Here is a 144,179-nt window from a genome sequence, read left to right on the forward strand (position 1 = left end):
AATCTGGCAGGTATCTGGCAGGTAACTGGCAACGGGACCTGAGGGCTGAAGTAGAGTAGTGAACAGTGCAACAACATTGCTCGGGCACCTCCATTTTGGAGGAGGTGCCTTATATATGGTGAAGTCCTCCGGCCATTGGCCGGGGACTCCTTAGGACGGCGCGCGCGGCCCCTTTAAGAGGGAGGGAGAGCGCGTGCCCTAAGCACAGTGGCCGGGAAGGAGCACGCGCTGCCAGCAGAGCGGGAGGAGGACGCCGGGCACGGAGCAGAGAGGTGAGGGGAACAGCGTCCCTGCCTAGCAGAGGGCAGGGACGCCGGCGCTACAGTACCCCCCCCTTTAGGCCCCCCTTTTTTAGGCCAGACAGAAATTTAGCAAGGATAAGAGGGGCATGGATGTTCTCCCGGGGCTCCCACGTTCTCTCCTCAGGACCAAACCCCTTCCAATCTACTAGAAAAAAGGTCTTTCCTCTTACCCTTTTGGTGGCAAGAATGTTCTCTACCTCAAACTCGTCCTCAGCAGAAACCGGAGCAGGAGGCGTACCTGTAGACTTGGAAAAAGAGTTAAGTACCACAGGTTTGAGGAGAGATACATGGAAGGAGTTAGGGATCCGTAAGTTGGCCGGGAGTTTCAATTTATAGGCCACCGGGTTGATCTGACTGATGACCTCCAGAGGACCGATGAACCGAGGCCCTAACTTGTAAGAAGGTATCTTGAGTCGGACACATTTAGATGAGAGCCAGACTTTATCTCCAGGACGAAATTGTGGAGGATCCAGGCGTTTTTTGACAGCGTGTCTTTTCATCCGTTCGGACGACTGAAGGAGTGCGGATCGGGTACTCTCCCAAATGGAGGAAAATTTGCTAACGAGAGATTCCGCAGCCGGGTTGTCCACAGAGGTGGGGACAGGAAAAGGAATCCGAGGATGCTGACCGAAGACTACAAAAAACGGGGATTTGGAGGAGGATTCGCTCTCGTGATTGTTATAAGAGAACTCGGCCCATGGTAGGAGATCCACCCAGTCTGAATGATGAGCATTAACCAAGTGCCGGAGGTAACTGGTCAGGTTCTGATTGATCCGCTCCACTTGACCATTGGACTGAGGGTGGTAAGCGGAAGAGAAGTCCAGGGTGACGTCTAGCAGTTTACAAGTGGCTCTCCAGAAGCGTGAGGTGAACTGTACCCCACGATCCGACACGATGTGGAGGGGCAGGCCATGAAGACGAAAGATGTGACGAATAAAGTCTTTAGCTAGCTCGGGTGCAGACGGGAGGCCTGGCAGGGGAACGAAATGAGCCATCTTGGAGAAGCGGTCAGCGACCACCCAAATGACCGTACAACCGGCAGAGACTGGGAGGTCAGTTATAAAGTCCATTGCTATATGCTGCCAGGGGGCAGCAGGTACAGAAAGCGGAAGGAGGCGACCGGCTGGCAGATGTCTCGGAACCTTGTTGCGGGCGCAGGACACACAGGCAGAAACAAAGTCTATTACGTCCTTGTGCAGGGTAGGCCACCAGTAGTGCCGGGTAATAAGCTGGAGGGTCTTTTACTGACCGGCATGGCCAGCCAGTTTAGACGAGTGACCCCAGTGAAGGATCTTCTCCTGATCAGGTACTGATAGGAACGTCTTTCCGGGAGGGAGACGATTTAGACTCACGGGAGCCACCTGCATTACTCTGGCGGGATCGATGATGTGTTTCGGATCTTCCTCGAGATCAGACACCAGAAAGGATCGAGACAAGGCGTCCGCCTTGACGTTTTTGTCAGCCGGGCGAAAATGAAGAACAAAATCAAAGCGAGCAAAAAACAAGGACCACCGGGCTTGGCGCGGGTTAAGTCTCTGGGCATGCTGGAGGTAAGCCAAGTTCTTGTGGTCAGTGTAAATTATTACCGGGTGAAGAGCCCCCTCGAGCAGGTAACGCCACTCCTCCAATGCCAGTTTGATGGCCAATAACTCTCGGTCTCCTATGGAATAATTGCGCTCTGAGGAGGAGAAGAGTTTAGAGAAGAAGCCACAAGTTACCATCCTCCCGGAAGATGATTTTTGACTAAGTACCGCTCCGGCTCCAGAGGAGGAGGCGTCAACTTCCAGGAAGAACTGCTTGTTGCCGTCCGGGCGATGCAGCACCGGGGCTGAAGAGAAGGCCTGTTTTAAGGAAAGAAAGGCCTCCTCTGCTTCGGGCGGCCACTCTTTGGGATTAGTACCCCTACGTGTGAGCGCGGAAATTGGGGCAGTCCGGGAAGAGAAGTGTGGTATGAAGAGGCGGTAGTAGTTGGCGAAGCCCAGGAACCGCTGAATGGCCTTCAACCCCTCCGGTCGAGGCCATTTCTCGATGGCAGATAGTTTCTCTGGATCCATTCGTAGGCCGGTCTGAGAGATAATGTAGCCCAAAAACGGAAGCGAGGTCTGCTCAAAGAGGCACTTCTCGTATTTAGCGAAGAGGTGATTCTGCCTGAGCCTGAGCAGGACCTGACGAACGTCCCGCCGGTGAGTCTGGAGATCCGGAGAGAAGACCAAGATGTCGTCCAGGTACACCACTACGCAGGAGTAGAGAAGGTCCCGGAAGATGTCATTGACCAACTCTTGAAAGACGGCAGGAGCGTTACAGAGACCAAAGGGCATTACCAAATATTCATAGTGGCCGTCCCGGGTGTTGAATGCCGTCTTCCATTCATCCCCCTGACGGATACGAACCAGGTTGTACGCCCCACGGAGGTCCAGTTTGGTGAAGATTCTAGCCCCCCTCAGACGATCAAATAACTCCGGAATGAGCGGAAGGGGGTACTTATTCTTCACCGTGATCTGGTTAAGGCCTCTATAGTCTATACAGGGACGGAGAGAGCCGTCCTTCTTTTTGACGAAAAAGAAGCCTGCTCCCGCCGGGGAGGTAGATTTCCGGATGAATCCCCTGGCCAGATTCTCCTCAATATATTCGGACATCGACCGGGTCTCAGCAGCGGATAATGGATAAATACGCCCACGGGGAGGAGTAGTACCGGGTAACAGGTCGATAGGGCAGTCGTATGGTCTATGAGGGGGTAGTGTCTCTGCCTCCTTTTTATTAAAGACATCAGCATAAGACCAATAAGGAATCGGAAGTCCAGGTAGATTAGCTGGGGTAGGAGAAGGACGGACGGGATGGATGGGAACCAGACAGGTCTTATGGCAATCCTGTCCCCAGCGAAGGACCTCTCCGGTCTGCCAGTCAAGCACGGGTGCATGTCTCTGGAGCCAAGGTAGACCTAGCAAGAGGGCGTGAGAGAGTCCAGGCAGAACATGAAAGGAGATACTCTCAGAATGCAGCATTCCCACCTGCAGAGTAATAGATTCGGTGATGAGTTGGATGGGGCGTGGTAAGAGACCCCCATCCACGGCAGCAACAGACAAGGGTACAGCCAGAGGTTTGGTGGGGATGCGGTATTTCTCTACCAGGGACTGTGAAATAAGATTCCCGGCTGCTCCAGAGTCAAGTTGGGCTAGTTCAAAATAACGGTTCTCCCCGCAGACGATTGAGACTGACAGCAGCAGAGATGGAGAGGATTTATTCTTGTCTAGGTCGACCTCTCTGAGCGAAACTAGACACAGGCGTTTCCCGACCTCTCCGGGCAGGCACGGATCCGGTGCTCCTTACTGCCACAGTAGAAGCAGCTCCCCTCGGCACGGCGTAAGTCCTGACGGGTTTTGACCATCTTGGTCTGGTCGACCTGCATAGGCTCAGGAGAGTGTACCTGGGGAGAGACGGAGGGAGTGACGGGTTTCTGAAGAGTAGGAGCTAGATGTGGAAACCTCCTCTCACGGGTGACCTCTTTGGCACGCTCCTGGAACCGTAGGTCAATCCGGGTGGCAAGAGTTATTAGGTCATCGAGAGTGGTAGGAATGTCCCGACCGGCAAGTTCATCTTTAATACGGCCGGACAGACCCTCCCAGAAGACGGATACCAGAGCGTCGTTATCCCAGGCCAGCTCCGAGGAAAGGGTACGGAACCGTATGGCATATTGGTCCACGGTGAGACTTCCCTGACGGAGGCATAGCAGTGATGATGCGGATGAGGTCTTCCGTCCGGGTTCGTCGAAGACTTTCCGGAAAGCCGTGAGAAAGGCAGGCAAGTCGGACACCAGGGGGTCTCCTCTCTCCCATAGAGGATTTAGCCAGTCCAGGGCCTCCCCGGTGAGATGGGACATGATGAAGGCAATTTTGGCCCGGTCGGAGATAAACTGGTGGGACAATAGTTCAAAGTGCAGGGTGCACTGATTTATGAAGCCCCGAGCCTGGGCGGAGTCGCCTCCGAAGCGAGGAGGTGCAGAAAGCCGGGGTCCGGGGTAGGATACCATGGTATTAGTGGGCAGCGGAGCTGCCGGATTGCGAGTCATGGCACTGGCGGAGGTTGCTGGCGGAGCAGTCAGAGTGTCCAGGCGAGAATTGACATTCCGCAGGTGACCCAGGATGGACTCCTGTTGGGACCTCTGACGGGACAGTTCATGACACAGGTCCGAGAGCGAGGGAGCTTGGGTGCCACCGGGTTCCATGTCCCGAGCAAACTGTAACGGGTCTGGGAGGCGGAACCTCTGAGCTACTATACAAGGGGGCGGTCCTTGTAAGGGAGCGGGTGGCGACCAGGGAAGACGGGCAGGAAGTCACAGCAGGTGACCGGGACAGTCTCTGAGTGAACGGGCTGGAGGTCACGGCAAGTGACCGGGGCAGTCTCTGGATGAACGGGCAGATGGTCACGGCAAGTGACCGGGGCAGTCTCTGAATAAACGGGCAGATGGTCACGGCAAGTGACCGGGGCAGTCTCTGAATGAACGGGCAGATGGTCACGGCAAGTGACCGGGGCAGTCTCTGGATGAACGGGCAGATGGTCACGGCAAGTGACCGGGGCAGTCTCTGGGTAAAGGGTTGGTACGACCTGTGGCGGCTGATGATAGACGTGAGCTCCCAGGTGAGCAGGCGAGAGTCTCTGGATGAACGGGTGGTCACAGCATGTGACGGCAGAGCCTCCAGGAAGACCAACAGACAGGCGGCAGATGAGCGCTCCCAGGTGAGCGGGCAGAAGTCTCTGGACAGGCGGGTGGTCACAGCACGTGACGGCAGAGCCTCCAGGTAGGCTAGCAGACAGGCAGCAGATGAGCGCTCCCAGGTGAGCGGGCAGGAGTCACTGGACAGGCAGGTGGTCACAGCACGTGACGGCGGAGCCTCCAGGTAGGCTAGCAGGCAGGTAGCAGATGTGTGCTCCCAGGTGAGCAGGCAAGCTGGTCCATAGACAGACTGACAGGAGTTGGAAGGCAGACCGTCGGACCTCAGGCAAGCAGGCAGGTGGCTGAAGTGCGCTCCCAGGTGAGCGGACAGGCTGGTCCTTAGACAGACTGACAGGAGTAGTAAGGCAGACCGTCGGACCTCAGACTAGCAGGCAGGTAGCAGATAATCAGGCAGGAATAAGACAGCAAGCTGGCAGGAATCTGGCAGGTATTTGGCAGGTAACTGGCAACGGGACCTGAGGGCTGAAGCAGAGTAGTGAACAGTGCAACAACATTGCTCGGGCACCTCCATTTTGGAGGAGGTGCCTTATATATGGTGAAGTCCTCCGGCCATTGGCCGGGGACTCCTTAGGACGGCGCGCGCGGCCCCTTTAAGAGGGAGGGAGAGCGCGCGCGCGCACCCTAAGCACAGTGGCCGGGAAGGAGCGCGCCCTGCCAGCAGAGCGGGAGGAGGACGCCGGGCACGGAGCAGAGAGGTGAGGGGAACAGCGTCCCTGCCTAGCAGAGGGCAGGGACGCCGGCGCTACAGTAAGTACCGATCTTAACTAGGGAAGTTAGGCAAACTGCGTACTGATTACCTTTATAGACACTACGTGGACCTATCACACGGGGGGAGCAACCATCCTAAAGTATATAATGAAGGTATAGTAAGAATCCCCACAGAGGGTCAAATATAAGTAAATATAGGCTTATAAATAAATACAGAAATATATTATATCCCTATATCATAATAGTGGATTATAGAATACACAAGAAAAAGTTTTCATATATGTAAGCAACAATGTTGTGACACAATAATAGAGGGAGCAAAAAGACGAAATAATATAAAATATGCTGAATGCTCTGTCATAGACAGGCAGAAATCCAAGCTACCCATAAAAAACATTAGCAATCAGTAAAGGTTGTCCCAAAATAAACCAGTATATATTTTTACCAATACTGGAACCTGATGATGTATATATAAATCCTTAATCGGAAAAGAGGGGCTGATATTGATTTTTGGATAAAGGCTAATACAAATATTAAATAAATAAATAGAGGAGGCTAGACAAAACTAGAAAAATTCAGCTGTTCGTTTATACCACCAGGGTTCAAGGACTCCAGCCAAAAAATCCATCTGGATTCCCGCTGTAGAATTTTCCTGTCCCAATCACCCTGGCGATAATGGGGGTTAACAACCTCTATTGAGCGAAACTTAATGGAGTTTAGATCACCTCCATGATGTATATTCACATGTTTCGTCAGAGGTGTATCTCTCTTGTTTCGAATATCCCCCAGATGTTCACCAATTCGGACCTTCAATTGTCTTTTTGTTTTTCCCACGTAGTCTTTGGGACATGTACACGTGCAAATGTAGATTACACCCATAGTCTTACAGTTAGCAAAATGTTTATTTTTGTAGATGCGTCCAGTTGCCGAGCTGGTAAAGGTATCCGAAATTGAAACATATCTACAGAAAGTACATTGTCCACACCTAAAGGTGCCTACAGACCTTCTATCCAACCAAGTCCCTTCTCTCTTAGGGGGCACAAAATGACTATGCACGAAATGATCTTTCACAGATTTGCCTCTCCTAAAAGTAACGGATGGATAGTCAGTAATCCACTTGGAGATATCAGGATCAGTTCTTAAAATGCCCCAGTACTTCCTCAGAATTGTCATGATTTTTGGATGCTGATCATCAAATGTTCCAATAAGTCTGGTCAAGGGGGTCTGTTCAGACCTGTCTCGAGGTACAAGTAATTTAGACCTATCCTGTTGCAGGGCAAAGTTAAACGCTTTGTTAACCACCCTAGTTGGATAACCACGATCCTTAAATCGATCCTTTAGGTCCTTAGCCTTCCCAAAAAAGTCTGAAGTAGAGGAGCAATTTCTCCGCAATCTCAAAAACTGACCTTTAGGGATCCCTTGTTTCAAGTGGATAGGATGATGACTCCCCCATTTTAAAAGACTATTAGCCGCCGTAGGTTTTCTAAAAATGGATGACCTCAAAGTACCCGATTCATCAATGGATATCTCAACATCCAAGAAAGCGATTTTTTTGCCTCCTATCTCATAGGTGAACTTAAGGTCCAGGTCGTTCGTATTTAGACGTTGAATAAATCCAATAAAGGATGCCTCATCTCCCGTCCAGAGGACGAGGATATCATCGATATAACGGCCCCAAAACTGAATGTATGGGCCCCCGACGACATCCCTGTCCCCGAAGACTATCGTGTCTTCCCACAAGCCCAGGAGCAGGTTAGCATACGTGGGGGCACAAGGGCTCCCCATTGCTGTGCCCGTGAGCTGGTGGTAAAAATTCCCATGGAACAAAAAGAAATTATGCTTCAAGACATAATGAAGTAATTGGAGAATAAAGTCATTATGTGGAATCAAATGGTTTCCTCTTGATTTTAGGAAAAATTCTACTGCCGATATGCCCGCTGCATGATGTATACTAGAATAAAGGGCTTCAACATCAATTGATGCTAAAATAGTCCCTGGATCAACTGTAACATCATCCAGTTTTGTTAGTAGATCAGTTGTATCCCTCAAATAAGACGGGAGGGCTGTAACAAAGGGCCTAAGTATCTGATCAAGATATGTACTCGAATTTTGGCTCAGCGCATCTACACCGGAAACAATTGGTCTCCCTTTCAATTGAGGGTAACCCTTATGGACCTTCGGGAGGGCATAGAAGGTCGCAATTACAGGGAACTTAGGGAGAAGAAAATTAAATTCATTTAGTGATATCAAACCATCTTGTTTGGCTTGTTGCAAGATATTCGATAACGCCCTCATATATATAGTAGTGGGATCCCCTTGCAAGACCTTATAGTTCACGGTATCAGAAAGAATATCCATACACATAGATACATATTGATCACAGTCGAGGAGTACTATGTTTCCACCCTTGTCAGATGGTTTCATGACCAGGGAGGTATCATTACTTAAATTCTGTAATGCTGTCCTTTCCTGAAAGGTGAGATTTGGATTAACCCTATGTAATCTCGGGTTAATTTTCTTAATCTCATCAGTGACCAACGTTAAAAAAATGTCTATGCTACTTATGTCTCCTATAGGTGGCATTTTGACACTCTTGGGTCTCAGATTGGAAAAGGGGCCCTCCCCTAAATCACGATCGCCCTCCTCTGCTAATTCAGACAGAAGATGAACGTCATGAAACTCCTCCATGGAGATGCCCAATTGTTGGCATTTATTTTTATCATTAAGGGCAAAAAACTTTTTCCATCTCAATTTCCTCAAGAATAAATGGATATCTTTGACCCATAGAAAGGGGTCAAAACGGGTTGTTGGTACAAAAGATAGTCCTGTACCCAAGACCTTTCTTTCAATCTCAGTAAGTATATGTGAAGATAAATTAAGAACATTCCTATCATGATCAGTATTAGGCCCAGATGTTAGTTTATTAATAACTAACGGGTGTAATTTGCTGTTCTTTCCCGTAAGTGGTACCGCATATCCTTGTTCTCTAAAAAAGAGGAGGTAGAGGGAAATCCCAAAGAGGGCGATGATGAGAGGGGTGGTCCCTGACCAGAAGGACCTCTGTTTTGCCATCTTCTATATGGACCTTTCCTTCCTTGTCCCCTCGATCTATTAGGTAGTCTCGAGATATCCTTTGGGATACGCTCGGTGTCAGAGGACTCTATATCAGAGGAGGAAACCTCCGTCGTTGTACCCTCTTTTATGTTTAACGCGGGATATGCTCGTTTTTCTCTAAAATCAGTCAGATCTCTAGTAAAACGTTTATGCTTCCTATCCTTGTGGTTCACACAGCCACATATTCTTTGGGTCTGAAGGGGATATTTGCCTCAATACCAGTTGGAACCTCAGAACGACTTGAATAAGACTAATGTCCATTGCTATATATTTTTGAAATCATATAATTTTTGACCAGTATATGTTGCAATTGGCTATTGTCTCTTTAGGATTGCCCTCATTTTTTAGGCGATCCTTTTCATTTTTTTTTTTTTATGTGTCTGTTTACTATCCCTATTGACATAATTATTGGGTGCTTGATACATATCTAGTTCAGCAATTAGGCAGTTACTGGTCATTCTTGTGTGTGTGTTTGAGTAGGGATATTTAGGGCCAGGTGAGGGACAGCCATCGTGGAGCGGGGGCACCCTTTTACTCTTAGGGTGAAAACACTCTGCTGCTAGGTAGGGAGAGCTCCTCTACCAGGGTCATTTAGGGTTAATTATTTATTTTCATTGTGATATGACTATCCCCACCACTCCCTTATTATTAAGTATCTCATCTCATCTCAATATGTGTAGTTTGTCCTAACTGTACTATTTGGTACATATTTTTTAAATGTAAATTTAAAAGTTACTTTTTAATGGGTATTTTTTGCTCTTTGGTTTGTTAAAACGTTAAACCCCCTGCCTCACCACAGCTGGAAGGAGACCCAGGACAGCGACCGGGTAGTCAGTCGTATCAAAGAGCTGATAACCCAGTATGGTTCCTCCCTGGAGAAGGAAGCATCTCTACAAGCCAAGCAGCTGTGGAATGAGAAGAGCAGGCTGTTCATTTATAGAGAGAAGCTGTGCCGGAGGTACGTCAACCCCAAAACCCATGAGATGGTATGGCAGATAGTGGTGCCCAAGACAGACATCCAGATGGTGTTGGAGGCCTACCACGATCAGGCGGGGCACTTTGGCTGGAAGAAGCTAGAAACCCTGCTGAAGTGTCAGTTTTATTGGGTAGGAATGCGCAGTTCCATTGAGAGGTGGTGCCGGAACTGTGGACCCTGTAGCCTCAGAAGAAAAGACTACAGCAGCCAGAAGGCACCCCTGCAACCCATCAAGACAACTCGACCTTTGGAGATCGTGGCCCTGGATTATGTCAAGCTGTCACCCAGCAGGTCAGGATATCCTTATGCCCTGACCATGGTGGATCATTACTCCCGGTTCCTGGTGGTCGCCCCCGTTAAGGATCTGACGGCCGAAACTGCACCGAAGACGTTTCAGGTATACTTCTGCAGGCCCCATGGATACCCGGAGCAGGTGCTGACGGATCAAGGCCCAGCCTTCGAGGCCGAACTGTTCAAGGAGTTCTGCCATCTGTACGGGTGTAAAAAGAACAGGACTACACCGTACCAGCCCCAAACCAACGGTCTCTGTGAAAAGATGAATAACATCATCATTGACCTGCTGATGACCATACCACTAGAGGAGAGAAATCAGTGGCCAGACCTACTACCTGACCTGGTAGATCTGAACAACCACATACCTGTGAGTTCCACCAGCATATCTCATGCGAGCCAGACCCGGGAAGTTGCCCATGGACCTGGAGCTTGGTGTAGTAGAACCAGAAGCAGATATGTCCACTGAGGACTGGGACACGACAAGACAGGAGCAGTACAGAAGAGTACAGGCCTGTGTCGAAGACAGTCTCACTCGGGTGAGGGACAAGCAGGAAGCCCACTACAATAAAAGTGCGCCCGCAGAACCCTTCACACCAAGAGAAGTGGTGTTAAAGAGGAAAAGGAGAAACCACAAACTTGATGACCAGTGGGAGAGAGAACCCTACACTGTGTTAAACTCAAGATTTGATAACAAGTAGACCTGTTTGATTAGTAAAGACGGAGGAATAACGACTGCAACGGTATCTAGAGACCATCTAAAGTTGTGTCCAGACCTGCTAAAGCCCCAAGAAGAAGTGCCTCTCATCGTACCGGAGGAGCCTAAAGAAGCAGTACTCCATACTGACTTAGGAGATTTCCCGGCAGATTGGCCTCCACTAGGAGGAGCAGTAATAATCCCTGTGATCCACTTCTTTCAACAGCCAGAAGACCCTCCACAGCAAGTAGAATCTGTAAGTGCTGCAGAAGAGCCTGCTCAAGAAGGATCTCCGGTTGGAGCAGAGCAAGAAGGCCCAGCCAATGGTACACTTGCCAGTCCAATAGAGAGGTTAAGGCAGTTTTACAATCTACCCACACGTAGAACTTATTGTGTAGCAGATGGTGCAGACACAGATACCATCCACACTCCCGTGCTACGCAGATCGACACGTAGCACACGAGGTCAGACCCCTGTCAGATACAGAGAATAAAGAAAGAAACTCTGACAGTGTAAATAGTTGCCCCTGGGGTATTACATTGTGTATTTTCATATATGCATTTATTAACTTGTGTTTTGCTTATAATGGACAATCTAAGGGAAATGGACATTTTTCTTGCTTGCCTCTAACTACCCGTCAGGGTACATACAGAACTTTGTGGCTGAGGACTATGTGCAGCCCAAAAACTACGTCTTGTAAATAATTGCACTCCCTGGAGTGCCCCTTTAGGTGACCTCAGAAGAAAAACCTGTCTGGTGTGGCACTAACAGAGATCCAACTCAGGATCGCCATGCCCTGCAGCCACCCCAGGGCCTACGTGGAGGTTTGGGACAGGTCCCTCAAGCTACTAAGTACTCTAACCTTTGAGATGGACATCCTGTCGGGGAACCTCCCTGGTAGAGACTTGAATTCTGGGGTTGCTTATTGAATTGTATATATCTATTTATTGTTTATAATGTTTTATATGTAACGTTTAAGCAAAGTGCCTCCCATAAAGGGAAGAGTTATTGTATTGTTGTTATAAAAAGTACTTCAGTACGGGAGTACTGAGCTTTGCTAGGGGGGAATGTGGCGCCCTGCTGTGCATTGGTGCCACAGATCCTAGAGCGGTGCATGGACGGATTCCTCCACAAGAGGCCCTCACAGCATACACACACCTCCACCTTCCACCTCAGACCAGCAGAGGGAGCCCGGATAGGGATATAAATAGGGAAGGTGGAGCTAAGCAGTTCAGTCTGGTCTGAAGTCTGTAAAGAGTCCAGTTACAGTCTAGTCTGGAATCTACAGTCAGTTTGCTGCACAAAGAGAGGTTGTCAGTCCAGCCCAGACTCAGGAGCTCAGGTTAGTGAGCCTAAGGCGTGCCGACGCCATAAGAGTAGTGAAAAGTAGCAAGGCCTACTGCCAGTGTGAAGCTTAGTGAAGGCCCCTGAGCAGCCGAAGGCAAGTGGAGTAAGCGAGCTACATAGGAGGCAGAGGAGCTTAGCCAGCTCACCCCAAGACCATATACTGGACACCGGGTCCATGTCTGCAAGGATCTCTAGGACCAGCAGAAACAACTGGAACCCCTGGCGAACTACATGTCCCAGGAACTCCAAAAGCTGACTGATATACCAGGGTCAGGAGTCATTGAGGCCCAAGAGACCGGGAGTGTGATCTCCAACAGAAGGCCCTACCACCAGGTCAGCCAGTGCAAGACAAAGACCAAGTTAGGCCTAGCTCCAGGCAGGTCATAAACTTATCAGGAAAAGGCAAGAAACAGGAGGCCCCACACCCGCTCACTGGGGAGAGTCCTGAAATGCACCCTTCACCCTACAGTGCCATGGATCATGCCTGAAACACCACCAGTAAAGGTACTGAAATGAACTGTTGTGAGTGTGCCTATTCTTCTTCCGACCCGGCTGGGTCCCCTCTGTCCTGCATCCCTTCTCCTATGCTGCCCTGAGGGCCCGCTCCACCTGTGGGGAGCCGCACCAACTAAGCTGCCGGACCCCAGGCCTCAGAGGACTGTAGCAGCACTGGTGATCCTCACCAGACACCAAGGGTGGCGTCTCAAACTTTCCCTATCCCATAAAACTTTCCCCCACCATACCTTGCTTTTAAGAGTGACCCCGGGGTACGGCCCCGGGAGCCGGCCACCGCGGCATCCCCAGCACCATCAACAAGGCCCGGGCGCCGAGTCGTCCCCTTCCCCTGTGCACGTCAGATGTCACCTGACAGGCAAAGCTTCAGCTAGCTACGTTGTACCACCTTGGTTGTCTCATCATTCTCTTCAGAGATCTTGTAGATTTCTACTCCAGGCAGAGGGATAGCTCGAACTATGTATGGGCAAGTTTCTCATCTAGTTTGTGGGTGCTATGATTCTTCTTAAGCCAAACTCAATCTTGGAGGTTTTGCTTGGCATTCAAGTCGTGGTTTTCTTCTTGTCTTTGATGAACGACTTACATTCTCCCTTCCTCAATTACATCAGCTTCTTCTAGTTGTAGCTGATGCTCTGTGACCCAATCAGTGTGTGGTAGAGGGTTGATTGTCTCTGGAACTCAGACTTCCAAGGCAACATCTGCTGGTAGTCTTCCTTATCAACCAAGCATCAAGTAATAAGGCGTATACCCAGTGGAACAATGGACATTGTTATTGCTGAGGTAGACCAATTCTGGTAGTAGATTTGGCCAATCAGTTCTCTGCTGAGCAGATATTGCATGCAGCATGTCAATTAGAGTCTGGTTCCTCTGCTCACACAGACCGTTACACTGTGGATGATATGCAGAAGTTCGCACTTTCTTACAGCCATAGAGGGTACACAGTTCTTGGAACAGTTCAGATTCAAATGCAGGTTGTACGAAACAACCATATGGTTGTACGAAAGTCTTTCAGGAGATTTTGGCTGTCGTTTTCGCTGTAAGGTCCTTGACTGGCACTGCCACAGCAAATTGTGTATATGGTTGATAATAGTCAGGGCGTAGGAGACTCTAGTCGCACTAGGCTGTAGTTTCATATGATCCAATGCAAACTACTCCAATGGTACAACGATCTGGATTACCAGCTCATGTGGAGGGGGATCAGTGTTTCTTCGAACCAGCAGGCCTTTTTCAGAGAATAGCCATTTCCACTGTCTTAATAGTCTATTCAGATTAATATTCCTGTAGTTGTCCTGGTCTCTATGGAGTCCGTTCCTTGTAGTGAGGAGACTCCTTAGAATATTCAGCACTCTACTGTCTTCCTGGATTTGGATCCATTGGATTTTGTCAGTTTGAAACTGTTGATCTTGCTGGTCTGATAAAGGATGAAGATTTCGTTTTAACACACGGGCTCTTTTCTTTACAAACAATTGGTGTAAATCTGGCATCTCCACTTCTTCAGGAGTTTTCACGGGCCTAACCTGTATCTGGGCATCTTGTTGGCATTTCAGCACCTCTTGACTCAGGATATCCTGGGAAGACACTCTTGCCAGCTTGACAACAACGTAGTACTTTCCCAACTTCACCTGTTGATCACTGAGATTCAGCAAACTAATAGGGACTTTCTCTCAGGTTACTGTTTCTAGATTCCTTGCGACCAAAACAGACACTTCACCATTCAGTGGGAATGGTTGCACCAGGACATCATAGTTTTGACCTTGCGGTCCTATAGGGCGTCTACTCACCACCCGGGCCATACCGATGGTTCCATCTGGACCAGCAAACTTTTGGTGCCCATGCAGTAGGTGGATAGTCCAATGAATCACTTCTCTTTCTTTGGATGGAGCCAGGGTCAATTCATGTTTCAGGACAGACAGCATCTCTAGTAGACAGTTTTGCAAAATGTTCATACCCAGAACAACAGAAGGAAATCCTTTATCCTGGATGACAACAACAATTAGGCCCTGTCTTGGGAGCTCTGCTTGGCCGATTTTAATTGTAGGTTCCCAAAAACCTTGCAGGGGAACAGCTTGTCCATTGCTGGCGATAACATTTATGGAGGCTTTTGGAAGGCACAGTAACTGGTCAGGATTCCAGTAACATTCATAGTAGGAGGCTTGAATGGTGGTGACCTGTGAGCCTGTGTCAAGTAAAGCTGAAAAAGGAATTCCATTGATTTCAATGGTGATTACTGGACACCTGCCAATGTATCTAAGGGCCCATTTTGGATAGTCTGGACCTAGGCATTCCTCTACCCATGGTTGGTCCTCTCCTCCTTCCCTCTTTCAATTTAACTGTTGAAAGCTCCCGTTCGATGTGGCCACTTCTCCGGCACTTCTTGCAGATAGGCTTCCCTCGAGTGTCAAACTGATAAGTGGGCCGTCTTCCTGGGTTGTCATAGCCACTGTCTCTGGAGCCATAATGCTATCTGTCTCTGTGGAACCAGGAGTCTTCAGGTTGCCAATACTGCTGCTACTTTAAATCCCTTAGCTCCTCACACACCACTGTCAGTCTCTTGGTGAGTTTTACAACTTGCTTGCAGAGGTCACCTGCAACATCATGGGCTTGAATTTGAGTACAATTGGTAAGAGTCTCTTTGAGGCCAGTTGGTGGTGCCATTTCAGGTTTAGGGAAAGCACTCATTTGGTTCTTAGGTTGGTTACATCGGCTACTGCAAGCGGGAATTTGGCGGAAATCTGCTTTTACTCCCAGGATTCTAATGGCCATCTCCTTGAATTCTATGAGCTGTCTGGGTTCTGTAAGGACAGCATTCTCAGTAGAGTCTTGATAGACTCTGTCCTTGCCCTTTCTACAAACTGGTTCCTTAGGGCGGTATCTGAATTCATTATTTCATGAGTGTCCGCCTGATGTACAGCATGCAGTGCTTCTTGAAAGATGAGAGCGAAATCTCTGAGTGACTCATGAAGCTGCTGTTTTCTGCCAAAGAACCCCATTTTTAATTCTGGGACTGCTCTGGTATCAAAGGTGGCACTCAGTCTCTCAAAGATTTGTTAAACAGTTCTTTTCTCATTATGGGGTCAGGATATCACCTCCCTGCTGTTCCACTCAATTGCCCAATTAATATTTATACCTTCTGCTCTATAGACACTGGATAAAGTCTAAACATAGCCTGCATCTTTTCTCTGAAGTCTCTTAGTTCATGGGTATCCCCTTTATAGCTTGGGAGCCACAGTGCTCCAAAATAATAAGTTAGAGGCATTGAGTGGGCCATACTGGAAACTCCACTACTGCTGGGTAGGACACGCTCTTTATCCTCAGACATTTTGTACAGTCTATTATAAACAGGTGCTGGTACGGTTTGTTTACCCTCTTGCAGGGGTGCTGTCCCTTTAATTGCTGCCATGATCCGGTTCTTGCTTTGCGCTGTTCTGTTTTGAGATTGCCTGTATAGGAGGCGGCATCCTCTCTTATTTGGCGCTCTGTGCTGCTATTGGTTTAGGCGCGATGAAGATGGCGGGCTTCCTTCTGGTGCTGTGTTTGTCCTCATTGCGGCCATTAACACATTTACAATTGAGTATTTAAGCTCTGCAGTCACAATGGGCTGGGGCTCCTTGCACACCTTTAATTTAGTAGGATCCTGTTCAAGACGCCAGAAGATTGTAATGCCAGGGCCATATTTGGTGTTCATGTTGCCCTAGGCACTCTAAGTCAGCGTAAAAGTGCACATACCCTTTAGATAGTAGATAAAGTCCCCTATAAATACCAGACTAATGTCAGCCAAATGCCTATCTAAACTATTAATATGGGCATACAGGTTATAGACTGCTGAAAAAAGTCATCCCTGTATGCCTCATATCAGATGCCTTGTTGTTGATAAATCATCTTTTATCCGTTAATGTAAATGATCTGATCTCTTTCAGGCAATAGGCAGATCGTTGCCCGCAAGATAACTCTGCGTCCGCACTTCAACTCCATATATCTCACCTCCCATCAGCGTCATTCTGTCGCTGTGATGTCGCCTGCTTGAGAGGTAATCTCGCATGTGCGCATTACTGTTCTCTTCTTTCCCCTGAAGTCTTCCCTCTTTTTATGGGCACAGGCATCAAGTGCCTTCTGTGCAGGTGCCTTTCCCAGTGTTCTCGTCGCATGTGTCTAATCACGCTGGGATAGGCACGTGTTGCGTTCACAACATTCAGCAAAAATAAAAAGAAAAGTGGTAATCCAGTCAAATATACTGTAGCTATATCAGTATACCAATATAAAACGAAAATTGGAGTATGGGTATATTACCTGACCATTGAATGTACTGATCAAATGGGTTAAAATGAGAGTAGGAGCTGCATTCCTCCACCCTGACGTGTGTTTCACCATTGCTTCTTCTGGGGAAGTGAAGAAGTGTAACCTTTTATTAAATATTTTGTATGTTATTATTGAAATAACTTAATAAAGTGAATATCTTTACAAAAAAAACACTTCTTTATCCTCTAAAAGGTTAATATGTTTTCATTTCCCTCCATACTGTGACCTCAATAAATACCAATACCCCTCACTGTCTACAGTAAATGTTCCTTGTGTTTTTAGCTCCACTAAGGAGTGCTTACCTTCCCCTCCTTTGTGGCACTCTTTTACATACAATCCGCACCCTATGTACCACGCACATACAGCCTGCACTCCTATGCATCGCCAATATACAGCATGCACCCCCATATAACCCCCACATACAGCTTGCACCCCCCTGTACACTCTATATACAGTCTGCATTCCCATGTCCCCCACACATACAGCCTGCACCCCCATGTACTCCACTCAGATACTTCCTGCATCCCCATGTAACCTACACGTACAGGGTTGATCCCCTTTTTTACCCTCCACACACAGTCTGCATCCCCATATGCACACCCACAAATAGCCTGCACCCTCACAGATATTTTATTTATTTATTAGACATTGCTTATACAGCACCATCATTTTCCGCAGCACTTTACAGACATTATCGGCACTGGTCCCAAAGGGGCTCACAATCTAAATTCCCTATCAGTCTTTGGAGTGTGGGAGAAAACTGGTGAACCCGAAGGAAACCCACAAAAACATGAAGAGAACATACATACTCCTTGCAAATCTTGTCCTTGATGGAATTTGAATCCAGGACCTGAGCGCTGCAAGGCTGCAGTGCTAACCACTGAGCTACCATGCTGCCCATATAGCTTGCACCCCCATATATACCCTCACATATAGCCTGCACCCCCATATGTACCCCCACATACAGCCTGCCCTCTCATATGTTCCCTCATATATAGCCTGCACACCCATATGTACCCCTACATATAGCCTGCACCCCCATATGTACCCCTACACGGCTATCGCCCTCTGCCACTTTACACTGGCACAATCAGTTCATTGGTGAACATGGATGAAGTGTGTGTTTAATATCTAGGCCTTTTCTTTGTCCTCTATAGTTATCTTGTTATGATCATCTTTTAAGGGACAGATGCCATCAGATATTTTCTTTTTGACATTAATATATTTATAACATTTTGGAGGATTTATTGTAATGTTGGTGATTTGTTTGTCTGAGGATAACTTTGCTAGCTTGATTTTTACATTTTGTATTAAGATATTTATACTTCTGAAATCCTATTTCTGATTTTTGGCCTTCAAGGTTTTGAATGACCTTTATTTTTGTCTTTGTACTGTCTTATTTATCCATAATGGTTTCTTTTTATTCCTGGACATTTATTACCAGAAGGTATAATCTTTCTACAGGATTCTATTAGTATATCTTTAAACATAACCCATTTATGTGAAAATAACATTGAGGTGTAGCTTGTCCCTACTGTAGAGCCTGTAGTCGACAGAGAAGTTGGCCCAGTTCTCAAGTTTTTTAAATAAATATTATTAGTTATTTTAGGTTCACATACCCTTGGTCTTAAAGAGTATTTATTTTCCCAGAATTACTAACATTACAATCTCTTGGCCTAAACTTTTCTACTTTCACTGCACTTAGTAGCATAACTAGAAGATCGAGGGCCCCATAGCAAGCTTCTGACTCTCACCCACCCCCTGACACTCTTGGGGCTGTTGTGCAGTGCTTCTCACACTAACACTCCACCTGCTTCTCATCACTGTCAGGCACTCCAGTACTGCTTCCGAACCTTGAAACCCGTCTCCCAAGAAAAGCAGCACTGCAGGAGGGTCCAGCCATTCTGTGGGTGGGGTGTCAGGTGGCACTACAGGAAAACCCAGCAGTGATGTGTGCCTATTTGTTCTTCTTATCTGCCCAATGTCACAGGTTCTTCTGTGATCACAGTCCTTGAGGCTACAGCTATAGCCAGGGGAGCAACTACTGCGGTCGCAACGGCGACAGCTGTGACTGGGCCCAGTGGGTGAGGGGCCCGTCGACACCAGCAAATACTTCAGCTGGATGTACATCCTCAAATGCATATTCACCTGAAGTGTATTTCCAATTAGATGCAGCAGCTAACGTCGGCATGCATGCTCCTGTCTCTTGCATGCTGAAGTCAGCTGCCGGCTTCAGAAGAAGATGCTTCACGGTGGGGGAGGGAAGGCAATGTGAGTATTTATTTTATTTAAATCAGTGAGTACACGGTGGCCATAGTATTACATGGATGACTATGGGCTGTGCATTATGCTATATGGATGACTATGGGCTGTGCATTATACTACATGGATGACTATGGGATGTGCATTATATTACATGGATGACTATGGGTTATGCATTATACTATATGGATGACTATGGGCTGTGCATTATACTAAATGTATAACTATGCGCTGTGCATTATATTACATGTATAATTATGGGCTGTGCATTATACTATATGTATGATTGTGGGCTGTTCATTATACAATATGGAGGACTATGGGATGCATTATACTTTTATGGAGGACTATTGCGTGCATTATACTATATGGAGGACTATGAAAAGTGCATTATACTATATGGAGGACTTTGGGGGTAGCTTATACTTTATGGAGGATTATGGGGGGTGTATTAAACTATAAGGAGGACTGTGGGCTATGCATTATACTATATGGGACTAAGGGGAGTGCATTATACTTATTGGGCCCCATGACTTCTATGTACACCCCTGATTAGTATAATGGTTTATTTTTTTCTATTCATTAAAGAACAGCGACAGAAAGGGGGCCGTATACCAGGATGAGGGATGTATAAATCAGGATGGGAAACAAGGATAAGGAACATATACCAGGATGGGGGAATATATATACCAGGATGTGTCCAGGATGAGGCATGAGAGGTCTGTAATTTTTATCGTAGCTACACTTTAACTGTGAGAGACAGAATCTAAAAATAAAAAACAGAAAATCACATTGTATGATTTTTAAATAATTAAGTTGTATTTTATTGCTAGAAATAAATATTTGATCACCTACCAACCAGCAAGAATTCTGGCTCTCACATACCTGTTAGTTTTCCTTTAAGAAGCCCTCATGCTTTGCAGTCAGTACCTTAATTAATTGCACCTGTTTGAACTCATTACCTTTATAAAAGACACCTGTCCACATACTCAATCAATCACACTCCAACCTGTCCACCATGACCAAGTCCAAAGAGTTGTCTAAGGACACCAGGGACAAAATTGTAGACCTGCACAAGGCTGGGATGGGCTACAGGACAATAGGCAAGCAGCTTGTTGAGAAGAAAACAACTGTTGGCACAATTATTAGAAAATGGAAGCAACACAAGATGACTGTCAATCTTCCTCGGTCTGGGGCTCCATGCAAGATCTCAACTTGTGGGGGAAGGATGATTCTGAGAATGGTCAGGAATCAGCCCAGAACTTCATGGGAGGACCTGGTCAATGACCTGAAGAGAGCTGGGAACACAGTCCCAAACATTACTGTTAGTAACACACTACGTCGTCATGGATTAAAATCCTGGAGTGCACACAAGGTCACCCTGCTCATGCCACCACATATCCAGGCCTGTTTGAAGTTCACCAATGATCATCTTGATGATCCAGATGACTCATATGAGAAGGTCATGTGGTCACATGAGACCAAAATAGAACTTTTGGGTATCAACTTCACTCGCCATGTTTGGAGGAAAAAGAAGGATGAGCACAACCCCAAGAACACCGTCCCAAACATAAAGCATGGTGGGGGAAACATTATACTTTGTGCGTGCTTTTCTGCATAGGGGGCAGGACGACTGCATCGCAATGAATGGTGGATGGATGAGGTCATGTATCACAAGATTTTGGCCAACAACCTCCTTCCCTCACAAAGAACATTGAAAATGGGTCATGACTAGGTCTTTCAGCATGACAATAACCTGAAAACCACAGCCAGGGCAACTAAGGAGTGGCTCCATAACAAGCATTTCAAGGTCCTGGAGTGGCCTAACCAGTCTCAAGACCTGAACCCAACAGAAAATCTTTGGAGGGAGCTGAAACTCAATATTTTTCAGCAACAGCCCCAAAACCTGGAAGATCTGGAGAAGATCTGTATGGAGGAGTGGGTCAAAATCTCTGCTTTAGTGTGCAAACTTGGTCAAGAACTATATGAAATGTATGACCTCTGTAATTGCAAACAAAGGTTTCTGTACCAAATATTAAGTTCTGTTTTTCTATTGTATCACTTATTTCATGCAATAAAATGATAATGAATTAGGTACAAATCATAGAATGTGATTTTCTGGATTTTTTATTAGATTCTGTCTCTCACAGTTGAAGTGTACCTACAATGAAAATTACAGACCTCTCCATTCTTTGTAGGTGGGAAAACTTGCAAAATCAGCAGTGTATCAAATACATATTTTCCCCACTGTATATACCAGGATGAGAAACATAAATACCAGGATGGAGGACATTATATTAGGATGGGGAGGCCCGCTGCAAATCTTGCAGCGGGGCCCATCAGAATCTAGTTACGCCACTGGCTATAGCTATACTTCTGCCTGTGATTACAGTTTATATCTGTGTTTGCTAGATTAGTTCAAGAAACAGTATTTAAAAAAATTAAGTCATCATTTAGTAGATGATTGTCAGCCTTTATTTGTCATAAACCATTTTTTTAAGTATTTTGTGTACAGTAAATGGAATATTTGGAATATGAATTTCCTATTAAATTTTATGTTCTTCATTACTAAGATACAAAATTGCGTTAGTCTCAGTTAAACACTGACATCAGTGGAATTGTTGTTTGCTTTCTCCTATTTGTGTATAATAACTTTGAGATTTATTATATTCTCTTTGAGACCTATTATATTTCCAATTGTATGTCATAAAAACAAGATAAAGTCCTTTTGGACATTAACCACAAGAGATAGGCGCCTTAATTAGTGATTAAGGTGACATTATATAATAATCTTACATTATTTCTTTGAGTTAGTTTAGATGATTTATAAATAAAAACCTATTTCCCTAAAATATTTTTGGAGAAATATCATACCACACAGTTCAGACCAAAAGTTTCGACACACCTTCTCATTTAAAGATTTTTCTGTACTTTCATGACTATGAAAATTGTACATTCACACTGAAGGCATCAAAACTATGAATTAACACATGTGGAATTATATACTTAACAAAAAAGTGTGAAACAGCTGAAAATATGTCTTATATTCTAGGTTCTTCAAAGTAGCCACCTTTTGCTTTGATGGCAGCTTTGCACACTCTTGGCTAGTGTTGAGCCACCCCCGTAGTGTTCGAGTTCGGTTTGGTTCGTCTAACACCCGTGTGTTCGCCGAACTGTTCGTCGAACACCTTCGAACACCGTTAAAACCAATGGCAGGCAAACAAAAACACATAGAAACACATAGAAAAAACCTTCAAAGGTGTCCAAAAGCTGACAAACTGCTCAGAAGACACAACTAACACATGGAAAAGTGACAAGTACATATAGTCATGCGAAAAGAAAAGAGGTGGAGGAGTAAAAGGAGGGGGAGACACAGATATAGGCATGTCATGCCCTTCTAAAATCCAAAAAGTGAGAAGCCGACACGTTCAGTCCGCTCCTGCCCGTGCCACCTCCGTGTCGCCGGGTTTGTGCCAGAGCCGCGGTGAACCCTGACGGCCAGCCCCCCTCTCCCAATACTGGTGCCTGTCCGCTGGTGGGTCGAGCGAGCCCCCTGTGGTGGAGGCAGCTCTAAGCTTTTTAATTTAAATTGTCTCTCTAATTTGAATGAATACACTTTAAATCCATTTACAAGGATCTATTGGAGGGCAAGTCTCATGCCAGCAGCCGCGTAATTCCAGCTCCAGTAGCGTCCACTAAAGCTGCTGCAGTTAAAAAGCTTTTATAAGGATCGAGCTCGGCTGTCCACCGCAAGGCATCCTACTGCCAGTCCCAGCCCCTATGCCTTGGGGTGCCTCCTGATGCTCTTCACTGAGTATCCCGTGGTCCCGAAGCATTTCCTTTGAAAAAATTAAGTGTCCAAACTACAGGTGGTGTAGCTTGCTTAACAGCCGGGATAATCCGCTGACTAGCAGACACTGCTACTAGGCACAAAGTATTTCCTGGGCTAGATGCAGTTAAAAATTTGTAATTAGATACTCTCGTTGGATGCTGAGAAAGCATTCCATAGAGTCTCCTGGCACGCCATATATGATTCTCTTAAAAAGCTTGGGGTAGGGGTCTAGGGGACCCTTTTATAGCCAAAATCACGGCCCTGTATCACAATATGTCACCTAGGCTGAAGATAAATGGAACTGTAGCACCCTGAGGGCTCGGTTGCTACAGAGGTATTGCACCTCACCCAGAGGTGTGATATCTCACTCTCAGGTAAGGATGGAGTGTGGATCAGGACCCGACACCTGCATGCATTACACCACATTGCCATGGGGCAGGGCGACCAATATGCCTCTGAGATGGGCACGACAGTCCCTGTCCCTGGCTGGAGTGGGGGGAGGGAACACTGAGGAAGGGGAACCCTGTAGTGCAGGAGCAGGGAGGAAGCAGTTCCTGGGTGCATTGAGAAGGGAGTATAAAAGGTGGGCACCATCTTAGTTCAGTGCAGAGAAGTCTGAGCAGAAGTGGCAGGGAGCAGGGGCTCTGCATGAGCTCTGCTCCGGAGGCGGGCCTAGTAACAGAGGCCCAGGCCTGGAAGAGGGAGAAGGAAGGAAGAGGAGCGGAGAAGGCTTCAGGAACGAGGAATGAAGGGATCCCAGGGGTGCGGACGGGCGAGTCGCCACCGCACGCCCGAATCCACCTGCGTGGAGGGGTCAGGCCAAAGGGGGAGACTGGTCCCCGAAACTAGTGGAGGCAGGAAACGACCCTCAGCTAGAAACCGGAGGCTGTGACATTTTATGTGGCACAGCCCCTCGCTACACCCGCTAGGAAGGCACCACATAGGGTCAGGGAAACTGGCGCCAAGTTTACCAAGAGGAGGCCCGATGCAGCCGGACAGAAGGGTTGGTAAGAAAGGCCAGACAAAGGACACACAAAGGGGGTCCTGTGAAGCGCTCCAAAGTTATCTGGGAGTTGTCTGAGCCCCTCACCAGGTGAGCACAGTACGACGTGGGCAGCCGTTACCTGCAGACGTGGTCTGGATAATAAGAACTGTGAGTAAAGGCCCTGGACTGCATCACTGACTCCGTGTCGTTACTGCTGCTGCCCTGCACCATCACCCCCATCCTCCGCATACACTGCCCTGAGGCTATACTCCTCCCGTGGGGAGATATGCTACGCTCTGCTGCACCCACAACACCAGCCTCAGCGGTCTGCCCTGCAGCGGCGGTTCACTCTGACCGCAATCCACGGGTGGCGTAGTCGGACATTTAAACATCAAAACCACATAAATAGTTCCACCACTGGTTTGACCACCCTGAGCCACGGAACCGGGTCGCCGCCACGAAGACTACAACCACCAGCATCCACCAAAAAGGGTCCGGCTCCGGGTGTCCCAAGGCCCAGGGGGTGCATCAGAACATTTTCATCACCTTTCACAATCACCAATGGGACAAGGCAGGGATGTCCTCTGTCCCCTCTCTTATACATCCTAGTGACGGAGCACCTGCTCTCATCAATTCGCCATAACCCCAATATTAGGTGGATTGAGGTGGGAAGCACCGAGTACAAGTGCTCTCTGTTTGCTGATGATGTCCTAGTATATATCACTCAATCACATATATCCATCCATGCTGTTATGGCTGAAAGAGATCACTTTGTTACATGGTCAAATTTTAAAATCAATGCAGCGAAGTCTGAGGCCCTCGATGTCTCCCTCCCCAAATCCATATAGGATTCCATCCAGTCCAACTTTCCCTTTGCCTGGCCCTCACAGGGTATCAAATACTTAGGAATTCCTATTCATAGAGACCTCTCCCATCTATGTTATCTTAATTTTGGGCCCTTTATTGAACAACTCCATACAGACCACGGTTGGCAAGTTAGAACTGTAAGATTCACTACGTGAACCACTGGTGTTTTGTGGAAAAGCACATGTACACTGTGTTCCAAATTATTATGCAAAAAGTGTTTAGGAGTGATAAGGGAAGAATTTGTTTGTTTGTCAGTTAAACTCATTGATGGTGATGTGTGTCAGGGCTCTTTATATCACTGTAAGCAATTGCAGACACCTGTGCTAATTAGTTTGGCAGGTGTGTCCAATGAAAGGCAAGACTACTTAAGAAGGCTGTCTCACATTATTAAGCAGCCTACATTTTCTGCCAAAATGGGAAAGAAAAAGGATGTGTCGGCTGCTAAGAAGCAACAAATTGTGGAGTGTTTAGGTCAAGGCACGACTACAATCAACATTGTGCGATGATCAGGATGAAGTGTCTTGGCAATCAAGAAGTATGTAGCTGATTCACAGTACACACGTGTGCGTGCTGATAAGGGCAAATTGAGGACTCTTTCCTACAGGCAATTACGTCAGGTTGAAAGAGCAGCGGCAAAAAAGCCTTGTCATAGCAGTAGACAGGTTTTTGAAGCTGCTGGTGCCTCCAACGTCCCCCGAACAACAAGATGCAGGGTCCTTCAGAGGTTTGCAGCTGTGCATACGCCATCCTGTCGACCTCCTCTATCCACTTCACACAAGCAGAAACGGCTCCAGTGGGCCAAACATTACATGAAGACTGATTTCAAAACTGTTTTGTTCACGGATGAGTGCCGTGCAGCGCTCGATGGTCCAGATGGATGGAGTGGAGGATGGCTGGTTGATGGACACCCCACGCAAACACGGCTACAGCGCCAACAAGGAGGAGGTGGAGTAATGTTTTGGGCTGGAATCATGGGGAGAGAGATTGTCGGCCCCTTTAGGATCCCTGAAGGCGCTAAAGATGAACTCCATAATGTATGTGGATTTTCTCAAACAGCACTTCCTGCCATGGTTGAAGAAGAAGAACCGTGTATTTCACAGCAAGATCATTTTTTTGCATGATAATGCACCATCTCATGCTGCACATAAAACATCTGCATCTCTGGCTGATATGGGCATAAAAGGGGACAAACTTATGGTGTGACCCCCATGCTCCCATGACCTCTACCCCATTCAGAACCTCTGGAGCATCATCAAAAGGAGTGTCTATGATGGCGGGAGGCAGTTCACATCTAAACAACAGCTCTGGGAGGGTATTCTGTCCTCATGCAAAACAATTGAAGCAGAAACCATCCAAAACCTGACAAATTCAATGGACGAGAGAGTTCAGAAGCTCCTTTCGAACAAGGGGTCCTATGTGAAAATGTAACATCACCTAGAATAAAGTTTTGAGTTGAAAACTGTTTGATTTCAGTTTCTAATAACCTGCTAATGCTTATAATTAGTGTTGAGCCACCCCCGTAGTGTTCGAGTTCGGTTCGGTTCGTCGAACACCCGTGTGTTCGCCGAACTGTTCGTCGAACTGTTCGTCGAACACCTTCGAACACCGTTAAAACCAATGGCAGGCAAACAAAAACACTTAGAAACACATAGAAAACACCTTCAAAGGTGTCCAAAAGCTGACAAACTGCTCAGAAGACATAACTAACACATGGAAAAGTGACAAGAACATATAGTCATGCGAAAATAAAAGAGGTGGAGGAGTAAAAGGAGGGGGAGACACAGATATAGGCATGTCATGCCCTTCTAAAATCCAAAAAGTGAGAAGCCGACACGGCCAGTCCGCTCCTGCCCGTGCCACCTCCGTGTCGCCGGGTTTGTGCCAGAGCCGCGGTGAACCCTGATGGCCAGCCCCCCTCTCCCAATACTGGTGCCTGTCCGCTGGTGGGTCGAGCGAGCCCCCCTGTGGTGGAGGCAGCTCTAAGCTTTTTAATTTAAATTGTCTCTCTAATTTGAATGAATACACTTTAAATCCATTTACAAGGATCTATTGGAGGGCAAGTCTCATGCCAGCAGCCGCGTAATTCCAGCTCCAGTAGCGTCCACTAAAGCTGCTGCAGTTAAAAAGCTTTTATAAGGATCGAGCTCGGCTGTCCACCGCAAGGCATCCTACTGCCAGTCCCAGCCCCTATGCCTTGGGGTGCCTCCTGATGCTCTTCACTGAGTATCCCGTGGTCCCGAAGCATTTCCTTTGAAAAAATGAAGTGTCCAAACTACAGGTGGTGTAGCTTGCTTAACAGCCGGGATAATCCGCTGACTAGCAGACCCTGCTACTAGGCACAAAGTATTTCCTGGGCTAGATGCAGTTAAAAATTTGTAATTAGATACTCTCGTTGGATGCTGAGAAAGCATTCCATAGAGTCTCCTGGCACGCCATATATGATTCTCTTAAAAAGCTTGGGGTAGGGATCTAGGGGACCCTTTTATAGCCAAAATCACGGCCCTGTATCGCAATACGTCACCTAGACTGAAGATAAATGGAACTGTAGCACCCTGAGGGCTCGGTTGCTACAGAGGTATTGCACCTCACCCAGAGGTGTGATATCTCACTCTCAGGTAAGGATGTAGTGTGGATCAGGACCCGACACCTGCATGCATTACACCACATTGCCGTGGGGCAGGGCGACCAAAATGCCCCTGAGATGGGCACGACAGTCCCTGTCCCTGGCTGGAGTGGGGGGAGGGAACACTGAGGAAGGGGAACCCTGTAGTGCAGGAGCAGGGAGGAAGCAGTTCCTGGGTGCATTGAGAAGGGAGTATAAAAGGTGGGCACCATCTTAGTTCAGTGCAGAGAAGTCTGAGCAGAAGTGGCAGGGAGCAGGTGCTCTGCATGAGCTCTGCTCCGGAGGCGGGCCTAGTAACAGAGGCCCAGGCCTGGAAGAGGGAGAAGGAAGGAAGAGGAGCGGAGAAGGCTCCAGGAACGAGGAACGAAGAGATCTCAGGGGTGCGGACGGGCGAGTCGCCACCGCACGCCAGAATAAACCTGCGTGGAGGGGTCAGGCCAAAGGGGGAGACCGGTCCCCGAAACTAGTGGAGGCAGGAAACGACCCTCAGCTAGAAACAGGAGGCTGTGACATTTTATGCGGCACAGCCCCTCGCTACACCCGCTAGGAAGGCACCACATAGGGTCAGGGAAACTGGCGCCAAGTTTACCAAGAGGAGGCCCGAGGCAGCCGGACAGAAGGGTTGGTAAGAAAGGCCAGACAAAGGACACACAAAGGGGGTCCTGTGAAGCGCTCCAAAGTTATCTGGGAGTTGTCTGAGCCCCTCACCTGGTGAGCACAGTACGACGTGGGCAGCCGTTACCTGCAGACGTGGTCTGGATAATAAGAACTGTGAGTAAAGGCCCTGGACTGCATCACTGACTCCGTGTCATTACTGCTGCTGCCCTGCACCATCACCCCCATCCTCCGCATACACTGCCCTGAGGCTATACTCCTCCCGTGGGGAGATATGCTACGCTCTGCTGCCCCCACAACACCAGCCTCAGCGGTCTGCCCTGGAGCGGCGGTTCACTCTGACCGCAATCCACGGGTGGCGTAGTCGGACATTTAAACATCAAAACCACATAAATAGTTCCGCCACTGGTTTGACCGCCCTGAGCCACGGAACCGGGTTGCCGCCACGGAGACTACAACCACCAGCATCCACCAAAAAGGGTCCGGCTCCGGGTGTCCCAAGGCCCAGGGGGCGCGTTAGAACATTTTCATCACCTTTCACAATCACCAATAGAACAAGGCAGGGATGTTCTCTGTCCCCTCTCTTATACATCCTAGTGACGGAGCACCTGCTCTCATCAATTCGCCATAATCCCAATATTAGGTGGATTGAGGTGGGAGGCACCGAGTACAAGTGCTCTCTATTTGCTGATGATGTCCTAGTATATATCACTCAATCACATATATCCATCCATGAGGTTATGGCTGAAATAGATCACTTTGTTACATGGTCAAATTTTAATATTAATGCAGCGAAGTCTGAGGCCCTCGATGTCTCCCTCCCCAAATCCATATAGGATTCCATCCAGTCCAACTTTCCCTTTGCCTGGCCCTCACAGGGTATCAAATACTTAGGAATTCCTATTCATAGAGACCTCTCCCATCTATGTTATCTTAATTTTGGGCCCTTTATTGAACAACTCCATACAGACCACGGTTGGCAAGTTAGAACTGTAAGATTCACTACGTGAACCACTGGTGTTTTGTGGAAAAGCACATGTACACTGTGTTCCAAACTATTATGCAAAAAGTGTTTAGGAGTGATAAGGGAAGAATTTGTTTGTTTGTCAGTTAAACTCATTGATGGTGATGTGTGTCAGGGCTCTTTATATCACTGTAAGCAATTGCAGACACCAGTGCTAATTAGTTTGGCAGGTGTGTCCAATGAAAGGCAAGACTACTTATGTAGGCTCTCTCACATTATTCAGCAGCCTACATTTTCTGCCAAAATGGGAAAGAAAAAGGATGTGTCGGCTGCTGAGAAGCAACAAATTGTGGAGTGTTTAGGTCAAGGCATGACTACAATCAACATTGTGCGATGATCAGGATGAAGTGTCTTGGCAATCAAGAAGTATGTAGCTGATTCACAGTACACACATGTGCGTGCTGATAAGGGCAAATTGAGGACTCTTTCCTACAGGCAATTATGTCAGGTTGAAAGAGCAGCGGCAAAAAAGCCTTGTCATAGCAGCAGACAAGTTTTTGAAGCTGCTTGTGCCTCCAACGTCCCCCGAACAACAAGATGCAGGGTCCTTCAGAGGTTTGCAGCTGTGCATACGCCATCCTGTCGACCTCCTCTATCCACTTCATACAAGCAGAAACGGCTCCAGTGGGCCAAACATTACATGAAGACTGATTTCAAAACTGTTTTGTTCACGGATGAGTGCCGTGCAGCGCTCGATGGTCCAGATGGATGGAGTGGAGGATGGCTGGTTGATGGACACCCCACGCAAAAACGGCTACAGCGCCAGCAAGGAGGAGGTGGAGTAATGTTTTGGGCTGGAATCATGGGGAGAGAGATTGTCGGCCCCTTTAGGATCCCTGAAGGCGCTAAAGATGAACTCCATAGTGTATGTGGATTTTCTCAAACAGCACTTCCTGCCATGGTTCAAGAAGAAGAACCGTGTATTTCACAGCAAGATCATTTTTCTGCATGATAATGCACCATCTCATGCTGCACATAAAACATCTGCATCTCTGGCTGATATGGGCATAAAAGGGGACAAACTTATGGTGTGACCCCCATGCTCCCCTGACCTCTACCCCATTCAGAACCTTTGGAGCATCATTAAAAGGAGTGTCTATGATGGCGGGAGGCAGTTCACATCTAAGCAACAGCTCTGGGAGGGTATTCTGTCCTCATGCAAAACAATTGAAGCAGAAACCATCCAAAACCTGACAAATTCAATGGACGAGAGAGTTCAGAAGCTCCTTTCGAACAAGGGGTCCTATGTGAAAATGTAACATCACCTAGAATAAAGTTTTGAGTTGAAAACTGTTTGATTTCAGTTTCTAACAACCTGCTAATGCTTATAATTTCAAAAATGACCATTTTTTTGGTCTTTATTAAAATGAAAAGGTTGATCGAAAAGTTTGGGGGATCTAAGAGTGTGGCAACCCAGTAGTCATGATTACTTCGAATTCTGACAATATGAGGGTCATGCTGCAGGTAGTGCAGCAAGAAGGCACTTATGTGTCTTGCGCATCTCGGAGCCCCAAAAATATTTTCCGGGCTAGATGCAGCTAAAAATTATTTTTAATTTTAAATCTGGTGAAGCTTTAGTATAGATGGCCTAATAGGATCAGTGCTGCACACTGCTACAAAGCCCAAATTATTTTCCAGTCAAGATACAGATAAACATGATTAGTAATTTGAAAGCTTAAAACGGTTGGTAGGGTGATTTTAACCAATCATCAAGCTTTTACTCTCCCCAGGATGACACAGGGGTAGAAAAGTCGTTTCGGATCCATGATTTGTTCATCTTTATGAACGTGAGTCTGTCTACATTATCAGTGGAGAGCCGCGTGCGCTTATCTGTCAGCACACCACCAGCAGCGCTGAACACACGTTCAGACAGAACGCTGGCTGCGGGGCATGACAAGATCTCCAAGGCGTAAGTGGCTCGCTCCGGCCATTTATCCAGATTGGAAGCCCAAAAAGAGCAAGGGTCCAGTGACACAGTCGTGGCTTCAATGTTTACTTGGAGATACTCCTGTACCATCGTCTCTAGGCGTTGACTATGTGTCAGACTTCTTGTCTCCTGTGGCCTTGCAAAGGATGGGCTAAAAAAGTGGTGAAATGATTCCGCAAAATTGATGTTACCAGCAGATACTGTGGTTCTGTTATGGTTTGAGTGCTGAACACTTGACGGTCCCACGGTTGGCAAGTTGGAACTGTGAGATTCACTACGTGCAACACTGGTATTTTGTGGAAAAGCACATGTAAGATTCTGCAACAGTCTCTGCTGATACTCCTGCATGCGTGCATCCCTTTCTATGGCAGCAATAATTTCTGCAAATTTACTTTTGTACCGGGGATCTAACAGTGTGGCAACCCAGTAGTCAGGATTATTTCTAATTCTCACAATTCGAGGGTCATGTTGCAGGTAGTGCAGCAAGAAGGCACTCATGTGTGTTGCGCATCCAGGAGCACCAAGTCCCTGTTGTGTTGGTGGCGAGGTAACAATCATGCTTCCTTCCTCTGTCCTCTCCCCCCAACCTCGCACAACAGAAATGTGATCAAGGTCTCCCTCATCTGATGAGTCTTCCATCAGTTCGTCCTCCACTTCTTCCTGGGCTCCTGCACCTTCCTCACTAGTTTGGCTGCTACCATGTGCCCTGGTAAAACCATCTCCCCCACCCTCACATGCCTGCCGCCTTGGTGCTGCCGACCGTCTGTACCTTGCAGATGTTAGCCCTTCCGCATACAACTCCTCCTCCTCTACTTCCTCCACCTCCTCTTGTGCCACCACCTGACTCCGAATTCTGTTTAACATGTGCTCCAGCATGTAAATCACCGGAATAGTCATGCTGATAAAGGCATCGTCAGCACTAAACATCTTCGTCGCCATTTCAAAACTGTGCAGAAGGGTGCATAGGTCCCTGATCTGAGACCACTCCTCCAGCGTGATTTGCCCCACCTCTGAATCTCGTTGGCCCAGGCTATACGTCAGAACGTATTGCACCAGGGCTTGTCGGTGCTGCCACAGTCGCTGCAACATGTGCAGAGTTGAATTCCACCGGGTAGGCACATCGCATTTTAGCCGGTGAAGTGGCAGGCCCAACGACTTCTGTAGAGATATAAATCGCTGAGCTGCGGGATGCGAACGGCGGAAGTGAGCACACAGCGACCGTGCCCTCTGCAGAAGGCCATCTAGTCTGGGATAGTGGGCTAAAAATTGCTGGACAACCAGGTTCAACACGTGAGCCATACAAGGCACGTGTGTGACATTGCCCCGGCGAAGGGTCGCACCCAGGTTTGCAGCATTGTCGCACACGGCCTTCCCTGGTTTCAGGTCCAGTGGAGACAACCATTCATGAAATTGGTTCTCCAGAGCTGACCACAACTCCTCAGCTGTGTGACTCACATTTCCCAGACATTTCAATGTAAAAACCGCCTGATGACGTTGAGCCCTACCTCCAGCATAGTAAGGAGGTGTGCAGGATCCCTTCTGCGCAGTTAGAAAGCTTGTGGCATGACCAGACAGGCTTTGGGTGCAGGTGGAAGACCGAGAGGAGGTTGAGGAGGCAGAAGCAGTGGAGGAACTTTGACATAAAGAGGATTGACGCACAACTCGTGGGGACGGCAAGACTTGGACAGCAGCCCCTTGTCCTGCTGTCACCATAGTTACCCAGTGCCCAGTCAGCGACATGTAACGCCCCTGTCCATGCCTACTCGTCCAAGTGTCTGTGGTGAAATGCACCCTGTCACACACAGAGTTTCTCAAAGAAGCGGTGATGTTATGTGCGACATGCTGGTGGAGCGCAGGCACACCTTTCTTTGAGAAGTAGTGCCGACTGGGCATCTGGTACTGGGGCACTGCGACGGACATAAGGTCTCGAAAATCCTCTGTGTCCACCAGGCGGAAAGGCAGCATTTCTGTAGCCAAGAGCTTGCAGATGGTGAAATTCAACCTCTTAGCTTTCTCATGGCTAGGAGGAAATGGTCTTTTACTTGTCCACATCTGAGGGACCAAGGGCTGGCAATTGTGCTTAGACGGGGTTGATAAGGGTGTCCCCGGCAAACTGCCAGTCTGTGAGGAAGATGCAGGCGAACATGTTAGGTTGCCTTGATCCAAAGGTGGTGCTATCGATGTCGGACAGCGCTCAACACCAGCTGCTGTTACCACCTCCAAAGAAAATGATGACCTGCCAATCACGCTGGCTGTTGCGGGTAAAGAGGTGGCAGGTCTGCGCCCCAAAACAGGTGTGACTGCTGTCCCCCCAGTCACAGAGGATGAAGAGGCCGTGGATGCACAAGATATGGCAGACGGTGGTTGGCCCGGCCGGCTAGGCCGCATTGTAGCACACTGAGCTTCCCACTGCAACTTATGCTTCATGTTCATGTGCCGGTTCATGCATGAAGTACTCAAACTATGTATTTTTTGGCCTCTACTTAGCTTTTGCTGACAAATGTTACAGATAACACGAGTTGGGTCATCTTTATCGATCTGAAAAAATGCCTAGGCTATGCAAGGCTTAGCACCCATGCGACCTGAAGAGCCACCACGACTTGTGGTGAGAGGCAGAGTTGTCTTTGAGGATGCAGTTGTTGACGTGCTTCCAGTACTACGTCTCTGTCCAGGAAGGCGCAACCTGACCTCGTCGTCACTAGCATCTTCCTCCACCTCCTCTGCTGACCTCATCTCTTGGCTGACTGTGGGTTGACAGTAAGTGGGATCTCCAACCTCATCATCATCACCCTGTGTGTTATCACACCCGTCGTCCTCAGAGCCAACCTGTTCCTGCCCTGACAAAAAACTAAAGTTGTCGCTCCAATCAGGTATTTGAGTCTTATCATCGTCTTCCTCATTGTCTCCACCAACAGGAGTTACAGTTTGGGAATGAGGGTCTACATTATGGTCAGAACCTTCTGCGTCTGGTCCTGGATCCGACTCATAAAGATTCTGGGCATCAGTGCAGATCATTTCCTCGTCTGGATTCACAGAAGCGCTGGAGTCGACCTCTGATTCCCAGGCTATAGTATGAGTAAACAGCTCTGCAGACTCAACCATCTGTTCTACCTCATACTCAGACGGGCAGCTGGAGATTTGGGAGCTGTGAGGAAGCAAGTGCGATTTGGGTGACACCTTTGAGGACTGGAGTATTTGTGATGTTGAAGTTGATGTGGAGGAGAGCCCACTTAAAGGAGCACTTGATATCCGTTGAAGCACCTGCTGTTTTTGTGCCTCATCTGGAATTTGTAGCGATTGGCGTGGCCGTAAGAAAGGGATCTTATCACATTATCCGCTAAAAGAAGTAGACATTTTAGTTTGGCTGGAAGATGGTCTTTCTTCTGCAGATGTTACTGTTGCTTTAACACCTACCCCACGGACACAACCTTTTTTCCCCTTCCCAACACGCCTATTCCCCTTTCCACCAGCAGCAGGCCTTTTTCCACTCATTTTGGTGGTTAACTAATTCACAACTCTGGAGTTGTTTGCACAAAAAAACAATGGATGGTAACCGAGCAGAGCTGAGTGGCCAAACTGTGGTATTAGGCCAAAACTATTGGCTGGGTTAGATGCAGAAAAAAATATATTCAGTTTGCAACCTGATGGAGGTCAGTATAGATGGACTAATAGAGAAAGTCCGACACACTGCTACAAGGCCAAATATTTTTTCAGAGGTAGATGCAGAAAAAAATTATATTCAGTTTGCAACCTGATGGAGGTCTGTATAGATGGATTAATAGAACAACACCCACACACAGCTAGAAGCCCAATATTTTTTCAGAGGTAGATGCAGAAAAAAATATATTCAGTTTGCAACCTGATGGAGGTCAGTATAGATGGACTAATACAACAAGTCCCACACACAGCTAGAAGCCCAATATTTTTTCAGAGGTAGATGCAGAAAAAAATATATTCAGTTTGCAACCTGATGGAGGTCAGTATAGATGGACTAATACAACAAGTCCCACACACAGCTAGAAGCCCAAATATTTTTTCAGAGGTACTGTAGATGCAGATACAAATTATTTTTAATTTGCAACCTGATGGAGGTCAGTATAGATGGACTAATACAACAAGTCCCACACACAGCTAGAAGCCCAAATATTTTTTCAGAGGTACTGTAGATGCAGATAAAAATTATTTTTAATTTGCAACCTGATGGAGGTCAGTATAGATGGACTAATAGAGAAAGTCCGACACACCGCTAGAAGGCCAAATATTTTTTCAGAGCTAGATGCAGAAAAAAATTATATTCAGTTTGCAACCTGATGGAGGTCAGTATAGATGGATTAATAGAACAAGACCCACACACAGCTAGATGCCCAATATTTTTTCAGAGGTAGATGCAGAAAAAAATATATTCAGTTTGCAACCTGATGGAGGTCAGTATAGATCGACTAATACAACAAGTCCCACACACAGCTAGAAGCCCAAATATTTTTTCAGAGGTACTGTAGATGCAGATACAAATTATTTTTAATTTGCAACCTGATGGAGGTCAGTATAGATGGACTAATACAACAAGTCCCACACACAGCTAGAAGCCCAAATATTTTTTCAGAGGTAGAAGCAGAAAAAAATATATTCAGTTTGCAACCTGATGGAGGTCAGTATAGATGGACTAATACAACAAGTCCCACACACAGCTAGAAGCCCAAATATTTTTTCAGAGGTACTGTAGATGCAGATACAAATTATTTTTAATTTGCAACCTGATGGAGGTCAGTATAGATTTACTAATACAACAAGTCCCACACACAGCTAGAAGCCCAAATATTTTTTCAGAGGTACTGTAGATGCAGATAAAAATTATTTTTAATTTGCAACCTGATGGAGGTCAGTATAGATGGACTAATAGAGAAAGTCCGACACACTGCTAGAAGGCCAAATATTTTTTCAGAGCTAGATGCAGAAAAAAATTATATTCAGTTTGCAACCTGATGGAGGTCAGTATAGATGGATTAATAGAACAAGACCCACACACAGCTAGAAGCCCAATATTTTTTCAGAGGTAGATGCAGAAAAAAATATATTCAGTTTGCAACCTGATGGAGGTCAGTATAGATGGACTAATACAACAAGTCCCACACACAGCTAGAAGCCTAAATATTTTTTCAGAGGTACTGTAGATGCAGATAAAAATTATTTTTAATTTGCAACCTGATGGAGGTCAGTATAGATGGACTAATACAACATGTCCCACACAGAGCTAGAAGCCCAAATATTTTTTCAGAGGTACTGTAGATGCAGATACAAATTATTTTTAATTTGCAACCTGATGGAGGTCAGTATAGATGGACTAATACAACAAGTCCCACACACAGCTAGAAGCCCAAATATTTTTTCAGAGGTAGATGCAGAAAAAAATATATTCAGTTTGCAACCTGATGGAGGTCAGTATAGATGGACTAATACAAGTCCCACACACAGCTAGAAGCCCAAATATTTTTTCAGAGGTACTGTAGATGCAGATACAAATTATTTTTAATTTGCAACCTGATGGAGGTCAGTATAGATGGACTAATACAACAAGTCCCACACACAGCTAGAAGCCCAAATATTTTTTCAGAGGTACTGTAGATGCAGATACAAATTATTTTTAATTTGCAACCTGATGGAGGTCAGTATAGATGGACTAATACAACAAGTCCCACACACAGCTAGAAGCCCAAATATTTTTTCAGAGGTAGATGCAGAAAAAAATATATTCAGTTTGCAACCTGATGGAGGTCAGTATAGATGGACTAATACAACAAGTCCCACACACAGCTAGAAGCCCAAATATTTTTTCAGAGGTACTGTAGATGCAGATACAAATTATTTTTAATTTGCAACCTGATGGAGGTCAGTATAGATGGACTAATACAACAAGTCCCACACACAGCTAGAAGCCCAAATATTTTTTCAGAGGTACTGTAGATGCAGATACAAATTATTTTTAATTTGCAACCTGATGGAGGTCAGTATAGATGGACTAATACAACAAGTCCCACACACAGCTAGAAGCCCAAATATTTTTTCAGAGGTACTGTAGATGCAGATAAAAATTATTTTTAATTTGCAACCTGATGGAGGTCAGTATAGATGGACTAATAGAGAAAGTCCCACACACTGCTAGAAGGCCAAATATTTTTTCAAAGCTAGATGCAGAAAAAAATTATATTCAGTTTGCAACCTGATGGAGGTCAGTGTAGATGGATTAATAGAACAAGACCCACACACAGCTAGAAGCCCAATATTTTTTCAGAGGTAGATGCAGAAAAAAATATATTCAGTTTTCAACCTGATGGAGGTCAGTATAGATGGACTAATACAACAAGTCCCACACACAGCTAGAAGCCCAAATATTTTTTCAGAGGTAGATGCAGAAAAAAATATATTCAGTTTGCAACCTGATGGAGGTCAGTATAGATGGACTAATACAAGTCCCACACACAGCTAGAAGCCCAAATATTTTTTCAGAGGTACTGTAGATGCAGATACAAATTATTTTTAATTTGAAACCTGATGGAGGTCAGTATAGATGGACTAATACAACAAGTCCCACACACAGCTAGAAGCCCAAATATTTTTTCAGAGGTACTGTAGATGCAGATACAAATTATTTTTAATTTGCAACCTGATGGAGGTCAGTATAGATGGACTAATACAACAAGTCCCACACACAGCTAGAAGCCCAAATATTTTTTCAGAGGTAGATGCAGAAAAAAATATATTCAGTTTGCAACCTGATGGAGGTCAGTATAGATGGACTAATACAACAAGTCCCACACACAGCTAGAAGCCCAAATATTTTTTCAGAGGTACTGTAGATGCAGATACAAATTATTTTTAATTTGCAACCTGATGGAGGTCAGTATAGATGGACTAATACAACAAGTCCCACACACAGCTAGAAGCCCAAATATTTTTTCAGAGGTACTGTAGATGCAGATACAAATTATTTTTAATTTGCAACCTGATGGAGGTCAGTATAGATGGACTAATACAACAAGTCCCACACACAGCTAGAAGCCCAAATATTTTTTCAGAGGTACTGTAGATGCAGATAAAAATTATTTTTAATTTGCAACCTGATGGAGGTCAGTATAGATGGACTAATAGAGAAAGTCCCACACACTGCTAGAAGGCCAAATATTTTTTCAAAGCTAGATGCAGAAAAAAATTATATTCAGTTTGCAACCTGATGGAGGTCAGTGTAGATGGATTAATAGAACAAGACCCACACACAGCTAGAAGCCCAATATTTTTTCAGAGGTAGATGCAGAAAAAAATATATTCAGTTTTCAACCTGATGGAGGTCAGTATAGATGGACTAATACAACAAGTCCCACACACAGCTAGAAGCCCAAATATTTTTTCAGAGGTAGATGCAGAAAAAAATATATTCAGTTTGCAACCTGATGGAGGTCAGTATAGATGGACTAATACAACAAGTCCCACACACAGCTAGAAGCCCAAATATTTTTTCAGAGGTACTGTAGATGCAGATAAAAATTATTTTTAATTTGCAACCTGATGGAGGTCAGTATAGATGGACTACTACAACAAGTCCCACACACAGCTAGAAGCCCAAATATTTTTTCAGAGGTACTGTAGATGCAGATACAAATTATTTTTAATTTGCAACCTGATGGAGGTCAGTATAGATGGACTAATAGAGAAAGTCCGACACACTGCTAGAAGGCCAAATATTTTTTCAGAGCTAGATGCAGAAAAAAATTATATTCAGTTTGCAACCTGATGGAGGTCAGTATAGATGGATTAATAGAACAAGACCCACACACAGCTAGAAGCAAAAATATTTTTTCAGAGGTAGATGCAGAAAAAAATATATTCAGTTTGCAACCTGATGGAGGTCAGTATAGATGGACTAATACAACAAGTCCCACACACAGCTAGAAGCCCAAATATTTTTTCAGAGGTAGATGCAGAAAAAAATATATTCAGTTTGCAACCTGATGGAGGTCAGTATAGATGGACTAATACAAGTCCCACACACAGCTAGAAGCCCAAATATTTTTTCAGAGGTACTGTAGATGCAGATACAAATTATTTTTAATTTGCAACCTGATGGAGGTCAGTATAGATGGACTAATACAACAAGTCCCACACACAGCTAGAAGCCCAAATATTTTTTCAGAGGTACTGTAGATGCAGATACAAATTATTTTTAATTTGCAACCTGATGGAGGTCAGTATAGATGGACTAATACAACAAGTCCCACACACAGCTAGAAGCCCAAATATTTTTTCAGAGGTAGATGCAGAAAAAAATATATTCAGTTTGCAACCTGATGGAGGTCAGTATAGATGGACTAATACAACAAGTCCCACACACAGCTAGAAGCCCAAATATTTTTTCAGAGGTACTGTAGATGCAGATACAAATTATTTTTAATTTGCAACCTGATGGAGGTCAGTATAGATGGACTAATACAACAAGTCCCACACACAGCTAGAAGCCCAAATATTTTTTCAGAGGTACTGTAGATGCAGATACAAATTATTTTTAATTTGCAACCTGATGGAGGTCAGTATAGATGGACTAATAGAGAAAGTCCGACACACTGCTAGAAGGCCAAATATTTTTTCAGAGCTAGATGCAGAAAAAAATTATATTCAGTTTGCAACCTGATGGAGGTCAGTATAGATGGATTAATAGAACAAGACCCACACACAGCTAGAAGCAAAAATATTTTTTCAGAGGTAGATGCAGAAAAAAATATATTCAGTTTGCAACCTGATGGAGGTCAGTATAGATGGACTAATACAACAAGTCCCACACACAGCTAGAAGCCCAAATATTTTTTCAGAGGTACTGTAGATGCAGATACAAATTATTTTTAATTTGCAACCTGATGGAGGTCAGTATAGATGGACTAATACAACAAGTCCCACACACAGCTAGAAGCCCAAATATTTTTTCAGAGGTACTGTAGATGCAGATAAAAATTATTTTTAATTTGCAACCTGATGGAGGTCAGTATAGATGGAATAATAGAGAAAGTCCGACACACTGCTAGAAGGCCAAATATTTTTTCAGAGCTAGATGCAGAAAAAATTTATATTCAGTTTGCAACCTGATGGAGGTCAGTATAGATGGATTAATAGAACAAGACCCACACACAGCTAGAAGCCCAATATTTTTTCAGAGGTAGATGCAGAAAAAAATATATTCAGTTTTCAACCTGATGGAGGTCAGTATAGATGGACTAATACAACAAGTCCCACACACAGCTAGAAGCCCAAATATTTTTTCAGAGGTAGATGCAGAAAAAAATATATTCAGTTTGCAACCTGATGGAGGTCAGTATAGATGGACTAATACAACAAGTCCCACACACAGCTAGAAGCCCAAATATTTTTTCAGAGGTACTGTAGATGCAGATAAAAATTATTTTTAATTTGCAACCTGATGGAGGTCAGTATAGATGGACTAATACAACAAGTCCCACACACAGCTAGAAGCCCAAATATTTTTTCAGAGGTACTGTAGATGCAGATACAAATTATTTTTAATTTTCAACCTGATGGAGGTCAGTATAGATGGACTAATAGAGAAAGTCCGACACACTGCTAGAAGGCCAAATATTTTTTCAGAGCTAGATGCAGAAAAAAATTATATTCAGTTTGCAACCTGATGGAGGTCAGTATAGATGGATTAATAGAACAAGACCCACACACAGCTAGAAGCCCAAATATTTTTTCAGAGGTAGATGCAGAAAAAAATATATTCAGTTTGCAACCTGATGGAGGTCAGTATAGATGGACTAATACAACAAGTCCCACACACAGCTAGAAGCCCAAATATTTTTTCAGAGGTACTGTAGATGCAGATAAAAATTAGTTTTAATTTGCAACCTGATGGAGGTCAGTATAGATGGACTAATAGAATGATGCTATTGTGGCACCCCAGGGGTCTGGTTTCCACAGTAACGGCAATGTTATGTCTGAGAGCACTTGGGAGGTCTCTTGGTCAGGGATCCTGTGCATGCCACACCTCCTGCCCAGTCCTGGGAGGGGAAGAACTTCCCCTATATAAACCTAGGGCTGAGGCAGGGTTAGGGAGTAGAGAAGAAGTAGAGACAGAGAAGAGAAGCAGCATAGGAAGAAACAACAGGAGCTCTGTGGGAGCAGTACTACAAGGAGTCAGGGGCTGGCAGCTGCAGAGCTCGCCCTGACTGAGAAGCTATCACCGGACCCGGAGTCCGAGGCTGTGGGGACTAACTCCTATCCAGCAGCAGAAACCGACCGGCAGGGGATTTCAGGTCCTCTGGCCAAGAAACCCGAAGGCACGGTCACACGCGTGGGACCAGCACCGCCGTCGTGGAGCGGAAGCTACTAGAAGGCCCCAAGTCACCGGCCATACGGGTGAGCACCACACGGTACACTCAGGGACGTGGGCTACTTATACCCGCCTCTAGCAAGGTAGCCAGAAGAGTACAGTTAGTTTGGGAGGCCTACAACTCCGCCTGGCCAGGGGAGATCCCATCTGCTCAAGGACTGACCAGGCCCCAATCGCTAGCCAGTACTCCGGGAGGGTCTATCTTTGTCACCAGTAAAGACCCTGAACTACACCGTACCGTCTCCGAGTGGTTCCTGCTACCCCCATCATCCACGTCGGCTGCCCTGAGGCCATACCCCTCCCGTTGGGGGTGATACTATCACGCTGCACAATCCTACCACCGGCCTCAGCGGTCTGCCCTGCAGCGGCAGCTCCTTCGCTGCATTCAACAGGTGGCGTAGTCGTACAACATCTACCGCTAATACAGCGCCACTTAGTCTGACTCCCTCGGCACGGACCGGGTCACCGCCACGAGACTACAACCCTCAACAGATCCGGCTCCGGGTAAGCTCCCGCGTGCGCAACGCTGCGCGACACAGGCCCAGGGGTGCGTCAACTTTTGGCGTAGTCGGCAGGATCTCGTGCCCGCAACCACCGGGTACTGCGTGCCTGAAAAAGACTGTTCAAACTTACCAGTGGTGAAGATTCCCGCCATCCGGCGCCATCTTCAGCCTTCTTCCCGCCATCGGTGAAGATTCCCGCCATCCGGCGCCATTTTCAGCCTTCTTTCCGCCTTCCGTGGAGTTTTCCCGCCGTTGGACGCCATCTTGAAGACGCCGCGCGGGAAGAAGAGGGGCGTGGACTCCAAAAGCGCGCGAGAACTGAAGCCCCGCCTCACGTCCAGACGTCGCGTAAGGTCCTGGAAGGAGCCCAGCAGACGCTGACGTCACAGGAGCGCGACGGAAGGTCCTCAACCCTGACGATCCACTGTGGAGCCGCGGCCTATGGAAGAGGATCATCGCAAGGTAGGCCACGGTCCACTAGGGGGGAGAAGGATGTCGGATACGGAGGAGAGCTTCACCGCTTCAACCCCCGCCAGCGCCACCGCCGTTGCGGTCATGCCTTTCACCATGCCCTATATCCCGGGGGCAGCCTGGCTACCCCAGTACTCAGGGGAGTCACATACCCTGCATGACTTTAGAGAAAAGCTGGATAGCCTCTTCCAGGTGTATCCCCTCACAGAGGAGCAAAAAGTGAGCATCCTGGTGGCCCAATTAACCGGGGCAGCCCAAAGGGAGGTAAAGTCCTGGCCACCTGGGAGGAGGACTGTCGCAGAGATACTAACCCGGCTGAGGGACACCTTTGATACCCGCACCTCAGCCGAGATCAAGCTTAGATTCTACGGGTGCAAACAGCGGGCACATGAGAGTATAAGGGACTATGCCCTGAACCTACAAGAGGCCCTGAGAGCCATTAAGCAGACCGACCCTGACGGCGTGGGAGACGAGGACAGGCTGTTGACTGAACAATTTATAGAGGGTTTATATTGCAATGCCCACCGAACCCAGTTGCGGGCAATGGCCTTACAGGACCCTCATCTGGGATTTGCACAGTTCAAGGACAGAGCCATCCGGGTGCTCCGAGAACCGGCACCAGGTGGCGTTGTGACCCACAGACGCCCCACTACCACTTACCACCAGGAGGCGGCACCCTTGTCGGCAGGGCCTGTGGGAGCTGATGCGCAGGCTTTGAACAATGACCCGGCTCCAGACCTGCACCATCAGGTCCAAGAGCTAGCTAAAAGCGTTGCCGCGCTAACCCGAACTGTGCAGTCTTTACAGGTTTCCACTCCAGGGAAGATCCAGCTGGCATCCGGACCGGAGGACATCCCGTGGCGTCGACCAAGGAGGACCCCACCGGCCAGAGGAAGACCCAGCGACCGATACAACGAGGACGGACAACCCATCTGCCGCCGCTGCAATCAACCCGGACATATGGCAAGGTACTGTCCTTTAAACTGGCACAACCTGGGGTAGAGGGCCAAACCCCAGGAAAAAGATCATCAGGCCCATCGAACTGGCGCGACAGATATGTGGGAGGACGTCCAGTCTTGCCTGTGGTACTGGATGGCATCCCTATGAGTGCCCTATTGGACACCGGGTCACAGGTCACCACTATCCCGTACATGCTCTTCAAGCAGTACTGGAATGACTCGGATATCACCCGCTACCCTGACGACGACTTGAGTATCATCGCCAGCAATGGTCAGCCCGTGCCACAGATTGGATTTAAAGAGGTGACCATTAAAATCGGTAGAGTCGAACTGGCAGCACAGGGACTGATCATTGTAGACATTGACAAACACGAGAGTCACCCAAAGATAACTCTAGGAACTAATGTAATTGAAAATTGTCTTGCAGAGGTGATTTTCCTTTTACAACAGGTTGCCAAGAACGCCAGCTCCGGCCAGCAGCGAGTGCTCCAGAAAGAGATCCGGGCACTGATGCGACGGCAACAGATAGAACTCTCCGGTGGTGAGATTGGTAGCGTAAGAATGTGTGACCCTTTCCCTATTGCCATGCCCCCAAAAAGTGAAATGATGATTTGGTGCCGGGCAGCTATTGGTCTGAGAGGTAGAGATTACCAGGCAATGGTAGAACCAGTTTACTCAGACAGTAGGCCCACCATTTTGACAGCACGGGGGTGGTCAATGTACGCCATGGGAGGGTGCCCGTTCGCATAATAAATATCGGGAAGAGGGAAGTGTACCTGCCCCGGTATGCCACGCTAGCCAAATTGTATACCATCAATCAAAATTCCATACAGTCCGTAGAACCCTTGCCTCCATCTTCCCCGGAGGAAGGTAACGGCTCTAAAGAAACAATGGAGGACTGGTGTCAGCAACTACATTTGGGTACTGACTCCACTTCCTCACACCAGAAACAGGGAGTCTATCGGGTGGTTCAAGAGTACGAGAGAGTGTTTAGTAAACACCCGTTAGACTTCGGGCGAGTCAAGGGGGTAGAACACCACATCCCCACGGGAGACCATCTTCCCATAAAAGAGAGGTATCGACCCGTACCCCCTGCACACTACCAACACGCCAAGGGGATGCTTAGGGACATGAAGGAGGCTGGGGTGATCAGGGATAGCTGTAGCCCCTGGGCAGCTCCACTAGTCTTAGTCAAAAAGAAAGACAACACCATGAGGATGTGTGTAGATTACCGGAAAATTAACCGTATCACACACAAGGATGCGTACCCCTTACCAAGGATAGAGGAGTCTTTGGCTGCTTTAAGATCTGCTAACTTCTTCTCTACCTTGGATCTCACTAGCGGGTACTGGCAGGTTCCTGTAGCAGAGGCGGACCGGGAGAAGACCGCATTCACCACCCCGATGGGACTTAGCGAGTTTACCTGTATGCCGTTCGGACTCTGCAACGCACCGGGAACCTTCCAACGATTAATGGAGTGCTGTCTGGGCCACAGAAACTTCGAGACGGTCCTGTTGTACCTGGACGATGTCATCGTATATTCCAAGACTTATGAGGACCACCTGAAACACCTGGCGGAAGTGTTCGAAGCTCTGGCAAGCTACGGCTTAAAGGTAAAACCCTCCAAGTGTCACCTCTTGAAACCAAAGGTGCAGTACCTGGGACACGTGGTGAGCGCTGACGGAGTGGCTCCCGACCCTGATAAGATCACCGCAATTAAGGAATGGCCAAGTCCCTCCAGTGTAAAGGAAGTGCGGCAGTTCCTCGGGTTGGTAGGCTATTACCGCAGATTCATCCCCGGTTTCACCAAAAAGGCAGCTCCTATGCAGGACCTCCTGATAGGCCAGTCCCGGAAGGCCAAGAACCAGAAGCCGCCCTTCAAATGGGAGAAGTTAGAAGAAGAGTCCTTCCGCCAGCTGAAGATGGCCCTCACGGGGGATGAAATCCTGGCGTACCCTGATTACAGCCAGCCCTTTATCCTCTACACCGACGCAAGTAACATCGGGCTAGGAGCCGTACTGTCCCAGATCCAGCAGGGGAAAGAACGAGTAATCGCTTACGCTAGCCGAAAACTGCGACCCACCGAAAGAAACCCTGAGAATTACAGCTCATTTAAGCTAGAGTTCCTGGCAGTGGTGTGGGCAGTCACCGAACGCTTTAAGCACTACCTCGCTTCTTCCCGGTTCACCGTGTACACGGATAACAACCCGTTGACACACCTGGACACGGCAAGACTCGGTGCCCTAGAGCAGAGATGGATGGCCCGTCTGTCCAACTATGAGTTCACAATCAAATACCGGGCAGGACGCTCCAATACCAACGCGGACGCCCTGTCCAGGATGCCAAACCTACCGGACGTAGGAGAAGATCCAGAGGGACTGGAAGAAGTCGAACTCCCCGCGTTCCACCGTCATGGGACTATCCAGTATTCCCATCGGGTAAGGAGTAAGCAAGCCGCTACGTTTAACCCCTTGCCTCACTACAACTGGGAGGAAACGCAAGACAGTGACCCTGCCGTCCGGCTGGTGATGCTGACTCGGCCAGAGGCTCGCCTTGACCCAGACGCTCCGGAGGAAGCCAAGCAACTGTGGGCTGAGAAGAGTCGACTGTTCCTTTACAAGGGGAAGTTGTGCCGTAGAATGGTTAACTCCCGGACGCATGAACTAATCTGGCAAGTAGTGGTGCCACGGAGAGACGCAGCCATGGTGATGGAAGCATACCACGACGGGGCTGGACACTTCGGATGGAAGAAGCTGGAGTTCCTGCTGCGTGGGCGGTTCCACTGGGTAGGCATGAGGGGAACCATCGAGAGGTGGTGCAGAGACTGTGGCCCGTGCAACCTAAGAAGGAAGGACCGTGCCAGCCAGAAGACTCCCCTGCAGTCCATCGTCACCCGGCAGCCGTTGGAACTGGTAGCCTTGGATCATGTAAAACTGACCCCAAGCAGAATTGGCTACGTCTACGCGTTAACCATTGTGGATCATTACTCCCGATTCTTGGTTGTCGTCCCCGTTAAGGATTTAACGGCTCAAACAGCAGCTAGAGCCTTCCAGCAGCACTTCTGCTGCCCACACGGGTACCCGGACCAAGTGCTGATGGACCAAGGACCTGCCTTTGAAGCGGAGGTCTTCCAGGAATTCTGCAATCTGTATGGCTGCCGGAAGATAAGGACGACACCCTATCATCCGCAAACTAATGGACTTTGTGAGAAAATGAACCAGGTGGTAATGGATCTCCTGAAAACGTTGCCCCTGGAAGAACGCAGTCTGTGGCCTGAGAAGCTGCCCGATCTGGTGGACCTATACAACCACATCCCGGTAGGTTCCACCAACTGTACCCCGGCTTACCTAATGAGGGCGAGACCTGGTAAGTTACCTGTTGACCTGGAAATGGGAGTCCTGACACCCGAGGACACTTCACCAGAAGCAGACTGGGACACAGAGAGGCAGCAGCAGTACCGGAAAGTACAGGAGAGCGTGGAGCGAAGTCTCTGTCAGGCTAGGGAAAGACAAGAGAAAACTTACAACCAGTATGCTCCCGCTGTTCCCCTGGTACCCGGAGAGCAGGTCTTGAAGAGGAAAAGACGGCTCCACAAGTTGGACGACCAGTGGGAGAAGGACCCGTACACCGTACAGCCCTCAAGCCACGAGAACCCAAAAGTCTGTACAATCAGTACAGACGGAGGGGAGACCATAGCCATTGTATAACGGGATCACCTGAAGAAGTGTCCTGAACAGCTACGGAACCCTGAAGAGGAACAAGAAGACCATCGACCCGTAGAGGAAAGGGAAGATATGGTTAGTACTGTGCTCGGAGACTTCCCTCGGTCCTGGACTCAAGTCAATGGTGCAGTTGTGGTACCCGTCCTCACGTTCCTCCAACCAGCATCCCAAGTGCCTACGGAGCAACAGGTAGAGCTGGAAGAGCAGCCGGTCCAGGAGGCAGAAGACTCCACACAAGCAGAACAGGAGGATCAACCCTCTGCTTATAGTGAGCCTGCCGTACCCCTAGTGAGCCAAAGAGCCGGTAGACAGCTGCCCAGTTTACCCTTGACAGCTCCTACACCCTGTAGTTCAGGGCTAGACAGTCAGCTCCGTAGGTCCACTAGGGCCACTAGAGGCCAGTTACCCGCACGTTGGAGGATTTGAAGTGTATAAATTGTTTTATTTGTGGTTACCTGTTTTTCTTGTTGCTTGTGTATAATTATGTGTTTCTAGTTATTTATAGGAGTCCTTGGTGGATTTACCGGGAATCCTTGTACATGGTTGGAGCGTAACCTAGGAATGGACTAAAGACTGTTAAGGACTCGGGGCAGGACAGACCCCTACCTGGTTACGTCTCCCTGTTTTGGTGAAATGGACACCTTGCTTTTCTTCAAAGACTGCACCCGGTTGCGGACACGCCGTAACCATCTTTATGTGTTTTTCTTATTGTATTATTATTGTTTATACCTTGTTATATTTTTCTAAAAATATGTTTAGTCCCGGAGTACTAAATTTCACTAGGGGGCAATGTGGCACCCCAGGGGTCTGGTTTCCACAGTAACGGCAATGTTATGTCTGAGAGCAGGTGGGAGGTCTCTTGGTCAGGGATCCTGTGCATGCCACACCTCCTGCCCAGTCCTGGGAGGGGAAGAACTTCCCCTATATAAACCTAGGGCTGAGGCAGGGTTAGGGAGTAGAGAAGAAGTAGAGACAGAGAAGAGAAGCAGCATAGGAAGAAACAACAGGAGCTCTGTGGGAGCAGTACTACAAGGAGTCAGGGGCTGGCAGCTGCAGAGCTCGCCCTGACTGAGAAGCTATCACCGGACCCGGAGTCCGAGGCTGTGGGGACTAACTCCTATCCAGCAGCAGAAACCGACCGGCAGGGGATTTCAGGTCCTCTGGCCAAGAAACCCGAAGGCATGGTCACACGCGTGGGACCAGCACCGCCGTCGTGGAGCGGAAGCTACTAGAAGGCCCCGAGTCACCGGCCATACGGGTGAGCACCACACGGTACACTCAGGGACGTGGGCTACTTATACCCGCCTCTAGCAAGGTAGCCAGAAGAGTACAGTTAGTTTGGGAGGCCTACAACTCCGCCTGGCCAGGGGAGATCCCATCTGCTCAAGGACTGACCAGGCCCCAATCACTAGCCAGTACTCCGGGAGGGTCTATCTTTGTCACCAGTAAAGACCCTGAACTACACCGTACCGTCTCCGAGTGGTTCCTGCTACCCCCATCATCCACGTCGGCTGCCCTGAGGCCATACCCCTCCCGTTGGGGGTGATACTATCACGCTGCACAATCCTACCACCGGCCTCAGCGGTCTGCCCTGCAGCGGCAGCTCCTTCGCTGCATTCAACGGGTGGCGTAGTCGTACAACATCTACCGCTAATACAGCGCCACTTAGTCTGACTCCCTGGGCACGGACCGGGTCACCGCCACGAGACTACAACCCTCAACAGATCCGGCTCCGGGTAAGCTCCCGCGTGTGCAACGCTGCGCGACACAGGCCCAGGGGTGCGTCACTATGCCCAAAAGATTTTACTTCACTAGGTGCAGTAAAAAAATTGGTATTCTATACACAGGTGGTATATCTTGCAGCACAGATAGGCTACTCCACTGACTAACACACTCTGCAATAGGCCAAAAAGGATTAGCTTTGCTAGATTCAGCCAAATGCTGTGAAAAAAACTTGCATAGCACTGGCACAGACCTGCCTGGCAAAAACTGATAGGAACTGATGTAACCTAGTCCTGAAAAGGACTCCAATTACAATTAGTCTTTACTCCCACAACCTATCTATTTAAGAGCACAGGCCTCCCTGATAAAAGTCGTAGGAAATGCTGTAACCTAGTCCTTAAAAGGACTGCAATCACAACTATTCCCTACTCCCAAGCTATCTGTATATTTGTGCGAAAATTGGCTTGAAATTAACAAGGTATAGCGCACACAGCAACAGCGGTGCCGTCTAACACGCAGCTGCAGCAGTGAGAAAATGGTGGCGACGGGGAAAATGGCTTGGTCTTATAGGGCAAGGACATGTGACATACACTGCCAATGACACATGCCCTTGCTTGTGTGAAAAAAAGCACTTCGCTCCGTGTGTGCGCTGCTGATAGGCTGACAGATTGCACCTCCCCACTGCAAATGCGGGAAAGAGAAAAAAAAATGGAGATCTTCATTGTTCCTGCAGAGATCCATCCCCTGCCCCTCCCCCCACCCCGCTGTACACTCAAACTGCGTATTAACATTAATTTTCATCATTACTGAGAAAAAATCCAGTTATGATTTTGGTGCATGAACAGTTATCGAACATAACCTCGAACAGCCGAATTTTTATCAAATTGTTCGTGTTCGCCGAACTGCTCGAACACCGCCCAAAACAGCTCGAATTTGAGATTGGCGAACAGTTCGAGTAGAACAACGCTCATCTCTACTTATAATTTCAAAAATGACCATTTTTTTGGTCTTTATTAAAATGAAAAGGTTGATCGAAAAGTTTGGGGGATCTAAGAGTGTGGCAACCCAGTAGTCATGATTACTTCGAATTCTGACAATATGAGGGTCATGTTGCAGGTAGTGCAGCAAGAAGGCACTTATGTGTCTTGCGCATCTCGGAGCCCCAAAATTATTTTCCGGGCTAGATGCAGCTAAAAATTATTTTTAATTTTAAATCTGGTGGAGCTTAGTATAGATGGCCTAATAGAATCAGTGCTGCACACTGCTACAAAGCCCAAATTATTTTCCAGCCAAGATACAGATATACATGATTAGTAATTTGAAAGCTTAAAATGGTTGGTAGGGTGATTTTAACCAATCATCAAGCTTTTACTCTCCCCAGGATGACACAGGGGTAGAAAAGTCGTTTCGGATCCATGATTTGTTCATCTTTATGAACGTGAGTCTGTCTACATTATCAGTGGAGAGCCGCGTGCGCTTATCTGTCAGCACACCACCAGCAGCGCTGAACACACGTTCAGACAGAACGCTGGCTGCGGGGCATGACAAGATCTCCAAGGCGTAAGTGGCTAGCTCCGGCCATTTATCCAGATTGGAAGCCCAAAAAGAGCAAGGGTCCAGTGACACAGTCATGGCTTCAATGTTTACTTGGAGATACTCCTGTACCATCGTCTCTAGGCGTTGACTACGTGTCAGACTTCTTGTCTCCTGTGGCCTTGCAAAGGATGGGCTAAAAAAGTGGTGAAATGATTCCGCAAAATTGATGTTACCAGCAGATACTGTGGTTCTGTTACGGTTTGAGTGCTGAACACTTGACGGTCCCACGGTTGGCAAGTTGGAACTGTGAGATTCACTACGTGCACCACTGGTGTTTTGTGGAAAAGCACATGTAAGATTCTGCAACAGTCTCTGCTGATACTCCTGCATGCGTGCATCCCTTTCTATGGCAGGAATAATTTCTGCAAATTTACTTTTGTACCGGGGATCTAACAGTGTAGCAACCCAGTAGTCAGGATTATTTCTAATTCTCACAATTCGAGGGTCATGTTGAAGGTAGTGCAGCAAGAAGGCACTCATGTGTGTTGCGCATCCAGGAGCACCAAGTCCCTGTTGTGTTGGTGGCGAGGTAACAATCATGCTTCCTTCCTCTGTCCTCTCCCCCCAACATCGCACAACAGAAATGTGATCAAGGTCTCCCTCATCTGATGAGTCTTCCATCAGTTCGTCCTCCACTTCTTCCTGGGCTCCTGCACCTTCCTCACTAGTTTGGCTGCTACCATGCGCCCTGGTAAAACCATCTCCCCCACCCTCACATGCCTGCCGCCTTGGTGCTTCCGACCGTCTGGACCTTGCAGATGTTAGCCCTTCCGCATACAACTCCTCCTCCTCTACTTCCTCCACCTCCTCTTGTGCCACCACCTGACTCCGAATTCTGTTTAACATGTGCTCCAGCATGTAAATCACCGGAATAGTCATGCTGATAATGGCATCGTCAGCACTAAACATCTTCGTCACCATTTCAAAACTGTGCAGAAGGGTGCATAGGTCCCTGATCTGAGACCACTCCTCCAGCGTGATTTGCCCCACCTCTGGATCTCGTTGGCCCAGGCTATACGTCAGAACGTATTGCACCAGGGCTTGTCGGTGCTGCCACAGTCGCTGCAACATGTGCAGAGTTGAATTCCACCGGGTAGGCACATCGCATTTTAGCCGGTGAAGTGGCAGGCCCAACGACTTCTGTAGAGATGTAAGTCGCTGAGCTGCGGGATGCGAACGGCGGAAGTGAGCACACAGCGACCGTGCCCTCTGCAGAAGGCCATCTAGTCTGGGATAGTGGGCTAAAAATTGCTGGACAACCAGGTTCAACACGTGAGCCATACAAGGCACGTGTGTGACATTGCCCCGGCGAAGGGCCGCACCCAGGTTTGCAGCATTGTCGCACACGGCCTTCCCTGGTTTCAGGTCCAGTGGAGACAACCATTCATGAAATTGGTTCTCCAGAGCTGACCACAACTCCTCAGCTGTGTGACTCACATTTCCCAGACATTTCAATGTAAAAACCGCCTGATGATGTTGAGCCCTACTGCCAGCATAGTAAGGAGGTGTGCAGGATCCCTTCTGCGCAGTTAGAAAGCTTGTGGCATGACCAGACAGGCTTTGGGTGCAGGTGGAAGACCGAGAGGAGGTTGAGGAGGCAGAAGCAGTGGAGGAACTTTGACATAAAGAGGATTGACGCACAACTCGTGGGGACGTCAAGACTTGGACAGCAGCCCCTTGTCCTGCTGTCACCATAGTTACCCAGTGCCCAGTCAGCGACATGTAACGCCCCTGTCCATGCCTACTCGTCCAAGTGTCTGTGGTGAAATGCACCCTGTCACACACAGAGTTTCTCAAAGAAGCGGTGATGTTGTGTGCGACATGCTGGTGGAGCGCAGGCACACCTTTCTTTGAGAAGTAGTGCCGACTGGGCATCTGGTACTGGGGCACTGCGACGGACATAAGGTCTCGAAAATCCTCTGTGTCCACCAGGCGGAAAGGCAGCATTTCTGCCGGTCTGTGAGGAAGATGCAGGCGAACATGTTAGGTTGCCTTGATCCAAAGGTGGTGCTATCGATGTCGGACAGCGCTCAAGACCAGCTGGTGTTACCACCTCCAAAGAAAATGATGACCTGCCAATCACGCTGGCTGTTGCGGGTAAAGAGGTGGCAGGTCTGCGCCCCAAAACAGGTGTGACTGCTGTCCCCCCAGTCACAGAGGATGAAGAGGCCGCGGATGCACAAGATATGGCAGACGGTGGTTGGCCCGGCCGGCTAGACCGCATTGTAGCACACTGAGCTTCCCACTGCAACTTATGCTTCATGTCCATGTGCCGGTTCATGCATGAAGTACTCAAACTATGTATTTTTTGGCCTCTACTTAGCTTTTGCTGACAAATGTTACAGATAACACGAGTTGGGTCATCTTTATCGATCTGAAAAAATGCCCAGGCTATGCAAGGCTTAGCACCCATGCGACCTGAAGAGCCACCACGACTTGTGGTGAGAGGCAGAGTTGTGTTTGAGGATGCAGTTGTTGACGTGCTTCCAGTACTACGTCTCTGTCCAGGAAGGCGCAACCTCGTCGTCACTAGCATCTTCCTCCACCTCCTCTGCTGACCTCATCTCTTGGCTGACTGTGGGTTGACAGTAAGTGGGATCTCCGACCTCATCATCATCACCCTGTGCGTTATCACACCCGTCGTCCTCAGAGCCAACCTGTTCCTGCCCTGACAAAAAACTAAAGTTGTCGCTCCAATCAGGTATTTGAGTCTTATCATCGTCTTCCTCATTGTCTCCACCAACAGGAGTTACAGTTTGGGAATGAGGGTCTACATTAAGGTCAGAACCTTCTGCGTCTGGTCCTGGATCCGACTCATAAAGATTCTGGGCATCAGTGCAGATCATTTCCTCGTCTGGATTCACAGAAGCGCTGGAGTCGACCTCTGATTCCCAGGCTATAGTATGAGTAAACAGCTCTGCAGACTCAACCATCTGTTCTACCTCATACTCAGACGGGCAGCTGGAGATTTGGGAGCTGTGAGGAAGCAAGTGCGATTTGGGTGACACCTTTGAGGACTGGAGTATTTGTGATGTTGAAGTTGATGTGGAGGAGAGCCCACTTAAAGGAGCACTTGATATCCGTTGAAGCACCTGCTGTTTTTGTGCCTCATCTGGAATTTGTAGCGATTGGCGTGGCCGTAAGAAAGGGATCTTATCACATTGTCCGCTAAAAGAAGTAGACATTTTAGTTTGGCTGGAAGATGGTCTTTCTTCTGCACCTACCCCACGGACATAACCTTTTTTCCCCTTCCCAACACGCCTATTCCCCTTTCCACCAGCAGCAGGCCTTTTTCCACTCATTTTGGTGGTTAACTAATTCACAACTCTGGAGTTGTTTGCACAAAAAAACAATGGATGGTAACCGAGCAGAGCTGAGTGGCCAAACTGTGGTATTAGGCCAAAACTATTGGCTGGGTTAGATGCAGAAAAAAATTATTTTTAATTTGCAACCTGATGGAGGTCAGTATAGATGAACTAATAGACCAAGTCCCACACACTGCTAGAAGCCCAAATATTTTTTCAGAGCTAGATGCAGAAAAAAATTATTTTTAATTTGCAACCTGATGGAGGTCAGTATAGATGGACTAATAGACCAAGTCCCACACACTGCTAGAAGCCCAAATATTTTTTCAGAGCTAGATGCAGAAAAAAATTATTTTTAATTTGCAACCTGATGGAGGTCAGTATAGATGGACTAATAGACCAAGTCCCACACACCGCTAGAAGCCCAAATATTTTTTCAGAGCTAGATGCAGAAAAAAATTATTTTTAATTTGCAACCTGATGGAGGTCAGTATAGATGGACTAATAGACCAAGTCCCACACACCGCTAGAAGCCCAAATATTTTTTCAGAGCTAGATGCAGAAAAAAATTATATTCAATTTGCAACCTGCTGGAGGTCAGTATAGAAGGACTAATAGAACAAGTCCCACACACTGCTAGAAGCCCAAATATTTTTTCAGAGCTAAATGAAGAAAAAAATTATTTTTAATTTGCAACCTGATGGAGGTCAGTATAGATGGACTAATAGACCAAGTCCCACACACTGCTAGAAGCCCAAATATTTTTTCAGAGCTAGATGCAGAAAAAAATTATTTTTAATTTGCAACCTGATGGAGGTCAGTATAGATGGACTAATAGACCAAGTCCCACACACTGCTAGAAGCCCAAATATTTTTTCAGAGCTAGATGCAGAAAAAAATTATTTTTAATTTGCAACCTGATGGAGGTCAGTATAGATGGACTAATAGACCAAGTCCCACACACCGCTAGAAGCCCAAATATTTTTTCAGAGCTAGATGCAGAAAAAAATTATATTCAATTTGCAACCTGCTGGAGGTCAGTATAGAAGGACTAATAGAACAAGTCCCACACACTGCTAGAAGCCCAAATATTTTTTCAGAGCTAAATGAAGAAAAAAATTATTTTTAATTTGCAACCTGATGGAGGTCAGTATAGATGGACTAATAGACCAAGTCCCACACACTGCTAGAAGCCAAAATATTTTTTCAGAGCTAGATGCAGAAAAAAATTATTTTTAATTTGCAACCTGATGGAGGTCAGTATAGATGGACTAATAGACCAAGTCCCACACACTGCTAGAAGCCCAAATATTTTTTCAGAGCTAGATGCAGAAAAAAATTATTTTTAATTTGCAACCTGATGGAGGTCAGTATAGATGGACTAATAGACCAAGTCCCACACACCGCTAGAAGCCCAAATATTTTTTCAGAGCTAGATGCAGAAAAAAATTATATTCAATTTGCAACCTGCTGGACGTCAGTATAGAAGGACTAATAGAACAAGTCCCACACACTGCTAGAAGCCCAAATATTTTTTCAGAGCTAAATGAAGAAAAAAATTATTTTTAATTTGCAACCTGATGGAGGTCAGTATAGATGGACTAATAGACCAAGTCCCACACACTGCTAGAAGCCCAAATATTTTTTCAGAGCTAGATGCAGAAAAAAATTATTTTTAATTTGCAACCTGATGGAGGTCAGTATAGATGGACTAATAGACCAAGTCCCACACACCGCTAGAAGCCCAAATATTTTTTCAGAGCTAGATGCAGAAAATTTTTTTATTCAATTTGCAACCTGATGGAGGTCAGTATAGATGGACTAATAGACCAAGTCCCACACACTGCTAGAAGCCCAAATATTTTTTCAGAGCTAGATGCAGAAAAAAATTATTTTTAATTTGCAACCTGATGGAGGTCAGTATAGATGGACTAATAGACCAAGTCCCACACACTGCTAGAAGCCCAAATATTTTTTCAGAGCTAGATGCAGAAAAAAATTATTTTTAATTTGCAACCTGATGGAGGTCAGTATAGATGGACTAATAGAACAAGTCCCACACGCTGCTAGAAGTCCAAATATTTTTTCAGAGATAAATGAAGAAAAAAATTATTTTTAATTTGCAACCTGATGGAGGTCAGTATAGATGGACTAATAGACCAAGTCCCACACACTGCTAGAAGCCCAAATATTTTTTCAGAGCTAGATGCAGAAAAAAATTATTTTTAATTTGCAACCTGATGGAGGTCAGTATAGATGGACTAATAGACCAAGTCCCACACACCGCTAGAAGCCCAAATATTTTTTCAGAGCTAGATGCAGAAAAAAATTATATTCAATTTGCAACCTGCTGGAGGTCAGTATAGAAGGACTAATAGAACAAGTCCCACACACTGCTAGAAGCCCAAATATTTTTTCAGAGCTAAATGAAGAAAAAAATTATTTTTAATTTGCAACCTGATGGAGGTCAGTATAGATGGACTAATAGACCAAGTCCCACACACTGCTAGAAGCCCAAATATTTTTTCAGAGCTAGATGCAGAAAAAAATTATATTCAGTTTGCAACCTGATGGAGGTCAGTATAGATGGACTAATAGAATGATGCTATGCCCAAAAGATTTTACTTCACTAGGTGCAGTAAAAAAATTGGTATTCTATACACAGGTGGTATATCTTGCAACACAGATAGGCTACTCCACTGACTAACACACTCTGCAATAGGCCAAAAAGGATTAGCTTTGGTAGATTCAGCCAAATGCTGTGAAAAAAACTTGCATAGCACTGGCACAGACCTGCCTGGCAAAAACTGATAGGAACTGATGTAACCTAGTCCTGAAAAGGACTCCAATTACAATTAGTCTTTACTCCCACAATCTATCTATTTAAAAGCACAGACCTGCCTGATAAAAGTCGTAGGAAATGCTGTAACCTAGTCCTTAAAAGGACTGCAATCACAACTATTCCCTACTCCCAAGCTATCTGTATATTTGTGCGAAAATTGGCTTGAAATTAACAAGGTATAGCGCACACAGCAACAGCGGTGCCGTCTAACACGCAGCTGCAGCAGTGAGAAAATGGTGGCGACGGGGAAAATGGCTTGGTCTTATAGGGCAAGGACATGTGACATACACTGCCAATCACACATGCCCTTGCTTGTGTGAAAAAAAGCACTTCGCTCCGTGTGTGCGCTGCTGATAGGCTGACAGATTGCACTTCCCCACTGCAAATGCGGGAAAGAGAAAAAAAAATGGAGATCTTCATTGTTCCTGCAGAGATCCATCCCCTGCCCCTCCCCCCGCCCCGCTGTACACTCAAACTGCGTATTAACATTAATTTTCATCATTACTGAGAAAAAATCCAGTTATGATTTTGGTGCACGAACAGTTATCGAACATAACCTCGAACAGCCGAATTTTTCTCAAATTGTTCGTGTTCGCCGACCGGCTCGAACACCGCCCAAAACAGCTCGAATTTGAGATTGGCGAACAGTTCGAGTAGAACAACGCTCATCTCTACTGATCAGTTATACACTCTTTTCTGTGCCTTCTGTGCCTGTAGGAGATGCGCCTTCATGATAGGCATCACTTTTGCTATTTTCTCCTGCATATGGGCGAAATGCTCTATGATGCACCTTTGGGGCGTAACCTCAGCTTACCAGGTTTTCTTGGTGATGTCCAGGAGCCCTCATGGATGTCGCCCATACAGTAGTTTAAACCGGGAGAAGTCAGTAGAGGCTTGAGGAACTTCTCTGACTGAGAAGAGCAAGAACGGAAGCAGGTAGTAACAGTCTCGACCATCCTTCTCAATGACCTTCCTGAGCATCGCCTTTAATGTCTTGTTAAAGCGCTCCACTAAGCCGTCCATTTACGGATGGTAAACTGAGGTCCGCAGCTGGGCAATCTGGAGGACCTTACACAGCTCCTTCATTTCTTTGCTCATAAAGGAAGGTCCCTGGTCTGTCAAAATCTCCTTTGGCAGACCGATCCTTGAAAAAATATGGACACGTTCCAGGGCTATACTTTTGCTATACTTTTGCTTGACGAGTTCTTTTGGGGTACCAGGTCACATAATCCATGACCACAAGGATGTATTGGTGCCCCGTGCTGATTTAACAAGGGACCCACTAGGTCCAAGGCAATCCTGGAGGTTCTTCGCTCAGAGATCTGCATAATAATACTTGGCACGGTACCAGAGGAGGAGGAAGAAGCAGCAGATGCGGTTGATGGGACGGCTGATGGTTGTTGAGGTCCGCTGGTCCGCATTTCATCGCAGTGAGATTGTCAGAATAACGCATGTTGATTGAGTATGTGAAGGTTCAGACATGCAGTAGTCAAATTATTGCACTTTTCCCCTCAACTTAGTTTTTTTTTTGCAAAGTTGACCGATAACGTGAGTTGGCCCATCCTTTGCGGTGTCAAAAAAGGCCCAGTCTAGGCAACCCTTGCCGACCCTGCGAGCTACAGACCCATGACTACTGCTGGCCAAAGCCACACTTGTGGCTAAGGTTGCAGTGCTTGTCGTGGTTGCATCACTCCGTGTCTGCGACATAGGGTGCAAAGAAACCTCCTTGTCTTCCTCCACCTCCTCAGATGACCTACTCAGGTGCGTGCCTCTGGGTCCACACGAAGTTGGATCTACAACTTCATCATCATCCTCTGTGTTATCCCATTCCTTGCCCTGAGAGTCACCCTCCTCCTCTTCCTGCCCTGACTGCACAGTACCAACCACAAGAGCCTCAGATATCTGAGTCTCATCAGGATCACCTCCCCCACAAGGGGTTAACGTGTGGTGATGGGGTCAGGATGCTGCTAGGTCCCTACTTCATCCTGCTCCGGATCCAGCCTAAAAATAATTTGGGCATCCTTCCCTTGAGTTTGTGAATCTTTGGAGCAGATTTCTGATGCCCACGGCATAAATGTGTGAGCAGCTCTGCAGACTCACCCATCTGTGGTTCCCTACAGTCAGTTGGGCAGTTGAAGAGTTGTGACGTGGGGGGAAACAAGGGTTATTGGGGTGCCACCTCTGTGGACTGTACTGTGTGTGATGTTGAGGTCGAGGAAGAAAGCACTTGCCATCCACTGGAGCGCATGCTCTTTCTGGCCCTTATTTACAATGCATAGCGCTGTGCAGCTCCTAATCAAATGGAGTGGAGTAGCCTGTCCAGTAACAGAAGTTGTCAGTTATCTTCGGATAGGACGTGACGGTGTTGGTTCACTAGTGCTTTCACTAACATTACCACCTACCCCACCTATACCTTGAACACCAAGCCTATTCCCCCTTCCACCACGACCTCGCTTTTTCCCACTCGTGTTGCTAGTGAAGTAGGAGCACGCTATTAGTAACAAAAAAATAGATTTTTTACTCTGCACCAGATCTGGACACAGATGAATTTTAGCACCAGAAAAATACAGGGTGTGATATGGCGTGCTGTATCACATTAGTAATGATGCTGATCTAGTATGTATTAATAATAGTGATGAGTGAGCACTAAAATGCTCGGGTACTCGTTGCTCGGGTCAAGCAAATTGGAATACTCGGGTGCTCGACCCGAGCAACGAGCCCAATGTAAGTCTGTGAAAAAATTTTCAGGCGGCTCCCCCCGGCGGTCTGCACAGGGACTAAAAATTGCCCAAATAGATGGGAATAGTGCTCAAATGACATGGGAACAGCATGGGGAAGACCCCTGGAAGCATCTCTGACTCCCAGATTACTGCTGTCAACAACGTGGTCAGAGTATTATGCCACTTTTACGGACTCACAATAAAACATACAAAAACGAAACCAAAATGGATTTTCCTGGGAAATATGTTAAGGAACATCCTTTCCAGACTAATGACTTGTATATAAGGCAAAATAAATAACCAAAAACAAAAATACTCCTCCACACCTTGGGCTATGTTCACACGTAGTGTTTTTGATGCGTTTTTGCACTTTTGCATTGCTTTCAACAAAGACAACTGCATTCACTGGGAAATGTCATTTTAACATATTACAACCTTATCTGGCCATGTAGTGTGTGACACATCATCAGACACATGCATACAGTGCTGAAAAGACATGGGAGCAGCACGGGGAAGACCTCTGGAAGCATCTCTGACTCCCAGGTCACTGCCTAAAAGTGTGCCCATCATAAGTGATCCTTGGCGCATGCGAAGATGCCTCCCGCCATGCACCTGTCGTTGCAGACTTTGATAGAGGCCACCATCTGCTTAGTTATCTGTTACTTGGAATGCAAGTGCAAGTATGCAGCCAACCACCCACCCACCCATAGGCCGCAACACTAAACTGCCAGATTTCTGGGCAGCACTTCGCACTTGAAATATGGCCTTTTAAGCTCGTGGAGGCGGAAGCTTTTCACAACCTCATGCTGGCAGCGGTCGGGTGTCCATACTTGGTCCCCAGCTGCCACTATATTTCCCGGTATCGCCTCTGCCTTCCATAAGCACGGGTCCCACAACAATACCCGTGCCCTCCCCAGTGCACTTACTGGGAAGGACCGCCTAACCACAAACATGTGGACAGGTGAATGTGGCCAGGGACGGTACGGAGCCAGTCCACAACTTTTTTTGCTGAGAGTTGTATTTAGCTCGGTGAAAGGACTGGCATAGAGGGAAACCGTATGTACCCTGCGTGTCATTTCTCCCAGGGAGTCCTCTAAAACTGCTTGCACTTGAAATGTGGCCTGAACATTACTTCTGCTACTTTACTGTGGGAATTTGCTTGCCTCCTACCAGTCTGGAATATTCCCAGCAAACTATGGTACGACGCCATGGTATTAGCACTGCCCCCAGTACCAGTAGCGAAGCCATTTCCAATTACTTCTCAGGAATTTTATTTGGTAGACTGAGTGGCAGCCCAAATACATTTTCTCACAAAGGAGCTGAAGATAGATTGGCAGTAGGTGCAAGTTTCTCCAGCCTGTTAGATATTAGAGGGTGAACGGCAGCACATTGGATCAGTGGTTATCACTGAAGCCTTGCAGCGCTGGGATCCTGGGTTCAAATCCCTGAAAGAACAACATCTGCAAGGACTTTGTATGTTCTCCCCATGTTTACGTGTGTTTCCTCCTCAGTAAAAAAGCAGCCATAGAGTGTCCGGGAACCTTCCCACACACTTTTCTTAGCCAGGACTGCTTCTCAGCAGTGTTGGATGGTCCCACCAGAGAATCCTCTGGTGTGCCTTGGCTTCTACCTCAGGAGAGTTCATGATAGCGCTAACTTTGCAGCTGCTATTGGGCTCTTGAGCGGGTGAGAAAGGTTAGCCCTCAGAATCAAATCCTCTGGTGGGCACAATGTTTTTCAATCTGAAACAGCTTCTCAGTGGGAGTTGTATTTCACCACAGCCATATTCTTTAGCTCGGTGAAAGGACTGGCATAGAGGGAAACCGTATCTACCCCGGCTGTCATTTCTCCATCACCAGGTTCTGCCCATTGTCACACACGACCATGCCTGACTGTATGTTCAGCAGTGAGAGCCACAGATCAGGCTGCTGTGTTACAGCTTTCAACAACTCTGCAGCGCTGGGTGGTTTGTCAATAAAGCATTAAGCATGTTATCTTCAGCACAGCCTGTTGCCGCTTGACCAAGGTAGCGCTCCAGTGCTGTCAGCTTGTGAATGATGTGGTCATTTCGGAGATGGAGGAGGAGGTGCATGAGCTGAACAATGTGATTACATTGAGGTTAAATTGGTGACGCTGTTTTTCATACTAAAGAAAGATCCTATTGTTTTGGTTTTTTTACGTTATTTTTTAAGACAAATGCATTCACCGGGAAATGTCATTTTAACATTTTACAACTTTATCTGGCAATGTGGTGTGTGACACATCATCAGACACACCCTGTTTTATTTATGATGGAGTGACTCTGAAAGTCATGAAGCCTATTTTTATAGGGACATCAGACGGCCCTTACTATTCTTAAAAGGCCAGCAGTCAGCCCTAGATATTGTTAGAGAGCCATCAGCCGGCTATGCTTTGTTGTTACCATTATTAACAAGTGGGTCTCCTATATGGTTATTGCGTATCCAGTGACTGCAAGGGCTGCCAAAAACTTGGACGCAACCCAATACCCTTTTGAAGAGACATAGAGGAGGGTCTCAGTAAAAAAAATGTTCCCATTATAAAGGAGCGGGTCTCCTATAGTGGTAATGCCCATGCTGTGACTGCAAGGGCTGCCAAAATTTGGGAAAACCCCACTAAGAATTTAAAGACACACGGAACAGGGCCACAGTAACAAGGTACGACATGTTCCCATTAGAAAGGAGAGGGTCTGCTATACAGTTATAGGGTATGCAGTGAGTCCAATGGCTGACCAATTTTAGGAAAAACCCCACTAAGAATTTAAAGACACACGGAGCAGGGCCACAGTAACAAGGTACGGCATGTTCCCATTTGAAAGGAGAGAGTCTGTCTATACAGTTATAGGGTATGCAGTGAGTCCAACAGCTGACCAACTTTAGGAAAAACCCCACTAAGAATTTAAAGACACACAGAGCAGGGCCACAGTAACAAGGTACAACATGTTCCCATTAGAAAGTAGAGAGTCTGCTATACAGTTATAAGGTATGCAGTGAGTTCAACGGCTCACCAATTTTAGGAATAACCCCACTAAGAATTTAAAGACACACGAAGCAGGGCCACAGTAACAAGGTACGACATGTTCCCATTAGAAAGGAGAGGGTCTACTTTACAGTTATAGGGTATGCAGTGAGTCCAACGGCTGACCAATTTTAGGAAAAACCCCACTAAGAATTTAAAGACACATAGAGCAGGGCCATAGTAACAAGGTACGACATGTTCCCATTAGAAAGGAGAGGGTCTACTTTACAGTTATAGGGTATGCAGTGAGTCCAACGGCTGACCAATTTTAGGAAAAACCCCACTACGAATTTAAAGATACAGAGCAGGTCCAAAGCAACAAGGTACGACATGTTCCCATTAGAAAAGAGAGAGTCTGCTATACAGTGATAGGCTAGGCAGTGAGTCAAACGGCTGACCAATTTTAGGAAAAACCCCACTAAGAATTTATAGACACACGGAGGAGGGCCACAGTAACAAGGTACGACATGTTCCCATTAGAAAGGAGAGGGTCTTCTATACAGTTATAGGGTATGCAGTGAGTCCAACAGCTGACCAATTTTAGGAAAAACCCCACTAAGAATTTAAAGGCACACAGAGCAGGGCCATAGTAACAAGGTACGACATGTTCCCATTAGAAAGGAGAGGGTCTGCTATACAGTTATAAGGTATGCAGTGAGTCCAACGGCTGACCAATTTTAGGAAAAATCCCACTAAGAATTTAAAGATACAGAGCAGGGCCAGAGTAACCAGGTACAACATGTTCCCATTAGAAAGGAGAGAGTCTGCTATACAGCGATAGGGTAGGCAGTGAGTCAAACGGCTGACCAATTTTAGGAAAAACCCCACTAAGAATTTATAGACACACGGAGCAGGGCCACAGTAACAGGGTACGACATGTTCCCATTAGAAAGGAGAGGGTCTTCTATACAGTTATAGGGTGTGCAGTGAGTCCAATGGCTGACCAATTTTAGGAAAAACCCCACTAAGAATTTAAAGACACACAGAGCAGGCCACAGTAACGGCAAACTCCCATTAGAAAGGAGAGAGTCTCCCATAGTGTTGACCTATGCAGTGAATGCAAGGGCTGCCAAAAAGGAGGCACTTCAATGACCCTTGGAAGAGATGTGGAGGAGGGCCTCATAAAAATATTTTCCCATTAGAAAGGAGCGGGCCTCCTATATTTGTAATGCCCATGCACAAATTGTATGGGCTAACAAACATTTACTCCTGGGGGGTATACATGAACATACTGTATAAAAAATTTTTTTTATGGTCATCATAAACACCCTTTAAAAAAATTACGTGGGTGTTGCATCACGGACCACGGTCACCCTGGTGATATGGTGATGGAGGATGAGGAGAAGGAGGAGGACAAGCGCAAATAGCCAAAATCAGGAAGAGTATACCCATGTGTGGGTTTGAAAAGGTGCATGGGAATACACCTCCCAAGAAAAGACACTGGATTTGAGTTTATGTTACGCTGCTATCATTCATTGGTGTTGAGAAGTCTGGCCCAATCTAGCCCTTGTTCATTTTTATAAGAGTCAGCCTGTCAGCATTTTCAGTTGACAGGCGGATATCAGTTATAATTCCACCAGCGGCACTAAAAACCCGCTCTGATAAAACGCTGGCGGCATGGCAGGCCAGGACCTCCAAGGCATAGAGAGCCAGTTCATTCCACGTATCCAGCTTGGATACCCAATAATTATAAGGCACAGAGGAATCACGGAGGACGTTAGTACGGTCGGCAAGGTACTCCCTCAGCATCTTCGCAAACTTTGCACTCCTTGTGAGAGTATCCCGTGCCTCAGGGCCTGTGCGATGGGAGGGTCTGGGAAAACTCTCCCAGAACTTTGACAGTGTTCCCCTGCCTCTGCTGGATTGAAGTTGTGTCTCTCTCGCCTGTACTCCAAGGTTGTCCAACGAAGTGTACCCTCTGCCACCAGCGTTTTCAGATGGGAATTTTTTTAAAAGTTCTGCAACAAGGGGCTTCTGGTACTGCCCCATTTTTGTAGACCTGTCTGCCTCAGGAATAAGAGATATAAAATTCTCCTTGTAGCGTGGGTCTAGAAGTGTCACCAACCAGTAATGACTGTCACCCAAAATTTTGAGAACGCGAGGGTCATGGGAAAGGCAGCGTAACATAAATTCAGCCATGCATGCCAGACTACTAACAGGCAAACTTCCGTGTCCTCACCAAGAGGATGACTGACCATGCTCTCCTCCTCCTCCTCCTCCTCTCTGTCCTCTGGCCATCCACGCTGAACAGACGGTATGACAGCTGTGCAGGCAGTACCGTCTACAGTGCATGAAACTAGCTCCTGTCCTTCCTCCTCCTCCTCTTCCTCATTGTCAGCCAATCCATGGAGGGATGAGATGAGGCTTGGCTGTGTTTAATCACCCTGTATGGTTCCTTGCTCCATCTCATCGTGCTCCGCCTGTAATGCATCCTCATTAATTGTGAGCAGAGAGCGTTTCAGAAGACAGAGAAGCGGGATGGTGACGCTAATTATGGCTTTATCACGGCTCACCATCTTGGTGAAGTCCTCAAAGTTTTGGAGGATGGTACATATGTCTGACATCCATGTCCACTCCTGAGGTCTTATGTGTGGAGTCTGAATTGAATACCGACTGCCTTGTTGATGCAGGTACTCAACAAATGCCCTCTTCTGCTCACAAATCATTCCCAACATCTGCAGTGTAGAGTTCCAACGCGTGGGAATATCACACACTAGTCTGTGAGCCGGAAGCTGTAAACGCTGCTGAAACATGGCAAGGGCGGCGGAAGCTGTATCTGACTTTCTAAAATGCGCACACAGGCTGCGTACTTTAACAAGCAGATCCCGCAGCTCCAGGTAGGATTTGAGAAACCGCTGAACCATGATGTTAAGCACATGGGCCAGGCATGGTACATGTGTGAGCTCACCTCGCCTCAGAGCTGCCACCAGGTTACGGCCATTGTCACACACGACCATGCCTGGCTGTAGGTTCAGAGATGTGAGCCACAGATCTGCCTGCTCTTTCAGAGCTGTCCACAATGCTTCAGCATTTTGCGGTTTGTCACCTAAGCATATTAGCTTCAGCACAGCCTGTTGCCGCTTGACTGAGGCAGTGCTGCAGTGCTTTCAGCTTGTGACTGATGTGGTCATTTCGGAGATGTATGCTGAAGAGGAGGAGGAGGCTGAGGAGGATGAGGAGCAGGAGCTGTAGACCGTGGGGGCATGATTGACCCGCAATCCTTGCTGTCGGGAGGACGTGTTCCGTCCCAAGGTCCGACAGGGTCCCAGCTTCCGCTATGTTAACCCAGTGTACCGTCAGCGAGATGTACCATCCCTGCCCACAAGCACTTGTCCACGTGTCCGTGGTTAGGTGGACTTTCCCGGTAACTGTGTTGTTGAGGGTACGTCTAATGTTTTGGGACACGTGCTTGTATAATGCGGGGACAGCACACCGAGAGAAATAGTGGAGACTGGGGACCGAGTACCGAGGGACGGCCGTCGCCATCAGGTTGCGGAATGCTTCCGTCTCCACAAGCCTAAAAGGCAACATTTCGAGTTCAAGCAATTGTGAAATGTGAGAATTTAGTAGTGTGGCCTGTTGGGTGCTGGCTGCATATTTGCACTTGCGTTCCAAGGACTGGGGTATGGACAACTGAACGCTGCCCTGGGACAAGGACATGTATGTGCTTCCTGAGACTGCTACTTGAGAGTGTGCAATGACAGGTGCAGGGCTGGAGGCATCTTCCCATGCACCATGGACAGGGGATTGGCTTGCATGCACAGCAGCGGAAGAAGCAGTGGTGCCACCTGCCGACACTGTTGCTGGACCCTGGGGTTCGGCCCACAAAGTCGGGTGCTTTGCTGCCATCTTCCTGATCATGCTGGTGGTGGTCAGGCTGGTCTTTTTGCCATCCCTGCTGATGCTGGCCTGGCAGGTGGTGCAAATGGCCTTTTTGGGGTTATCAGCAGAGTCTTTAAAAAACAACCAGGCTCGGGTAGACCTAACAGTTGTACTTGCAACTTCCTTTGTGTTGGTGTTACGGGGAACGGATGGCTGCCTTCTGTCTGCGGCCACCACACTGCATCTTCCTGCCTGTTGGTGTGCTCTGCCTCCCTCCCCCTGTGTGTTGTTGTCCTCGCTCTGCATGTCCTCCTGCCAGGTTGGGTCAGTTACTATATCATCCACCACCTCGTCTTCCACTTCCGCACCCTGGTCCTCCTCCTGACTTTCTGGCAATTGTGTCTCATCATCGTCCACCTCTTGAGACACTTTCCCACCGTCACCTTCATGTGACCGTGGTTGCTCAAATATTTGGGCATCGCTACACGCGATCTCCTCTTGCCCCGCTTCAAGTGGACCGGTCGAGAGGCCAGAATCTATAAATGGAAAAGTGAACAGCTCTTCAGAGTGTCCAAGTGTGGAATCAGTTGTCTCTGGGTACTTGGCATGGTGGGAGGAAGGAGGATCAGGGTGAGGAATATGCGGTCCAGACTCACGGCTGCTGAGACTTGACCGTGTGGAAGACAGGGTGGTGGTGGTGGTGGCTAAGTGACTGGAAGCATTACCCCCTATCCAACCCACAACCTTTTGACACTGCTCTGGGTTCAATAGTGGAGTGCTGCGGTCCTCTAGAAATTGGGACAGGAAGGTCAGACGAGAAGATGTGGGTGTTTGTTGTGGCACAATTTTGGCTTGCCCACGGCCTTGCCCTCGGCCTCTGCATGCACCATTACCATCATGTCCAGTTCCCCGTCCCTTGCTACGTGCCTTGCCCATTTTAAATGGAGGACAATATCTTCCATGCTCACTACAAATGACTGAGTTTGGAGTGAACTTATATGTGATCCGTGTGATGGAGAAAACAGAGTTTTAAATACCTGGCCTGTAGGTAAGTAGTTTGAATAGCAAACTGCGGTGATTTGCTTCAATGACACACTAAAGGAAATTTTTAATGGAGACCAGAAATGGTAGTATTTTCTGACAACGTATATGTGATCTGTTTGATGGAGAAAACACGGTTTTAAATAGCTGGATTTCTATTGCTCTTATATGGAAAGGACCTGGCTGTATTATGCACTGCCAACAAGGAAATGGCGCAGAAAAAACGGTGTTCTCTGAATTACTTTTTAAGCAAATAATGATGATTAAGATCCAAAGAAAAGTATTCCTGGCCCCTGAGACCTGTGACTTTGTATAGAAATATCTAACAGCAGCAGAAGGCAGAATTGGAATGGAGCCTCTTATGCTATATGCACTGCTGCAGTCTGCTATATACCCTGCCTGCCTATACACCCTGCCTGCCTGATATCTCTGCAGATGGATTAGTCCTCAGAAGGACTGTTTGTTAAGATGAATATGTGTAATGTACGGTTTTTCTCCCTACACTACCTAATACACAAGAAAATCTGTCCCTGACGCAGCAGCACCTCTCCCTACACAAGCAAATGGCGCAGAAAAAGGGTGTTCTCTGGATTGCTTTTTAAGCAAATAATGAGAATTAACATCCAAAAAAAAGTATTCCTGGCCCCTGAGACCTGGGCTTTTGTTCAGAAATATCTAACAGCAGCAGAAGGCAGAATTGGAATGGAGCCTCTTGTGCTATATGCACTGCTGTCTGCTATATACACTGCCTGCCTATACACCTTACCAGCCTGATATCTCTGCAGAGGGATTAGTCCTCAGAAGGACTGGTTGTTAAGATGGATATGTGTAATGTACGTTTTTTCTCCCTACACTAACTAATACACAATCAAATCTCTCCCTAACGCAGCAGCAGCTCTCCCTACACTGTCTGATCCAGAGTGACTGTGACGAGCATGGCGGCGCCAGGTCTGATATAGACCTGATGATGCTGTGTGGCCAGCCAATCACTGTAATGCCCACAACCAACATAGCTACGGCATTACAGTGCATGGCAGGCAATCCCTGCATGTTAATTGGCTCTCTAAAGACAGCCAAACATGCATGGAGGGGATCCGAGTTCCCGCCTGAGCAACCCGGAAATACTCGGCGAGCGCCGAGCATCTCGAGCAGTGAGATGCTCAGGTGAGCACCGAGCAGTAGCAAGCATGCTCTCTCATCACTAATCAGTAACCCTTTCTGGCGAGCACGCTCGGCGAGTATTTTGGCATGCTTGGCGTTTCATTCACTGTCTCTGTGCCTGCAAGTGTCACGGCTGTTAGACAGCCTTCTCAGCGCCTGAGCACAAGTTCCCTGCTCCACAAGGCTGTACGGACGGCAGGGAGAAGAGCGCCGTCCACTCAGGGGAAACAGCGCAGGCACGGGATCCCGCCGGGAACTGCACGTCACAGGGCCCTGTGACATGCAGGAGAAGTGGGGTAAGTATGATAATAGGGCAAATAGGCGGGGATTTCTTGGCAAGCTTAGCAGAAATCATTTAATAAAAATGCGATTACACAGAAAGCAGACCGCTAATATGGGCCATACAGGTAAGTATAGATTCACATTTCTATCACCTGTATGCCTATATTAGCGGTCTGAAAAGTCCCAAGGGGTGACAGATTCCCTTTTAATCAAGCTCAAATTTTGCGTTTTTACATAGGTAATCAGCAGCAATTATACAAAACATTCATGTATTAGAATATTCAAATCATGATCATTGTTAAAGTCCATTAGTACATACAAAGTGTACAGTGATAAAGTGCACAGAGTGTAATAAAAACATACATATACAGTATATATATAGAAATATAATCCATAGACAAACATAATTAGTTATTAGTATCAGCTGTGCATAATTAATATATGCCATAACTCACCCCATTTCTATTCACAATATAACGCCAGAATTCGGCGTCTGTATACTCGAAATTGAGCATGTCAGGAAAGAATAGAGTTTATTACTGCCGCAATTGAGCAGTGGCGGCCGGAAGTGACTGGTGCAATATTGGAATAGGGCATGAATCTACTGTACATGCGTCTACTGACGCTAGCAATGAGGTCACTTTGTCCATGCGCAGGGCAGCATTTTTAGTGACAACCAGGATCCATTGATGGACTGATTGATTTTCATATGTTTCTAAATAATTTGAATGACAATATCAAATTCACGTATTCAGAGATTGAAATCCAGTTTTTAGATGTATTAATAAATATGGAAATAATTGTTTGAGTAAGGAAATATTTGTGAAGCCAAGAGACAAGAATAATTTGCTGAGGTATGATAGCCATCTTCCGCGGAGAATGGTGGAATCTCTACTGTTTAGCCAATATTTACGTGTAAGGAGAATCGTAAGTGACAATAGTATACTTGGTACATCCGTGAACTCTATGACTAGGAGGTTTAAGGAGAGGAAATACCCTAAGAAACTTTTATATGAATGGAAAGACAAAGTGAGGAATATTGATCGAGATAGTTTTTTAAATATGGGGGTACATATCTCCCATTGTTCATATTAGGTACAGTACAGACCAAAAGTTTGGACACACCTTCTCATTTAAAGATTTTTCTGTATTTTCATGACTTTGAAAATTGTACATTCACATTGAAGGCATCAAAACTATGAATTAACACATGTGGAATTATATACTTAACAAAAAAGTGTGAAACAACTGAAAATATGTCTTATATTCTAGGTTCTTCAAAGTAGCCACCTTTTGCTTTGATGACTGCTTTGCACACTCTTGGCATTCTCTTGATGAGCTTCAAGAGGTAGTCACCGGAAATGGTCTTCCAACAATCTTGAAGGAGTTCCCAGAGATGCTTAGCACTTGTTGGCCCTTTTGCCTTCACTCTGCGGTCCAGCTCACCCCAAACCATCTCGATTGGGTTCAGGTCTGGTGACTGTGGAGGCCAGGTCATCTGGCGTAGCACCCCATCACTCTCCTTCTTGGTCAAATAGCCCTTACACAGCCTGGAGGTGTGTTTGGGGCATTGTCCTGTTGAAAAATTAATGATGGTCAAACTAAACGCAAACCGGATGGAATAGCATGCCGCTGCAATATGCTGTGGTAGCCATGCTGGTTCAGTATGCCTTCAGTTTTGAATAAATCCCCAACAGTGTCACCAGCAAAGCACCCACACACCATCACACCTTCTCCTCCATGCTTCATGGTGGGAACCAGGCATCTAGAGTCCATCCGTTCACCTTTTCTGCGTCGCACAAAGACACGGTGGTTGGAACCAAAGATCTCAAATTTGGACTCATCAGACCAAAGCACAGATTTCCACTGGTCTAATGTCCATTCCTTGTGTTTTTTAGCCCAAAAAAGTCTCTTCTGCTTGTTGCCTGTCCTTAGCAGTGGTTTCCTAGCAGCTATTTTACCATGAAGGCCTGCTGCACAAAGTCTCCTCTTAACCGTTGTTGAAGAGATGTGTCTGCTGCTAGAACTCAGTGTGGCATTGACCTGGTCTCTAGTCTGAGCTGCTGTTAACCTATTTCTGAGGCTGGTGACTCAGATAAACTTATCCTCAGAAGCAGAGGTGACTCTTGGTCTTCCTTTCCTGGGGCGGTCCTCATGTGAGCCAGTTTCTTTGTAGCGCTTGATGGTTTTTGCAACTGCACTTGGGGACACTTTCAAAGTTTTCCCAATTTTTCGGACTGACTGACCTTCATTTCTTAAAGTAATGATGGCCACTCGTTTTTCTTTACTTAGCTGCTTTTTTCTTGTCAGAATACAAATTCTAACAGTCTATTCAGTAGGACTATCAGCTGTGTATCCACCTGACTTCTGCACAACACAACTGATGGTCCCAACCCCATTTATAAGGCAAGAAATCCCACTTATTAAACCTGAGAGTTCACCCCTGTGAAGTGAAAACTGTTTCCGGTGACTACCTCTTGAAGCTCATCAAGAGAATGCCAAGTGTTTGCAAAGCAGTCATCAAATCAAAAAGTGGCTACTTTGAAGAACCTAGAATATAAGACATATTTTCAGTTGTTTCACACTTTTTTGTTAAGTATATAATTCCACATGTGTTAATTCATAGTTTTGATGCCTTCAATGTGAATGTACAATTTTCATAGTCATGAAAATACAGAAAAATCTTTAAATGAGAAGGTGTGTCAAAACTTTTGGTCTGTACTGTACATTTCATTAGTATTTGGTACCATTGCCCTTAAACTAAATGACTTGGGTCAAACGTTTGCGATATCCTTCCACAAGCTTCCCACAATAGTTGGTTGGAATTTGTCAAGTCAGCAGTCTTCCCCGTGATTGTGGATCCTACTGAAACAGACTAAGGGACCTTAAACGCATCGGAAGCCTTTGCAGGTGTTTTTTGTTAATTACCATTCTAATTTACTGAGATAATGACTTTTGTGTTTTCGTTGGCTGTAAGCCATAATCATCAACATTAACCGAAATAAACACTTGAAATAGTTTGTTTGTAATGAATCTATATAATATATGAGTTTCACCTTTTGTATTGAAGAACTGAAATAAATTAACTTTTTGATAATATTCTAATTTTGCGAGAAGCACTTGTATCTATCTATCCATCTATCTACAGTATCTATCTATCTATCTATCTATCTATCTATCTATCCGTATATCTAGCTATATATCTATCTGCCCATATGTCTATCCATCTGTCTATCCATCACTTATCTATCTATCCATCTATCTATATATCTATCTACTCATCTATCCATCTATCGATCACATATCTATCTATCTATGTATCTATCCAGGGCCGGCATCAGGGCATTACTACCAGGTGATGGGAGAGCCCGGCGTCGCGGGAGCACGGCAAGGTAAGGAGAAACTTTTTTTGAACTTTTTTTATGTAAAGCCACATGATGGGGGCAGGCTGGAGAGACATTGGGAGCAGAATGGGAATATTGGGGCAGAATGGAGAGACATGGGGACTGGATGGAAACATGGGGGAAGAATGGGAGATATTGGGGGCAGAATGGGGGACATTGGGACAGAACGGAGAGACATGGGGGCAGGATGGAAACATGGGGACAGGATGGAAACATAGGGGCAGAATGGGAGACATTGGGGCACAATGGAAACATGGGGGAATAATGGGAGACATTATGGGCAGAATGGGAGACACTGGGGCAGAATGGGGAGACATGGGGGCAGAATGGAAACATGGGGCAGAATGGAAAGACATTGGGGGTAAGAATGGAGAGAAATGGGGGCAGGATGGAGAGACATTAGGGGCAGAATGGAAACATGGAGGCAGAATGGGAGACATTGGAAGCAGTATGGAAAGATGGGGGCATGATGGAGAGACATGGGGGGGCAGAATGGAGAGACATGGGGGTCAGAATATAAACATGGGGGCAGTATAGATACATTGGGGCAGAATGGAGACATTGGGGGCAAGATGGAGACATTGTGGGCAGGATGGAGACATTGGGGGAAAGATGGAAACATTGGGGGCAGAATGGAAACTTGGGTGCAGAATAGAGAGACATGGGGGCAGGATGGAGAGACATGGGGGGCAGGATGAAGACACATGTGGGGCACGATGGAGAGACATGGGGCAGAATAGAGAGACATTGGGGGCAGAATGGAGATATTGGGGGCAGGATGGAGGCAAAATGAGACATGGGGCAGGATGGAGACAAAATGAGACATGGGGGCAGGATGGAGACATTGGGGGCAGAATGGAGACAAATGGAGACATGGGGCAGAACGGATACAAATGGAGACATGGGGGCATGATGGAGACAATAGGGGCAGGATGTAGACAATAGGGGCAGGATGGAGACAATGGAGGCAGAATGGAGACAAATGGAGACATGGGGAAGAATGGAGACAAATGGGGCTGGATGGAGACAAATGGGAGCAGGATGGAGACAAATGTAGAAAATGGGGGCTGGATGGAGACAAATGGGAGCAGAATTGACATAAGTGGAGACATGGGGGCAGGATGAAGACAAATGGAGACATGGGGGCAGAATGGAGACAAATATAGACATGGGGAAGGATGAAGACATGATGGCAGAATGGAGACATTGGGGGCAGCATGGAGACATTGGGGGCAGAATGGAGACAAATGGGGGCAGGATGGAGACATTGGGGGCAGGATAGAGACATGGGGCCAGGATGTGGGACATTATTACTGTAGGCGCTTATTATGGAGACAATGGAGGCAGGATGTAGGACATTATTACTTTAGGGGCTAATTAAAGGATATTTTATTTTTGAGGATACTCTTTTCAGTGAGGGGAGGGTCCTATTACTGTGCAGGTCGGCACTATGTCGCTTTTTTTTTCTTCATCTGGTGTATAGTAGAAGTTGGGGAAAAATTGGGGATTGTGCTCTGGAAGCGGTGCTGTAGATAACTGTGTTATTTTATGCAGAGACAAGACCTGGTTGGAAAAAGTGATGGCAGCCTTTGCTGGATGAACAAGAAAAGCGAAGATGAAGGACTTCAAATAGAGACGTCACAAGGGAGTCAATGTATTACCTGTATACTGACACTATACACTGTATACTATGTACAGAGCTCCTGTGTATAATAGCACTTGTGGTAATAGTAATGTTAGGCATCAGGCATTTTCTGGATCCTAAATGGATTCAGAATCATCAGTGGATTCTGTGGTCTCCCATTCTGGTCCAGCCAGGGCAAAGCAAATGCTGCTCAGCATCATCATCAATCCCATTGCCTAGCTGGTGCACGAAATGTCCAGGTTGTCTTTTGGGACTTTGTTCCTAGCTACTGTAATGCAGCAGCTTGCTAGCATTACTGTAAATGGTCCAGGATGTGTTTACCAGACCATGTACCTTCCCCTTTAACTGACTGGTCACATGACTGTGACATCACACAGGTCCTGTATGCACAGTAAAGCTCTGTACACATGACTGGGACAGCACACAGGACCTATACACACAGCTGACTGATCACATGACTGTGACATCAGCAAGGTCCTGTCAGTATGTGGCTGTCTGTGCACAGCATATATAAACCCTGCTTAATTTGAGACAGGTGTGTTCGGTGTGAGGCCTGTGCTCCATGTGTGTGGGACACCGTTTGTGAGAGGCCTAGTGAGGCCGAGAGTGAAGCCTGGCAGCCTGAAAGGCCAAGCCTGGATCCGGTGCGTGGATGTCAGTGGCCTTTGAGGGAGAGCCGGCTTGTTGAGGAACCCTGAAAGGCGCAGGCTGGATGTCAAGTGTGGAAGACATACCAGTAGCCTACGAGGGGACGATGGCTAGAGACCCCTACCTGGGAAGCCACAAAGCCACAGTGGTGGCAAGCGTAATGGACTGAGACAGCTAAACCCGGCAAAGGTAATACCCTATGCTATATGGACATTGTGATATGAACATTGCTATTTTTACCTTGCCGTAAGCTGTAACCTGGAGCAAGTGGGCCGGTGTGCCACTTGGCTCATGAACATTGTGTTTATGTGTGTAAACATGCCGGTGGCAGACTAAGATGAACTGTGTGGACTTGTGGTTTATGAAGTAATAAACTGCTGAGCATTGTTTATAAACGGAAAGACATTGCACGTGTGCATTGATTGTCGCAGCAAAGCGAGTATTCCCCATTATGATGACTAGTGCTGCCTTACACTACATAAAGGATTGGTTGCGGTTGAAACAGGGCTGCTACAGCCTAAGTCCAGGATTCACTGCACTGAGCATGCCCGTGACATGGCGGACCATGATTGGTGGTTTGGGAGTCAGCTGATCCAGTGACCTGGCACCGCCTGATTGGTGCGACGGTAGGCAGGGCTTAATCTTTAAATAGCCCACCCACAAACATGGCGGTGCGCTCTGATCATTGAGCTGTGATGGTGTTATTGTGTGGACACTTGGTCGTTTGGGTTCCACGAGTGCTATTGCTGTTATAGCTTCTGACAGGCAGGTTTAGCGGGGGATAGGTAGCCTTAGATGGAGGGAGGCAGGTAGCTTCATCTGACAGTCTGGCTCCGACAAGGGGGTCGCTATACACCCCGAGCAGACTGCAGACTCCGTATTCCCAGCACCGCCTGTTAGCCACGTGGAGAGATACGCCTCAGTCCGGTAGCATGCCGGCTGGGAGCATGCATACGCCGGCGTGAATCACACACGCATCCTAGCGCCTTCTGCGTAGTCCCTGTGCAGTAAACAGGGCTACGGATACATTATTTGTCACACATCTCTCGTGCAGTTAACGGAGATAGTGCGAATCCCTATTCCCGTTTCGATGTGCAGTAACATGGAAGGGATTGTTATTTCAGTTGGTTGTTTTACCTTCTTACCCAGAAGGTGTTCGGTCGCAGTCCTCCAGGCTGCATCGCGGACCCCGGGTTCGGTTGCTTTCCATTATTAATAAAGTTGTTTGTAACCGTCCCCTTAACAGTATCAGAGCGCCAGGGTCTTGCCGAACATGGCTGACAACCAGCAACTGCAGCGCTATATACAGCAACTTGAGGCCAGACTTAGGACTCTGGAACAAGCTGCCCCGGTCGCTGATATCACTGCAGTAGCTACCCAGGCAGGTTCTCAAGTGGCCAATCTGGTTAACACAGCTGCGGTGAACGCTGCGGCAGCTGCAATCGCCCCATTACCCCAGTTTGCTCTGCCAGAAAAAATTTCTGGCGACAGCAGATCCTGCAGAGGTTTTATTAATCTGTGCTCCATTCAGTTGGAGATGATGGAGGCACGGTTCCCCTCCGAAAGGGCCAAAGTAGGTTTTGTCATCTCGTTTCTCACAGGGCCTTGGAGTGGGCTGCACCTCTGTGGGAGTGGAGTGACCCGGTAGTGGCTAATGCGGGTCTCTTTCTTACAGCCCTAAAAAAAGATTTCCTAGGTCCTCAGGTCACGCATGATACAGCTCTTAAACTTCTTGCGTTGGTCCAGGGTTCGGTCACCGCCAGCCACTATGCCATCCAGTTCCCGAACCCTAGCGGCAGAATTGGATTTGTCTGAGCGGTCTTTAATCCCGGTGTTCTGGAGGGGTCTGGCTGGGCATATTAAAAATGCTCTATCTACCAGAGAGATTCCAACCTCCCTGGAGGAGTTATTCTCTCTCGCTAACCGAATAGATTTGCGTCATGCAGAACACAAGTTAGAGCTGGAGGTCCCCAGACCTCAGTGTCGGTTGGCACCTTCATTCTCTAGACCCATTTCCAAACCCGCGACTCCCGACCCCGAGCCTGAGGCAATGCATATATCCCAGAATGAGTCTAGCCCCTCTCCTTCCCGACCTGCACATCTCTTGGAGTACCCCATTAATAAGGGTTCCAAGCAGTCGGGAAAACGAGTGTGTCTAACCGTCGTTGGAGGAGGTGTGTTAGATTCCGGGGCTCCTTCCTCCAAATTATTGTATAAGGTGACATTGTTCTTCGGAACAACCACGGTTACTGCCAAGGCATGGGTGGATTCTGCCGCCGATGGCAATTTTTTTGTCATCTACGTTTGCCCAGAAGTACGCCATTCCTATGGAGTTACTGCCAAAACTAATGAACATTAGGGAAGTCAACGGTTCACTACTGGACACGCAAATCACCCACCAGTCGATTCCCCTCACCATGTCGGTTCCTCAGGGTCACCGGGAGGTTATCTCCTTTCTTATTATTCCCGGTGGATTAGATGAGGTGCTATTGGGCCTCCCATGGTTACGTTGTCACACTCCACACATTGACTGGAATACGGGAAGAATTTCTTCCTGGAGTGAGAATTGTGTGTCTCATTGCATGGTTACAGCCACCCGGAGGGAAGTCTCTGAGCCTACTACCGACTTGGGCGCCCTCCCTGTGCAATATCAGACTTTTGCGGATGTCTTCCCCAAAAAGGCTGCAGACACTTTACCCCTCCACCAACCGTATGGCTGTCCTATTGATTTGGCCCCCGGCACAGATCCTCTGTCTGTCCCCGAGACCCAGGTCTTGTCAGATTATATCAAAAAGAACCCTTGGGTAGACCTTTTATCCCGGTCCGTGGATACAGCTGAGGACGATGATGAGCCCAGGCTCACCGTTCCTTCAGGAAGTATGCGGATGGTGGCTCCAGTGTCCTTAAACCAGGTTCCTTCTGGGAGGACGTTCGTTCCCCCTAACCTACAAAATGAGGTGCTCTCCTGGGCACATGCTCATAAGATCGGAGGTCATTTGGGGGTCAAACGTACCACAAAGTTTCTTCAACTGTCGCATTGGTGGCTCGAGGACGTTAAGGAATATGTTCTTGCGTGTGTCTCCTGTGCGAGAGATAAATCATTCCGTCAAAGTCCGGCTGGTCTTCTCCACCCGTTACCCATGGCGGATTTCACAGAGCAGACTCCGCTTTTTCTGAATAATGGCCAACATCCGCGCGTTACGGTTCATATGCCAGTTCCCTCTATGGAACCTGGGGTCAGAGATTTGGCTCTGGAGGTGCAGGAGGTTTGGGACCATACCCAGGATGCTATATTAGTCTCCACGAATCGGATGAGAGAGTCAGCTGACACTCTTCGTCGTCCAGCTCTCGTATTCTATCCAGGCGACAGAGTGTGGCTCACGGCTCGCAATATTAAAGTACGCGGGGAACCGGCTAAGTTTGCCCCCCGCTTTATTGGTCCTTTCAAAATTTTGGCCCCAGTAAACCCAGTAATGTACCGTTTACAGTTACCACGACACCTGAGGAGTCACGACACTTTTCATGTGTTGTTCCTTAAAGCCGTTCGCCTGACAAAACTCTGAACCCCAACCTGCTACAGCCACCAGGGGTGATGATCTCGAGGTGCAGGCTATTATGGGGTCTAAGGTGGTTTGTGGAAAAAAATGTTACCTAGCACACTGGAGGGACCACGCATCTGAGGATTATTCCTGGGAACCGGTGGACCACATTCATGCTCCCCTGCTCATTGAGGAATATGAGTGTCAACTGGAGGGTGATGTTAGAAGGGGGTATAATGTTAGGCGTCGGGTGTTTTCTGGATCTGAAATGGGTTTGGAATCATCAGTGGATTCTGTGGTCTTCCATTCTGGTCCAGCCAGGGAAGATGCTGCTCAGCATTGTCATAAGTCCCAATGCCTAGCTGGTGCACGAGATGTACAGGTTGTCGCTTGGGTCTTTGTTCCTAGCAACATGAAGGATAGGTTGCGGAGGGAAACAGGGCTGCTACAGCCTAAGTCCCGGATTCACTGCACTGAGCATGCCCTTGACATGGCGGACCGTGATTGGTGGTTTGGGAGTCAGCTGATCCGGTGACCTGGCACCCCCTGATTGGTCGCGGGTGACGTCACCAATAATGCGATGGTGGGCAGGGCTTAATCTTTAAATAACCCACCCACAAACATGGCGGCGCGCTCTAATCATTGAGCTGTGATGGTGTTATTGTGTGGACGCTTGGTCGTTTGGGCTCCACGTGTGCTATTGCTGTTATAGCTTCTGACAGGCAGGTTTAGCGGGGGATAGGCAGGCTTAGATGGAGGGAGGCTGGTAGCTTTGTCTGACAGTCTGGCTCCGACAAGGGGGTTGCTATACACCCCGAGCAGACTGCAGACTCTGTATTCCCAGCATCGCCTGTTAGCCACGTGGAGAGATACACCTCAGTCCAGTAGCACGCCGGCTGGGAGCACGTATATGCCGGCGTGAATCACACACGCATCCTAGCGCCTTCTGCATAGTCCCTGTGCAGTAAACAGGGCTACTGATACATTATTTTTCGCACATTTCTCGTGCAGTTAACGGAGATAGTGCGAATCCCTATTCCCGTTCCGGTGTGCAGTAACATGGAAGGGATTGTTATTTCAGTTGGTTGTTTTACCTTCTTACCCGGAAGGTGTTCAGCCGCAGTCCTCCAGGCTGCATCGCGGACCCCGGGTTCGTTGCTTTCCATTATTAATAAAGTTGTTTGCAACCGTCCCCTTAACAATTAGTAATGTGTTTTTTTTCATTAATGATCAGTATTGTAGTATTCGGTCACTATGTGGTGGTGATATGTGATCTAGTCACGGTGTGGCGGTATTTGTCCCTTGTACATGGTATTATTCAGTCACTATGTGATGGTAATATGTGGTCTTGTCATGATGTGATGGTATTTGTACCTTGTATGTGATATTATTGTTAATTTTTAAAAAATGAATGTGACTATATTAAGCAGCAGAGGGAAAGCAAACAGCTGGGGCTGGTATTTATAGCCTGGTAAGAGGGTAATACCCATGGAGCTTCCTAGACTATTAATATCAGCCCATAGCTTTATACTTAGCCTTTCCTGGTTATTAAAATGGGGAACCCCCCAAAAAAATTTACGTGGGCCCCCTATAATCAATAATCAGCGAAGGCTAGGCAGACAGCTGTGGGCTGATATTAATAGCCTAGTAAGGGGCTATGGATATTGGCCATCTCCGAGGCTAAAAACATCAGTTCTCATCCACCCCAGAAATGGCACATCCATAATATATGCCAATTCTGGCGCTTACCCTCTGCTCTTCCTACTTGCCCTGATGCAGTGGCAAGTGGGGTAAAAGGGTTGGGGTTCATGTCAGCCTTGTATTGGCAGCTGACATGAAGCCCAGGTTAGTAATACAGAGTCGTCTATAAGACGCCCCCATTTCTAACCCCATAGTAAGGTTTAGAATTAAACACGGCCTGAAATCCTTTATTTGAAATAAAAGTCCACACAGTTTTAATCATTTATTTAAAAGTAAAAAACACTGTATGCTCACCTAACAACACCTAATCTGCTGAAGCCATTGCCACCTGTAAAAAATAAAAAATAAAAAAAATATCTCTCACCTGTCCGCCTTGATGATATGATTCAGAGTTTTCCATGGCAATCATTTGTAGGACCATCAAATCAGCAGTCATTGATGTGACTGCTCTACAAGACAGCAGGCTATACACTGACACAGGAGTGTAAGCACTTCTGTGTCAGTGTACAGTGCTGAGATGCTGGGAGAGAGGTCACCGGAGTTCAATCATCCAATCAGCTCTGGTGACCTCACTTACGGCACCACTGCTGTGTGAGAATTTTCTCATGTGGCAGTGCAGTAAGTGAGATCACATGAGCTCATCAGCGGATGAACTCGTATGACCTCTTTCCCAGCAGCTCAGCACTGTACACTGCGGGAGTGATGATGTTCCTGTAAGTGTATCGACGGCTGCTGAATAGAGCGGTCACATCTCACGATGTGGCTGTCCTAGTCATTCGATTTTCATGGTACACTCAGGACTACGGGGATAGGTGAGGATTATGGTGGTTTATTATTTTTTCTTTATTACAGGTGACGTAGGCATCGGTGATTAGGCGTTAAGGTGAGCATATGGTGTTTTTTTTATTTTTTATAGGGGACAAGGCCATCTGCTATTAGGTGTAGGTGAGTATAATGTGTTTTTTTTTTATTTTAAAGATTCTTAATTTTAAGCTTGTTTTTTTCAAATTTCACTGCTCAAGTGCCGACTGATGAGACTACTCTTCCCATCAGCGGCGCTTGCGATCAGTGTTAACAATGAGAGCAGGCACCAGATGATGGGAGAAGTAGTCCCATCAGCTGGTGCCTGTGAACTGCAATATGCTTTTTACCGCAGGTCACTGTGACAGCTGCGGGATCATGCTGACATCTGACAGGTAACTATATTAACACTGATCAAAGCCCCTGTTTCCTGGTCTGTCACACAGATGACAGCGTGCAAAACTATTGATCTTTTGGTTCATACTCGACTTTTGCCGATTTTGAGATAAAACACTAGGAAGTCAAAGTACGGATCCGAATGTGCAACGGTCGTGTCGAATTTGAAACTGGCGAACATTTTCAGAACATGTTCGCTCATCTCTAGTTAGGACCAAACACAGCTTTGCTATGTTTCTTACTAGCTATTGTATGTTTTTCCCCATTGACATGAAATTATTTCTCCAAAATTCTTCAAATGCAGCAACAACAGTAAAAATTGAACTAAACTGATAGTGATGAGAAAATCAATTAAATCAATTAAAAGCAAATTGATTTTATGATGAATTTTGAGAAATTCAGTGAATTTGAATGCTTCACAAATTTCTTAAGGAGAATTGCCTTAAATGGAAAATTCCCCAGTATACCTTCAGTTAAAGCACAGCAGACAATCAGTAGGGGCTATTTCTGAGATGTCACTGCCACTCTAAAAGCACAAGCAAGAAATTTGGTACCATTGCCCTTAAACTGAATGACTTGGTTCAAACGTTTGGGATAATCTTCCACAAGCTTCTCACAATAGTTGGCAGAATTTGGGCCCATTCCTCCTGATAAAACTGATGTAACTGATCCAGGTTTGTAGGTCGCCTTGTTCACACCTGCCTTTTCAGCTTTGCCCATAAATTTTCAATAGGATTGAGATTAGGGCTTTGTGATGGCCACTCCAAAACAATGACTTTGTTATCCTTAAGCCACTTTAAAACCATTTTGGCAGTATGCTTTGGGTCATTGTCCATTTGGAAGACTCATTTCAGCCCAAGCTTTAATTTCCTGGCTGATGTCTTGAGATGTTGCTTCAGTATTGTCACATAGTCTTCTTTTCTCATGATGACATCTATTTTGTGAAGTGCACCAGTCCCTCCTGCAGCAAAACAACCTGTAACGGGTCTGGGAGGTGGAACCTCTGTGCAATTATACAAGGGGGCAGTCCTTGTAAGGAAGCGGGTGGCTCCCAGGGAAGACGGGCAGGAAGTCACGGCAAGTGACAGGGACAGTCTCTGGGTAGAGGGGCAGGTAGTCACGGCAAGTGACAGGGACAGTCTCTGGGTAGAAGGGCTGGTAGTCACGGCAAGTGACAGGGACAGTCTCTGGGTAGAAGGGCAGCGGGCTGGTGGCTGGTGAGCGCTCCCAGTTGAGTGAGCGAGAGTCTCTGGACAGGCAGGTGGTCACGGCAAGTGACGGCAGAACCTCCAGGTAGACTAGCAGGCAGGTAGTGTCATGGTTGTGTCGCCACGAAGATCGTCACGATTGCACAGCCTGACTTCTCGCAGCTGAGTTTTTGGTGTTTTGTGCTTTTCGGCAGTGAGGGAGTTAACTCTCTCTCTCTGTGCTAGACAAGGTCCAGCCTCGCCCAGTTGCAATCAATTCTGCAGTAGTGAGATTCCTTCATATGTCTGCTGCTCTGTTAGGGAAGTTGTCGGTGAAAGCATTTCATGCAGACTAACAGAGCGGATCGTGGTATTTGGAGTTTCAGAGCTAAGTGTATTTGGAGAGTTTTTTCCCTTCCTCGCTTTATCATTTATCTCCTTTCCCGTTGGTGTTCCCTCTGTTTTAGTTGTGTAGTTTTTGTATGCAAGTTGGTTTTGGTTTTACCCTTGTACTGTCTCATTCGTCTAAGTACTGAGTGTGGGCATATTATTACCTGTCCCCTTTTGTTGTGATCGGGGTCCTTCTCAGGACTAGATTACTTAGGTGCAGGGATCCTCAGGAGGTAGGGGTTACGCTGGCGGCCTGGACCTCTGTACCTTTAACAGTACCTCCAGGTAGAGGGATTAGTCAGGGCCCCAGCTTAGGGTCAGCTTAGGCCCCCTACCTCCAGTACACAGAGACAGCGTGACAGGTAGCAGGTGAGCGCTCCCAGATGAGTGGGCAAGAGTCTCTGGACAGGCAGGTGGTCACGGCAAGTGACGGCAGAGCCTCCAGGTAGGCTAGCAGGCAGGTAGCAGGTGAGCGCTCCCAGGTGAGCGGGCAGGCTGGTCCATAGACAGACTGACAGGTGTCGGAGAGCAGACCGTCGGACCGCAGGCTTGCAAGCTGGTAAGCGGATATCAGGCAGGTATCAAGCAGGATTCTGGCAGGTAACAGGCAGGAATCAGGCAGGTGACTGGCTGGTCACTGGCAACGGGACCTGAGGGCTGAAGCAGAGTGAAGGCTTTGCAACAACATTGCTCGGGCACCTCCATTTTGGAGGAGGTGCCTTATATATGGGGAGGTCCTCCGGCCATTGGCCGGGGACTCCTTAGGACAGCGCGCGCGGCCCCTATAAGAGAGGGGGAGCGCGCGCGCGCGCCCTAAGCACAGAGGCCAGGGAGCAGCGCGCGCTGCCAGCAGAGCGGGAGGAAGCCGCCGGGCACGGAGCGGAGAGGTGAGGGGAACGGCGTCCCTGCCTAGCAGGGGGCAGGGACGCCGATGCTACACAACCCAACAACATGATGCTGCCATCCCTGTCTTTCACAGTTAGGATAGTGTTCTTAGGCTTCCAAGCTTCTCCCTTTTTCCTCCAAACGTAACGATGGTCATTATGCCCAAAAAGTTAAATTTTAGTTTCCTCAGACCACAGGACATGTTTCCAAAAATTAAGATCTTTGTTCCTGTATGCATTTGCAAACATTAATAAGGCTTTTTCATGCTTCTTTTGGAGTAAAGGCATCTTCCTGGCAGAGTGGCCTTTCAGCCCTTGTTGATACAGTACTCGTTTCACTGAGGATATTGACACAATCTTACCAGCTTCCGCCATCATCTTCACAAGATCTTTTGCATTTGTCCTTCGGTTGATATGTCGGACCAAAGCACATTCATCTCTGGGACACAGAATCCATCTCCTTCCTGCGCGGTATGATTGCTGGACATTCCCATCTTGTTTGTACTTGTGTATAATTGTTTGTACAGATGAACAAGGCACCTTAAGGTATCTTGAAATTGTACCCAAGGATAAGTCAGACCTGTGCAAGTCCACAATTCTCTTCCTGATATCTTGGCTGATTTCTTTAGACTTTCCCATGATGCTACACAAAGAAGCAATGTTTTTCAGGTGTGCATTAAAATTCATCCACAGGTGTGTCTCTAATTAACTCAGATGTTGCCAAAAAAACTATCAGAAGCTTCCAAACACATGACATCATCATATGGGCAGTCCAGAATTGTTTAAAGGCATAGTAATTTTAGTGTATGTAAACTTTTGACTTTGCAGTAAGTAATAAAAATACCTTAAAACATTCTCTTTCTCTCATTATTATGGCATTTGTCAAATATTAAAAATTATGGAAATCCTAATTGACCTAAAGCGGGAAAGGTTTATTCTGATTTTTTGCCAGATATTGAGAAGAACATGCATATGTGTCTTTTCATATAGTGTATGCAAATTTCTGGTTTCAACTGTAGATTGAGACATGATACACAGAAAATACAGTGGATATAAAAAGCCTACAAACCCCTGTTAAAACATTAGGTTTTTATCAAGTAAATAAAATCATAAAAAGAATAATCATTTCAGAACTTTTTCTACCTTTATGTCACCAATTTTATTTATTTTACTCACTTATATAGCGCCATTAATTCCATAGCGCTTCACAGACATTATGGGCACTGTCCCCATTGGGGCTCACTATGTACATTCATTATCAGTATGTCTTTGGAGTGTGGGAGGAAACCGGAGAACCCAGAGGAAACCCACGCAAACACGGGGAGAACATACAAACTCCTTGCAGATGTTGTCCTTGGTGGAATTTGAACCTAGGACTCCAGCACTGCAAGGCTGAAGTGCTAACTAGTGTTGAGCAAGCACTAAAATGCTCTGGTGCTCGGTCCGAGCTCGCCGTGATACTCGGGTGCTCGACCCGAGCAGCGAGCCCAATGTTAGTCTATGTGAGACCCGAGCATTTTTGCGGCGGCACCCCCGGCAGTCTTTTAAAAGCCTAACAAGTGCCCACAACGATAGTGACAGTGCTCAAATGACATGGGGACAGCATGGGGATCGCCCCAGGAAGCATTTATGACCCCCAGGTCACTGCTGTCAACAACGTGGTCAGAAGTATTAAGCCACTTTTAAGGGCTCACAATAAAACGTTCAAAAACGAAAATGAAACTGCTTTCCTGTGAAATATGTTAAGGAAGTTCCTTTCCAGGGTAAAGACTTGTGTATAAGGTAAAATAAATAACCCCCAAAAAAATACTCCTCCAGACCTTGGGCTATGTTCACAAGTAGCATTTTTTATGCGTTTTTGCACTTTTGTATTGCTTTCAACCCGTGACAAATGCATTCACCAGGAAATGTCATTTTAACATTTTACAATCTTATCTGGCAATGTGCTGTGTGACACATGCATACAGTGCTGAAAACACATGGGAACAGCATGGGGAAGACTCCTGGAAGCATCTCTGACACCCAGGTCACTGCCTAAAAGTGTGCCCATCAGAAGTGATCCTTGCCGCATCAGAAGATGCAGACTTGCAACTATCCCGGTGCAAGTCCTTGTCCCAGGGCAGTGTTCAATTGTACCTCCCCCATTCCTTGCAATGCAAGCACAAATATGCAGCCAACCACCCACTCACCCACCCGCAGGCTGCAATACTATACTGCTAGCTTGCACTTGAAATGGAGCCTTTTAGTTTGGACGAGGCCAAAGCTGGCCACTACCTCATGGCCATGGAACAATGAGGTGGAATAAGATTCTACAGGTGAACAACTGGCTACGTCGATGGTGCCGTCAACAAGGATTTGGATTTCTGGATCACGGAATGAATTACCTATACGATGGACTACTTGCTAGAGATGGGGTGCACCTTACGAAGACTGGAAAACATGTATTTGGAAGTCGCCTTGCTACACTCATCAGAAGAGCTTTAAACTAGAACAATGTGGGAAGGGAAGCAAAAGGCCAGAAAAAGCCATACAGCTGACAAATACTATTGAGATCTCTGCTACTGGAAGTGGAAAAGAAGAACAAAGACAAAACAATTTAAATAATAAAAATATGGGAGGAAGAGAAACCAATCACAAACTAAAATGTTTTTATACAAATGCACAAAGCATGGGCAACAAACAAGGAGAATTGGAACTACTAATGCAGCAAAAGGAATATGATGTCATTGGAATCACTGAAACTTGGTGGGACGATACACATGATTGGAATAAAAGGCTAAAAGGATACAACTTATTTGCAAGAAACAGACTTGATAAACGAGGAGGAGGTGTTGCATTGTATGTTAGAAAAGCGTATATCTGCACAGAGATTGAAGCTTCAGAGACTGGGAGTTCTGTGGAAACTGTTTGGGTAAGAATACAAGGAGAGAACAACGGAAAGGACACCATTGTAGGCATTTACTACAGGCCACCTGGGCAAGCTGAAGATATGGATGAACTCTTTATGTATCAAATGACCAAGTTCTCCAAAAAATATGACGTAGTGGTCATGGGAGATTTCAACTATCCAGACATTTGTTGGGAATCTCTCTCAAGTAAAACTAACAGGTCAAGCAAATTCTTATCCTCTCTTGCTGACAACTTTATCTTCCAAAAGGTAGGGAAGAAAACAAGGGGATCTGCTACTTTGGATCTAATCCTTATAAACAGGGAGGAAATGGTTGAGGAGGTAAAGGTGGCTGGGACCCTAGGAGGCAGCGATCATGCTATTATAGAATTTTGGATAACTAGAGGAGGAAGACATGTGAAGACTCAAACTTCAAGGTTAGATTTTAGAAAGGCAGATTTTAAGAGACTCAGAAAGAGAATAGGAGGGATCCAATGGCTGGATGTCCTTAAGGACAAAAATGTCCAGGAAGGATGGGAAATTTTTAAAAATGAGATTCTCAAAGCACAATCGTTAACAATCCCGAAAAGTAGGAAGAATGGGAAGCATTTAAGGAAACCAGGATGGATGAACACAGAACTTAAACACATGCTAAAAAGAAAGAAAGAAATGTTTATTAAATGGAAAGAGGGAGGCATATCTAAAGAAGATTATAATGCAGTCTGCAGATCCTGTAGGGCACGTATCAGGTTAGCTAAAGCTGACAATGAATTAAGGCTTGCAAGAGATGTCAAAAGCAATAAAAAAGGATTTTGGGGGTATGTCAAAAGTAAAAGAAAAGTCAAAGATGCTATAGGATTTTTACAGGATGAAAATGGAGAAATGGTAAGAGAGGATGTTGAGAAGGCCGAACTTTTTAATTCCTATTTTGCATCTGTTTTCTCTCAGAAAGAAAATGTAACATCAACTGATCTTCACTGTCCTTTTAAAGGAATAGAGGAATCCAAGTTATCTGTAAACCGAAAGATTGTGAGGGAATATTTAGCTAACATAAATGAGTTCAAGTCTCCAGGTCCAGATGAATTACACCCCAGAGTACTGAAGGAGATCGTAGAAGAAATTTTAGAACCACTCTCCATAATCTTTGAAAATTCTTGGAGAACAGGAGAAGTCCCAGAAGACTGGAGAAGAGCAAATGTTGTTCCTATCTTCAAAAAGGGGAAGAAGGTGGACCCAGGGAACTATAGGCCGGTGAGTCTGACTTCTATACCAGGAAAGATCTTTGAACAAATTATTAAACAACATGTATGTAAGTACATGGATAAGAATGAAGTGATTAACCAGAGTCAGCATGGGTTTGTAACTAACAAGTCATGTCAGACTAACTTAATTTCCTTCTATGACAGAATCACTGACTGGGTGGATCAGGGAAATGCTGTAGATATAGTATATCTTGACTTCAGCAAAGCATTTGACAAAGTATCTCACACCATCCTTATTGAAAAAATGACCAAGTATGCAATGGACCAGGCAACTGTTAGGTGGATTCATAACTGGCTTAGTGATCAGACTCAAAGGGTGGTTGTAAATGGCTTCACATCCAGCTGGATGAATGTCTCAAGTGGGGTACCACAGGGCTCCGTCCTGGGACCTGTATTGTTCAACATCTTTATCAATGATTTAGATGAAGGAATTGAGGGTAAGCTGATTAAATTTGCTGATGACACAAAGCTAGGAGGGATAGCTAATACTAGAGAAGAGAGAGAGAGGATTCAAAAAGACCTAAATAAACTGGAGCAGTGGGCAGCAACCAACAGAATGGTTTTTAACAGGGAAAAATGCAAAGTACTACATCTGGGCAATAAAAATGAAAAAAGCATATACAGAATGGGAGGAATAGAGCTAAGCAACAGTACATGTGAAAAAGACTTAGGTATACTAATAGATCATAGACTGAACATGAGTCAACAGTGTGATGCAGCAGCAAAAAAGGCAAATACAATTCTGGGATGTATTAACAGAAGCATACAGTCTAGATCACGTGAAGTCATTATCGGTCTTTACTCCTCTTTGGTCAGACCTCATCTGGAATACTGTGTACAGTTTTGGGCACCACATTTTAAAAAAGACATAGACAAACTGGAGCAAGTTCAGAGAAGAGCGACCAGAATGGTGACTGGTCTGCAAACCATGTCCTATGAGGAACGGTTGCAGGATTTGGGAATGTTTAGCTTGCAAAAAAGAAGACTGAGAGGAGACTTAATAGCTGTCTACAAATATGTCAAGGGCTGTCACATTGTAGAAGGATCATCTTTATTCTCATTTGCACAAGGAAAGACTAGAAGCAATGGGATGAAACTAAATGGGAGGAGACACAGATTAGATATTAGAAAAAACATTTGACAGTTAGGGTGATTAATGAGTGGAACAGGCTGCCACGAGAGGTGGTGAGTTCCCCTTCAATGGACGTCTTCAAACAGAGGCTGGACAGACATCTGTCTGAGATGATTTAGTGAATCCTGCTTTGAGCAGGGGGTTGGACCATATGACCCAGGAGGTCCCTTCCAACTCTACCATTCTATGATTCTATGATTCATGGCTGCGTCGGCGGCGAGGTCTCCATACTCAGTCCCCAGCCACCACTATTTGTCCCGGGAACCTTACCCACACTTTTCTTAGCCTGGCCTGCTTTAGGGCAGCATTGGATGAACCCACTAGACAACCAGAGACTCCTCCGGTGGACCCTGGCTTCTCCATCAGAGGAGTTGAGAGTGCCAAGGTGAGGAGCATGATGATGATGATGATAGAAGTTAGCATCTGCTTTGTTTTCTTGGAATGCAAGCGTAAGTGTGCAGCCTGCCACCCACCCACCCCCAGGCTGCAATACCATACTGCTAGCTTGCACTTGAAATGGGGCCTTTTAGTTTGGAGGAGGCCGAAGCTGGCTACTACCTCATGGCTGCTTCGGCAGCGAGGTATCCATACTCAGTCCCCAGCCGCCCGGTGGCCGGGTGTCCATAATCGGTCCCCAGCCGCCCCGCGGCCGGGTGTCCACACACGTTCCCCAGCCGCCTGGGGGCGGTCGGGTGTCCATAAACGGTCCCCAGCCGCCCCTATTTCTCCTGTCACCTTCCCCCACACTTTTCTTAGCATGGCCTGCTTTAGGGCAGCATTGGACGAGCCCACCAGAGAACCAGACTCCTCCGGTGGGCCCCGGCTTCTCCATCAGGGGAGTTGAGTGCCAAGGTGTGGAGCATGATGATGATGATAGAAGTTAGCATCTGCTTTGTTTTCTTGGAATGCAAGCGTAAGTGTTCGGCCTGCCACCCACCCACCCCCAGGCTACAATGGCATACTGCTAGCTTGCACTTAAAATGGGGCCTTTTAGTTTGGAGGAGGCCAAAGCTGGCCACTACCTCATGGCTGCTTTGGCAGCGAGGTATCCATACTCAGTCCCCAGCAGCCCGGCGGCAGGGTGTCCACGCTCGGTCCCCAGCCGCCCCCCGGCCAGGTGTCCACACACGATCCCCAGCCACCTGGGGCAGCCGGGTGTCCATAAACGGTCCCCAGCCACCCCTATTTCTCCTGTCACCTTCCCATACACTTTTCTTAGCCTGGCCTGCTTTAGGGTAGCATTGGACGAGCCCACCAGACAACCAGACTCCTCCGGTGGGCCCTGGCTTCTCCATCAGGGGAGTTGAGAGTGCCAAGGTGAGGAGCATGATGATGATGATAGAAGTTAGCATCTGGTTTGTTTTCTTGGAATGCAAGCGTAAGTGTGCAGCCTGCCACCCACCCACCCCCAGGCTGCAATACCATACTGCTAGCTTGCACTTGTAATGGGGCCTTTTAGTTTGGAGGAGGCCGAAGCTGGCCACTACCTCATGGCTGCGTCGGCGGCGAGGTCTCCATACTCAGTCCCCAGCCGCCCCTATTTGTCCTGGTGCGCCTTATGCATAAGATTAAGCGCGCATACCAAAACATTACCTGTGCCCTCCCCAGTGCATTTAGTGGGAAGGACAGCCTATTCCGCTATAGTGTGTGCATGCCAACCCCCTGTTTATGGCACGTGCGAAGATGCCTCAAGCCTGCACCTGTCGTTGCACACTTGCAACTATCCCTGTTCAAGTCCTTGTCCCAGGGCAGTGTTCAATTGTACCTCTCCCATTCCTTGCAATGCAAGACCAAGTATGCAGCCTGCCACCCACCCACCCCCAGGCTGCAATACCATACTGCTTGCTTGCACTTTAAATTGGGCCTTTTAGGAATGTGAAGGCGAAATCTGGCCACCACATCATGGCTGCTTTGACGGCCTGGTATCCATACTCAGTCCCCAGCCGCCCAGCGGCCGGGTGTCCACACTCGGTCCCCAGCCGCCAGGGGGCGGCCGGGTGTCCATAAACAGTCCCCAGCCACCCCTATTTCTCCTGTCACCTTCCCACACACTTTTCTTAGCCTGGCCTGCTTTAGGGCAGCATTGGATGATAGCACCAGAGAACCAACCAGACTCCTCCGGTGGGCCCTGGCTTCTCCATCAGGGGAGTTGAGAGTGCCAAGGTGAGGAGCATGATGATGATGATAGAAGTTAGCATCTGCTTTGTTTTCTTGGAATGCAAGTGCATGTAAGTAGTAGCGGCTAGGCCTGAGGTGGTCAGCGTTTTGGCGCATATCCTACCTCCTCCGAGGACTGCTGGATGTTTTCCTGCTACTATCCCAGTTCTATGACTCCCATTAAAACAATGCTTCAGGTGATAAATGATGGATGAGGTGGTGGCAAAGGAGAAAGAGCAGGAGGAACAGGGACCATTCACATCAATATCAGCCCAGTCAACCACATATGTCTTGTAGGATATGTTTCTGTAACAAAAGGAGCAGTTTGGCTACACAGTTGTAGGGCATACAGTGAGTGCAATGCCTACCAAAAATTTCGAGGCACTCTAATGCCCCTTGGAAATGACATGGAGGTCAAAGGGCCTTAACTAAACCGTTTTTTCCATTTATAGCAACTGGGTCTCCTGTACACTGTTGGCCTAAGCAGTGAATGGAAGGCTTTCCAAAAATTATGAGGAACTGCAATGCCCCTTGAAACAGACGTGGATTACAGCATACTAAAAACCTTCTACCCATTATTGGGGAGTGGGTCTCCCTTAGTTTTCGCCTTTGCATTGAAAAGCAAAAGCTGACTAAAATTAGGAGGAAATGCAATGCCCGTTCAAAGAGTCGTGGAGGTTAGAGTTAATTAAAAACAACATTTCAATGCCCCTTGGAAGAGCTGTGGAGTTCAGAGTGGTTTAAGAAGACGCTTTTAATGCCCCTTTGAAGAGACGTGGAGGTCACAGTAGCTTAACAAGATGGTTTTAATGCCCCTTGGAAAAGTGGTGGAGGTCACAGTAGCTTAACAAGACGGTTTTAATGCCCCTTGAAAGAGACGTGGAGGTCACAGTAGCTTAACAAGACGGTTTTAATGCCCCTTGAAAGAGACATGGAGGTCACAGTAGCTTAACAAGATGGTTTTAATGCACCTCGGATGAGACGTGGAGGTCATAGTAGCTTAACAAGACTGTTTTTAATGGCCCTCGGAATAGACGTGGAGGTCACAGTAGCTTAACAAGATGGTTTGAATGCCCCTTGGAAGAGACGTGGAGGTCCCAGTAGCTTAACAAGACGGTTTTAATGCCTCTTACAAGAGCCATACAGTACAGCATCTTAAAAACATTATTCCCATTATTGGGGAGTGGGTCTCCCATAGTCTTTGCTTATGCCTTCCAGGCAAAATCTGCCAAAAATTAGGACAGAGGAACTTGCAATGCCCCTTACAAGAGCCATGCAGTACAACATATTACAAACATTATACCCATTATTGGGGAGTGGGTCTCCCATAGTCTTTGCTTATGCCTTCTGTATTGCTAATAAAAATATGGATATCTTATAGCCTACATATTGTAACATATGGTTTATATGCTTTGATAAAGTGTGGTGATTAGACCAAGTGTGGAATATATTGCAATATACTGCAGTGTAATATCATTGATATACTCTGATACTGATAAAGTAGTTCTTTTATATGAACTGTCCTTGATGCATGCTATCCACAAAGTGTTTGCTAGGTGTCAATGCAGTAAGACAATGTTAATTGTTCTATGGTCTATGAAGTTGTGTGTTTCAAAGATTCATTATCCTGATTTGTACACAAGTGACCAGTGTTATATTTGCTTTGACAAATAGTGTTATTGTAACCAAAATACTGATTCAGATAATGTGTACACTTACCATTATGTTTCATGAGAAATACACAGATCTATTGTCTAAAACAATGTTTATAGGTAAACTTCTCGAGATTACAGAACCTGGCCAATTCTGTATTATCGACGAATCATACTTATAAACATTAACCAGCTTTATGCTTCCATTGTCTAAACCTTATAAAAGTCACTGGAATCATGATACAGACAGAAGCTTTCTCGTGTAGACTTCTCAGGGGTTCTCTGTCAATTAGACAGATGATGTCATAAACTCCTAGATGAAGAAGTCATAAGTTATACCTGCACTGATGTGTAGTGTTGTATGTACCTGCCCATGCAGTGTTATGAAGACTTCCAGGGCTCTCTCTGTCTTGGTGAAATTGCTTCTCTGATGTTCCAGACGGATGATGTTTAAAAGCTCCTTGGTGACGAAGTGAGTATATATATATATATATATATATATATATACAGTTATATGAAAAAGTTTGGGCACCCCTATTAATCTTAAGCTTAATATTTTATAAAAATTGGTGTTTTTGCAACAGCTATTTCAGTTTGATATATGTAATGACTGTTAGACACAGTAATGTTTCTGCCTTGAAATGAGGTTTATTGTACTAACAGAAAATGTGCAATCTGCATTCAAACAAAATTTGACAGGTGCATAAGTATGGGCACCTCACCAGAAAAGGGACATTAATAATTAGTAGATCCTCCTTTTGCAAAAATAGCAGCCTCTAGTCGCTTCCTGTAGCTTTTAATGATTTCCTGGATCCTGGATGAAGGTATTTTTGACCATTCCTCTTTACAAAACAATTCCAGTTCAGTTAAATTTGATGGTCGCCGAGCATGGACAGCCCTCTTCAAATGATCCCACAGATGTTCAATGATATTCAGGTCTGGGGACTGGGATGGCAATTCCAGAACATTGTAATTGTTCCTCTGCATGAATGCCTGAGTAGATTTGCAGCGGTGTTTTGGATCATTGTCTTGCTGAAAGATCCATCCCCTGCGTAACATCAACTTTGTCACTGATTCTTGAACATTATTGTCAAGAATCTGCTGATACTGAGTGGAATCCATGTGTCCCTCAACTTTAACAAGATTCCCGGTGCCGGCATTGGCCACACAGCCCCAAAGCATGATGGAACCTCCACCAAATTTTACTGTGGGTAGCAATTGTTTTTCTTGGAATGCTGTGTTTTTTTGCTGCCATGCATAATGCCTTTTTGTATGACCAAACAACTCAATCTTGGTTTCATCAGTCCACAGGACCTTCTTCCAAAAAGAAATTGGCTTCTCCAAATGTGCTTTTGCATACCTCAGCCGACTCTGTTTGTGGCGTGCTTGCAGAAACGGCTTCATTCGCATCACTCTCCCATACAGCTTCTCCATGTGCAAAGGGCGTTGTATAGTTGACCGATGCACAGTGACACCATCTGCAGCAAGTTGATGCTGCAGCTCTCTGGAGGTGGTCTGAGGATTGTCCGTGACTGATCTCACCATTCTTCTTCTCTGCCTTTCTGATGTTTTTCTTGGCCTGCCACTTCTGGCCTTAACAAGAACTGTCCCTGTGTTCTTCCATTTCCTTACTATGTTCCTCACAGTGGAAACTGACAGATTAAATCTCTGAGACAGCTTTTTGTATCCTTCCCGTGAACAACTATGTTGAATAATCTTTGTTTTCCGATCATTTGACAGTTGTTTTGAGGAGCCCATGATGCCACTCTTCAGAGGAGATTCAAACAGGAGATCAACTTGCAAGTGGCCTCTATAAGTAGCTTTTCTCATAATTGTATACACCTGGCTATGAAGTTCAAAGCTCAATGAGGTTGCAAAACCCAAAAAAGTGCTTTAGTAAGTCAGTAAAAAGTAGGTAGGAGTATTTTAAACAAGAAAATGATAAGGGTGCCCATAGTTATGCACCTGTCAAATTTTGTTTGAATGCAGATTGCACATTTTCTGTTAGTACAAAAAAACTCATTTCAAGGCAGAAACATTACTGTGTCCAACAGTTATTACATATATCAAACTGAAATAGCTGTTGCAAAAACACCAATTTTTATAAAACATTAAGCTTAAGATTAATAGAGGTGCCCAAACTTTTTCATATGACTGTATATATTTATGTACTTAACCTTTGTATTATAACATATACAAAAGTGTATGCACTATCATCATATCATACTATTCCTTTAATTATGTATTTTACCTTTTAAATCAACTATTATAAATAAAATTGCGTTATATCGCAAAGGGTTGCCTTCTTTAAAGCCGTATCCGAACCTTAGTGTTAAAAACTTGGCATAACAGCCTTCCAAGCAAAAGCTGCCAAAAATTAGGACGGAGGAACTTGCAATGCCCCTTCCAAGAGCCATGCAGTACAGCATATTACAAATATTATTCCCATTATTGGGGAGTGGGTGGGTCTCCCATAGTCTTTGCTTATGCCTTCCAAGCAAAAGCTGCCAAAAATTAGGAGGAAATGCAATGCCCGTTCAAAGAGTCGTGGAGGTTAGAGTTAATTAAAAACAACATTTCAATGCCCCTTGGAAGAGCTGAGGAGTTCAGAGTGGTTTAACAAGAAGCTTTTAATGCCCCTCGGAAGAGACGTGGAGGTCACAGTAGCTTAACAAGTCGGTTTTAATGCTCCTCGAAAGAAACGTGGAGGTCACAGTAGCTTAACAAGACAGTTTTAATGCCCCTCGGAAGAGACGTGGAGGTACCAGTAGCTTAACAAGATGGTTTTAATGCCCCTTAGAAGAAACGTGGAGGTCACAGTAGCTTAACAAGACGGTTTTAATGCCCCTTACAAGAGCCATACAGTACAGCATCTTAAAAATACTATTCCCATTATTGGGGAATGGGTCTCCCACAGTCTTTGCTTATGCCTTCCAAGCAAAAGCTGACAAAAATAAGGACGGAGTAACTTTCAATACTGGCAACACAGACCACGGTCACCCTGGTGGTATAGTGGTGGTGGAGGCTGAGGATAAGGAGAAGAGCATAAAACAGCCGAAATGAGGAAGCGTATACCCATGTGTGGGTGTGAAGCGGTGCATGTGAATACACCTCCCAAAATAACACAGTGGCTTTGACTTTATGGTACTCTGCTGTCATTTGGTGGTGATGAGAAGTCTGGCCCAATTCAGCCCTTGTTCATTTTGATAAGGGTCAGCTTGTCAGTTGACAGGCGAGTGCGCTTATCAGTTTTAATTCCCCCAGCGGCACTGAAAACACGCTCCGATAACACGCTAGCGGGAGGGCAGGCCAGGACCTCCAAGGCATACAGAGCGAGTTCATTCCAAGTGTCCAGCTTGCATACCCAATAATTAAAAGGCACAGAGGTATCACGGAGGATGCTGGTACGGTTGGCAAGGTACTCCCTCACCATCTTTTGAAACTTTCCACTCCTTGTGAGAGTACCCCGCGCCTCAGGGTCTGTCCGAAGGGAGGGTCTGGGAAAACTGTCCCAGAACGTTGACAGTGTTCCCCTGCCTCTGCTGGATTGGAGTTGCGTCTCTCTCGCATGTACGCCTTGGTTGGGCAACGAACTGTGACCTCTGCCGCTAGCATGTTCAGATGGGAATTTTTTTAACAGTCCTGCAGCAAGGGCCTTCTGCTACTGCCCCATTTTTGTAGACCTCTCCACCTCAGGAATAAGAGAGTGAAAGTTCTCCTTGTAGCGGGGGTCTAAAAGTGTCACCAACCAGTAATGACTGTCACCCAACATTTTGACAATCCCTAACCAGGGATTGAAGCTTGAAGAGGACAATTTGCATATTCCAGGTGCCTTCTGGGAAAAGCGAAGAGTCTCCTTCAGCTAGAAGATCGTTGGGTACAGCCGGGACCAGCCGCTTGGAAAGCATCGCCAAACCAGGGATTGAAGCTTGAAGAGGACAATTTGCATATTCCAGTTGCCTTCTGGGAAAAGCGAAGAGTCTCCTTCAGCTAGAAGATCGTTGGGTACAGCCGGGACCAGCCGCTTGGAAAGCATCGCCAAACCAGGGATTGAAGCTTGAAGAGGACAATTTGCATATTCCAGGTGCCTTCTGGGAAAATTTGTTTCATTTGTTTATCCTAGGGTATCACAAGAAAGAAGACAGACATCAAGTCAGCATGGACAAGGAGCAGCATGGCAGATGTGACAACCTACATGGTGAGCTGCAACATGTGCTACATGCTCAGAGATCGACCAGAATCTGAAACCAACTTCACCTGCCAGAAGTGTAGACTACTGGCTCTTTTAGAAGAAAAGGTGCGGGGACTGGAAGAAAGAATTGCGACATTAAAACTCATCAAGGAAAATGAAGACTTCCTGGACAAAACAGAAGCGTCACTACTGGTCACGGAAAGTGAAGGAAGCGTCAGAGAACCTCCAGAGGCAGACAAGTGGAGGCAAGTGACCAAAAGAAGCAAGAAGACCATGGAGACACCACCAACCACACAACTGAGAAACAGATTCCAAGGACTTGTGGAGGACGAAGATGGCACACCTAAGGATGAGGAACTACCAGCAAGCAAAAAAGAAAAGAGCACCCAGAAACACCCAGAAGCGACAAGAAAAAGGACAGCCAAGAAGGGAAGAAGAGTGGTGGTGGTGGGAGACTCACTACTGAGAGGAACAGAAGCAGCTATCTGCAGACCGGACTTAACCGCAAGAGAAGTATGCTGCCTCCCAGGGGCGAAGATCAAGGATGTTACCGATAGGATACCGAAGCTCATCAGTTCCAAGGATGTCCACCCATTTCTTCTGATACATGTTGGCACCAATGACACGGCAAAGAAGGACATACCGACAATCTGCAAGGACTTTGAAGCATTGGGGAAGAAAGTAAAAGAACTGGATGCACAGGTAGTTTTTTCTTCTATTCTTCCAGTAGACGGGCATGGCGTCAGGAGATGGAACAGGATCCTTGATGTGAACAACTGGCTGAGACGATGGTGCAGACAACAAGGATTTGGATTCCTGGACCACGGTGTGAATTACCTCTATGACGGACTCCTTGCCAGAGACGGACTACACCTCAACAAACCCGGGAAACACACATTCGCCTGGAGACTCGCAACACTCATCAGGAGGGCGTTAAACTAGAAGAAGAGGGGATGGGAAGAAAAACGCCGGACACGAACATGCAACCAGAGAACATACTAATGAAAGATATGAAGTGCGACAAAGAAGGTCCAAGACAAGATACTTGGAAGGGAGGTAAGAAAATTTCTAATACAATCCACAGGGAGAAGATTGGAACAAAACAAAATTGTGTAAACTGCGTGCTAGCAAATGCCAGGAGCCTGACAAACAAGATGGATGAACTGGAAGCAGAAATATCTACAGGTAACTATGACATAGTGGGAATAACGGAGACCTGGTTAGATGAAAGCTATGACTGGGCAGTTAACTTACAGGTTTACAGTCTGTTTAGAAGGGATCGAAGAAGTCGGAAAGGGGGTGGAGTCTGTCTATATGTAAAGACGTGTCTAAAGCCTACAATACGGGAGGATGTATGGGAGGGAAATGAGGAGGTCGAGTCCTTATGGGTGGAGATACATGGGGCAAAAAACAATAATAAAATTATCATAGTTGTCTGTTATAAACCACCAAATATAGCAGAAGCCACGGAAAGTCTATTAATGAGACAAATAGACGAAGTAGCAAAAAATAACGAGGTGATTATTATGGGGGACTTCAACTACCCCGATATAGACTGGGAAACCGAAAGCTGTAGATCTCAGAAAGGAAACAGGTTTCTGTCAATTATTAAAGACAATTATTTGTCACAACTTGTGCAGGAACCAACTAGAGGGACGGCCCTTTTAGACTTAATATTAACTAACAGGCCAGACAGAATAACTGAGGTGCAGGTCGGGGGGCACCTGGGAAATAGTGACCACAACATTATACAATTCCACATGTGCTTCAGTAGGGTGCCCAGCAACGGAGTCACAAAAACACTGAACTTCAGGAGGGCAAAGTTTGATCAGCTAAGAGATGCCCTTCACCTTATAGACTGGGATAGTATCTTCAGTAATAGGAGCACGGATAGAAAATGGGAAATTTTCAAAACAGTCCTACATAGTCACTGTAGAAGGTACATACCTTATGGGAGTAAAAGGGCTAGGAATAGGAGGAAGCCAATGTGGCTAAATAAGGAAGTCAAGAGGGCAATGAAAAACAAAAAAAGGGCTTTCGGTAAACTTAACCAAGAAGGCAGCGAGGAAGCGCTAATATCTTATAGGGAAAAAAACAAAATCTGTAAGAAACAAATAAGAATAGCAAAAGAGGAGACAGAGAGACTAATTGCCAAGGAAAGTAAAACGAATCCCAAACTGTTCTTTAACTATATAAACAGTAAAAGGATTAAAACTGATGGCGTTGGCCCATTGAAAAATAACCTGGGTAAAATCATAGAGGGCGATGAGGGTAAAGCAAACCTACTCAATAGCTTCTTCTCCACTGTTTTCACAAAAGAAAACAATTTATCGGAGGAAATGCAGAGTGATAAAGTAAACCCTCCGCTAAATATCACCCACCTAACCCAGGAGGAAGTTCAGAAACGCCTAAATAATATCAAAATAGACAAGTCACCAGGCCCAGATGACATACACCCCCGGGTACTAAAAGAATTAAGTAATGTGATAGACAGGCCGCTGTATCTTATATTCAAGCACTCTTTATGGACAGGGACTGTCCCACTATACTGGCGCCAAGCAAATGTGATACCAATATTCAAAAAGGGGTCTAAAAGTGACCCTGGGAACTATAGACCAGTCAGCTTAACGTCTGTTGTAGGTAAATTGTTTGAAGGATTTCTTTGAGATGCTATTGTAGAATATCTTAATGATAATAACTGTCTAACTCCATATCAACATGGATTCATGAGGGATCGCTCCTGCCAAACAAACCTGATCGCCTTCTACGAGGAGGTGAGCTCACAGCTGGACCGGGGAGAGTCAGTGGATGTTGTATACCTTGACTTCTCCAAAGCGTTTGATACTGTGCCACACAAAAGGTTGGTATATAAAATGAGAATGCTTGGTCTGGGGGATAATGTGTGCAAGTGGGTAAATAGCTGGCTGAGTGTTAGAAAGCAGAGGGTGGTTATCAATGGAGTAAGCTCAGGGTGTGTCAGGGTTACTAGCGGGGTGCCTCAAGGGTCTGTCTTGGGCCCTATATTATTTAATATATTTATTAATGATCTAGTGGAAGGGTTGCATAGTAAAATAGCAATATTTGCAGATGATACTAAACTTTGTAAAGTAGTTAATACAGATGAGGATAGGGCACAGGTACAGGAGGATTTAGATAAATTGGGGAGTTGGGCCAAAAAATGGCAAATGGGGTTCAATGCCGATAAATGTAAGGTCATGCACATGGGAAAGAAAAACAGCAGTCACCCAAACATATTAAATGGGAAACCGTTGGGGAAATCTGACATGGAGAAGGACCTGGGCGTCTTGGTTAATAGCAAATTAAATTGGAGTGCCCAGTGTCAGGCAGCAGCTGAGAAGGCAAATAGAGTCATGGCATGCATCAGAAGAGGAATAGGGGCATATGATGAGAACATTGTTCTTCCTCTGTGTAAAGCGCTGGTAAGGCCGCACGTAGAATATTGTGCCCAGTTCTGGGCTCCGGTGCTCAGGAAAGACATATTGGAGCTAGAGAGGGTACAAAGGAGGGCGACTAAGGTAATAAAGGGAATGGAGGGACTAGAATACCCAGAGAGGTTGTCAAAATTAGGCCTATTTACATTGGAAAAGAGAAGGCTTAGGGGAGACCTCATAAACATGTATAAATACATCAGGGGGCAGTACAGAGATCTCTTCCATGACCTATTTATACCAAGGATGGTGACAAAGACGAGGGGGCACACTATGCGTCTGGAGGAAAGGAGGTTCCTGCACCAGCATAGAAGGGGATTCTTTACGGTCAGAGCCGTGAGACTCTGGAACTCTCTGAGAGAGGAAGTGGTGATGTCCAACTCACTTAATGAGTTCAAGAGAGGCCTGGACGCCTTTCTTGAGAACAATAAAATTACATTTTATGCTTAGTTAATTAATCCAGGGATTTAAAATGACTGCCAGATTGGTGTCGGGAAGTGAATTTTTCCTCAATGATGTAAATTGGCCTATACCGCATGGTATAGGAAAAGCGGAATAGCTGCAGTGCACAAGAAATAGGCTGAACTGGATGGACGCTTGTCTTTTTTTGGCCTTATAAACTATGGCCTTATAAACTATGTAAAGGCAGTGTAACATAAAGTCAGCCATGCGTGCCAGACTGGTAACGGGCAAGACTTCCGTGTCCTCACCAAGATGACGTCAGACCATGATCTCCTCCTTCTCCTCCTCTTCCTCCTCCTCCTCCTCCCCCTCCCCCCTGTCCGCAGGCCACCCACGCTGAACCGACGGTATGACAGTTGTACAGGTACTACCGTCTACAGCACATGATACAAGCTCCTGTTCTTCCTCCTCCTCCTCCTCTCCCTCATTGTCCCCCCCAATGCACGTTGGGATGAGATGAGGCTGGGCTGTGTGTAATCGACTGCTATGGCTTCTTGATACATCTCATCATACTCTGGCTGCAATGCCTCCTCTTTTATTCTCTGCAGAGAGCGTTTCAAAAGACAGACAAGTGGAATGCTCACGCTAATGATGGCGCCACTCACCATCTTGGTGGACTCCTCAAAGTTTGTCAAGATGGTACATATGTCAGACATCCAGGTCCACCCCTGATGTCTTATGTGTGGAGTCTGACCTGAATATCTACTGCCTTGTTGCAGCTGGTACTCCACAACTGCTCTCTTCTGCTCACAAATCCTTTGCAACATGTGGAGGGTAGAGTTCCAACATGTGGGACATCAAACACCAGTTGGTGTGACGGAAGCTGTAGCCGACTTGCGAAAATGAGCTGACAGGCGGCTTACTTTGACTAGCAGATCTGGAAACTCGGGGTACGATTTAAGAAACTGCTGAACCAAGAGGTTAAGCACATGGGCCAGGCATGGTACGTGTGTGATCTCGCGTCACCTCAGAGCCGCCACCAGGTTACGGCCATTGTCACACCATGCCTGGATGTAGGTTCAGCGGTCTCAGCCACAGATCTGCCTGCTCTTTCACAGCTATCCACAACTCACAGGCAGTGTGAGGTTTCTCACCTAAGCTTATGAGTTTCAGCACAGCCTGTTGCCGCTTGGCTGAGGCAGTACTGCAGTGCTTCCAGCTTGTAACTGATGTGGTGATATCTGAGATGGAGGCTGAACATGAGGAGGAGGAGGATGATGCGCAGGAGCTGTACACTGTGGGGGCAACTCTGACTGACATAGGACCCGCAATCCTCAGTGTGGGGAGGTTGTGTTCCGTCCCAAGGTCCAACTGGGTCCCGGCTTCCACTATGTTTACCCAGTGTGCCTTCAGGGAGATGTACCGTCCCTGGCCACAAGCACTTGTCCACGTGCCTGTTGTCAGGTGGACTCTCCCAGTAACTGCATTGTTGAGGGCACGACAGATGTTTTGGGACACGTGCTTGTGTGGTGCAGGGATGGCACATCGGGCAAAATAGTGTCGGCTGGGGACGGAGTACCGAGGGACTTCCACTGCCATAAGGTTGCGGAAGGATTCCATTTCCACCAGCCTAAAAGGCAGCATTTCCAACGCAAGCAGTCGTGAAATGTGCCAATTTAGAACTGTGGCCTGTGGGGCGTTAGCTGCGAATTTCCGCTTTAGTTCAAAGGTCTGGGATATGGACAATTGAACGCTGCGGTGGGACGTCGACGTTGATGCTGTTTCTTGAGAAACTGCCATAACAAGTGAAGACTGAGAGGAGGGGGCATCTTTGCATGCAGAATGGAAAGGGGATTGCCTTGCACACACAACAGGTTGTTCTATTGCACGCACAACAGGGGCTGACACTGGTCATGGACCCTGGGGTTCGCCCCACAGTCGGGTGCTTTGCTGCCATGTGCCTGATCATGCTGGTGGTGGTCAGGCTGGTAGTTTTGTCATCCCTGCTGATGATGGCATGGCAGGTGGAACATATGGCCTTTTGGGGGTTATCAGCAGAGTCTTTAAAAAAATTCCAGACTCTGGAAGACCTACAGGTTGTACTGGCAACGTCCCTCGTGTTGGTGTTACGGGGAGCTGTTGCCTGCCTTTTGTGCGCGGCCACCACACTGCTTCTTCCTGCCTGTTGGGGTACACTGCCTCCCTCACCCTGTGTGCTGCTGGCCTCGCTCTGCATGTCCTCCTGCCACATTGAGTCAGTTACTAGATCATCCACCACCTCCTCCTCTTCCACTTGCGCACCACGATCCTCTTCCTCACTTCCGGGCAATTGTGTCTCATTATCATCCACCTCTTGTGACAAATTGCCAGCGTCGACTTCCTGTGGCCGTGGCTGTTCAAATATTTGGGCATCGCTACATGGGATCTCCTCTTCCACCACTTCAAGCGGAGCAGGCGAGGGGCACAAATCTGGAAATGGACCAGTGAACAGCTCTTCAGATTGTCCAAGTGTGGGATCAGTTGCTGTCTGATGACACTCGGCATGGTGGCAGGAAGGAGCATCAGGGTGAGGAGGAGTGGAAGACAGACCGGAAGTGGTGGTGCCCAGGTAACTGGAAGTATTATCTGCTATCCAATTAATAACCTGTTCACACTGATCAGTTCGCCATACTGGTGTTGTTCTGTGCTTCCCTAATAATTCGGTCAAGAAGTGGGAGCGAGAAGATGTGGCTGTTGGTTGTGGCACATTTTCACCTTGGCCATGGCCCCGTCCTCTGCACGCACCATCACCAGAACGTCCAGTTCCACGTGCCTTGCCACGTGCCTTGCCCATTGTAAAGGAAGTAAAATAGCTTACACTCGAACTATCAATGGAAAAAGGGTAATAAAAAGTAGATTAGAACCGTGGAAGAGGAAAACCACAGTTCTATTTCTCTGGCCTACACCAGACTATTTTAAACAATCTGAACAATCAGGGAGAAACTATTCTTTACGGAAAAAATAACAAAAGCTGGATAATAGAGATTTTTTATCGTGGAACGGCAAAACCACAGTTATAATTTACTGGTGTATACCAGACTTTTTTAAATATATATATTTGCGGCTGATACAAATGGCCCAAAAGTGGATAATACAAAGGTTTGAACCGTGGAACTGCAAAGCCACACTTATGTTTCTCTGGCCTACACCAGACTATTTTCAACAGATATATTGGTGTCTGAAAAATCAGGGAGACAATATTAGTTTTTTTTACGACAAAAAATGCCAAAAGAAGGATAATAGAGATTTTTTACCGTGGAACAGCAAAATCACAGTTATAATTTACTGGTGTATACCAGACTTTTTTAAATATATATATTTGCAGCTGAACAGTGAGCGACACACTTAAACTGTTTTTTTTTAGATACAAATGGCCCAAAAGTGGATAATACAGAGGTTTGAACCGTGGAACTGCAAAACCACACTTCTGTTTCTCTGGCCTACACCAGACTATTTTCAACAGATATATTTGTGTCTGAACTGTCACAGACTGTTTGTTTGATCTGGCAGCCTTTACATACCCTACACTAACTATTTTGCACTTTATATATCGCTCCCTAAATCAGCAGCGCTGTCCCTACACTGCCTGATCCCAGCCGTCTGTGCCAAGATGGTGGCGCCCGGTTTTAAATACTCGAGGTGACGCTGTGCGGCCAGCCAATCAATGTAATGCCCACAACCAACATGGCTGCGGCATTACAGTGACTGGCTGGCAATCCTTGCATGTTAATTGGCTCTGTAAAGAGCGCCAAACATGCAGGGCGGAGACCCGAGCTCCCGCCCGAGTAAGCCGGAAATGCTCGGTGCTCGCCGAACATCCCAAGTAGCGTGATGCTCGGGCGAGTACCGAGCAGTGTCGAGCATGTTCGCTCAACACTAATGCTAACCACTGAGCCACCGTGATGCCCGATAATATGTCCAAATCCATTGAGAAGCAAACTGAAATCATTTTGAGGGGGGAAATAGAAATAGCAAAAGTAAAATAATGTGGTTACATAAGTGAGAATACCCATTTATTATTGGGGATGTGGTTGTATTCATGTTCATGTTAAATAGTCAGTCCGTAGCTGCTATCATTTAAAGTGGTTCTGATTAACCCCATATAAAGTTTAGCTGTCCTAGTAGGATTTTTCTGAAATTTTCTTATTTGCATTTTAGATTTAAAGCCATGGTCCTTAAATAGCTTACACCACAGCAAAGGGATCTCATTGTTGAAAGTTATCAGTAAGAAAAAGGATGCAAAAAAAAATCCAAGTCATTAGATAAACCATTGAACTCTGTGAAGATGGTCATCAAAAAGTGGCTTAAATTTAGCACTGCAGTGACATTACCTAGAACTGGGCTTCCCTCAAAAATTGATGAAATGACAAGAAAATTGGTCTGGGCGGCTGCCAAAAAGCCTGCAGCATCATTGAAAGAGCTACAGGAATTTCTGACAAGTACTGGTTGTCTACTGCATGTGACAGCAATCTCCCATACGTTAGCTTCTTTGTATTCCCCCCCGAAGAAGATAACGTGAAATGTGCATTGGGATTCCTGTCTTCGCTCCATCCAGGTTGTACAGATGATTATTTCATACATTTGGTGTGTGCAGTAGGTTATATACCCATGTATAAGGTGTGCCTAACATGCCATCAGGATATTATTGGATTGACTTTCTACCCTTTACTTGACCATCCCCTTTTTCTTGGGTATCCTACTAAGTAGTTTATACTACTAAGAGTGTACTTCTTGTTTATTGAATTGATATTGATGTTGTTCATGCTTTTGTCAGAACTGTTGACTTTTGTATGCTTTCTTTTACTGTATGTATCTTGTGGTATGGATTATTGATTGCCCCTAATAAGGTGAGGAGAGGTGAGTATTTGATTTTTTTTCCTATGTATAGAGCATTATATGGGGCCGATACTGTATGGAGCAATGTATGGGGGCCCATACTGTATGGATTAATATATGGGGCACATTTTGTATGGAGCATTATATGGGACCCATACTGTATGGAGCATTACATTGGGTCCATTCTATATGGAGCATTATATGGGATCATACTGTATGGAGCATCATATGGGGCCCATACTGTATGGAGCAATATATGAGGCCCATTCTGTATGGAGCATTATAATGGAACCCATTCTGTATGGAGCACTATATGGGGCCCATTATTCTGGATGGAGCATTATATGGGGCCTATTAGTCTGTATGGAGCATTATATGGGGATCAGTATTCTGAATGGAGATATATATGGGGCCCAGTATTCTGTATGGAGCATTATATGGGGCCCAGTAATGTATGGAGCATTACATGGAGTCTAGTATTCTGTATGCAGCATTATATGGGGTCCAGATTTTTGTATTGAGCATTGAATGGGGCCAGTATTCTGTATGGCGCATTATATGGGGTCCATTATGCTGTATGGAGCTTTATATGGAGTTTATTATTATTTATGGAGCATTATATGGGTCCATTACATTATTTTGAATGGAGCATTATATGGGGTCCAGTGTTCTGTAAGGAACATTATATGGGGTCTATATGGAGCATTATATAAGGTCCATTATTCTGTATCAAACATTTTATGGGGTCCATTTTTCTGTATGGAGCACTATGTGGTGACCATAATACTCTATGCATCACTATGTGGTGGCCATAATATTGTATGGAGAACTAAGTGGTGCCCATAATATTGTATGGAGGACTATATGGTGCCCATAATACTGTATGGAGGACGATGCAGTGCCCATAATACTGCATGGATGGAATATACTGTCTCATTGCCCATAAAACTGTATGGAGGACTATACTGTCCAGTCTGCACTGTGTGCTGCGAGGATTCGCCAATTTCTGAGCTATTGTAGAATTTACAAAAGATATCACTCAATGTAAGAAGTAAGTGAAATTCTTGGCTTTGTACCTATATTTCTCTGCTGTATCTGTGCATTATGAGGCCCACTGAGACTCTTTGGCTCGGGGCCCATAAAAACCTGGAGCCGACCCTGATTGCCCCACATGGGAATTCGGACTACCTATTAGACAACATTAATACTTTATATTACTGACTTATATTTATGGCTGCAGAATCTCAGTTGCATGGTTTGGCAGTGGGGAAAAAAAGTATTTAGTCAGCCACCAATTGTGCAAGTTCTCCCACTTAAAAAGATGAGAGGGGCCTGTAATTGACATCATAGGTAGACCTCAACTATGAGAGACAAAATGAGAAAACAAATCCTGAAAATCACATTGTCTGATTTGGAAAGAAATTTTTTTCAAATTTTGGTGCTCCACAAATCTGAGAATCCGCAAGGCTTGCAGAAGAAACCTCTGTATTTCCCACTTCCTCCGCTGCTTCTGTGTCCTCCATCTTCTCTAGGGCCTCCACCTGTGCACTCAACCTCTGCCTTAATGAGACACGCGTTCCAAGGATGCAGAGTGAATACACACCACCTCCGTACTGCGCAGTCAGGACTCACCGTAATCAGGCAGTCTTCAAATTAATATGCCTTGGAGATCGGAGTCATACATGTGAAGAGTTGTGGGCAGCTCTCCATGCTCAGTTTCAGCAATGGCTGTCTCCGCTGAACCTAGAGCCAGGGAAGGCCGTGTGCGATAATGGTGCAAACCTGTTAGCGGCTCTACGCCGAGGCAAGCTCACATACGTGCCTTGTATGGCTCATGCCCTCAACCTGGTGGTACAGCGATTTCTCCGCCACTGTCCTGGCCTGGATGAGTTGCTTCATAAAGTATGGAAACTGTGTGCTCGCTTCTGCCTTTCGTACCCCTCATGTCATCGACTTACATTGATACAGAGGTCTTTGTTCGTGACAGTTAACGCGGTGGAATTCCACTTTGCACATGTTGCAGTGACTGTGCCAGCAGCAACGAGCTCTGATGCAGTAAGTCATGACGTATAGTTTGGAGCAACGCAGTACGGACTTGGGGAATATCATGTTTGCGGAGTGGGAACAGGTTAAGGACCTCTGCACCCTTCTGCACGGTTTTGAAATGGCTACTAAACTGGTTAGCGATGACGATGCTATCATCAGCATCACTATTCCAGTCATATACATGCTGGAGCAAACTTTGAATAACCTGCGGCAGGAGGTGGTGGCCCCAGAAAAAGAGGAGAATGCGGAAGGGATACCAATGTCTCACATTTCCAGACTGTCGTCACACAGGCGGATGCCAAGTGACAGTGGATTACAGCGATCGAGGTGGTTTGGTGATACCAGGCAAACTTTTAGTGAAGGTGCAAGAGGCTAGGAACTAATGGAGAAGGAAGAGGTGATGGGCGAGCAGCTGTCAGAGGTTGAAGAGGATAATCATCCCCTCTCATTTGAACGTGGTTGGCAGGAGGGGACGGAGGAAACAAGCATCAGTATTACACAGCCCACAATATAGCCTGGCTTTGGACCTCCTGGAAGAGCCCAACATATGAGTACCTTCTTGATGCATCTGCAACATGATCGCCGTATAGTTAGGATTCGAAATAATGCTGACTACTGGGTTGCCATTCTGTTAGATCCACGTTATAAGAGTCAATTTTGCCAGATGCTTCCCACCCAGGGAAGGGACCCGCTTTTGTTGGAGCATCAACAAGCTTTAAAGCAACCTTAATAGAGGTTTTCCCCAAGATAACAGTGAGGCACACAGTGTGCATCGTAGCTGTAGTCTTTCAACCTCCGGCATGTCAGTTCGTCAATGCCAAAACATTATCAGCAGCAGCAGAGTAAGTGGTAGAAGCAATATCTTGGAGTCCTTTCACACATTTTTTGCACCAGGCCGTGCACCAGCACAACAGAGTACAAGGCCCTCATTTAGGGCAATGTGAATACTCCTAGTTAGGTCTCCATCTCCTGGGTTGGCTGTACTGGTAGAGGTGTGGGTCTTATTTACACTATTTCTACTCTAGTGAAATTGATTAGACTTTGCTGGCGTCTGCCGCTAATTTTTGGAAGATATGGGGAATCTTGAATGGGTCTCCATCTATTGGGTTGACTGTATTGGAAGAGGTTTTGGTCTCTATGCATTTCTATAGTTATACTGTAGTGAAATTGAGCATTTGGTGCCGATATTATTCTCTCCAAACGGGTTCACAAACATGATAAACTCTAAATTGATTTTCAATAAACAACCATCAGCCGCCCCATCAAACACCTCTGCGGCTTCTTACTCCTCCTCTGTTACCGGGCCAAGTTGTGTCACGCAGGTGTCCAACAGAACCAGCTGTATACCCGCTGCAATTAGGCTGAGTGACAGCCCATCAGCTGTAAGTGAAGCAGACATGCCTGCTGTGTTTGTTTCTCTGAGCACACCACACATTTCTCAATCCACCGTAACATCTCCAACTGCACCTCACTCATGATCTATCGGTTTGTCCGTTTCACCATACTCTGCCCTCTCTCAGCACTGCAGCCAGCCCTCAATCCTGCTGTTGTGGTCACGTAAAAGATTGTTTCATCCTACACATGACAAAGCTAAGAGGTTGAACTCCACCATCTCCAATCTGTTGGCCATGGAAATGGTGGTTTTAGGCCCTATTTTTTTTTAAATGTAAACACTTCCAATTGAGTCTGCATCTCCTGGGTTGGCTGTAGTGCGACAGGTATGGGTACTACTGTGGGGGGCATCTTACAGTGTGGGGGCCATCAAACTGTGTGGGGCTACTGGGTTGGCCATCATACAGTGTGGGGACTACTGTAAGGCCATCATACAGTGTGGGGACTACTGTGGGGGCCATCATTCAGTGTGGGGCTATGTTACGGATCCGGGTGGTGGAACCTTTGTACTGTGATACAAGGAGGGACCAGAGGGACGTAACTAAGCACCTACCCGGACCGACCCTGGCCACACGGCAGCTTAGTCGACTCCATGAACCAAGGAGGGATGGGGAAGGTGGACCAGGTGCCACTCTGGGACCGACCTTGTGTGAGAGCAGGCCACTCCCACGGGACTGATGGCCGAAGTCGACAGGCACAGCTGATGAGCACGGCTGGCAGACAGGCAGGTGATGCGGGTAGACAAGCAGGCGGGCACGGCAGATGGACCGGCAGGCGGGCACGGCAGATGGACCGGCAGGCGGGCACGGCAGATGGACCGGCAGGCGGGCACGGCTGATAGACCGGTAGGCGGGCACGGCAGATAGACAGGCAGGCGGGCATGACAGATAGACAGGTTGGCGGACATGGCTGATAGACAGGCAAGCGGGCACGGGTGATAGACAGGCTGGCGGGCACGGGAACCTGAGGGCGGAAAGAGTGTTAACACACAAGCAACAAGTTTGCACAGGCACTTCCATTATGGAGGAGGTGCCTAAAGTAGGGAGAGCCCTCCAGCCATTGGCTGGGGACTTTTAGGACGGTGCGTATGTCCCCTTTAAGAGGAAGGGCGCGCGCACTTGCCCTAGGAACAGAGACCAGGGATCCACGCGCAGTGCGCGCACCCTAGTCACACAGCTGCGAAGAGGACAGGGGGAAGAGCAGAGGACACCAGACCGCAGCCCCCTCAGTGAGTAGATCGGCATCTCTGTCGGGCAGGAGACAGAGGCGCCAACGCCACAGGCTACTGAGTGGGCCATTATACATTGCGGGAACTACTATGGGGGCCATCATACAGTGTGGGGGTTATTGCAGGGGCCATCATACAGTATGGGAAATATCATACAATGTGTGGGCCGTTATACAGCATGGTGACTTTTACACAGCAATGGGGCATCATACAGTGGTATAGTGGGGGCCATCATACATTGTGAGGCAATCATGGGGCAATCATACAGCGTGGCAGCCATCACTATAGCGAAGGGGCATCATAAAGTGTGGGGGCTACTGTGGGTCCATAATAAAGAATGGAAGCTTCTGGGTGGGCTATCATACAGTGTGGGTACTACTGTTGGGGTCATCACACAGTGTGGGTTCTACTTTGTGGGCCATCATACAGTGTGGGACCTACTTTTGGGACCAACACAATGTTGGGGCTAATGTCTGGGCCACCATAAAGTGTGGAGGCTACTGTGGGTCCATAATAAAGAATGGAAGCTTCTGGGTGGGCTATCATACAGTGTGGGTACTACTGTGGGGGGCATCTTAGAGTGTTGGGGTCATCACACAGTGTGGGTTCTACTTTGTGGGCCATCATACAGTGTGGGACCTACTTTTGGGACCAACACAATGTTGGGGCTAATGTCTGGGCCGCCATAAAGTGTGGAGGCTACTGTGTGGACCATCATACATTGTGGGAGCTACTGTGGGGGCATCATACAGTGTAAGGGCTCCTGTCAGGGCATTATACAGTGTGGGGCCATCATACAATTTACAGCTACTGGGTGGGGCATGATACAGTGTAGATGTGAAAAGTGAATCACTATAACTGTACTGTAATGTCTTAATAAATTCTGAAGGTCTAATATCTACCACTATATGGTCACATATGGTGGTAATATCTGTCTTTGTATAGAAATTTATTTTCAGTATCCCCATGATCATCTTCTGAAGTTCCCCTATACACACAATTAGGGTGCTCCACCATAGCTGTAAACATGGTTACCTATTTTGGGAGACCACTCAAAAGTTTTGCCCCACCCACCCTCTCTGAGCTGAACCCCTAGCTACACTTCTGACAATATTAAAAAAATAAATACGACTTAACAGAAAAGAAACATACAAACATAAACAAACTGTTAAATAAACGAATGCTTTTGTTGAGTAAGACTCAAAAGACAACGCAGAAAAATAATGTTGTCCCCCAAAGCACTAATGGCTACTGTGTAATTCCCTGTTTTACGTAATTTTAAATTATGCTGAATAAAAATATGGGTCAATTATTATTGCAAATATATTTGGTTCTTTTTCCCAACACACTGAGGAACCACTAAGGAATTGTATTCTATGTATTTAGCAATATAAAATGGTTATAAATTTAACATTTTCTTAACACCAAGTAAGAATCTTCAGAGTTTGCAGGTAAGTAAATATTTCACACTGACTTTCTTGAAAGTCATCAAAAACACCCATAACGAGATTTGTTTAAAAAAAAATATCTTAACTACAACTTATCAATGGGTGTGTTAGGGTTTGTTTATTTATTAACATGTGTAAAAAAAATGCTAGCATTTTCTTCTTTTTGAAATTAAGTGGAAAAAAAAAATGACCAGAAAAACATAGTAAAAAAAAAGTCACACAAACCATGAGAAAACCCTTCAAAAAACCACAGACAAAGCCGTAGGTAAAAAATACAACAAAAGACGCTCCAGAAAAAAAATGATAGAGTTTCCTGAAGAGTCTTCTGCTTGAAAAACTCAATGGGTTTTCCTGAGCTTAACCACTGTTTTCACCTCCTGACCAAAGCCAAATTTTTCAAATGTGACGTGTTAATTTATCTGGCAATAACTCTGTAATGCTTCAACGTATACGAATAATTCTGAGAATGTTTTTTTCCGCGATACTTCATCATAATACTAAATTTAAATGAATCTAATTTTCTTTTATTTATGAAAATATAAAAAATTTGACAAAAATGTTAAAAACTTTGAATTGTAAATCAGATAGTTGTACTACACAAAATAGTTAATAAATAACACTTACCACATTTCTACTTTATATCAGAATCATTCTTAAAACAACATTTTTTTGTTAGGATGTTCGAAAAGTTAAAATGTAGAAGCTAGTTTTAAATTTTTTCAATTAAATTTACACAACCTATATTTTTAGGGACCATTTCACTTTCAAGGGCCTATGTCAGAAAACCAACAAACAAGTCCCCATTTAAAAATCTTCACCCCTCAACATATTCAAAATCGCATTCAGAAAGTTTGTTAACCCTTTAGGTGCTTCAATGGAATTAATGTAAACTTGAAAAAATAAATTATCTTTTTTTTTCACTAAAATGTTGAATTAGCCCCAAGTGAAAAAGGAGAAAATGGACACGGCAATTTGTTGTACTATTTCTCCTGAGTATACTAATACCCCATGTGTGGCTGGAAACTACTGTTTGGATGCACGGCAGGCCTCTGGAGAGAAGGTGCAGTATTTGATTTTTAGAGCGCTTACTTTGCTGGAATCGATTATGGACGCCATGTTACGTTTGCAGAGCCCCCTAGATGCCAAAATAGCAGAACTTCCCTATGATTAACCCCATTTTAGCAACTACACCCTTAAAGTAATTCATCTAAGGGGTGTGTAGAGCATCTTGAACCCACTAGTGGTTCACAGAATTTTATAATGGTGGGTCGTGAAAACTAAATATTACTTTTTTACCCACAAAAATACCTATATGCAACAAGTGATCAGAACCTACTGTTTGAGCAAAAGGAAGGGCTCAGAAGGAAAGGAGCAACATTTGACTTTTGCTGCACAATTTTTGCTAGAATATATTGCGCATGCCATGTCACATTACAAAAGCCTCTGAGATGCTTAAACTGCAGAAACCTACACCTCATGAGGTATTCATCTAGGGGTGCATTTTAAACCCACTGGTGTTTCATAACATTAGGCTGTAAAATTTAAAATTAGTAAGTAATGCCCACCGCGCTGGTCCACTGAGGCCAGGGGGTCACAAAGGTGAAAGAGTAGGTTAAATAAAATCCTATTTATTGAATCACAATTTAGAACATTTAATCAGGAGTTAAAGGGTATATATGTACATATACACACAGTGGGTATAGTCTTAGTTAATTGGTTCAATAGGTCCAAAAGGGAGGGAGTATTGAGGCTTTAGTAGGGTCCTGAGCCGGAGTGACCTGTAAGAAATAAGGTCCGTTAGTAGGGTAATTTTAGGTGAATGCAGACTAGGGTACTTGTTGAGTTCTTTTTATGTAGACCTGGTGTTGGTGTCCAGCAAGGATAGGAAGATTACTTTGAGAGATGAAATGCTCACAGTGATGTAATTGATCCTGCTATGGGGTGGTTCTGCAGGGATTGCTAGAGGAGAGATATTTTCCAAGGAGTATTAACGGTGGAGTGAAAGTACAAATGGATTAGAGTTCACTTGTACTTGCACTAATCTGTTTTTACTTGCACTCCACTGCTAATACTCCTTGCTCTTAAGATTCTCACTATTCACTTATTTCAGGGACCTAACTCACCAGTCCCTGTTGCAATTTCTGGAAGCATCCGCATCCTAGGTCCTGAACCCTTAGGACTGCACGCTTAAGTAAAACTTCCCACCATCAAGGTTTATGAAATTAAGGGGCCCGCACCCATCTAATGGAAAATATCTCTCCTCTAGCAATCCCTGCAGAACCACCCTATAACAGGCTCAATAACATTCCTCTGAGCATTTCATCTCTTAACCAAATCTTGCTATCCTTGCTGGATACCAACACCAGGTATACATCGAAAATCTCAACAATTACCCTAATCTGCATTCACCTAAAATTAGACTATTAACGAACCTTATTTCTTACAGGTCACTCTGGCTCTGGACCCTACTAAAGCCTCACTACTCCCTTTTGGACTCAATGAACCAACTAACTAAGACAGTGTCTCAGAAGTTTCATACTGTATTCCTATGTTTGTTAGGTTGGCTGCAGTCCGTCCCTAGTAGCTGTTATTCTAATGTATTCAATTATAACCACTGCTAATTTAAGGGTGACCACAAGTTTGCCTTCCCAACATGTTTTGCCAAACTTGTGTGACAAGGGGATACAAGGCTCCTGCAAATACAATACCCAAATTAAGGCTTTTAAGACCTCAGTTTCAGCATCAGGGAGTAGATCATTTCAACACTCTCCAATTCTGTAATGACTGCTAGTCTGACAGCCAATCCCATTGCCACCCTAGTATGATTGACAGAACGCCTGTCTAATCGCTCAATCAGTGTCTTCAACCAAAGAAGTGGTAAAACGCACAGACTAATTCTCACTGGTCCCATTCTCATCGTGTCATATGGTTAAACCTTTTCATACTATGCATGACTATATTCTTTGATACTTTTTTCCAAATGTAGCTGTACGCAATGTATCTCCTACCATATTTGTGATTCTTCATTCTGCTCTTGTTCCTGCATTTTAAACCACTTTTTATGTACCTAACAGTGTGCAGGCTTGAGAGCTTACCTTTTACAACTGAAAGCTAGCTAGCTACTATTCTTTATAGAGTGTTAGTTATTTTTTTACACACTGATCTAATTATAGCTCATTATTTCACTGAAATAAAGCATTGATGGGGTTTTCTGGGCTCAAGTGAACATTTCTGTGTTCACTCTAAATAACTGCAGATTGCTGAATCATAATATTTTGTGTGCACAATATCAGGATTCCCCTCTATGTACAGCAGGCATATGAACGCAAGTATGAGATTTCTAAACTTGTGCTTACATGCCAACTAGATCCCCATATGCTTCTCGCGTTGTTCAGTTAAGAAACGTGGATAACAATATAGTATGTACTTGTGCAATATATATATATATATATATATATATATATATATATATAGTGCAGACCAAAAGTTTGGACACACCTTCTTATTTAAAGATTTTTCTGTATTTTCATGACTATGAAAATTGTACATTCACACTGAAGGCAACAAAACTATGAATTAACACATGTGGAATTATATACTTAACAAAAAAGTGTGAATCAACTGAAAATATGTCTTATATTCTAGGTTCTTCAAAGTAACCACCTTTTGCTTTGATGACTGCTTTGCACACTCTTGGCATTCTCTTGATGAGCTTCAAGAGGTAGTCACCGGAAATGGTTTTCATTTCACAGGTGTGCACTGTCAGGTTTAATAAGTGGGATTTCTTGCCTTATAAATGGGGTTGGGACCATCAGTTGTGTTGTGCAGAAGTCAGGTGGATACACAGCTGATAGTCCTACTGAATAGACTGTTAGAATTTGTATTATGGCAGGAAAAAAGCAGCTAAGTAAAGAAAAACGAGTGGCCATCAATACTTTAAGAAATGAAGGTCAGTCAGTCCGAGAAATTGGGCAAACTTTGAAAGTGTCCCCAAGTGCAGTTGCAAAAACCATCAAGCGCTACAAAGAAACTGGCTCACATGAGGACTGCCCCAGGATAGGAAGACCAAGAGTCACCTCTGCTTCTGAGGATAAGTTTAACCAGCCTCAGAAATCACAGGTTAACAGCAGCTCAGAGTAGAGAACCAGGTCAATGCCACACAGAGTTCTAGCAGCAGACACATCTCTTCAACAACTGTTAAGAGGAGACTTTGTGCAGCAGGCCTTCATGGTAAAATAGCTGCTAAGAAACTACTGCTAAGGACAGGCAGCAAGCAGAAGAGACTTGTTTGGGCTAAAGAACACAAGAAATGTACATTAGACCAGTGGAAATCTGTGCTTTGGTCTGATGAGTCCAAATTTGAGATCTTTGGTTCCAACCACCGTGTCTTTGTGCGACGCAGAAAAGGTGAACGGATGGACTCTACATGCCTGGTTCCCACCGTGAAGCATGGAGGAGGAGGTGTGATGGTGTGGGGGTGCTTTGCTAGTGACACTGTTGGGGATTTATTCAAAATTGAAGGCATACTGAACCAGCATAGCTACTACAGCATCTTGCAGCGGCATGCTATTCCATCCGGTTTGCGTTTAGTTGGACCATCATTTATTTTTCAACAGGACAATGGCCCCAAACACACCTCCAGGCTGTGTAAGGGCTATTTGACCAAGAAGGAGAGTGATTGGGTGCTACGCCAGATGACCTGGCCTCCACAGTCACCAGACCTGAACCCAATCGAGATGGTTTGGGGTGAGCTGGACCGCAGAGTGAAGGCAAAAGGGCCAACAAGTGCTAAGCATCTCTGGGAACTCCTTCAAGATTGTTGGAAGACCATTTCCGGTGACTACCTCTTGGAGCTCATCAAGCGAATGCCAAGAGTGTGCAAAGCAATCATCAAAGCAAAAGGTGGCTACTTTGAAGTACGTAGAATATAAGACATATTTTCAGTTGTTTCACACTTTTTTGTTAAGTATATAATTCCACATGTGTTAATTCATAGTTTTGATGCCTTCAGTGTGAATGTACAATTTTCATAGTCATGAAAATACAGAAAAATCTTTAAATGAGAAGGTGTGTCCAAACTTTTGGTCTGTACTGTATATGGTCACATGACTGCACACTGTTGCTGGAAATAAAGCTGAATCGTAGCAGTGTTATTAATGTTGCACACTGTAACAATTGCAGTCTGCATGCACTTAGAGAGACTGCAGAAATTTCCCTTGAGCCTCGAAACTATTACTTACTAATTTATTACATCTATTATTTGCTGTAGTAAATGCATGATTTAAATTTATTTAATCTCTATAATCAATATCAGATAGGTGGGGGCTGACACCACACACCCCCACCAATCAGCTTTTACAAGCTCCAGCAGCGGCCGTATGTGGACATAATGAATAGAGCTGCACTGTATTGATGAGCGAGCGTGCTCGTCACTGCTCAGTACTTGCCCGAGCATCTCACTGCTCGAGATGCTCGGTGCTCGGTGAGCATTTCCGGGTTGCTCGGGTGGGAGCTCAGGTCTCCTCCCCGCATGTTTGATGCTCTTTAGAGAGCCAAAGAACATACAGGGATTTCCTGCCCCTCACTGTAATGCCGTAGCCATGTTGGTTGTGGCATTACAGTGAATGGCTGGCAGCATAGTGTCAAAAGGTCTGTATAAGACCTGGTGGCCCTTTGCTTATCACAGTGTACCCCGGAAACAGGCAGAGTAGGGAGAGGTGCTGCTGTGTGAGGGACACAATTGGTGGTTGTTTAAGTGAGGTATTCCACAGCTATATATACATCTAAACTAACAGACCTTCTGAGGACTAATCCAGCTGCATATATTACTGGTGATAGCAGGAGTTAGGCAGGGTTTGTGGCAGTTTATACAGCACAATAGGGTACATTGCACTTCCTGTCTTCTGCTGTTGCAGATAACGATAGCCCTACATATCAGGGCTATTTTTTTTGCTCCTAATCTTGATTACTTGCTTAAAAAGCAATACAGTACTCCATTTTCTGCTCCATTTGCTTGCTGGCAGAATACAGGTCGATTTTTTTGATTCTATTCACATTGCTGTACTGCGTAAGCAGAGAAACTTTTCCATCATCACACGTGATCTCATATTACTATGGGAATAACCGTGACTTTTTTTGGAGCGTGCCACATATTCCATTACATTTAAAGTCAGCCATCTGTGTTTGTTGAACCTATTCACACTTGGTCGCTGACCAATACTATACTACAAGGCCACAGCCTAAAACCGTGGTCGCATATTACTGCGGTAATAAAGCAAACATTTTGTGGAGCGTAACAAATATTCCACTTCATTTAAAGTCAGCCATCTGTGTTTTGTTGAACCTATTCACACTTCGTTGCTGACCAATACTACACTATAAGGCCACAGCTTAAAACCATGGTCGTCACACGTGATCGCATATTACTGCGGTAATAATACAGACATTTTGTGGAACGTGTAATATATTACACTCCATTTAAAATGGTATAGGTGCTTGGCAAGGGATGGGGAAGTGGACGTGATCGTGATGGTGCACAAAGAGGCCGAGGCCAGGGGCAAGATGAAACTGTACCTGCTGAGGGAGCACAACAAACACCCACATCATGTCGAACTACCTTCCTGTCTCAATTACTAGGGGGCCACGGAACACCACTTTTGAAGCCAGATCAGTGTGAAAAGGTTGTTGGTTGGATAGCAGATAATGCTTCCAGTCATTTTGCCACCACCACCACCACCACCCTGTCTTCCACAGGATCAAGTCTCAGTAACCGTAAATCTGAACCACATATTCCTCACCCTGATCCTCCTTCCTCCCACCATGCCGAGTGCCCGGAAACAAGTGATCCCACACTTGGACACTCCGAAGACCTGTTCACCTTTCCATTTATAGATTCGGGCCTCTCGCCCAGCCAGCTTCAAGCGGCGCAAAAGGAGATCGCATGTAGCGATGCCCAAATATTTGAGCAGCCACAGTCATATGAAGGCGACGGTGGGAAAGTGCAATTTCTGTCAAAAGAGGTGGATGATGATGAGGCACAATTGCCAGAAAGTCAGGAGGAGGAACAGGGTGCGGAAGTGGAAGACGACGTGGTGGACGATGAAGTCATTGACCCAACCTGGCAAGGTGACATGCAGAGCGAAGACAGCAGCACACAGTGGGAGGGAGGCATAGCACCACAACAGGCAGGAACAAGCAGTGTGGTGGCCACAGACACAAGGTGGCCAACTATTCTCCGGAACACCAACACAACGGAAGTTGCCATTCCAACTATTAGGTCTTCCCGAGTCTGGTTCTTTTTTAAAGACTGTCCAGATAACCCTAAAAAGGCCATGGCAACATCTGCCAGGCCAGCATCAGCAGGGTCAGCAAAACTACCAGCCTAACCACCACCAGCATGCTCAGGCACATGACAGCAAAGCACCTGACTAGGTGGGCCAAATGCCAGGGCCCAGAAACAGTGTCTGTGGGTGACACCACTGCTTGTTCCGCTGTTGTGCATGCACCCAATCCCCTGTCAATGGCGCAGGTGAAGATGCCTCCCGCCCTGCACTTGTCGTTACACACTTGCAACCATCACCTTCACGGTCCACATCCTTGTCCCAGCACAGTGTTCAGTTGTCTCTACCCCAGTCCTTGTAACACAAGCGCAAATACGCAGCCAACGCCCCAGAGGCCACACTACTAAACTCACACATTTCTCAAATGCTGAATGTTGAAATGTTGCCTTTTAGACTCGTGGAGATTGTAATGCACACGCCCGGGCTGAGTGGCGTTTGCATGTGTATGTAGTGATTCCACTGTGCCATGAACCGGAGAGTGCCTGGAGGGGCGTAACTAAGTATATGCCCGATCCGACCAAGGTCGCACGACGGCATACGACGCCACTGCACCAGGGAGGAACTGAGCAGAGGGACCATGGTTTACTCCAGGTCAGACTCCGGACACGGCTATTGACCCACACCGGGGAATACAGGAACAGACAGACTAGAGCGCAGGCTGGGTAGGGTCCAGTACAGACTGGGAGACAAATTCGAAACCGCAGACGCGGTGGACAGGGCTGAGCAAAGCAAAACCACAGACGTGGTGGACAGGGCTGAGCAAAGCGAAACCGCAGACTCGGTGGACAGGGCTGAGCAAAGCGAAACCGCAGACGCGGTGGACAGGGCTGAGCAAAGCGAAACCGCAGACGCGGTGGACAGGGCTGAGCAAAGCGAAACCGCAGACGCAGTGGACAGGGCTGAGCAAAGCAAAACCGCAGACGCGGTGGACAGGGCTGAGCAAAGCGAAACCGCAGACGCGGTGGACAGGGCTGAGCAAAGCAAAACCGCAGACGCGGTGGACAGGGCTGAGCAAAGCGAAACCGCAGACGCGGTGGACAGGGTAGAGCAAAGCGAAAACCGCAGACGCGGTGGACAGGACTGAGCAGGCAAGAACCGCTGAAGCGGCAAGCAAGGCAGAGTGGAGGGGACAGGGCTCTGTTCACACGGAACAGACTGAAAGGGAAAGGCAGAACCAGGTACACACAGGATACTTGCAATGAAGTAGCGAGTGGACTCCAAACTCACAAACGAGAGTACAGAGACAACGAGTAGGAGATAGGTACGGGATCAGATTCTGCAAGAAAAGGGAAGGTACAGACATAGAGAAAAACAGATAACAGGCTAGGAGAGTATACAGACAAGAGCAGGCAAGATACAGGAACGGGTCTAGGTATGTGGCCCCTAGAAGGCGGAAAGAACAGGCTAAGAGCGTGTTCACACTGGCCTGGAAATACAGCCTCCCGGATAGGCAGAAGACAACAGGCTAGAGAGCGTGTACAGACTGCAGGTTAGAATACACAAGTAGGACACAGTACAGACACGGGAACAGATACTGCAAGACAGGTAACATACACAGGACCTGGCATGTCAGAGACAAAAAGCCAACTGACAGGGCAAGATGCTCAGGCATGGGTTAATTGGAGCAGCTGGTTTAAATACCAGGTGACAAACCGCAATAGGCTGAGGACGCACAAGGGGTGTGCCTGCAGCAGGTACAAAAAGCAGGAAGTGATCGGGCGCCGCCCTTAAGCAGCAGAAGCAGAGGCAAACAGACAGCATGGAGGAAAGCCAGGCTAGCAGACTGGACTGGAGATCAAGTGCGCGCTCTTGCACAGTGGGAGATGGACCACTATGCAAGGATGCCGCCAGGTATGTTACAGAGATGGAATCTTTTTGGCTCGATTCTCGGTCCCCAGCCGCCACTATTTCTGTGCCATCCCCACATTACACAAGCACGTGTCCCAGAACATTAGCCATGCCCTCAACAATGCAGTTATTGGAAGGTTCACCTAACCATGGACACGTGGACAAGTGCTGGCCAGGGACGGTACATCTCGAAGACAGCACACTGGGTTAATATAGTGGAAGCCGGGATCCAGTCGGACCTTGGGATGGAACACGTCCTCCCGACACCGAGGATTGCGGGCCCTGAGCCAATCAGGGTTGCCCCACATTCTACAGCTCCTGCACCTCCTCCTCAGACTCCATCTCCGAAATTAACATATCAGTCACAAGCTGGAAGCACTGCAGCCCTGCCTCGGCCAAGCGGCACCAGGCACTGCTGAAGCTAATATGCTAAGGGGACAAACCGCATACCTCTGAAGAGTTGTTGACAGCGGTAACAGAGCAGGCAGATCTGTGGCTGTCACCGCTGAACCTACAGCCAGGCATGGTCATGTGTGACAATGGCTGGAGCCTGGTGGCAGCTCTGAAGCTAGGCAACCTCACACATGTACCATGCCTGGCCCATGTGCTCGACCTAGTGGTTCAGCTGCTTCTCAAAACCTACCCAGATCTGCCTGAGCTGTTTGTCAAATTATGGCGCGTGTGTGCCCATTTCAGAAAGTCACCTACAGCTTCCGCCGCCCTTGCCTTGCTTCAGCAGCATTTACGTCTTTTACCGACTGGTGTGCAATTTCAACACGCTTTGGAACTCAACGTTGCAGATGTTGGGAAGGATTTGTGAGCAGCAGAGGGCAGTTGTTGAGTACCAGCTTCAACACGCCCTTTGTCTTTCAGGTCAGCCTCCACACATAAGAACTGAGGAGTGGGCATGGATGTCAATCATCTATGTCATCCTCCAAAACTTTGAGGACTACACCAAGATGGTGAGCGGCAATGACGTCATAATTAGCTTTTCTGTCTTCTGAAATGCTCTCTGCTCACAATTAAAGAGGAGGTATTGCAGGCGCAGCACGATGAGATGGAGTAAGGAACCATACAGGGTGATGCCACTGAGCCCAGCCTCATCTCATACCAACGCGGATTGGGTGCTAATGGGGAGGAGGAGGAAGAGGAGGAGGAACAGTAGTGGGTTTCCTGGCTGCAGATGGTGCTACCCACATTCATACCATCTGTTCAGCATGGATAGCCTGAGTAAAGAGAGAATGAGGAGAAGGAGGATGAGGAGGAGAACATAGACCATCGTCCTCTTGTTCAGGACAGGGAAGACTTGGCTGGTGGCAGTCTGGCGGCAGTCTGGCACACATGGCTAACTTTATGTTCCTCTACCTTTCCCGTGACCTTCGTGCGGTATGCATTTTGGCCTACAGTAATTACTGGTTGGTCGCACTTCTAGACCCACGCTACAAGGAGAACTTTCTATCTCTCCTTCCCATGGCAGAGAGGTCTAGTAAAATGTTGCAGTACCAAAAGGCTCTTGTTGCGAAATTATTAAAAAAATTCCCATCTGAAAATGCTGGCGGCAGAGATCCAGTGGCTTTTTTGGGGTGGTCTATTCCCTTGCTCCTCTTCACACCCAGACATGAAAATACGCTTCCTTAATTTTTCTATTTTCTGTTGCCCTCCTCCTTCTCCTTCTCCTCATCCTCCACCATCATATCACCAGGGTGACCATGATGCAACACCCACATAATTTTTTTTCTATAAGGGTGTTTTGCAGGAATTTTTTTTAAAGGCCTACCTCTAACATTCTGTAAGTTATACTGTATGTTATGTCCATGTATATCATGTATACCCCCCAGGGGTAAATGTTTTTCAGCCCATGCACTTAGTGCATGGGCATTACCAGTATAGGAGACCCATTCCTTAACAATGATAACAATTTTTTTAATGAGGACCTCATCTACGTCTCTTGAAAGGGATATTGCAGTGCATTCCAATTTTTGGCCAGCCCTTGCAGTCACTGCATGGGCATTACCAGTATAGGAGACCCATTCCTTAAAAATGGTAACAACTTTTTTTAATTAGGACCTCCTCTGCGTCTCTTCAAAGGGGTATTGCAGTGCATCAAATTTTTAGCAGCCCTTGCAGTCACTGCATTTGCAATAACAGTATAGGAGACCCGCTCCTTTATAATGGCAACATTTTTTTTTTTACCGAGGCCCTCCTCTATGTGTCTTCAAAGGTGTATTGGGATTTTTCTAAATTTTGGGCAGGCCTTACAGTCACTGCATAGGCATCACCACTATAGGCATTACCACCATAGGATACCCGCTCCTTAATAAAGGGAATTTTTTTTTTTAAATCAGGCCCTCTGTGTCTTCAAAGGTGTATTAGGGTTTTTCTAAATTTTGGGCAGGCTTTACAGTCACTGCATGAGCATTACCACCATAGGAGACCCGCTCCTTAATAATGGGAACAAAAAAGCATAGCCAGCTGATGGTCCTCTAACAATAGTGAGGGCTGACTGCTGGCCCTTTAACAATAGTAAGGGCCGCCTCATGGCCCTATAAAAATAGGCTTTGTGACTTTAAGAGTCCCTTCTTCATAAATGAAACAGGATATGTCTGATCATATCTCACATACCACATGGGCAGATAAGGTAATAAAATGTTAAAATGACATTTTGAAAGCAATGTCAAAGTGCAAAAATGCATCAAAAACACTATGTGTGAACATAGGCCAAAGTGTGGAGAAACATTTTTTGGGGGGTTATTTATTTTGCCATATATAAAAGTCATTACTCTGGAAAGAATGTACCTTAACGTTTTTCCCAGGAAAATCCATTTTGGATTTCTTTCTGTATGTTTTATTGTGAGTCCATAAAAGTGGCGTAATACTCTGACAATATTGTTCACAGCAGTTATCTGGGAGTCAGAGATGCTTCCAGGGGTCTTCCCCATGCTGTTCCCATGTCATTTGAGCACTGTTCCCATCGATTTGGGCAATTTTTAGGCCCTCTGCAGACCTACGATTGGCGCCGGAATATGCTCAAGTTTCCCATAGACTTACATTGGGCTCGATACTCAGATTGAGCACCCGAGCATTCCAATTTGATCGACTCGAGCAACGAGCACCCGAGCATTTTAGTGCTCGCTCATCACTACTGCACTGAACAGCTCCATTCAATCAGTAGAGGCTGCTTCGAAGTAGTTCATTATTGATTCTATTCTTTTGGACACTACACACTAAATGGAGCTGCATTGTGCAGCTCCTTTAAATGTGTTAACATTTGGCCGCCAGTGGACCTTGTAACAATTGATTGACGGGGGTGTCTGTTCTCTACTGATCTAATATTATGGCATATCGAACAACTGGGTCATTAATATCCTCTAACCATTAGTGCCTTGCGGACTTCCATTCCCACTCCATGAAGTAAAAACCTGTCCAGATTGCTCTTAGAGTATGTTCCCACTGCCAAGAGCGGCTGCAGGTTTGATGCTGTGTGTTATGCGGCGTCAAACCCGCAGTGGCCAGCTGTTACAGCATAGTGGATGGGATTAGTAGAAATCCCACGTCCACTATGCATCTCCATGCACCTGCGGCTCACCCGAGGACACAGACATGTGGCGCATCTTTCCAAACCGCAGCATGTCAATTTCTCTTGAGGAGTCGCTAGTAGAGATGAGCAGTGTTCGACTCGAACTGTTCACCAATCTCAAATTCGAGCGGTTTTGAGCGGTGTTCGAGCCGTTCGGCAAACACGAACTATTTGAAAAAAATCCGTCTGTTCGAGGTTATGTTCGATAACTGTTCGTGCACCAAAATCATAACTGGATTTTTTCACAGTAATGCTGATAATCACTGTTAATACGCAGTTTGAGTGTACAGCGGGGCGGGGGGAGGGGCAGGGGATGGATCTCTGCATAAATAATGAAGATCTCCATTTTTTTTTCTCTTTCCCTCATTTACAGTGGGGAGGTGCAATCTGTCAGCCTATCAGCAGCGCACACACTGAGCGAACTGCTTTTTTTCACACAAGCAAGGGCATGTGTCATTGGCAGTGTATGTCACATGTCCTTGCCCTATAAGACCCAGCCATTTTCCCCGTCGCCACCATTTTCTCACTGCTGCAGCTGCGTGTTAGACGGCACCGCTGTTGCTGTGTGCGCTATACTTTCAGTGTTAATTTCAAGCCAATTTTCTCAGAAATATAAGAAATATACAGATAGCTTGGGAGTAGGGAATAGTTGTGATTGCAGTCCTTTTGAGGACTAGGTTCCAGCATTTCCTACGACTTTTAGCAGGCAGGTCTGTGCTCTTAAATAGATAGGTTGGGAATAGGGACTAATTGTAATTGCAGTCCTTTTGAGGACTAGGTTACAGCATTTCCTAGGACTTTTTGCCAGGTAGGTCTGTGCCAGTGCTGTGCAAGTGATTTTCACAGCATTTGGCTAAATCTAGCAAAGCAAATCCTTTTTGGCCTCTTGCTGTGTGTGTTAGTCAGTGGAGTAGCGTATCTGTGTTGCAAGCTACACCACCTGTGTATAGAATACAATTTTTTTTACTGCACCTAGCCAAGTAAAACCTTTTGGGCATAGCATCATTCTATTAGGCCATCTATAATAAGCTCCACCAGCTTGCAAATTACAAATAATTTTTATCTGCATCTAGCTCGGAAAATAATTTTGGGCTTGTAGCAGTGTGTGGGACTTATTCTTAGTCCATCTATACTAAGCTCCTCCAGCTTGCAAATTGCAAATAATTTTTATCTGCATCTAGCTCGGAAAATAATTTTGGGCTTGTAGCAGTGTGTGGGACTTATTCTTAGTCCATCTATACTAAGCTCCTCCAGCTTGCAAATTACAAATTATTTTTATCTGCATCTAGCTCGGAAAATAATTTTGGGCTTGTAGCAGTGTGTGGGACTTATTCTTAGTCCATCTATACTAAGCTCCACCAGCTTTCAAATTACTAATAATTTTTAGCTGCATCTTGCCTGTAAAATAATTTTGGGCCTAGTAGTAGCGTGTGGTACTCATTGTATTAGGCCATCTATACCAAGCTCCACCAGCTTTGAAATTAATAATAATTTTTAGCTGCATCCTGCCTGTAAAATAATTTTGGGCATATTAGCAGTGTGTGGTACTCATTCTATTAGGCCATCTAGACTAAGCTCCACCAGCTTTCAAATTACTAATAATTTTTAGCTGCACCTTGCCTGGAAAATAATTTTGGGCCTAGTAGTAGTGTGTGGTACTCATTCTATTAGGCCATCTATACTAAGCTCCACCAGTTTTCAAATTACTAATAATTTTTAGCTGCATCTTGCCTGTAAAATAATTTTGGGCCCTAGTATTATTGTGTGGTACTCATTATATTAGGCCATCTATACCAAGCTCCACCAGCTTTGAAATTAATAATAATTTTTAGCTGCATTTTGCCTGTAAAATAATTTTGGGCATATTAGCAGTGTGTGGTACTCATTCTATTAGGCCATCTAGACTAAGCTCCACCAGCTTTCAAATTACTAATAATTTTTAGCTGCACCTTGCCTGTAAAATAATTTTGGGCCTAGTAGTAGTGTGTGGTACTCATTGTATTAGGCCATCTATACCAAGCTCCACCAGCTTGGAAATTAATAATAATTTTTAGCTGCATCTAGCCCGGAAAATAATTTTTCTTCCCAGTAGTGGTAGCAATAGAAATATGGGCCGCACGCCTGGCTAACAAAAATATACGCTTCATAACAAAAAACACCAGCCTAGCGCACTGCATTAATAAGATGGCATCATCGTCTCTCCCAGTGCTAGGCCTACTACGCCGGCTAGCATTCCTGTGCCTAAAACACAATGTATGGGTCCGCGCTAGCCGCGATGCTGAGGGGTCTAAAGCTGCTGCTAATGCTTTATCACAATTCAATTGGCAGATTTTCACAGAGCTCCTCCCCAACGCCCACCCATCGGGCAACAGTTGCTCACCCTCCCTATGGGATCTAGTGGTAAATAGTTGATGTCATTAATCAGAGCGTCAGTTGCCCCATCGACGTGGCAAGCATACGGTAGGGCATGGGAAGAGTGGACACGACTAGTAGTAGGCAGACGGGTTGACCAATGTGAACAAGCCAGATTACAAGTCACCATAGAATTTCTCCACCAGCTAATGATGAGGGGCATATCAGGGGTGTCAGCACAGTGGTGTCTGACCGGAGTAGCATTTCACTTCCAACTACTGAATTGGGGAGATGTGACAAAGAGATTCATCATCAGAAAATCCATAAAAGGGTGGAAAAGGGGTCAGCCAAGTCAGGAGTGTAGACGTCCCATCCCGTGTCACGCCAATCGAAAACGGTTCTAGTGGGCAGGGGCACTTGGGTACTTCTACAACCCACAAACGGTACACTGAGTCGGGTAACAATAGTAAAAACATATATAACCATCAGATCACAAAGTAATTTCTTCCTATCACACATTGATGGAATGCCATTATCAAGATACCAGTTCCAAGCTATATTTAATAAATGCATAACATCGGCAGGGAACCACCCCAAAGATTACGGGACACACTCATTCCGCATAGGCGCGGCCATGGAAGCAGCAAGAGCAGAACTGTCAGAAACGGAAGTTCAGAGGATAGGGAGATGGCGGTCCACTTGTTTGGCGAGATACATAAGACCGGACTTGTAATACTAAGGTGGTTTGTTTCTTTTACAGGTGACGCTAAGCCAACAGTGTGGGTGATAGGCCACTCATATATATATTGGGCAGAAAAAAGGGTGAAAGTCCGCCCAGGCGGGAGGAAATTAGAGTTTCATAACACATATTTCAACTGGAGAGGTATTATAGGCCTGCTATGGCCACAGGTACTAATGGAGGTAATCAAGGTAGGGAGAGAGGCAAGAGGTCCGGTCATCTTAGTTATACAGGCCGGGGGAAACGACCTAGGTCATCACAAGAGCGCATAACTAATGACAATAATGAAACTAGACACTGAGAGCTTCAGAGAATTTTTCACAAAACTAACTATAGTATGGTCAGAGATTGTGCCGATAGCGGTATGGCAAGGTGCGCGAGACATCACGGCCATCGAACGGACAAGGCGGGTAATAAATATTCGGATGGCAAAATTTAGAAGAGACAGAGGCGGTGTAGAGATGCAACACTGACAACTGGAAGGAGATACAACACTGACAACTGGAAGGAGATAAAGCAGGCCTCATATGGCCCGACGGTGTTCACTTAATGGATATTGGACTGGACATATTCCTGTCTGGACTCCAGGACGGAGTGGAAAAAGCGTTAAGCATGATGGATGGGGGTCAGAGTCCTGCATACGAGTACGCAGGATCCTCCGTGGCCTGGAAATAGAAAGGACATGTTGGAGAGTTACACTTGTTGTCCAACTTGCCGGTGTGGAGACCCAGGACATGCTGCAACAAGCTGAATTATTTTAGAAATAAAATGCCTTTCTAATAGAATGAGTATAAAGAGTTAATAAAGCTGTGACCGATCCTCACCCATCCAGTTGTAAGAGTTACATTATTGTATTGTCAAGGAAAGGGGGATGGTAGGGGGGCTGAGCATCTGGGTTTGGTTGGGGGTCCCCACAGTCTGCCTAGTCTGTATGCATTTAAAAATTCTTATTAGATACACAGGGGGTGCAGCTTGCTTCGCAGCTGGGCTACGACGCCCAAAGTATAGCCTAGGATAGATGCAGTTAAAAATTCTACGCTGACTAGCAGACACTGAAGCTTTGGAGCAGACCTCTAAGTAAACAGATCTTCAGACTCAATCATCTGTGTTACCCCAAGCCATAGTGTATGTAGTTTCTTACAGTTAAATGGGGGGGGCGACCCAACCCACCTGGAATTGACGATGCCAATGTCACGTAAAACCATTTTTACCAAATCCTCATGCTTTTAGTCTCCCCAGGATGACACAGGGGTAGAAAAGCCCTTGCGGATCCATGATTTGTTCATCTTTATGAACGTGAGTCTGTCTACATTCTCAGTGGACAGCCACTTGCGCTTATCTGTCAGCACACCACCAGCAGCGCTGAACACACATTCAGAGAGAACGCTGGCTGCAGGGCATGACAAGATCTCCAAGGCGTGAGTGGCGAGCTCCGGACATTTTTCCAGATTGTAATCCCAAAATGAGCAAGGGTCCAGTGACACAGTCATGGCTTCGATGTTCACTTGGAGATACTCCTGTACCATCCTCTCTAGGCTTTGACTATGTGTCTGACTTCTTGTCTCCTGTGGCCTTGCAAAGTATGGTCTAAAAAAGTGGTGAAACGATTTCACAAAATTGCTGTTACCAGCAGATACTCTGTTACTGTTACGGTTTGAGTGATGAAGACTCGACAGTCCCACGGTTGGCAAGTTAGGACTGTGAGATTCACTACGTGCACCACTGGTGTTTTGTGGAAAAGCACATGTAAGATTCTGCAACAGCCTCTGCTGATACTCCTGCATGTGTGAATCCCTTTCTATGGCAGGAAATATTTTGGCAAATTTACTTTTGTACCGGGGATCTAAGAGTGTGGCACTGGCAACCCAGTAGTCGGGATTACTTAGAATTCTGACAATCCAAGGGTCATGTTGCAGGTAGTGCAGCAAGAAGGCACTCATGTGTCTTGGGCATCCAGGAGGACCAAGTCCTTGTTGTGTTGGTAGCGAGGCAAGAATCATGCTTCCTTCCTCTGCCCTCTCCCCCCAACCTCACACAACAGAAATGTGATCAAGGTCTCCCTCATCTGATGAGTCTTCCATGCCCATCGCCAGTTCGTCCTCCACTTCTTCCTCGGCTACTGCACCTTCCTCAATAGTTTGGCTGCTACCATGCGCCCTGGTTAATTCCTCTCCCCCACCCTCCCATGCCTGCCGCCTTGGTGCTGCCGACCGTCTGGACCTTGGAGATGTTATCCCTTCCGCATACGACTCCTCCTCTACTTCCTCCACCTCCTCTTGTCCCACCACCTGACTCTAAATTCTGCTTAACGTGTGCTCCAGCATGTAAATCACTGGAATAGTCATGCTGATAATGGCATCGTCGTCAGCGCTAATCATCTTCCTCGCCATTTCAAAACTGTGCAGAAAGGTGTGTGGCGCCCCTGAGGGTTCAGTCGCCTCAGAGGTACTGCATCTCACCCAGAGGTGTGGTATCTCACCCTCTGGTAAGGAAGGAGTATGGCTCGGGACCCTAACACCTGCATCCAACACAGTGGGGGTAGGGCGAGATTGCTCCTAAGGGAGAGCACAGTCCCAGGTCCCTAGCTGGTGGGAGGGTCCTATGTAGTGGGTGTGGGTGGAGAAAGCAGCTTAGGGGAGCACATGACAGGGAGAGTATAAATAGTAAGCCATCTTAGAAAGAGCAAGCCAGTCAGAGGAGGAGAAGTGACAGGAGCAGAGGCTCTGCATGAGCTCTGCTCCGGAGGCGGACCTAGCCTGGGAGGCCCAGGACTGCAGGAGAGAAGAGAGGAGTGGGAGCAGGAAGGCTCCAGGAACCGAAGGGACCCTAGGGGTACGGGCCATGCAGAAGGCCACCCGTACACCCGCTGCTACCAGGAGGTAGAGGGGTCAGGCCAGATAAGGGGAACCGGTCCCTCAACTAGCGGAGAAACAGCAAGGCTCAACTAGAAACCGGAGGCTGCAGCATTTCATGCAGGCCAAAGTCCACACCAGTCTCACTAAGAAGGTAGCCACATAGGACCCAGGGGACGGAACACACGTCGCCCGCTAAGGCCCGAGGATACCGGATAGAAGTGTCACTGGGTGTGAGGTGCAGGGAGAAGGCCAGAGAAAGGACACACAGAAGGGGGTCCTGCTAAGTATTCCGGAGCTATCTGGGGGTGGACTGAGCCCCTCACTGAGTACGCACAGCACGACTGGGGAGATTGCTCTGGTACCTGTAATCTGGACTGCAACAACTGTGACAAAAGATCTTGGGACTGTATCACATGGACTTTGTGTTCATTACTGACTCCCTGCACTACAACCACCATCATCCACCCACACTGCCCTGAAGCTACACTCTTCCTGTGGGGAGTAATTATAGCATTGCTGCAAAACCACCAGCTTCAGAGGACTGTTCCGCAGCGGCGGCCCCTTTGGCCGCACTCCACAGGTGGCGTAGTCGGACATTATAAAATCCATTTATACAAATTACCCTTGGATTGGCCGCCCTGGGTTACGGACCGGGTCACCGCCACAGTGACTTCAACCCCCAGCTTCTACCGGCACGGCTCCGGGTACCCCATGGCCCATGGGGCGCGTCAACTTCATAGGTCCCTGATCTGAGACCACTCCTGCAGCTTGATTTGCCTCTGGATCTCGTTGGCCGAGGCTATACTTCAGAATGTATTGCACCAGGGCTTGTCGGTGCTGCCACATTCCCTGCAACATGGCAGAGTTGAATTCCACTGTGTCGGCACATCACATTTCAGCAGGTGAACTGGCAGATCCAACGACTTCTGTAAAGATGTAAGTCGTTGAGCTGCGGGATGTGAACGGTGGAAGTGAGCACACAGCGACCGTGCCCTCTGCAGAAGGCCATCTAGTCCGGGATAGGGGGCTAAAATTGCTGGACAACCAGGTTCAACACGTGAGCCATACAAGGCACTTGTGTGACATTGCCTCGGAGAAGGGCCGCACCCAGGTTTGCAGCATTGTCGCACACGGCCTTCCCTGGTTGCAGGTCCAGTTGAGACAACCATTCATGAAACTGGGCATCCAGAGCTGACCACAACTCCTCAGCTATGTGACTCACATTTCCCAGACATTTCAAAGTAAACACCGCCTGATGCCGTTGAGCCCTGCTGCCAGCATAGTAAGGAGGTGTGCAGGATTCCTTCTGCGCAGTTAGAAAACGGGTGGCATTACCAGACAGGCTTTGGGTGCAGGAGGAGGACCGAGAGGAGGTTGAGGAGGCAGAAGCAGTGGAGGAACTTCGAGATAAAGAGGATTGACGCACAACTCGTGAGGACTGCAAGACTTGAACAGCAGCCCCTTGTCCTGCTTTCACCATAGTTACCCACTGCCCAGTCAGCGACATGTAATGCCGCTGTCCATGCCTACTCGTCCAAGTGTCTGTGGTGAAATGCACCCTGTCACACACAGAGTTTCTCAAAAAAGCGGTGATGTTGTGTGCGACATGCTGGTGGAGCGCAGGCACACCTTTCTTTGAGAAGTAGTGCCAACTGGGCATCTGGTACTGGGGCACTGCGACGGACATAAGGTCTCGAAAATCCTCTGTGTCCACCTGGCGGAAAGGCAGCATTTCTGTAGCCAACAGCTTGCAGATGGTGAAATTCAACCTCTTAGCTTTGTTATGGCTAGGAGGAAATGATCTTTTATTTGTCCACATCTGAGGGACCGACGGCTGGCTGTTGTGCTTAGACGGGGTTAAGTAGGGTGTCCCCGGCAAACGGCCGGTCTGTGAGGAAGATGCAGGCGGAAAAGTTAGGTTGCCTTGATCCAAAGGAGGTGCTCTCGATGTCGGAGAGCGCTCAACACCAGCTGGTGTTTCCACTTAAAAATGAAATGATGACCTGCCAATCACACTGGCTGTTGCGGGTAAAGAAGTGGCAGGTCTGCGTCCAAAAACATGTGTGACTGCTGTTCCCCCAGTCACAGAGGATGAAGAGGCCGCGGATGCACAAGATGGGGCAGACAGTGGTTGGCCTGGCCTGCTAGGCCGCATTGTAGCACAGTGAGCTTCCCACTGCAACTTATGCTTCATATCCATGTGACGGTTCATGCATGAAGTACTCAAACTATGGATTTTTTGGCCTCTACTTAGCTTTTGGTGACAAATATTACAGATAACACGAGTTGGGTCATCCTTATCGATCTGAAAAAATGCCCAGGCTATACAAGGCTTAGATCCCATGCGACCTGAAGAGCCACCACGACTTGTGGTCAGAGGCAGAGTTGTGCTTGAGAATGCAGTTGTTGACGTGCTTCCAGTACTCCTTCTCTGTCCAGGAAGGCGCAACCTAACCTCGTCGTCAATAGCATCTGTGACACCCAGCTGCGCTTGGTATCACAGATCCTAGAAGAGTGCATTGATGGAATCCTCCACAAGGGGCCCCCATAAACATTCACATATCTCCACCTTCCACCTCAGACCAGCAGAGGTAGCCCGTTAGGGATATAAATAGGGAAGGTGAAGCTAGGCAGTTCAGTTCCTCTGAAGAGTTCCTGCAGTAGAGAAGCCTAAAAGAAGTCAGTCTGCAGTGGAGCTCAGTCTAGTCTAGAGAACTCAGTTAATAGTTCAGCAGTGGGCACGAGGCTCCTGCTAGCTAGATTCAGGGAGCCCAGTTAGAGCTTAAGGTGTGCCGGCGCCATAAGATCGGTGAAGCGTTGCAAGCTGCCGTTAGTGTGTATAGCCTTGTGAGGGCCCGAGTAGGCCGAAGGTGAGAGGAGAGTTAGTACATAGGGGGCAGAGGAGCTAAACCAGCTCACCCCGAAGCATCTACCGGACACCGGATCCGAGCTTACCGGGATCTCTATGACCCAGTAAGGCATAACCGGAATCCCTGGAGAACTACAAGTCCCAGGATCGCTAAGGTGCTGATACGTAACAGAGCCAGGAGACGCTTATGCCCCGCATACTGGGAGCGTGAACTCCAAGTCAAGGCCCTACCACAAGGTCAGCCAGCGCAGGGCAGAGACAAAGTTACGCCTAGCTCCAGGCAGGTCAGAAACTCACTACGCAGAGGCAAGAAACAGGAGGCCCTACACCCGCTCATTGGGGAGGATCCTGATATGCACCCTTCACCCTACAGTGCTCCGGGATGTGCCTGAATTTCCACCAGTAAAAGGTACTGAAGTGACTACCGTGTCCATTCCCGTTCTTGCTCTGACCCAGCTGGGTCTTGCCTGTCCTGCATTCCCCTGCATACTCTTTTCTGAGGCCGAGCTCCACCTGTGGGGAGCTATATCATCGAGCTGCCTTATCACTGGCCTCAGTGGACTGCTTCAGCGCTGGTGCTTCTCACAAGATACCACAGGTGGCAACAACTCTTATAAAAATAAACAATTAACCACCCTTTTAAAGAGTGACCCCAGGGTACGGGCCCGGGAGCCGACCACCGCGACATCCCAAAGGCCAGGCAAAGGCCCGGGTACCGAGTCATCCCCATACCCTGGGCTAGTCACTAGAGATGAGCGTTGTTCTACTCGAACTGTTCGCCAATCTCAAATTCGAGCTGTTTTGGGCAGTGTTCGAGCCGTTCGGCGAACACGAACAATTTGAGAAAAATTCGGCTGTTCGAGGTTATGTTCGATAACTGTTCGTGCACCAAAATCATAACTGGATTTTTTCTCAGTAATGATGAAAATTAATGTTAATACGCAGTTTGAGTGTACAGCGGGGTGGGGGGAGGGGCAGGGGATGGATCTCTGCAGGAACAATGAAGATCTCCATTTTTTTTTCTCTTTCCCGCATTTACAGTGGGGAGGTGCAATCTGTCAGCCTATCAGCAGCGCACACACGGAGCGAAGTGCTTTTTTTCACACAAGCAAGGGCATGTGTCATTGGCAGTGTATGTCACATGTCCTTGCCCTATAAGACCAAGCCATTTTCCCCGTCGCCACCATTTTCTCACTGCTGCAGCTGCGTGTTAGACGGCACCGCTGTTGCTGTGTGCGCTATACCTTGTTAATTTCAAGCCAATTTTCGCACAAATATACAGATAGCTTGGGAGTAGGGAATAGTTGTGATTGCAGTCCTTTTAAGGACTTGGTTACAGCATTTCCTACGACATTTATCAGGGAGGTCTGTGCTCTTAAATAGATAGGTTGTGGGAGTAAAGACTAATTGTAATTGGAGTCCTTTTCAGGACTAGGTTACATGAGTTCCTATCAGTTTTTGCCAGGCAGGTCTGTGCCAGTGCTGTGCAAGTTTTTTTCACAGCATTTGGCTGAATCTAGCAAAGCTAATCCTTTTTGGCCTATTGCAGAGTGTGTTAGTCAGTGGAGTAGCCTATCTGTGTTGCAAGATATACCACCTGTGTATAGAATACCAATTTTTTTACTGCACCTAGTGAAGTAAAATCTTTTGGGCATAGCATCATTCTATTAGTCCATCTATACTGACCTCCATCAGGTTGCAAATTAAAACTAATTTTTTTCTGCATCTACAGTACCTCTGAAAAAATATTTGGGCTTCTAGCAGTGTGTGGGACTTGTTCTATTAGTCCATCTATACTGACCTCCATCAGGTTGCAAACTGAATATATTTTTTTCTGCATCTACCTCTGAAAAAATATTGGGCTTCTAGCTGTGTGTGGGTCTTGTTCTATTAATCCATCTATACTGACCTCCATCAGGTTGCAAACTGAATATAATTTTTTTCTGCATCTAGCTCTGAAAAAATATTTGGCCTTCTAGTAGTGTGTCGGACTTTCTCTATTAGTCCATCTATACTGACCTCCATCAGGTTGCAAATTAAAACTAATTTTTATCTGCATCTACAGTACCTTTGAAAAAATATTTGGGCTTCTAGCTGTGTGTGGGACTTGTTGTATTAGTCCATCTATACTGACCTCCATCAGGTTGCAAACTGAATATATTTTTTTCTGCATCTACCTCTGAAAAAATATTTGGCCTTCTAGTAGTGTGTCGGACTTTCTCTATTAGTCCATCTATACTGACCTCCATCAGGTTGCAAATTAAAAATAATTTTTATCGGCATCTACAGTACCTCTGAAAAAATATTTGGGCTTCTAGCTGTGTGCGGGACTTGTTGTATTAGTCCATCTATACTGACCTCCATCAGGTTGCAAACTGAATATATTTTTTTCTGCATCTACCTCTGAAAAAATATTTGGCCTTCTAGTAGTGTGTCGGACTTTCTCTATTAGTCCATCTATACTGACCTCCATCAGGTTGCAAATTAAAAATAATTTTTATCTGCATCTACAGTACCTCTGAAAAAATATTTGGGCTTCTAGCTGTGTGCGGGACTTGTTGTATTAGTCCATCTATACTGACCTCCATCAGGTTGCAAACTGAATATATTTTTTTCTGCATCTACCTCTGAAAAAATATTTGGCCTTCTAGTAGTGTGTCGGACTTTCTCTATTAGTCCATCTATACTGACCTCCATCAGGTTGCAAATTAAAACGAATTTTTATCTGCATCTACAGTACCTCTGAAAAAATATTTGGGCTTCTAGCAGTGTGTGGGACTTGTTCTATTAGTCCATCTATACTGACCTCCATCAGGTTGCAAACTGAATATATTTTTTTCTGCATCTACCTCTGAAAAAATATTTGGCCTTCTAGTAGTGTGTCGGACTTTCTCTATTAGTCCATCTATACTGACCTCCATCAGGTTGCAAATTAAAACTAATTTTTATCTGCATCTACAGTACCTCTGAAAAAATATTTGGGCTTCTAGTAGTGTGTCGGACTTTCTCTATTAGTCCATCTATACTGACCTCCATCAGGTTGCAAACTGAATATAATTTTTTTCTGCATCTAGCTCTGAAAAAATATTTGGCCTTCTAGTAGTGTGTCGGACTTTCTCTATTAGTCCATCTATACTGACCTCCATCAGGTTGCAAATTAAAACTAATTTTTATCTGCATCTACAGTACCTCTGAAAAAATATTTGGGCTTCTAGCAGTGTGTGGGACTTGTTCTATTAGTCCATCTATACTGACCTCCATCAGGTTGCAAACTGAATATATTTTTTTCTGCATCTACCTCTGAAAAAATATTGGGCTTCTAGCTGTGTGTAGGTCTTGTTCTATTAATCCATCTATACTGACCTCCATCAGGTTGCAAACTGAATATATTTTTTTCTGCATCTACCTCTGAAAAAATATTTGGCCTTCTAGTAGTGTGTCGGACTTTCTCTATTAGTCCATCTATACTGACGTCCATCAGGTTGCAAATTAAAACTAATTTTTATCTGCATCTACAGTACCTCTGAAAAAATATTTGGGCTTCTAGCAGTGTGTGGGACTTGTTCTATTAGTCCATCTATACTGACATCCATCAGGTTGCAAACTGAATATATTTTTTTCTGCATCTACCTCTGAAAAAATATTGGGCTTCTAGCTGTGTGTGGGTCTTGTTCTATTAATCCATCTATACTGACCTCCATCAGGTTGCAAACTGAATATATTTTTTTCTGCATCTACCTCTGAAAAAATATTTGGCCTTCTAGTAGTGTGTCGGACTTTCTCTATTAGTCCATCTATACTGACCTCCATCAGGTTGCAAATTAAAACTAATTTTTATCTGCATCTACAGTACCTCTGAAAAAATATTTGGGCTTCTAGCAGTGTGTGGGAATTGTTCAATTAGTCCATCTATACTGACCTCCATCAGGTTGCAAACTGAATATAGTTTTTTCTGCATCTACCTCTGAAAAAATATTGGGCTTCTAGCTGTGTGTGGGTCTTGTTCTATTAATCCATCTATACTGACCTCCACCAGGTTGCAAACTGAATATATTTTTTTCTGCATCTACCTCTGAAAAAATATTTGGCCTTCTAGTAGTGTGTCGGACTTTCTCTATTAGTCCATCTATACTGACCTCCATCAGGTTGCAAATTAAAACTAATTTTTATCTGCATCTACAGTACCTCTGAAAAAATATTTGGGCTTCTAGCTGTGTGTGGGACTTGTTGTATTAGTCCATCTATACTGACCTCCATCAGGTTGCAAACTGAATATATTTTTTTCTGCATCTACCTCTGAAAAAATATTTGGCCTTCTAGTAGTGTGTCGTACTTTCTCTATTAGTCCATCTATACTAACCTCCATCAGGTTGCAAATTAAAAATAATTTTTATCTGCATCTACAGTACCTCTGAAAAAATATTTGGGCTTCTAGCTGTGTGCGGGACTTGTTGTATTAGTCCATCTATACTGACCTCCATCAGGTTGCAAACTGAATATATTTTTTTCTGCATCTACCTCTGAAAAAATATTTGGCCTTCTAGTAGTGTGTCGGACTTTCTCTATTAGTCCATCTATACTGACCTCCATCAGGTTGCAAATTCAAAATAATTTTTTTCTGCATCTAACCCAGCCAATAGTTTTGGCCTAATACCACAGTTTGGCCACTCAGCTCTGCTCGGTTACCATCCATTGTTTTTTTGTGCAAACAACTCCAGAGTTGTGAATTAGTTAACCACCAAAATGAGTGGAAAAAGGCCTGCTGCTGGTGGAAAGGGGAATAGGCGTGTTGGGAAGGGGAAAAAAGGTTGTGTCCGTGGGGTAGGTGTTAAAGCAACAGTAACATCTGCAGAAGAAAGACCATCTTCCAGCCAAACTAAAATGTCTACTTCTTTTAGCGGACAATGTGATAAGATCCCTTTCTTACGGCCACGCCAATCGCTACAAATTCCAGATGAGGCACAAAAACAGCAGGTGCTTCAATGGATATCAAGTGCTCCTTTAAGTGGGCTCTCCTCCACATCAACTTCAACATCACAAATACTCCAGTCCTCAAAGGTGTCACCCAAATCGCACTTGCTTCCTCACAGCTCCCAAATCTCCAGCTGCCCGTCTGAGTATGAGGTAGAACAGATGGTTGAGTCTGCAGAGCTGTTTACTCATACTATAGCCTGGGATTCAGAGGTCGACTCCAGCGCTTCTGTGAATCCAGACGAGGAAATGATCTGCACTGATGCCCAGAATCTTTATGAGTCGGATCCAGGACCAGACGCAGAAGGTTCTGAGCATAATGTAGACCCTCATTCCCAAACTGTAACTCCTGTTGGTGGAGACAATGAGGAAGACGATGATAAGACTCAAATACCTGATTGGAGCGACAACTTTAGTTTTTTGTCAGGGCAGGAACAGGTTGGCTCTGAGGACGACGGGTGTGATAACGCACAGGGTGATGATGATGAGGTCGGAGATCCCACTTACTGTCAACCCACAGTCAGCCAAGAGATGAGGTCAGCAGAGGAGGTGGAGGAAGATGCTAGTGACGACGAGGTCAGGTTGCGCCTTCCTGGACAGAGACGTAGTACTGGAAGCACGTCAACAACTGCATCCTCAAACACAACTCTGCCTCTCACCACAAGTCGTGGTGGCTCTTCAGGTCGCATGGGTGCTAAGCCTTGCATAGCCTGGGCATTTTTTCAGATCGATAAAGATGACCCAACTCGTGTTATCTGTAACATTTGTCAGCAAAAGCTAAGTAGAGGCCAAAAAATACATAGTTTGAGTACTTCATGCATGAACCGGCACATGGACATGAAGCATAAGTTACAGTGGGAAGCTCAGTGTGCTACAATGCGGCCTAACCGGCCGGGCCAACCACCGTCTGCCATATCTTGTGCATCCGCGGCCTCTTCATCCTCTGTGACTGGGGGGACAGCAGTCACACCTGTTTTGGGGCGCAGACCTGCCACCTCTTTACCCGCAACAGCCAGCGTGATTGGCAGGTCATCATTTTCTTTGGAGGTGGTAACACCAGCTGGTGTTGAGCGCTGTCCGACATCGATAGCACCACCTTTGGATCAAGGCAACCTAACATGTCCGCCTGCATCTTCCTCACAGACCGGCAGTTTGCCGGGGACACCCTTATCAACCCCGTCTAAGCACAATAGCCAGCCCTCGGTCCCTCAGATGTGGACAAGTAAAAGACCATTTCCTCCTAGCCATGAGAAAGCTAAGAGGTTGAATTTCACCATCTGCAAGCTCTTGGCTACAGAAATGCTGCCTTTCCGCCTGGTGGACACAGAGGATTTTCGAGACCTTATGTCCGTCGCAGTGCCCCAGTACCAGATGCCCAGTCGGCACTACTTCTCAAAGAAAGGTGTGCCTGCGCTCCACCAGCATGTCGCACACAACATCACCGCTTCTTTGAGAAACTCTGTGTGTGACAGGGTGCATTTCACCACAGACACTTGGACGAGTAGGCATGGACAGGGGCGTTACATGTCGCTGACTGGGCACTGGGTAACTATGGTGACAGCAGGACAAGGGGCTGCTGTCCAAGTCTTGCCGTCCCCACGAGTTGTGCGTCAATCCTCTTTATGTCAAAGTTCCTCCACTGCTTCTGCCTCCTCAACCTCCTCTCGGTCTTCCACCTGCACCCAAAGCCTGTCTGGTCATGCCACAAGCTTTCTAACTGCGCAGAAGGGATCCTGCACACCTCCTTACTATGCTGGCAGTAGGGCTCAACGTCATCAGGCGGTTTTTACTTTGAAATGTCTGGGAAATGTGAGTCACACAGCTGAGGAGTTGTGGTCAGCTCTGGAGAACCAATTTCATGAATGGTTGTCTCCACTGGACCTGAAACCAGGGAAGGCCGTGTGCGACAATGCTGCAAACCTGGGTGGGGCCCTTCGACGGGGCAATGTCACACACGTGCCTTGTATGGCTCACGTGTTGAACCTGGTTGTCCAGCAATTTTTAGCCCACTATCCCAGACTAGATGGCCTTCTGCAGAGGGCACGGTCGCTGTGTGCTCACTTCCGCCGTTCGCATCCCACAGCTCAGCGACTTACATCTCTACAGAAGTCGTTGGGCCTGCCACTTCACCGGCTAAAATGCGATGTGCCTACCCGGTGGAATTCAACTCTGCACATGTTGCAGCGACTGTGGCAGCACCGACAAGCCCTGGTGCAATACGTTCTGACGTATAGCCTGGGCCAACGAGATTCAGAGGTGGGGCAAATCACGCTGGAGGAGTGGTCTCAGATCAGGGACCTATGCACCCTTCTGCACAGTTTTGAAATGGCGACGAAGATGTTTAGTGCTGACGATGCCATTATCAGCATGACTATTCCGGTGATTTACATGCTGGAGCACATGTTAAACAGAATTCGGAGTCAGGTGGTGGCACAAGAGGAGGTGGAGGAAGTAGAGGAGGAGGAGTTGTATGCGGAAGGGCTAACATCTGCAAGGTCCAGAAGGTCGGCAGCACCAAGGCGGCAGGCATGTGAGGGTGGGGGAGATGGTTTTACCAGGGCGCATGGTAGCAGCCAAACTAGTGAGGAAGGTGCAGGAGCCCAGGAAGGAGTGGAGGACGAACTGATGGAAGACTCATCAGATGAGGGAGACCTTGATCACATTTCTGTTGTGCGAGGTTGGGGGGAGAGGACAGAGGAAGGAAGCATGATTGTTACCTCGCCACCAACACAACAGGGACTTGGTGCTCCTGGATGCGCAACACACATGAGTGCCTTCTTGCTGCACTACCTGCAACATGACCCTCGAATTGTGAGAATTAGAAATAATCCTGACTACTGGGTTGCCACACTGTTAGATCCCCGGTACAAAAGTAAATTTGCAGAAATTATTCCTGCCATAGAAAGGGATGCACGCATGCAGGAGTATCAGCAGAGACTGTTGCAGAATCTTACATGTGCTTTTCCACAAAATACCAGTGGTGCACGTAGTGAATCTCACAGTTCCAACTTGCCAACCGTGGGACCGTCAAGTGTTCAGCACTCAAACCGTAACAGAACCACAGTATCTGCTGGTAACATCAATTTTGCGGAATCATTTCACCACTTTTTTAGCCCATCCTTTGTAAGGCCACAGGAGACAAGAAGTCTGACACATAGTCAACGCCTAGAGACGATGGTACAGGCGTATCTCCAAGTAAACATTGAAGCCACGACTGTGTCACTGGACCCTTGCTCTTTTTGGGCTTCCAATCTGGATAAATGGCCGGAGCCAGCCACTTACGCCTTGGAGATCTTGTCATGCCCCGCAGCCAGCGTTCTGTCTGAACGTGTGTTCAGCGCTGCTGGTGGTGTGCTGACAGATAAGCGCACGCGGCTCTCCACTGATAATGTAGACAGACTCACGTTCATAAAGATGAACAAATCATGGATCCGAAACGACTTTTCTACCCCTGTGTCATCCTGGGGAGAGTAAAAGCTTGATGATTGGTTAAAATCACCCTACCAAACGTTTTAAGCTTTCAAATTACTAATCATGTTTATCTGTATCTTGACTGGAAAATAATTTGGGCTTTGTAGCAGTGTGCAGCACTGATCCTATTAGGCCATCTATAATAAGCTCCACCAGATTTAAAATTCAAAATAATTTTTAGCTGCATCTAGCCCGGAAAATAATTTTGGGGCTCCGAGATGCGCAAGACACATAAGTGCCTTCTTGCTGCACTACCTGCAGCATGACCCTCATATTGTCAGAATTCGAAGTAATCATGACTACTGGGTTGCCACACTCTTAGATCCCCCAAACTTTTCGATCAACCTTTTCAATTTAATAAAGACCAAAAAAATGGTCATTTTTGAAATTATAAGCATTAGCAGGTTGTTAGAAACTGAAATCAAACAGTTTTCAACTCAAAACTTTATTCTAGGTGATGTTACATTTTCACATAGGACCCCTTGTTCGAAAGGAGCTTCTGAACTCTCTCGTCCATTGAATTTGTCAGGTTTTGGATGGTTTCTGCTTCAATTGTTTTGCATGAGGACAGAATACCCTCCCAGAGCTGTTGCTTAGATGTGAACTGCCTCCCGCCATCATAGACACTCCTTTTAATGATGCTCCAAAGGTTCTGAATGGGGTAGAGGTCAGGGGAGCATGGGGGTCACACCATAAGTTTGTCCCCTTTTATGCCCATATCAGCCAGAGATGCAGATGTTTTATGTGCAGCATGAGATGGTGCATTATCATGCAGAAAAATGATCTTGCTGTGAAATACACGGTTCTTCTTCTTGAACCATGGCAGGAAGTGCTGTTTGAGAAAATCCACATACATTATGGAGTTCATCTTTAGCGCCTTCAGGGATCCTAAAGGGGCCGACAATCTCTCTCCCCATGATTTCAGCCCAAAACATTACTCCACCTCCTCCTTGTTGGCGCTGTAGCCGTGTTTGCGTGGGGTGTCCATCAACCAGCCATCCTCCACTCCATCCATCTGGACCATCGAGCGCTGCACGGCACTCATCCGTGAACAAAACAGTTTTGAAATCAGTCTTCATGTAATGTTTGGCCCACTGGAGCCGTTTCTGCTTGTGTGAAGTGGATAGAGGAGGTCGACAGGATGGCGTATGCACAGCTGCAAACCTCTGAAGGACCCTGCATCTTGTTGTTCGGGGGACGTTGGAGGCACAAGCAGCTTCAAAAACTTGTCTGCTGCTATGACAAGGCTTTTTTGCCGCTGCTCTTTCAACCTGACGTAATTGCCTGTAGGAAAGAGTCCTCAATTTGCCCTTATCAGCACGCACACGTATGTACTGTGAATCAGCTACATACTTCTTGATTGCCAAGACACTTCATCCTGATCATCGCACAATGTTGATTGTAGTCATGCCTTGACCTAAACACTCCACAATTTGTTGCTTCTCAGCAGCCGACACATCCTTTTTCTTTCCCATTTTGGCAGAAAATGTAGGCTGCTTAATAATGTGAGAGAGCCTTCTTAAGTAGTCTTGCCTTTCATTGGACACACCTGCCAAACTAATTAGCACAGGTGTCTGCAATTGCTTACAGTGATATAAAGAGCCCTGACACACATCACCATCAATGAGTTTAACTGACAAACAAACAAATTCTTCCCTTATCACTCCTAAACACTTTTTGCATAATAATTTGGAACGCGGTGTACATGTGCTTTTCCACAAAACACCAGCGGTTCACGTAGTGAATCTTACAGTTCTAACTTGCCAACCGTGGTCTGTATGGAATTGTTCAATAAAGGGCCCAAAATTAAGATAACATAGATGGGAGAGGTCTCTATGAATAGGAATTCCTAAGTATTTGATACCCTGTGAGGGCCAGGCAAAGGGAAAGTTGGACTGGATGGAATCCTATATGGATTTGGGGAGGGAGACATCGAGGGCCTCAGACTTCGCTGCATTGATTTTAAAATTTTACCATGTAACAAAGTGATCTATTTCAGCCATAACAGCATGGATGGATATATGTGATTGAGTGATATATACTAGGACATCATCAGCAAATAGAGAGCACTTGTACTCGGTGCCTCCCACCTCAATCCACCTAATATTGGGGTTATGGCGAATTGATGAGAGCAGGTGCTCCGTCACTAGGATGTATAAGAGAGGGGACAGAGGACATCCCTGCCTTGTCCCATTGGTGATTGTGAAAGGTGATGAAAATGTTCTGACGCACCCCCTGGGCCTTGGGACACCCGGAGCCGGACCCTTTTTGGTGGATGCTGGTGGTTGTAGTCTTCGTGGCGGCGACCCGGTTCCGTGGCTCAGGGCGGTCAAACCAGTGGCGGAACTATTTATGTGGTTTTGATGTTTAAATGTCCGACTATGCACCCGTGGATTGCGGTCAGAGTGAACCGCCGCTACAGGGCAGACCGCTGAGGCTGGTGTTGTGGGTGCAGCAGAGCGTAGCATAACTCCCCACGGGAGGAGTATAGCCTCAGGGCAGTGTATGCGGAGGATGGGGGTGATGGTGCAGGGCAGCAGCAGTAACGACACGGAGTCAGTGATGCAGTCCAGGGCCTTTACTCACAGTTCTTATTATCCAGACCACGTCTGCAGGTAACGGCTGCCCACGTCGTACTGTGCTCACCAGGTGAGGGGCTCAGACAACTCCCAGATAACTTTGGAGCACTTCACAGGACCCCCTTTGTGTGTCCTTTGTCTGGCCTTTCTTACCAACACTTCTGTCCGGCTGCCTCGG

This window comes from Phyllobates terribilis, unplaced genomic scaffold (assembly GCF_046119375.1).
Source record: "Phyllobates terribilis strain yellow unplaced genomic scaffold, ASM4611937v1 Scaffold_1__5_contigs__length_1240528914, whole genome shotgun sequence".
In the NCBI taxonomy this organism is placed as follows: domain Eukaryota; kingdom Metazoa; phylum Chordata; class Amphibia; order Anura; family Dendrobatidae; genus Phyllobates; species Phyllobates terribilis.